Source organism: Cyanistes caeruleus, chromosome 1 (genome assembly GCF_971803275.1).
Source record: "Cyanistes caeruleus chromosome 1, bCyaCae1.hap1.1, whole genome shotgun sequence".
In the NCBI taxonomy this organism is placed as follows: Eukaryota; Metazoa; Chordata; class Aves; order Passeriformes; family Paridae; genus Cyanistes; species Cyanistes caeruleus.
Window position 1 is genome coordinate 75,344,736 of NC_141701.1, and position 144,179 is coordinate 75,488,914.

At 40.6% G+C, this 144,179-nt stretch overlaps 1 protein-coding gene and 3 long non-coding RNA genes across 4 annotated transcripts; 2 read left to right on the plus strand and 2 right to left on the minus strand.

Moving 5' to 3' along the window:
- Positions 1 to 8,361: 8,361 nt before the first annotated feature.
- ANKH (ANKH inorganic pyrophosphate transport regulator) lies at positions 8,362 to 110,940 on the minus strand. Its single transcript, XM_086898158.1, has 12 exons — positions 110,292 to 110,940; positions 54,872 to 55,088; positions 46,341 to 46,459; positions 45,146 to 45,229; positions 42,575 to 42,745; positions 41,837 to 41,971; positions 39,007 to 39,099; positions 35,413 to 35,508; positions 18,076 to 18,205; positions 17,284 to 17,407; positions 16,597 to 16,696; positions 8,362 to 14,337 (listed from the first exon to the last, which is right to left on the minus strand). The coding sequence occupies exons 1-12, from the start codon at positions 110,385 to 110,387 to the stop codon at positions 14,221 to 14,223; spliced, it is 1,482 nt and encodes a 493-aa protein (XP_086754284.1). The 5' UTR covers positions 110,388 to 110,940; the 3' UTR covers positions 8,362 to 14,220.
- Positions 14,342 to 17,040, plus strand: LOC147655614 (uncharacterized). The gene is made up of 3 exons (XR_015289371.1): positions 14,342 to 14,422; positions 15,045 to 15,132; positions 15,670 to 17,040. It is a non-coding gene; the product is annotated as an uncharacterized LOC147655614 (long non-coding RNA).
- On the minus strand, positions 52,378 to 54,057 carry LOC147655615 (uncharacterized). The gene is made up of 2 exons (XR_015289372.1): positions 53,977 to 54,057; positions 52,378 to 52,529 (listed from the first exon to the last, which is right to left on the minus strand). It is a non-coding gene; the product is annotated as an uncharacterized LOC147655615 (long non-coding RNA).
- A 188-nt stretch (positions 110,941 to 111,128) lies between the features above and the next one.
- On the plus strand, positions 111,129 to 113,505 carry LOC147655616 (uncharacterized). Its single transcript, XR_015289374.1, has 2 exons — positions 111,129 to 111,398; positions 112,112 to 113,505. It is a non-coding gene; the product is annotated as an uncharacterized LOC147655616 (long non-coding RNA).
- Positions 113,506 to 144,179: the final 30,674 nt, after the last annotated feature.

A 144,179-nucleotide genomic window follows, 5' to 3' on the forward strand; every position in this document is an offset into this window, starting at 1 on the left:
GACACAGTTTTATGTCACATAGAGGAAGGAGGCCCATTTTTCACAGCTGCAGAGCAGCCACTGTAGTGTTGCAGTGTGCTTCTTGTTAATGGTATGTTCTGTTATTGCCCAAGTTGATGGTTTGGTCCAAATTATCACCCTGCTCAGACCCTCCCACTCCACGTTGTCAATCTACCCTGAGTCTCCTGTCAATCCTGTCTTAGGCCCACCACATGCTTGGAATTCAACTTCAGAAATCCCCTAAACTTTTTGAGGCTTGATTAGTCCATGTGACCCAACTTTCCCCCCCTACCTCCCTCATTGAATGATGGTTTTGTGAACCCTGCTGATGCTTTGTACCCTCCCTTTGAACCGCCTCCCTATTTCAGCTGTTGCATGCTTGCATTTTCTGTCTTTTGCTCCCAAGATTCCCCAGAGCAATAAATCCTCTATTATCCCATGCAAAAGACCTCCCTCTTGTCCTTGCCTCCTCAGAGCACAGACTGACAGCCAAAAAGCTGTAGGACAAGTGCTCTAGTCACACCTCGGGTCATCCTGCTCCTGGGGTGTGACCCACTCCTGGAGCGGGCTGAAGTGATAGAGCCAGATCAGCTCCAGCCTGATGCAATAGTGTAGAGAGTTAATAATTGCTGCTTGACTTTCTCCTGGGTACTCAAGCAGCACTCAGGCTTTGGTTTTCCTCCCTGTGGGTCTCCATGCATGTCGCAGGGACTGGGAGAGTGTTTGCTGTGGTCGTCCAAGACATCTTCATTCAGAAGTGTCACTTACAGGTAATGGTGAGGCTTCTGCTCCCTTAGTGCTGTATGTCTCTTAGTGTCAGTACTTTATTTCCTCTCTGCAGTAAGAAGCCCTTTTCCTTGGTACAGAAGAGGTCTTCCCCCGCCAGCACAGATGCTGTAGAGCTCCAGCAGAGCTGCATTCTGCCACATTGTCATTGATTATTGGACACAAGAGTAAATGCTGTGCAGAACCACCCACAAGTTGGAGGGTTTCTGTCTGGAGTAGGGCACTTTCTCATCTGAGGTCTGTGCATGCCCTTTGGGGGAATAAAATGGATTATATTTCAATATACATGGTTAATAGAAGAGCTAATTGTCGTCATTACTGATGGAGGTCAGAGGAGGGGCTGCTGATGGGTGCAAGGGAGAGGAAACTTTCAAGACTACAGGCTAAGAAGGTGAGGTTGCTATTTGCCCTCAAACTGCATGTCTTACTTCTTACCTGCTTCAGATCAGGCCCTTGCTCTCTTAAGAAGAGTGAAATAAAGCCTACAAGGTCCCTGAAAGAGAAAGCTTAGTTTGAGAAATGTCAAGCTGGCCACCGTGTGACTCTGTTTGTGCTGTTTGGCTTTGCTCAGTCTGCTCAAAATGAAGCAGTGTGGCAGTAATTATCAAACCTGTTTCCAAACAGGATTTGGCCTTCCAAGCCATGGGACGTTGGCTCCCTTGGCCTTGTCTCATGAATGGGTGCAGAGAACCAGCAGGCACAAGGGCAGTATTTTTTTATGACCCCTATGAAAGCTCCCATTTTTATTTTTTTTATTAATTTGTTTGCTTGTTTGTTTGTTTGTTTGTTTGTTTTAGCACGGCCTTGTGCCAGGGCAGTGCTATGGGCAGGGGGAGCTTGGGAAGGTCAGGGACCACTCTGTGCATGGGACAGCCATGCCAGCAGGAGCCAGCAGCCAGTGAGTGTGTACCTGTGAGTGGGGCAGAGATGGATCATTTGCCTGTGTAGATACTCTGGTTATGTTCTCTGCTCTGCTCAGCCCTCCTGGTCTCAGACAGGAACGTGACTAGACATAAGCCAATACTCTCTGCAGCCATAGCTGGAGAGTGGGATGGGGAAGCTGGACATGGCAAAAGCCAGTTCAGAGTTCTCTGAATGTCCCCTGGACAGTCCTGCACCAAGGTCCAGGAGCAACAGAGCTGTTGTTCCCATCCCTTCACAGGTGCCAGAGGGTGGTCATGGAGCCCCAAAAAGAGGAAACAAGAAGAAACAGGCAGGAACTGAAGGGCTGACAAGGCGCAGGAGACCCTAAGGCTTGATCTTTCTGCTGTGGGCCAGTGTAAGAACAGCTGAGGCACCAGGATCCCAAGGGGTCATAAGCAAAGTATGAGCACAGTCTTACCATGGTACCTCTCCAAGACTATTTTAAAACCAGCAGCTGCTCAAGTGTCCAAACTCTAAAAGCCAGTCTTCTCATTGGTTCTGAGTGGCTCACATTTGGTCATTTGGGAGTACTTAAGGAATGTGTTAGAAATAAAAAAACATTTTTGATTAAGAATGCCTTTATAGCTTCATAAGTACGGCTTTGGTGACTTGCCAGATGGATGAATCTTCTCTTGACACTTGAGCTTGCCTCAGTCTGATAAGAATATTACTCTCCTTTTAAATGCTCAGTGTCTGTTTAACAGGAATGATAAAAATATTTAATTTTGTATAGAAAATATATTCTGACCATGGTATTTCCATATCAACAACACTTGGAGGCTTTGTAGAAACAAAGAGTATGTCTTGCACCATTTTATGAATACCTTTGGATTTCATGAACTTTAAGTTAAGACCTTGCAGTTGGCAGCATCATGCTCATAATTCAAAAACAATTTGAGTGTTGGATTAATTTCTCACCAGGAGGTATATTTAGCTTGTTCCAATTGAGACTAGCATTTTAGACCATGTCAGATTATCAGAATTAATAAAACAGAAGCTGTGAGGTGCCTCCCACCCAGGGAGGCAAAGATCTAGTTTCAGATAAGCATTGTTAAAGTGAGAGGTGTGGCTTTAAAGCCTGGGAAGAGTGGATCCCTCTGCCTTAGGGAATGGGCCCTGTGAGCCTGGGAAGAATTGCTCCACCCTGGGCCCTCGTGGGGTGGCAGCCCAGGGAATTCTAATTGATTCTGTGCCCCTGGGGTTTCTCCCTTGCTGTGTTCCTAGTGGTCCCTGACCCTGAACTCCACCCTGGTTCTGTCCCTCAAAACCCATCACCCTGCCTCTGTTTGGGGCTCTCTGTCTCTGAGTTTGTTCCTGTGCTGAATAAATGGTTTCATGAGCAGAAGCCCGTCTCCTTGGTGTACCATGCTGGTTCCTGGTAACTGTAGCTTCTCTGGACATGATCCTGTGGCTGCGGAACACAACAAATGGTGGAGGATGTGGGCAGCCAGAAAGACAGCAAGGTAACAGCACCACTGGCTCCACAGACACCCTGTAAATCCCCAGAAGATGGCTTGACAGCTGGTGAGAGCCCTGCCTTAGAAAGGAGGACTCGAGAGTACCTGTCAGGAGTGCCAGGTTGAGAGTGCCTCAGAGGCATGGGGAAAAAGGGATTACGGTGGGGGGGGTGAGACTGGCTGATGGGACTAACATCTACCATCACCCAACGAGATATATTATGGATTTTATTTTTTGTTATACATGGAAAGGACTTTTATGGATGATATGGATGGTATTGCTCCTCTTGTGGACTGTTTTTTGGCTTTTGTGAAGTTTTTTTTTTATGTATACCTCCCGATATCTTTCTCTCTCCTCTGTTCCTAAGGGCAGGACAAAGGGTGAAAAAAGCCAAGATGGCTTGGGGCTGCTGCCGTCTCCCCGTCACCCCGGTGTCTTTCTGCCATCCCATCCCGTTTTCCTGAAGGCAGGCAAGGGACGGAGAACATCCAGAGTGATGCGGGTCTGCTGCCGTCTGCCCGCCGTTCCGTGTCCTCCTTCACCCCCTGCCTTTCCATATTCCCCATTCCCGGTCCGGGAAAGTCCGTCCTGTATCCTCCCTTCCCACGATGGCACTGGCAATGCCATCAGGGATCCCCTTTTCCCACCCTTTTATTCCTTCTTTTCCAACCACTAAGCCTTTCCTTCCCCTAGTAACTCCTTCTCCAGTTCCATCTCTTTCTCCGGATGTTCCACCTTGAGGGCTGCGCCTTTTCCATCATGGCTAACAGCCCCTCCAGGAAAGTCAAAACTGTAACCTGAGCTCCGAAGGCCAGCATTTCACCAGAACCATCTAAAGTGGCAATGCCATACCTTCAGGACAGGAACCCAAGGTGAACACTAAGAACTTTGCCCCTTGTCAGAGGAGATCAAAGAACTGCACCCTTCCTAAGAGAAAATCCAGAACTGGAAGAGACTGAACTAAAAAACCTTTATGTTTTTATTAACTACCACCACTGCTTAATTTGCCTGGCTGCTGTCTGAGTTTTAAGTGTTTGTTTTTAATTTTGTTTGTTTTGTGTTTGTTTGTTTAATGTGTTTTGTTGTTGGGGACTAGTGTTTTGGTGTCCCACAAAGCAAGGCGGGTGCTTTGTGGGGGGGTTGGATTTTCTGTGGTGTAAATATTAGAAATATTCTAAGCTCCTAATCAAAATTTAATTAAAAAAATGGGCAGTTGTGAGGTGTCCCCCGCCCAGGGAGGCAAAGATTTAGTTTCAGATGAGCATTGTTAAAGTGAGAGGCATGGCTTTAAAGCCCAGGAAGAGTGGATTCCACCCCTCTGCCTCAGGGGATGAGCCCTGTGAGCCCAGGAAGAGTTGCCCCCACCCCTGGACTCTCGTGGGGGTGGCAACCCAGGGGTTCTGGTTGGTTCTGTGCCCCTGGGATTTGTCCCTTGCTGTGTTTCTATTAGTCCCCGACCTTAAACTACACCCTGGTTCTGTCCCTCAAAACCTATCACCCTGCCTCTGTTCAGGGCTCTCTGGATTTAAGCTGAGTTTGTTCCTGTGTTGAATAAATGGTTTCATGAACAGAAGGCAGTCTCCTTGGTGTCCCATGCTGGTTCCAGGTAACTGTAGCCTCCCTGGACATGATTCTGTGGCCCCTGAACCCAAAAAGAAGCAATCAGAATCACAAATCATATGCAAACTGTTAGAACTTTAATTAACATAATTGGAATATGAAAGCTATTGGACAATATTGGAGCACAGATCCCCCTCAAAGAAGGGATGGATCATTCTTTTTAACAATGCAAAAACGTACATCTCTGTTAAATACATAAACAGCACTCAATTTTAATGAGACGTATACTTCTATACTCTTGACCTTGGCAGTCATTTTAAAAATGTACAAAGTTTCAACCTTCATTTTTGTTTAAAGAAAACCCACATGTTTAAAGCAAAGCAAAACAGTCATTAAAAAAACATACCAGCAGCTTTAGCATGTGTACATATTACAGAAAGCAACATTTATTTTGAGATAAATGAACTGGAATTCTACAAGTATGATAGAAAATGATGCATGAGGTAACATTTCATTTAAAATCTAGGATCCCTGTACTGTAGTTCCAAACAGTGCTCTGGCTTGATACCTACAGTCCTTGCAAAATTGACTTGTTTAAGTAGTTGAGGATGGCTATTAGGCACACTGCTTTGCATAAAGACAGCTTTATCCTAAGAAAGAATCTGATGTTGATGCTGAAAGATATTCTGAAAGAAAAGAAAACCCACTGATATCTCTCAGGTGAAATATGCATTTGTCTAATTCTCAGATTTACCTTCAAATTACAGGAACAAACTGAAAAATGTGGCTGTTTCTCTACAGAAGTGTGTTGATCAAGAATTAACCTTAATCTCTGGGCAACTTTGGCAAAGTGTGGCTAGCTACTGCTTTTGCCTCTTTCAGCACTGTTAGCTGGCTGAGAACAGAAGAAGATGTTGTCCTGCAGAATAATTCATGGTCAGAGGTTTTTTTTTTTTAGGATGCTGCTTCCAGATGCTACTTCTTACTCTAAAAGTATTAACTAAAAACAAGTCAGTTTTAGAGAACCCAAAGGCACAATTAGAACATGCAAATATGAATTCAGTATTTTTAGGCATTTCTGTGACACTGTTCCCTGTAGTATCCAAACAACTTTCACCAGCATTATAGCACCCCTCTGAAATTGGAGAACCTTCTGTGCTTGTAGTATCATGTTACAAATGGTGCAGTCTGGCCTTGCACGATGTGGTCAAAGCTATCTTTGTTCAGAAACTGCATCAGAACTCAGACTTCCTGGGAGTTACTGCTACACAGTTTGGTTCTCCACCATGATGACTGCCTGCTGTGAAGACAAAACGGTTCTCAGCTGCTGCTCTGTACTTTACGTTTTGCTTAACATTTGTAGTTTCCTTCTAGAGTGACCTTGTGGCTGCTCCTGCTCAAGTATGCAAAGATGGAGAGAGCAGGCTGTGTGACGCTGGCTTCTCCACTGCAAAAGGCACAGTGAATTTTGCTCTCTCTGTTGTGTTCCTAGCACTGCAAAGTTTGCTTTTCTCTAGTAACTAGGATCAAATGAGATGCCTGGTAACCTTTAAATGCCAGAGAACTTTTCACTAAAGACAATAAATGAAGGGTTTATTGCTCCCCTTGCCCACCAGTATGGTCCTTGCAGGGTGATTGCAAAAGACACTTCAGCTCATTCATTTGCAGCCATCTGTCCATCTCTGTCCACATATATACACTCTCTCCTCAACACTCACATGTGCTCCTCCTCAGGCACTCTCAGAAGCTTTCTGTCTCATGTAGGTGTAACAAGTCTTTCTCAAAGGGAATGCTGCTAACCTGTGCTACCCAAACCCCATGAAATGCGTTTCAACCATTCCACCAGAGAAACTCAAGTCCACTTTAAACTTCTGTGGCCTGTGGTGGTAAAATGCCCTGCCAAACAGCACAATCAGCGCAGGGGGCTTTGACAACTGCAATCCCAACTTCAAGTCTCTTATCAGAAACCCTCCATAGGCATTCGGCTTCACAAAACTAAGGCAGAGGCAGTTACACCACAAAATAATCTAAATTATCTAAAATAAGGGGGCAGACAGAGCAATGTTCTGGAAGATCAAAGCCTGACATGATTTGAGTTTGATTGCCTTTATGATAGTGGGGGCTGTTTGTGCCATTTGAAAACACAGGTTAAGCCTTGCATCATGTGCATTTGCTTTTTAAAAAATATACAAATATATTGCAAATAATTTTATTAAACCAAGTGAAAATCTTGTTGATGGTAATAAGCAAGAAAATGTCATCTACAAAAACAGGTATTTTTTTTCTTCTTCTTAATTTTGATTTTGCTTTTACAGTTTTGTGGTGCTTGCAAACTTGGATAAAATCAGTTGATCTAAGTAACCAGTTAATTTATTGCCTGAAGCCTTCCAATTGTTTCATTATAGCTTAGGAGGGACTTTTTGTTCATTATAATAGACACAAAAACAGAGCTACATTTGCTTTGGAAAGCAAACTACAAAGTTGAGCAATGAACGTTAGTTCCAGGCTCTGCTGTTTTCTGTGTGTGTACATACACCTTGCTTGCCACCTAGACAGTAGTCTCCTTAAAAGTTAATGAAATTAATTTATTTTCAGTTCTTCTATTTTTTCTTTGCATTTATGTGGGGTTTTTGCTGAATTATGGATAAAGCTGCTGTTCCAATTTTTACATCCTTTCCTAAGAGGGGATTTATATGTTCTCATTTGCAGGTAGGCCAAGCCATTCTATTATGTAAATATCAGTATTTATTTTGCATTACCTTGATTACAAAGGGGAGTTATGAGGAAAGGGTAGCTTTTTTTTAAATGCTTTTTTTTAAATGCTGAATGATGCACATGAAGAGAAGTGGAAGCAGGTAATAAGTGCAATTGCTTGCGGTTTTCAGTTTTGCTTAGAGTTAACGGGAGAAGTGCAGTACAGTACTCAAATACTTTATCTGCAGATACAAAAGCTTATTTTTGCTTTGCTCTCATGTAGGCTCCCAGAGGGTGGGAGGATATTGTAAAGCTGGCTCTGCAATACCGAAGTTTTGTCATCAGCAAAATAATCTGTGCAGCTCAACGTTTTTGCTCACATATCTACATTGTAGACCCCTACCATGCACAGTCTCTCAATCCTGAACCAAAAGACTAAAAAAAGGCAAGCAATCTTCAGTACTTTAAGATGAAGGGACCTCTCTAGCTTCCTGGCTGAATCAGGGACAATTTAGGTTGTAAGGGGACTGCAGGCAGTTTTTTTGTTAAGTCCCTGTCCATTCAAAGCAGGGCCACCTTTGATACTGGACTAGACTGCTCATGTCCAGATGAATTTTAAACTTAATGGTTAAACATAATGGTTAACCCTGTTAATCAGGCTATTCAACTCATTGTTATACATTCAGCTGTGAAATATACAAAACCTGCATGCCTTGAACTAATCTGTGCTGCTCTGGGGATGCACTGATAACTCTGCTGGAAAAGTCTGAGTAAAGGCTTTCACTAGAAAGTCACAAGGTGGCTGGAGTTCATTAAGAAATGAACTTAAATTAACTCATTTAATTCTTGATTTTAGATAAAGATTCCCCCCAATTCCTCCTACTTCTTGACTCCTTTTCAGCTTAGCATGTAAGTAAAAAACAGTCCATCAAAGAAGAGTTTTGTTGTAAGCTACTTTTTAATCACAGCATTAGTTGACATCCAGTCAGCATGACAATTACATTTTCCTTCTCAAAATGCCAACAGACAAAATAAGCCTAGCAGAAACCTTCAGAAGAAAATGAGGAAATGTCTGAAGACACTGAACTCGGAATGACAGAAAATAACGAGGTAAAACTAATAAATCAATTTGAGCAGTGACAAAGTTTGGTAAAGCTAAGGAGAAATTTCCCCTTGGGCTTATAGACAAAAGAGCACCTAGAAATATACTGCCATTCTTCTGTTTTACTGAGATGGATTGGAGGTCACGGTTATGAAATGCTGAGACTGAAGCTCACTCTCTAACCCTACAATTAATTTGCAGGAGCTGCAGCCAAAATGTCCTTCTGTGCAAGTCTGTGCTCCAAGCTGAGCCTAAAGCTCAATCTCTCTGCCCCCATATTTTGTCTTTAGCCTTTTTGTTCAGAAGGTGCCAATTACTGAGCAGTCTGGCAGTGGTTTTGCTGAGGATTGCATCTCTGCGCTGACAATTGAACTTGGTGCTCCAAAGCAAATCCACACAAGCTGCCTGAGCCCAAGCTTGGAGCCAGGGCTACCCTGCATCCCATGCCCTCCTGCTGCTCTGCAGGGCTGCTGCAGCTTGTGACCACGCTTGGACCCAGTTTGCTGCTAAGTGGACAATTTCTGCCTCGTTTCACAATGCTGCCAGGCTGCTACCATGTGTTGCAGGGCACAAAATAAATTCAGAGCTGCTCTTCATATCTGGGACTCTACCACAAGCCCTCACAGCCTGTTCTGCACTGCAGCCCCTCCACAGGACCTCACTGCCTTCAAAATAGATGGTTTGCTTTACTCTAGTAGAAAGCCAAACATCAACAAGGGAAGGGAATCCTAACATATTATGGTTAAGCTGGTATTTGGGACATGCCAATTTGCTATTGAAATTGTGATTTTGTCATGTTGAATTAATACTTAAGTGACATTTCCCCAATGCAGCCCTGTCAGTTACTCAAAAACTGGAAGATACGCAGTGCCTCCTTACACACATTATAAAATCTGCATGATGGTTTATTTCTGCTTGAATCATCTTCAAAGGTGTTTCACACTCCTGTCTCTGAAAGATCCTCTACTGGGAAACCAACACAGTTTGTTACATGAACACACTGTTCCTCATTCTTCAGTCCCTCTCCAGGACAGCTGAAAGGAACATGGTGTTTTCTGCCCTCTTATTCTCTCATCTCCATATCAAGCTGCTGTCTTTAGGAGGGATATACAATATCTGTAAGATTTTCAGCATGTGCTCTTTCTCTCCCATTCCACCTCACTAATCTAAATAATGTTTTAGCTTAATGGTATATGGTCTGCTGTTTCATTTACTCTTTTATGTAGCTTAAATTGCATTTTATAAAATGGCTTGGTATGAGTTGAGATCATGTCTAGACTTGAACCCTTGTTCCAAGGAACTATTCCAAAGTCATAACAAACTTGCCTGTGCAACACTGTCCTACACACACCCATACACATATACATGGGCTTTCCAAGGGTCACTGCCACTATCCCCAGGTGCACACCCAGCTGCACTCGAGCTTCTGTCAACCATGCCACAACCACAAGACCTCGGTCCTGCCGCCTGGCCATGCCCTACACCGTCCTGCACTTCACCAGCGGCAGGGCTGGAACGCTGGAACTGCAGGATGCTCCCTTCCCCTTGCAACCTTGCATCCCAACACAAAACTATGCCCGACGCCTCTGGCTGCCCGGGCCTGAAAGCAGCCTTTCTCCCTTCTTTTTAAGCACGAGGCGCCATCCCACAAAAGAAGGCGCTCCTGCCTTCAAAAGGTTTCTGTTCGTGGGCCATGGCCTGCCCTGAATCAGCTGCATTCATCAGCCAACCCTCCTCCGTCTGGGGCTGCTTCTCTCTGGCTGCAGATTCGGTGAAACACCAAGCAAGAGCCAGATATAAATCTCCTGCTCAAAGGCAATATTTAGCAGCAAAATGAGTAGAAAACAAAAGGACTTCTCTGTTACTTACCCAATTCTCTCACTTAGGGCGGCTCTATCTAAACAAGCAGGGATCTGAGCCCTGCTGCCTGGAATGGCTGTGCCAGGGGGGATGGGGAGCGGGACTGCCCCATCCCTGGGAGCCCACTGCTGCACCCAAATGGCTTCAGGTACTGGCTGAGAAGGGCAGAGCTTTGTCCATCAAGTCCCGTGCTTGGTGAACGTGACAGCCTGCTTAGGGCACTGAGGGGAAAAAACCTGCAGTGTTTTCTCTTAATTCTGAAAAAGTAAAGGTCACACATTAACACAACTTTATGTACTTAGTAAAAGCAGAGGAACATTAATCCACAGCTTATTGGTGTTCTGCTCTTATTTCCCACTGTGTGAGCTGCTCTGCAACACAAGATGTAAGATGCAGATCAACTTTTTTTCTCCTTTTATTGTAAATTCGATTGTGCAATTCAATCTGGAAAGGCTAAGTCTCCACATGAATTCATTGAGATGACGGTGCTCCAGCTCTCTGACACAGAAACAAAATGGGTTTCTATTGCAAAATAATTACCACTGAGATAGATAGCTATTTCATAAGCAACAGCACAAGAGAGACACTGCTAAGCCATTTTACTAGAACTCAAGGAAGTACTTTTGGAAAGGAAAAGTGCAGGACAGGGCATGTACCAGCACCTACCTGATAGAGACACTATCAGTGATGCTCTGACAGGGCTTTGGCCACAGAGGATGTCTGCCCACTCCCAACCCACAGTGGTCCCACTAACAGGGAGCAGCGAGGTTTCAGAAGGTTGCTGAAGCTCCTGCCAACAGTTCCAGAAGTAGGCCCAGTATCTGCAAGGGACAGAGCAAGAGCTCCCCCCTCACTGAGCACCCTGCTTTCCCACCAGCAAGCACCTGGGCCAGCATGAGGGGCTGGCTAAGACCCACTTCCTGCAGAAATGTCATCACAGTTTGTTAATCCAGCAGAGAAATGTAAAGAAATACATGACCTGCAGGAAGCAGAAAGAGATGCAATACAGGTATCGATATGTCACTGCTTCAATTCTTGCCCAAATCCCACCACTCCTGTGCTCATTCAGTATCTTGCAAAATAAAGCACTAGTATTACACACACAACTGAAAATTTATCTTTTACAATGCCATTAGCATTGTTTAGCTCTGTATGAGCAATAATTAATTTTTTTATATCTGTTCATCTTTTATCTAAAGTAGAAGTCTCAGTGTTATCCTTTGTTTTCAGATTTTTACTTTTTGGTGCAATCATTACCTTGAAATGGTACTGGTAATGCTCCATGGTAATGCTCAAAATTCTTCAAAAATACTGCTGTTTAAATTTTAGTCATATACCAAAAGAAACATTGCACAAAAATATTTTTCTGCTTCATCTCTACAGTTCCTGAAAAACTGCATCTTGTGGACTTGGAGACAAATGTACCAGAGAAACCAAAACTACATTAATAGAGGAGACCTTAAATGGCCACTGTGATCTGTAATTGTCTATATACACATTATATACATATGACTGTTTGAGAACCTGTATTCATGAATGCGTACAGTCTACATCCTGCACACATTAATTCGTCTGATGGTTTTTAAAAAGAATTTGTTTTAAACTACTGTCAAAAAGTATTTACCCTGTGGTGACACTGCAAACATGGTTACTAGTTACTACATGGTTTTAGTCTTACCCTCCTAGTGCCACTGCTCATTAACTATGAACTGATTTAGCAAATCTGTCAGTTAACACAGTAAATTCTACATTTCTTTCTTACTGTATTTGCACATGTAACAGATTGGTACAAATCTTTCCAATAAATTGTGAAGTTCATTGATACAATGTCTTTCATGATGGCCATAACTGGTTACTAGTCAACTCAGTAGTTTTGTAGAGACATTTTTAGCTGAACTTGGAAAAATAGCAAACGTATTGTGGTTTAAAAGAAATGTACATACTATACAATATATATATATTTATACACATGTGTATGTCTACACACACATATAGTGATAAAACATTTAAGTAATGTTTAGTTTTGATCAGTTCTCTGACTGCTGGGACTACCTGGCAAGTAAATCTAGAAACAATTTGTCCACAATTAAATAATAATTTCCATAACTTAGAAAAATATACTTTTACTAAATAAGGTTTAAATTAACTGATTTATGGATATAGGATGGAGGATAATGGTTTCCAGACTCTGACATGATTAAATCTGAAAGGACCCAAACTACTACAGACCAGTAACAAGTGCTGCCCCGCAGCCAAACACAGAATAGCACAGAAACACAAGTTGCTGCCACAGCAGCATCAGTGACACCCAAAACCTCCCTGCTTCCCTCACCTCTTACACAGCCTTCATTCCCACCTAATCTGAGTCTCCCACCTGACCTCACGCTGTTATTTAAGGCGCACTCCAGCCACAAGCACACAGAGCGCACAGCTCCGCAGGGCTGATGTGAATGGCTCCTTGCTCCCACACAACGCTGCCTTGAGAGCCAACAGATCATCAAAGTGCCTAATTTTCAGCTTGGAGGACCATCAGTACTTGAGCTTCACCATATGGACTTCAATCTACTGCATAGGTAAACACATTATAGCAAAACATACATTTGTGTGTGTGCGCGCATGTATATAGAAATGTATATATACACATGCACATACACATATGAGTATGTGTACATCTCTATATAAAAAATTCTATGGAACTATGTGTAGCAATGTTATCTAGCATGGTATCCTGCATACATTATCTGATCTTATTCTTTTTTAATATAGAGGCACCAGAAATAATTATAGAGAATGAATCAGCCTTTAAAAATTAAAGTTAGATCAGTGGACAAGAACTTTGGTAAAGCTTGTCAATATTTATTTTTGTTTTATTCAAATACAGTCAAAGTCTATCAGTTGCCATCACCCTCTTTACAAGAGGAAAGTGCATGTTTTTTTTCCTAAATAAAATTATACGTAAGGTGGGACTTAATGATTCAAGAAAATTCTGAATTCAATGTTTGTATTTTTCAAAAGATTACTATCTTTCTGATGGAATGAAAGCTAAATAGAGTTCTTGTCCTGTGTGTATTTTATTTATCATATGCATATATATATAAATATATATATATGTATGTCTCTGTTCATGTACCTGTGTGCGTGTATACACACCCACATACTTTCAACATGAGAGAGGAACCTGTTTTTCTCCACTTTTTATAGGGAGACTCCCACGTTCCTCCCTGTCTTATACCCTGTGCAGTATAAGCTCTAGTGATGAGGCCAAACAAAAAGATATAGTTCACCATAGTATATTAGTTTATGTAGCAAAGTCATTTTCAAGCAAGTAAAATAAAGCTCTGTATTCCAAACTTCTTTTCCATTTCTCATAAAGAAAAGGAGGGAAAAGGAGAGAGGGGAGGGAGTGGGGTTATGGCAGTAGCATCGAGCCAGTGGCACGTGGCGGTGTGCATGTGTGAGCGTGCGAGCACAGGGCCGCACATACACAGGTGCACGGGAGCAGGGCTTTGGTTGACAAATGCAGATTGTCCAGAGAAGGTGGATGCTTAAGTAAGGAAGACTCTACAGTGATGCAATTGTATCTTTTATGCTTGCATGGAGTGAGAAAAAAAAATCAGTTGAAAAAAAAAGAAAAAAAAAAAAGAAGCAAAGACCTCTTTTTAGGTCCCTCATCAGTGAGAGCATACTCAGTATGCTAGAGAATTTATCTGAAACCTTTTAAATCAAGGCCTCTTTATTACAAAAATAAAAACGAACAAACAAAAAAGTATGAGAGACGACAAGATGCTGAAGCGTCACTCCAATCGTCCCTGCAGAGAACAATTGCATCCCATTTATTATTCATTCTCTTCTCTCATTTCTACGATGTCTGTCATTTCCTCCGTGTGAGGCATGTCGGTCATTGCAGAGTCTTCGCCTTCTGCAGCTGTCTCATTCTCATTCCTCTTCTTTTTCTAGATTGAAACAAGCATCCAGAAACCTATCAGTAAGCTGTGCGTGAACACGCTCCTACCAACTTAGGACACTGGGAGAAGTGAGGTGAGAATATGGTTTGTTTAGAGTACGTTATTAAAAACTAGAATATTTGTGTCATATTTGTGGCTTGCCACTAATAACTTGGCTTAACTTAGAAGATTTCCATAGCCTTTCTGGGGCTGTTTTCTCCTTTCTAACATAAATGCAATCAAGCATTTCTTATGCTAAGCAACATTCAAAACAGGCTTCAGCATGACTGGAGGGAAGAGAGCATCTGGAATCTTTTACATCACAGACTTTTTATTAAATAAAAGGGAAGGAAAACAAAATGGGAGAGAAGGAAAGCTTCTCAAGGGAGGGAGGTGAGGTGGCAACCTAATTTCTCAAATGTCAAACATCAGGAATTTTAGAAGATGTGAGCATTCTGGCTTTTCTTAGTGTTGCTGATCCACTGTGATCCCTTGCCTCACAAGGCCAAGTAATATTAGAGTATTTTTGGCTAGCAGGAGCAGGAGGTCATTCAAGAGTCCAATGATTCATCCAGGATGTCCTGGATTAGTAAAGCTAAGAAGAGTTCAGACCCCTACAAAACAAGTTGAAGCAGCTGTTCCTTATTACCCATTTCTCAGCAGGCTGACTAGTTTTACTGAAAACAGTTGTACAGCTGACAAAATATCCCCCACAGGTATTGATTCAGCTGAGATGGGTGTATGAGAGTTCCAAAATTTCAGAGGTGTCTACACAACATTTGATCTGCAGCTCTCCAAATACAGGTGAGAGTAACTTGGTTGGCTCTGCCACTGTCATGCTGAATAAATTATGTTGGCACAGTGACTACTCCTACTACCTGCACTCACCACTGAGAGAAATTAAGCACTAAAACTAAACCCTGGCCAGAAAGACTCTGTGAGCTACCATGGTAACAAACTAGCAATGAGGATGTTGTGAAACCACAGGTCAAGACACAAGCCATTTCAGTGTCTAAAAGTTTTACTCTTTGGTTCTCAAGGCAAACATGAGAAATTAATCATGACAGAGATTATGATTCTTCTAATGTCTTATGAATCTTGTCACTTTGATCTCTTGCCATAGCCTGCACTGTCAACACATATCAAAACTGATTTTAGGTTGTTCCAATATAAGGCTTTTAGATATTCCATCATCTGTGGGTCTTTTTGGTTTTTTTGTTGTTTTCTTTTTCAAAAATATAAGTGGTGGGTATTTCCACTTAGCACTTAGTAAGAAGTCTAATTAGAAAAAAAAAAAAAAAAAGTCACCGCATAGATTATATTTTCTGTTCCCTTCCACAGAGTCCTTCTGCACTACAGAATGATGTACACTGCCTTCTGTTTGCTTGGAGCTGGACCTAGTGCCCCACATGATGCCTTGAACTCACAACTGAAAGGGAACAAAATGCAGGTACAGCAATGTACCCAGTCACCCAGCCTGTGTTTGACTTAATTTAGTGGAATCTTCTTCAAAACAGATATATCGCTACTACTCTACACATGTAGAGTACTACTACATGACTGTAGTGTTTAAAATATGTAAAAATGCACCTGTTCAGTTATTTATAAGCTCTTACTGTCAACTGCTGCAGAACTATGTCTTCTTTTAAGCCACTTCTCCATATGGCAAAAAACCATAAGCACCTCTACTTGTCGATTTTCAGCAGAGCTTGTTTTATAAAGAAATAAAAGTATATATACTGAGATATATGTATTACATATTGTATACATACAGATATAAATGTACACACTATGTAACACTACGTTCCATGGGAGGGAACTTAGAACTCCTTGGAACTTGAAGGTTTCTTCCAACCCAAACCATTCTATCGTTCTGTGATTCTATGATTCTATATAGATACACATATTGGATGCATAGTTCCTATGCCGACATAAAAATGCTAATTTGCTACTGCAGTAGCAAATATACAGCACAAAACTGCTGGTGGTAAGGATGGGATATCCTCAATACATGTGTGCTGGGAAACAAGAAGCTCTGACTGCAGACCAGCATGTCCCATGGCACAGATGCCTATTAGCAGCTGGAGGGCACCTTTAGGTTTTATTTCAACCCAAAGACTTTCCAAGCTGCACACTCCTGAGACATAACAGGGAAGCAAACCAAAGTGAGGATTCTGGGGAGTTACACTGCTAAAGTGTAACTTAATCTGAACTAAAATCCACTGTATTCATCACCTGCTTTCAGATCCCACAGAGACTAATTCTTACCTGTTTCCTATAGACGTAACAGGCCGCTATTGCGACCATGGTGGATTCTCCTACAAAACCAGCGAGAAGGGATCCTACTCCAAGAGTGGCTCCATGAACTCTGTTGGAGGCATAGAAAGAAAGAAGTGATTGTTGTGTGATAATGCATGATTCATAATTACGTTTTCACTGGCATATATAACCAATCTGCTGATAGAAATGCTTTTTCAAAGACACAATACACTGCTTAAGAGAATAACTGGTTTTTTAAAGGACTCATTTGCTTTTAATGGCTACACTGTTTAGTAAAAGAAGCACACTGAATCAAATTATGGACTAAGAATTTAAAGTCTTGTACAGAGTGCTGTAGAATAGATTATTAAACTTATAAACAGATACTCTTCCATTAGCTTTCTTAACAGTTATTATTGCTTAATAACATGGAAATAAATTGCCCTTAGGACACGTTTTTGCCGCTTTGACATTTGTGTATTTTTCACAAAGGGACATCATTATTGTGCCTGTCTAGAGCAGTTATGCTTGTAAATTTGTCTATGTTTCTCTTCCAGATAGTGACACTATTTAGACTTTGTATCATGGTCAGTATTTGGAGAAAATGTTCTGGGCTATGCAAATTCAGCTATCAAGTGACAGGAAAGAGGAATGAAGAAAGCAAATCCATGGGTTCTGTGAGGAATAATGATTTACCCCAAGTAAGGCAGAACAATGAGACTGGTGATGAGGACGATAATCCGCAGCACTGAGCTGGGTGCCAACACAAATGTCTTCTTCAGAGTCATCAGCCAACCAGTCAAGTGTGCTCTGACAGTCACTGTTCATAAACAGGGGAAAAAAAGAGGCAAGAATATTTTTTAAAAAAAAAGTCATCTCATATGCTGCTTTTCCATGCAGAGAGCACTGTTCAGAAATAACCACTGTGAAACTTACTGCTGGTAACTTTGCACTCTACTAGAAAGGATGTAGATTTTATGTTCAAGTTACTTTAATATACTGATTTGGGAAAATGAAGAAACAAAAAAATCATTTATGGACAGCACTTGTTCCTAAGAGCTGATCTCTTTAAAATTTATTAGACAATTTATTAGAAAATTTATTAGACAGTCCATTCTGTTACATTCATTTAAAAAACTACCTAAACTATCCTTTTCCTTAAGGAGAAATCCTACCAAGGAAAATTTTCCATCTGGCTCCTGTGTGGCACATGGTGTAACAGTCAGGCACAAAAAAGTTATCTACATGTATCTATACCTATGCTTGTTTTTGTAGTTTACTTTTATTATGAGACTGTCTTGTCATATAAGCAGGAAACACTAAAAGATGTTGCATTTAATTACACAGCTAGAAATTTGAAACATTTTGATTACTGCTGTCCAGCTTGTCTTGCTCTTTGATAGAAGTATTAACTTTCATTATGTAATGTTTATGCTCTGAAAGAGCCTCCGAGGTTAAAGAACTTTTATTTTCCTTTTATTTTTTTACCTGGAAGTGGAAAAAAGGAGAAGATGCGCAAAGGAACGACACACAGCTCTGCGAAAGCAAAGTCTACTCCAATTATGTCAACTAAAATCTTCTCTGACACGTTTGGCGTCCAAAACATCACAAAACAGAGCTAGAAAGAACAAAATTTAGAAAGTTTATATTTCAGAAGGGAAGCACAAGAAAAGGTAGGTCCTCCTGGACTAAAATATTTGTTTACTGATGACTAGTTAACTCTACTAATGGTAAATATACGTACTATATATTTATATTTAGCTTCCATTCAAATACACATGTACATAAGAGAGATACCTTAACTTCAGAAGCAATTACTACTCTTAATTTTCCTCACATACTAAGTGTGATGCATAGAGAAAGAATTTATATGGTTTTTGCGAGTGGTTGTACTTGAATAGTCTATTGTTACACAAACAGTAAACCCCCAGATCTTTACAGCACTTGGTCTGGTTAAAACACTTGTACTCCTAAACAGATTATCAAATTTTTTAGTAACTAAAGATTTGAAGTCCTCCATGGCCCAGAAATCTGATCTGAATCTAAGACTAGGGGTTTAAATTTGCTGCTGAAAAGAGTACTGTTGGTATACAATAAGTCTGATAGTAAGGCAAAGGTGTTTAGCACAGTCCTGCAGACATGGTGCTCTAAGGCTACAGATCCACTAAGTCTTGTTATTTGCATTAAAGAGTGTGCTGTTTAGTCCATAAAGGAAAGGAAGATTTCCATGAAAAACTCATGGTGATTGGTACAGTGGTAGTACATGCTGTTGAATTTTTGGGCCAGCCCTGAGGCTTCCATGTGAGCTGAAGGGGCTGTTGGCAGCTGCAGGTCTGGCTTCAGTTCAAGGCACTCACTGAAGAACAGTCCTTACAGGACTTTCCTATAAGAAAGTGTACCTTTGAGTATAACTACTTTGTTATTTAATTTGATTTTGTGATTTTAAAAATTACTTCTTGCTGTTATTCTTGTAAGAATATTATTGTAGCAATTATTCTTGTTATTCTTATATTGTGATTTATTGTAAAGTGAATATTAAGTAAATGAGCTGACTGAATGGTGCAAAACTGGGGACGTTACATGCTCTGGCACTCCTTGTCAGGTTACAAATCTGTGTACCCTGTAAATTATGCACACTGCCTGTACGATAGAGTCTGTAAGACTCTATAGCCACTCTTACAATTTAGCCTACCACCTAGTACCATAGCATCTAGCTCTTTTTATCCAGTTGTCACACCCTTACATGGCTTTTCAAACTAGTCTTTGAAGTCCTTCCACCTCTAAGACAGCTGGGATTTCACATGCATTCTTTGGTAGGGTGTCAGAAATTGTCCTTTCTGTTTAGCCTCCAAGCACCCAGACTGCAGAAGCTTCACAAGGCCTGTCACTGAGTGGCCTGTGGGAGGTCCCGTGTTCTGACCCTCTGTGTGGTGAACAAAACATTTCACATTCCTGCATAAACATCCATCTTCAGTTTTCTTCTCCACTTCTTAGGGTAGGAACTACTATTTATTTGTTACAATTGCATGTTTTATTTTACTATTTTGCTGCTGTCTTGTGGTATATTTCCATCACCTCTACAGAGAGCAGTAAGTGGAGGAAGGTAAGAGCAGAAGACAAAAGAACTGAGCACTTGTGCCAATCTACTTGTACAGGGTATGACTGAAGCAGAAGGGACAATCTAGAGCAGAGGGAGTTGTGTGGTTGAGAATTCAGTTATCAAAAACTAACTGTACAACAACAGAGTGAATTATTTCATTTATGGAGACACCCTTAGGCAGACTGCAGTCATTTGTACTTTCACTGCAAATGACCTGTAAAGCAGTCATATGGGGAATATTTTGTCGAATCTTTCTTCAAAGTAAGATACAAAGATGCCCACTCTTCATTTATGATTTGCTGTTTTCATGAAAGCAAGGACCTTTTCACTGCTTGCACTGCACAATGCCATTTAGTGTCCTAGTGAGCAGTATAGTTGCTGCTGCTGCTGCCAGATTCCATACGTGTATGCTAACATACAGAGCCTGCCCACTGCCAGCAAAAGCGGAACAGAGCAGCCTTTCCCTCTCCCACAGCCACTTGAAAAAGTGTTGAACATGGTTAGACAGGCAAGCAAATGAGTGACCAAAGGCACTGTACTAAATTCTGCTCTCTAAAAGTTTCCCTCTGGCCCTAATAAGAAGAGTATCAATCTGCACCCAGCTCCCAGCAGAGTCAGGTCAGTTTTCCAGTCAGGGATAATGACTTATGACCCAGGTGATATGCAGTCATTCCTCCTCAGCTGCTGCAAACTGCAGTCTTCCCCAATCCAGACCAGCAGAGAGTCGTGCTGGTAAATGGCTTCAAAGAGCACTTATACAGCAGCTGGTGGGTAAAGACTGCTAAGCTCAAGAATAAGCAGTTTCAGGAGGCGAGGTATGGTAGCAGAAGGACCCTCTATTTCTGTCTGAGTATCCTTCTATCTTTCTGGTTTCAATACTGATAACTAGTTTCATTTTGCTAAGAGAGCCTCTCCATCATCTTATGAGATTATATTCTCAGTGTCCACAGGGAACAAAGCCTCAGGAAAATAAATTAATGCTTTGCATCATTCAAGCCCTTTGCAATTCAAATCCTAGAGCGCTTGCAACTTTACTGTTTCAAAGACAAAATGTAGTGGAAAAAACCCAGGCTCTACTTCAGGCAAAGAATAACACTAAATATGCAAAGCAGGAAGGTTTCAGCTGCTGATTTTATTACAGATGGTGTATTCTGAAAGTAGGATGAGTCAGCTTTTTTGTGATTCCGAGTGGTCTTTAGGATGTTTGTCATTACCTTGGTAAAAGGTAGTGCTTGACAGATCAGAGAAGATGGTAACAATAGTCCAGGGAAACGTGGCACAGACAGTTAGAGACTGGCTCTACTGAAATAAGCAGTGCTAACTTCCTGTGACTCAGATCAGGAAAGATTTTAGGAAGTAGATTTACCAGTAGGATGTTTCCTATCTTTCTCCTAATTTAACACTGTTTTCTCCCCTTGCTTGCATTTCTGTGCACGTCTGCAAGGTTCAAAATAGAATAAATGGCTTGGTTAGGCTAACAGCTATATCTTAATTTAATCTAATCAAGAGATGAAGACTGAACAGTGAGAGTTTCTGCAGAGGCAAGCAATGTGTATGCAGAGTGGCACTGCAACTTCAGGCTGCAATTGCAGTTGGCTGTTGACTGTTGTACCTGGAAACTTTGCTGAGGCCAAGGCATTCCCATGTTTTGGGAGTAAGGATTTTTCTGGTAAAATTCTAGCAACAGAGCTTATTTGATTTTCTGTTGCCTTATGGTATGAGTACAGCATGATATTAAGGACAGTTTTGTTAAGGCCTTTGGTCATTTAACTGGAACTTCAACTGACCAGCAATGACTGCTTTAAAAATACAGGAAGAAATAAAGGTGCAAACAGCAGAGTGGAATGCTACAGAGAATAAGCAGTTCTGCGTAAGGACAGTAGTATGTATCATCAATTGCAGTATCAACAACAATAACCTAAGCATTTCTGAAAATGTTTTAGTAATTTCAATTCATCTGAAGGGTTTTGGGTTTTGGTATTGCACCTTTAATTGTTCTACACTAGTAGAATTTGAAAAATTTTACTAAATATGTCAGCAACTCTCAGCACTGTAAGAAAACTACTGCAGCTGTACTAGCTGAGATCAAAGCTCTAGCTAGATTAGTACTGTCCCCCTGCTAAAGGGCACTGGGAGTTGCTGAAGGGAAGGACATAAAAAGCAGGGCAAGTGTAGTGTAAGAGATGCCTTTCCCAGTGTGCACAGGAGTTATGACTTCAGGAGTTCAGTAATGCTGGTGGACCTTCATCCCATGCAGGTTATGCTCTGTTATCTAATAATAATGACTGTTTTTCAATTCAGTTGTGCATTAAAAGTAAGCAAAAAATTCTCTCACTTATGTTTTAGACACCCTCCTCAAAGTGGTGGGCTTATTTTTATGTGGAACCTGGCTATTTCCAACTAACAAATTCAGTGTCTAAGCATATTCAAAAGTTAAAATAAAAAACTTCTGCTGTCACCAAGCCTGAGAGAATGCACCAAGTATTTTTTTATCAATAGGGAAAGTACAGAACTGCTAGTGTTCAGTTCAATTTCTCTTTATTCTCTTAAGTACAATTATGGCATTTGACTTTCACAAATGATTGTGATGAAAGATTGTTCATGAGATTTTGTTTCAAAGGCTGCATGTGTGAGTCTGAACGCTTCTAGCTCTTGAAAAATAACAGTCTTTTCATAGGCTTTGCATCTCCTGGAAGCTATTTCCATTTATTCTGGTTGCTGACAGGGATTACTAAACCTCAGAGACCCACTACATAATGCATTATAATACATTATGCTAACAAAGGCTATTGTCATGTGTATAGTAATCTGTAGGGTGCCAGACTGATTTGCTTTTCAGCACTTGTAGAAAACTGCCTGTCTTTTGAGACATTCATTGATAAATATAAAGCACAAAATAGTATTCCAGCGAGCTATGAACAACTTTTCTAGACTTGATGCAGTCTTCAGTAAGAAGAAACACTGGAAGATGACAGAGACGTGTTATGGCTCTGTGTTCCTCAGAAAGAAATTAAGGAATCCAAACTGGATGTTTTTAAAAATAGGTTAGACATATGCCAACCTGGAATGAGTCTGGAAAAATAGATTTTACTGTGGACGACAGATGATCTAGTACAGGTTATTCTGTGATGAAATGCAGTTCCTATTTTCCTCCTGCAAAAATCCTCTCAGTAGATGTTGCGTATCATTTGTTGAACCTGATATATTTGCAGATATATATATACTGCAGTTCAAGAGAAGTGTATCACCCTAAAGATACTGTTCTATGTATGTAGTGAGAACTGTAGCTTAATTTAACCCATGCCTTGTTCATTTCCTATTACTATTTATGCTACACGGTACCCAGTGAGGGCAGAGGAGACCTACTTTGAAAATTATTACACATCTCAGCTTTGAGTTGCACCTTGGGTCTTTGGGATAGTATCAGCTAAGTCTGTAACTTTTATTACTATGGAAGAATATAAATCACATGATTCAGCCTTTTGAACTGTGCAATAAACAAATAAAAAAGTGGACTGAGTCTTACGTGATTTGATCTCATGATCTGCCAAATGTCTCCATGGTCTCCCTCTTTCTAACATAAACAGAACTTCCATAATTCTGTTTCCTTTCAGAACTTGTATCACACAAGATGAGCTGATTTCACAGCTATATTTTTGAAATCAAGATAATATCTTGTTCTAACTAGCATCTATGTCAAATGCTGGATTTCTCTCCTCTGTTCAATAATCTGTTTTGTAAGATGTTGGAAAAAAAGTTGTTTAATTTGTTAGTGCTGCTTTTACAGCTATGTTAAATCCATACCTCCATTGACCTTGAAAATTCACTTCTCTAAATGACTATATAGTACTAGAGCTTTTAATTCAAAATCTTACTCTAGCATCTTATTGTTAAAAGAAACCACACTTCTGTATTTTTTTGAAGAATAAAAGTAGCAACAGTTTGTACCTTACCTGCTTACTAGTATTGAAACAACAGAAAAGTTAATAGTTAACCCCCTTTTCAGATCCCCATTGAGGTGTGCTTCCATGTTGAATAGACACATGGCACAGAATACAAAGTCCTAATACCTCCTGAAGCTACCATGCACCTCTCAGGTAGTTGAAAAATACAGAAAGAATTCCATAGAGTTCTTATGAAGGAAGGATTTACACAAAGAAGGGCCTTTATGTTTTATTGTGGGCCAGAAATCATAAAGCCTGGGTTTTATCATAAAGGCATTAATTATTCCCTGTTGATGGGAAATTGTATCTAATTTACCATGAAAATAATAAAGTAAAAACTTTGTTTTCTTTAGAGACTTAAGGGTTCATTTGTTTGTTTTTTTTTTCAGTTAGTTTCGTTGCTGTTTTGTTTTCTTTACTTTTTTTTAAGCACAAACCCCAATATATTCTATAAACAATCATAAAGTTCTTTGGACTCTGTGGAGGAATTACTGGGTTTCATACAACACTAGAGGCCAGCATCACTGATTCGCTACAGAAGCTTACTGCATACCATAACCTGGGTCCTTGCCAGAATGAGCCTGCAGCTCTGTTTCATGTCAGACAGCAGTCTTTGCAGAGCCATACCTGCAGTTTTGGCAGTTTTGAGGAATTTTTGATACAGAGCAAACAACCTAATTCATCACCCCAAACTGTTTGGGACTCTGAAGTGTTAAGTCACAAATCACAGAATATTCTGAATTGTAAGGGACCTACAAGGATTATCAAATCCAGCTCTTAAGTGAGTGGCCCACACAGGCATTGATCCCACAGCCTCAGTGTTATCAGCACTGTGCTTTAACCAACTGAGCAGATCTCAGGGTCAGGGTTGCTGCAGTCTAATGCTCTGTTGAGACACATTATGATGCGTGTTCATGTGCCCTGTAAGTCAGAAGAGGTCAGAAATGAGTCCTTTTCTCGTGTGGGAAATGTAGTTTTCAGGAACAGACTGTCAAAGCCCCAGGGAACTTGCTCTAACTTCACAGCAGACACTGCTTTGCACAAAGGCTGGACCTGATGAACTCCTGGAGGCCTTTCCAACCTAAACAAATTTGGGGGCCCAAGTAACAAAAAATTCAAGATCTGTGAGCAGTAAAAATGTCAGACCACAGCCACATTTGTAACTGATTTATGATAGCGCTGATGACTTGAATCACAAGAACATTCTCTTACAATGATGCTCCCTCAGGCACATGCAAATCAGTATAGATTTCTGTGAACTCTGTTCTGTCCAGGGAGTGTAAGGCTGGAATCAGTCATCATAAAATCTGTCGATTTGTCAAGAGCCTGCTTGTGGGAACACCCCCTAACTTTATATTTCCTCCTGAAATAATTGGTTTATACATATCTGAATCTTCCCCTGCCTCCCCCAGCTTTCCAGAGCTCTCTAGAAATAAAGACACGTCCAACAGCTGCACAATTCACTGATGCTCTGATAGCATCAACACAATGCCACATCTGCATTCTCCCCAGCTACTGCTGAAAGTACTTAGATGGTATTTTCCAGTCTGGGTTGGGCCACTAAATTGTTTGAGGTGGTCATTATATCTTCCCAATGAATTATGCCGCTTAAATTTTTTACAGAAAGAAGAACATTTTACTTCACTTCTAAAAAGCTTCAATAAACCAAAGATGGCAGATTTCTGGTCTCTTTTTGAAAACTGTCCATCCTCCAACTTAGTAACTTTCTTCTGTTCCAAGTTTTCTGCGACCCTTGCTGCTCTTCATACTGTGAAAACAGAGTTTGAGCAGAAACACTGCTGCAGGGACTATTTTTGATTCTTCCTTTGCCTGCTCCAGCCACTCATACAGAACAGACCCTTTGTGTGAAACCTGAACAATCACGAAGGAGACATTAATCTCCACCTCACTGGAGCAAACAAAAAACCTTTGTTCCAGGACAAAGGCTCAATGCAGTACCATGGGTAGGACAAGGCCCTCATGAGGATTTCATAAAGTCTGCCTCTGGTGGTCCAGCATCTTCCTGTGCAGGCAGGAATGCTTCCATTCATATCTGAAACAATTTTTACTGAAATGGGAACTAAACCTGACCTTGCAAAGGTGAAGAGCTTTTGAGCAACTATCTGCCAATATGCCATTTTCCAATTGTTATTTTTGTGCCAGCAGCCTGAATATTAAAAAACCCCCACAATCTTGGAGTTAAGAGATGGGAAAAATCAAAGCAGTCAAAACAAATTGCTCCAGTGGATAAGTGGTATTACTTTTAAGCTGTCCTTGACCTTCATATGGTCTACAATATTAAAGTCAAAATAAAACTAATTTAGACTTAAAAATTAATGCTGTTTTTTTAAAGCATGGATATTCTAGATAAGACTTGTGAGATCATTTTAGTACAACAAGGTTGTAATGAGACCATTGGTAAAGAAAGATTTGAGAGAGTTGGGGAAGTTTGAAGAGTTGTCTGTATTTTTTATATTCTTTCTTTGTATAATCACAAGAGATAAAGACTCTGTCACCCAGGCAATTTCAAATACTGGCACAGTCAGCAGTTGGGGTTGTGTCCTCTGAGAAGGACCAGGGTCTTACTGTGACATTTATTCCTGTGGATTTTACTGTCTCTCAGTCCAAATGTGCCATGACTTTACTAAAGCCAGGCTGTAACCTTTGATAATACAGCAATGCAAGACAAAGACAGACAATAAAAGATAGGAAAAAATTAATGTAAATCCAGTGGCCTCTGCAATGGCTTCAACTTCTGACCCTGAATGTCACAGGTAGATACAGTGGCAGCAAAATATGGTTCCTATATACATTTCACAGAATCACACAATATTCTTAGTTGGAAGGGGCCCACAAGGATCATTGAGTCCAACTCTTAAGTGAATGACCCATACAGGGATTGAACCCATAACCTTGGCATCAAGAAAGAGAAACATTTATTTTTTCTTGCTCCCTTTTTCAAGGGATCTGGATCACTTGAAAGCATGAGGATTAGGCAGCAGGTGCTTGGCTAAAGGGCTTGTGAGAGTGTAAGAGGAATAACAGTGAAAGCCCCAACAGCTTCTTGCATGGAGCAGAATTGCAAATCACTTTGCTCCTTTCTAAGCTGATTCTTACCAAACTTAATGAAATGAGGACACACAACTCTTCTACCCTGTTTGCTCAAATGCATGAAGGTGAGGGGATAAATTCAAGTATTTCTACATTTTCTTTCTACATGACAGTCTAACACTGATTTCACAGTAGTAGTGGTAACTGACCTTATTTTCTTTCAGAAAGGAGAGAAACACTACCCACATTTTTGTGAAAACCTGTTCACATATACTGCTCATGGCAAACCCTATTTTAAAACACTCTTTTGCATACCCTCTGGCTACAGTGAAGCTGCCTAAGGCATCTAAAAATTAATCTCTGGTCAAGCCCTGAATGCAATTTTCTGTCACTTGGCCTTACAGGTATTTCATCTCCAATCTTGGAAAGGAAGCAGAGTGCGTGATATTTCTCTAGCTACTGCAGCTCAGGAAGTCCATTCATGGTGGCTAAATCCCATGGGACTCCTGGGACCCAGTGAGACCTGTGCACTGCAGGGATCGGCCATGCAGCCGTTTCATGCAGGGCACTCCTACCTTCAAAAGATTTCAGTGAAATGGGAACATGTTCCTTGGCATTTTTCAACATGCAAGCCTAATTCATGTTATCCTGAGTGCAAACTAAGGTACCTAGTAGGTTGGCACTCAGGCTTGCTACAGAGATGGAATGAAATCTTTAACTTTTCTCCTTTTAACTTCTGTCAAGAGTCAGTTTATGTCTCATTATTTAGAGACAGCATAGTTGAAAACATCAAATACATCACTCTAATGCATGTAAGGGCTTCACACAGGATAGTTTATCAGGTGGAAAACGAACTTATTTGTAAGTGCAGAAAGGGATATGATGGTATATGTATTACACAACAGACTGAATAATTGAGAGCAAATGGGCCTATGGAAACTGTACAGTCTTTGGTGTCCCTCACGGGAAAAATCACCTGCCAGACTTAAGGCTGGGAATATGATTTGCTGAGTTCAACTGGAAATTAAACAACTACTGAGTATAGAGTGTTTGCACAACATCAGGGAATAAGTCAATAAGGCAATGCTATTACAATAATACACTGAGTTGGTATGAATATTCTGTCTGTATTCATTCTGACTCCAATATTATCTGCCATTTCAGTATTATCTGCTACATTTCACTGTCTGGTGGAGCCTTGATGATCAACTGGACAGGAGAGTCAGCAGCCAGTACCCACATGGCAGTTCCTATTCTGGCATAACCAAATCCAGAGTGGAGAGCTAAAGCTCAGGTATCTCAAGTTGTATTTTAAACAGACAAGGTTTTTCATCCTGGGTGAAACAGAGCTGCTACTCTTCCACAGTGTTTGACTCTTGCTCTTACAGAATTAAGCAGGAAGCAGCAACTAATAAGTCTTGTCTTCTGTGTTTCTCATTTTTTCATTTAGGGAATTTTCACTGTTACACTGGCCTCCTTGGTCTTCATCAGGGTTTTCTTACCTCCTAGGTGCCTGACGATTAATTACAGAACATAACCAAGCAGATGGTGACTGAGAATTAGGAAAATGATGGGATGGCTTGAAGTAAACTGTTGTCAAATAGAACAAAGGCTTTCCTCTTTCTGTCTTCAGGCTGAAACTGATCCCATCACAGGGATCCCAGCAAGAGAAACCCTGTGACTCTGAACCTCACCCTGATGTTTTCAGATGGCAATGGGGTCTCTCTATTGAATCTTTCAAGTCTATGATTCCCAGCATCTGTCCCTCTTTTTTTCCCATGGTTGGGGGGAAATAAAAGATACACAAGCAAACATGTTAAATGCTGCAGCTTAAATGGTTATAATGCAGCTTCTGATGGTTATAATATAATATAAATCCCTCACTTAGAATGATACTGAATATGGTTACATGCTTATCAGGAACATACATTATACATTAACCTATGAGATGAATGTAAATGCCAAGTGATGGTAGTTTATGCTGCTGTGCTACAAAGTATAATCACTGGAGAGCTGACAAAATGTCTGTGTGCTGCTCTTCCTAAGGGACTGATAACTTCCAGCAAATGAAAGAAACAACACTTGCCAGTAGTAACTCCTCAAACTACAGATGCTTATCAGCAGAAGTCCTTTTTAATCCTCCATCAAAAGAACAAGTTATAAATTTAAATACTACACTCTATCTACAAAAAAAAAAGTAGCTTTTATTTATAAAATCTAAGAGATTACCTAATAAATAAAATAGAAAATAATTTTGCTAGTGTTAGAAACATTTTAAAGTTATTGTTAGATTCCTCAGTTATGAGCAACACAATTGACGAGTCAATAAACCAACCCTGGCTGTAAAGTAGGTAACATTTTGACATGTATTCCATTCATACACACACATACTCAACTCTCAGGGTTAAGCATATAAGCCAGTAAACTGACCAGCTGTCTGCTACTAAGTACATTCCATTTAAACTTACATTGAGATTTAAATCTAATGTAGGTGACCTGGAATTTGAATTTGGTTCCTGCAACACAATGCACATTAATCTGTTCAGCTGCACACGAATCTGTTCATCTTAAGGGCCTGAACCTTCACTTTTGTTGAAACTTCATGGTGATGTTTTGGGTTTTTTTAAGAGATTGAAAGTTTTCACTAGTATGCTTGTAACAAGTAAATATGAAATTTATAAATCTTGCATAAATCACACACACACATATGAGTGTAAATGTGAACACTTTCTCTCCTTTCTATCTTTTAGAGCCTTTTGGAATAGAAAGGAATAAAAAATCACAGGGCAAAGCTGAACATCTGGATTTTGTTTCTTAAGCAATGTTAACTAATTAAATATCAAACAGTATTCTATACAATTAGCTTCTCCCCTTAATCAGTCTGTTTATTCATGAAAACTGCTACCTTCCCCAGTTGTCCATAAACATGTGTTCATTTAAAAAAAAGCAAAGCAGCATTGAAATTCCTTTTAAATAGCTGGAAAGAGCTTTGAGCTGTTTCTAATAGAACACATGTTAAAACTTAGAGGTACTGTGCAGCTCTCCTGCTGTGCATTAGCTTGGTGACAGATGGATGAAGATGGTGTGGTGCACATAGCATGCCATCCTGGCACCTTGAGCCTGACTTATTGGGAAGGGAAAACCTATTGCAATACACAGAGCACTAGAGAATATGAACATAATGCTCACACTTCAGCTAGCATGAACCATATAGGAACAGGAACTGGTATTTGGAACTATATCCCAGAAACACTGGGGCTTGTCCCAGCTGAGGCTGCTGGAAGACAAAGCTGAACCAAATGGCACAGTTCTCAAACTACTGCTCCAAGAACTGATTGCTCCTCCCCTGCTATAAATGAACAAGTAAGTACTGACTATTCAGGGTCACTTTCAGTGATGGTGAGCTAGGGAGCTTTCACAGTGCTCTCTGAGAAGTTGCTTTCTCTGACCAGCATCTTGTATGCTCCTCATGCAGTGATGTGCCGGCCACGGTGAGCTGGCCATGCTTTACTCCAGCAGCAGCTACTTAAACGAGGGTGCTCACACACCTCGCGTTAACTAAGACATCACTTGCCTTACAGCATGATTCTGAGATGTGAATGCTCAGTGTATTGCCAGTCCCCTGAGCGAGCTGACTGTACCACTTTCCCTAGTGCTGCCTGCACAATTGATGGCTGCCTCTCAGCTTGGGGCACAGCTCAGCTCAGCTCAGCACAGCTCAGCACAGCTCAGCACAGCACAGCACAGCACAGCTCAGCTCAGCACAGCTCAGCACAGCTCAGCACAGCTCAGCACAGCACAGCACAGCTCAGCACAGCACAGCTCAGCACAGCACAGCACAGCACAGCACAGCACAGCACAGCTCAGCACAGCACAGCACAGCACAGCACAGCACAGCACAGCAGCTCTCCGGGGTTTGCACACAGACGTGTGCTGGCATGGCTGTGGCCATGCAGACGAGGCTGCAGTGGCTGCAGCAAAGCAACCTGAGCCCTCACAAAGGAGGCCTCTCTTGCTTTTATACAGCAGCACTAACAATTGACGTGAAATCAGCCTGCAGAGCCTTGCAGTTTAGAGGCAGATGACCAAACACTAATCATGTGGCTGCCAGCAGCTAACATCAGCTAGGGAAAAGGATCTTAACTGACTGCAACTTCTGTGTCATCACAGAAGACTTAAAAAAGAGCTCAGCTGGAAAATGGAGAGAAAATTGAAAAAAAAAAAAAAAATAAAAAGAAAAGAGAGAGAGAGAGAGAGGGAAAGAAAGGTAATTTGACAATACCTCTGCCCCATCGCAGGCTGGCTTGGAAAAAAATCCCTGAATTTAGCACTCTGGTATCGAAGCTCAGAGACACTACCACTATTCCAAGAAAACCCCTTGCTAAAGCACAGCCTGTTTGCTATTACTCCTCCTGTATATGGCAGGGTTCCTTTGAGTAGCTTGTACCTCACAGAGCCTGCCCCTCTACACAGAGCTCATATGTGAGGGAGTGCTCCCCCCTGACAGAGCAAACCTTTGCTGCAGTGGAGAAATGCAGTAAATTAGCACCCAATCAAGTTATTTTGGGATTTCTGCAGTGTACTGAGGCTTACACATCCCACAACCAAAGGGATGTGGTCTACATATGTACCAATTTTCTCTTGAGTCTGTGTCTTCTCTTAGTTTACAACTGCGCAGCAGCAACCTCCGAGCTGCTCTGCAGGGCCATCTAAACAGGTCTAGCATTGAACCAAAATGTTTAGTTCTTCAACAGCCTGACCTGCAATGGCAGCAGCATTGGCATTTGGAGCAGTATTTCTACTTACATATGGAAAGAAGCATTTTTCCCGAAGTGCCTAATTGCAGTGATGTAACAGATAATGGCAAAGAGCATTATGCACACCCTTTAAACTGCATGTAAATTACCAAGCATGACTTACTTTTTAAAATTAGAAAGGTCCTTTATTTGTATGGGAAAAATTGTACAGCTGAGTCCCTTCCCTTCGCTATACAAATTTTACATTCAGTTGCACAGTCACAAAACGTGGCTTTGGAAAGAATCACCACTTACAGCAAAAACCCGATCAATGTGACTAATCACAACAGCTGTCTTACCTATCAGAAGTTTAGTGGCTTAGTATAGCCTTTAAATAAAGCAGCTTGTCTACACATTTTTCACTGAGCAATACAATTAATTCCCATTTTCTGAAGAAGCAGCTTTAATAGCCACCTGATGCTTCAAAGCCATGAGGCAGCACTTACAATCATACTTAACAGAACACACGTGCTGCACAGTTAGCCTGGAAAGGCTCAGGTGTAGCCTTTTAGATCCCATGAAAATTTATGTTGGAACCCTGGCCACAGAGTTTCATGCTTTCTGTGCTGACAGGCACAGACCCACAAGAGAACACTGTGATTGACCTGAAGCCATGGAAAAGGCTTCCAAAATTAATATTAAAATTAAATTAAATGTGAGTGTGTAGTTTGAATAGAAGTGTGTTATATCACTTGGAGGAAAATTTAGGCTTTAAGGTTTTAGAATATAGTAATAAATATGTAACAAGACGAAGGTTATAGGGCATTAACTTGCCTTGTTCTTTCACCTTCTTCTTCATGGATTTTAGTAATGTTGTGTGATTGGACAGAAAAATCTGCAGTGCAGAACATGGGTGTTTGGTTATTGGGTCGTAAATAAAAATAAATTAGTTGGAATTTTATAATTGGGTAGTTGACACTTAAAAGGCCTTGGAAAGAGATACCTGGGGCTCCATTTTTCTAGACTGCTAGCTTAGTGTGTAGATGAACTCACTCTCTGCAAGTATGTAATATAGATAAGAAAAAATAAACAACTGAGTCCGAACATGAAAACCGTCTCTCTCGCTCATTAATCCCAACCTTGAGGAAAAGGGCCGAGAGACTTTTTACAGATTTAAACAAACCATGTCTTTTTTTCTCCTCTGACCTAATACTGTCACTGTGAACAACAACAGTGAAAAAGTGTTTCTGCTGCAGGAGTAGGACTGCAGTATTTCTTGTATGGGCATGACTGGTCTGTGGAAGGAGGTAGAACATTTCTCTCCCAGTTCTATTGGAATAGTATGTCTTTGATGTTTGAAAGTTTCCCAAGGTCTTACATTTGGAAGGTACTTCCCTGCACGGCTGGTGCTTGTACTTTAAGCTTCACTGTTATTTTTTTGAGTGGTTAATGGGCCTTCCTCAGCTTTACATCTTCTGGAACCCTTCTATAGACCATCCACTGAAAAATTCAACTATATGTCATGTCTAAGTACTGGATTTTTTTTGGCCTTATCAGCTTGGGAGCCTTTCTCTCAGACCTAAAAGAACAAGATTTTACCAAGTGGTGATGCCACTAGTCTGAATGCCATTTGTTGAAGTAGAACCCCTGAATAAAAACACAGCTATCACCAATGGCCATAGGAGCTCACCTGGCCACAACAGAAGCAAATTTAAAGTCTAGCTCCTTAGAGCCTGTGGCACACATTAACGTCACCCCAACATCTGCTGAGTTTGTGTGCTGAAGCATTGGCAGGCTCGTGCCTTTGAATCCGACTGAATCTTTAGAGCTCATGTTTCTTTTTCTGCTCTGTCTGTTGACAAGCAATCCTAAGAATCTGTCACTAGCAGGCAAAAATAGAATCAGGACAGGAAAAGCTATGGACCTCAAAAGCGTTTCTGGAATTTCAGTGTGGGCAAATCTCTCATGATGATCTCTTGAAAGAACTGCCCTTGAAAGTAAAATGGAGAGCTTTTGGATACAAAATCCCAGAAAGTTATAAAACAAAAGCCTAATGAGGTGATTAAAATTTGCTCTTCAGAGGATAGTCATGGTAATGTGAAAAGCTCATAATCTATCAGAGCCAGAGTAACCTGATAAATACCATGGAGTATTAAGCGCACAGTCAATTCAGAGAAAACTCTGAGATTGAAATAGTATTCTCAGAACAATTTTTAACAAGGAAAGCTTTTCCCTTTTTGGGTCTGTAACAACACTGACAGACTTTGAGGGAGGCTCCAACTGTAGAGATCATCATCATCTGTTTGATGTGGAACAGGATACATAAAAAACCTCTCAAGGCATGTGATGGTAGATAACATGAGAGCTAGGGTCTCATGGAAAGTCTCCAGACAATGGCCAGTTCAGTGGAGGCATATGCCTGTCTCTGTTTCATGCTGTAGGAAATACAAGTTAGGGCAAGAGCTGTTTGTCTCTAAGCCACATGAAAAGATGTCAAGCTTAAAGGAATTAAAAGACAGAGTAGATGCCACATAGGTTCATGCAATTCTGTCTTTGATGGTGGCCAGTTGTAGCTGTTTAGGGAAAAAGTATAGGAAACAAAGAGCAGAAAAAATGTAATTCAGCTATGGATGGATTGAACTGCTTCATTTTCGACTGTGAAATAACACAGACTTCTGTATCGCACATTCTCAGGTTGTGGCAAGGGGGTTGGGATCGTTACAAGTACTTCTGACCTGTGCACTGTAACATTTCCTTTGGCATATAGTAGCTTCTTTTCATGCATAAGCCATTTGCAACTCAGACATAAAAATTTTACACTAAAATGAAAGGGGCAGAGAAATTTTGTCAGCATTCCCATATTCAATAGTAAATTTGTGAATGTAGGGAGAAGGGAGCAGCCAGTTACACCACAGAAAGTATGCAATGCTGAGGGTAAACAGCAAACCTGTCTGGGGTATGAGTAGATTCAATTGTAGAACTTTGAGCATTGTATCTTGAAACAATTGCCAAATTTCCCAAGTACATTTCTAGTGTGATGAAGGACTTCTTCTATGAAAAGCATATTTTCTAGGTTCTCCTTTTCTTTTGTCTTTCTAGTGCAGGTACTGTGTAGAGATGATGTCCTGGCCCTAAGCACAAATAGAAGTCAGTCCTTTATAGAAACAGACATTGGATTTACCCTGGTCATCTGCTCCATTATTTGCTATGATCCCCACCAGCTGCAGGAGCTTTCTTCCACAACCGCCTGTTTGTTGCTAAGAAGACTGCAGAAACAGTGTTCTTGGGGAAAATGCACTGTATTCATGTGTGCAAATTGGTCATTTTGAAACATGGCAGGCTCAGCAAAATTTCTCCCTGAACGTCATCCCCATGCAATGCTTCCCGGCATGGATGCAGATTTAGATCTTTTAGTCAGTGTCAGCATCATCTCTGAGATTGCCCTTTTCAGTTAATTTTAAGAGCAAACAGAACAAATGTACATCAAAGTACCCCCACATGAAAGCCCAGAGGCAGCAGGGAACAGCTAGTGCAGATTCAACCCATGCTCTGCCTTTCTCACCATTCACAGTAAATGAAAGATGCTCAGGGACAGGCTGCCATCCCACTGCATGTGACACAAATGCATTCTTTCATCCTCTTGGTAACCACACTGGTTACCTGAAGTTTTGTTAATTTAAAAAAAGAAACAAAAAGAGATTAAAAGAAAAGCAGGTCCCTGATATCTTTTTGCATGGGAGGCTGATTTGAAATGAAAAGTAGTGAAAATAAAATGGAGTAACTTTAGCCTTTTATATATATAGCCTGAACAAAGGACAGCTGATTTTCTTGTTACTTCAATACTATGACCACACTTCTCCAGATAAAATCAACAGAGCTCCACAAGACTCACCTTTCTTGAACTGCTAGTGCTTTTAGCATTAGGTAGAGGACCTAATTTTCTGGTTGAGATGAAAGTTTGTTCTTTCATCTGAGCTGAACAAAGGTTTCTTACCGTTAAGGACAATGCCATGCAAACAAAAGTGAACTTCTTGATATGCGTCGCTGTGACGGTGCTGTTGGTGTTCACCAGTTTATTGCTGGGGTTATTCTAGGGCAAGAGAAAGAGATAGCGAGCATTAGCCTGGCTCCAGACTACGGGGAGCTGCCAGCACCAGGGTCATGTGCTGGACCTGTCTGACTGCGCCAGTCCACATCTGACTTGGCTTGTTTGCTTTATAACCTAGAGCTTTCTGAGTACTTTGTACCACTGCAGAACGTTTTCTGCTTAAACTGACAGCAACTCCTGCTACGGTCACTGAAGGCTGAGTAATCTCCCTACTTTTCTAAGGAATGAGTCCTATTTAACAAACTGAGCTTTGAAAAAGGTTGTTAGCTCCTTCTAAGAAAACGCCACATGATTTTTTTAACTTTAGTCTGAAGTTTCCAGCATGTTTCCACAGGAAAAACAGGATTTCATTCCCTTTTATCACAGATTGGTACGAAATCACCAATGCAAGCATCCTTACTGATCCAATTACATAAATAGGTAATATAAACAAAGCTTCTGGAACAGCTGGCTCCATTAATGCAGTTTAATGAACAGAACATAATTAGGGGTATTAGATGTTCCACCTTGAACATGGGCTCTGTAGTCACATGGCAGCAAAGTTTTATTTAAAACAACAAAAGCCTTCTTCCAAATATCTCATACAGCAAATGAAGCTGAGGATTTAAAATTGCCCTTGGGGAACACATAAAACCAAACTAAATGGTCTGTGAAAGGAAAGGATGGGATATATCAAAGCAGGGTACCATTAGGAGCCCTTAAGCAAGAGGCTGTTAGGTCATCTATTGCATTTGCCCTGGGAGTTTGAGATACACAAGTTTGATGATAAAACCTGTACCATGAGATGTACATTCATACACCACTGATGTAACTTGGGAAGAACAGCAGTACCTGTCACACAGTCAGCCTCCTTTACTGGAGTTACTCCTAGGAGATACAGAACTATTGCAGACACATTTTGGCAGTGGAGCACTGTGAAGAGTACATCATCCCACACACATTCAGGTGCTTGATGGAATTTTGGAATTTAAGGCTTTTGTTCTGATCAGTGCATCAATTGCACCTAGATGGCCTCACACTCCTGCCTAAATACCTGCTTGGAAGTTTGGGTGCTTGAAGATGTAGGCAACCCAGACCCTAAAGGAGGAAGCCACTCGGTCTGACCTTTTTGGGAACAGGTTATGAAAACTCTCTGTAAATGTTTTTTCATGCATCTATTACTATTAATTGTGTTTCTGAAGAAATACTTTGCTTTGCTGTTAGGTTTCATGGATGTGAGGATAAGCCTTGCTTACATCACTCACCGATGTTTAAATGAACTTTTTGCTGCGTGGCTCAACTTTCTAAGAAGTCTAAAATAACAAAGAGGAAATAAAGCACACCCAAATTAAGACATCCAAAAGCTGCTAAGAAAAAGCTTTCTTGTTTGTTCTTACCTCACTACTGCTATCCCTGCCCTTGCCATACTCTGCCCTCTGCTCCAGGTCTCAACCACATACTCTTTGTTCATAACTCTTAAACACAATTTAGTTCTCAGAATAAAACACTATGGGGATTCTGGAGCAAAAAAGAATATCCATTTCCATCTAGTCATCAGATAAACAGCATTCTCAAATCTCACAATTGATCCTGCTCTGAGTCAGGTGGAAAGGTCCATTAAGAGCAAGGACATTACCACCAAATAAAACAGCACACAGAGCACAGAACTAGCATATGTCTCCTCTCTTTCAAAATATCAGTAGTAACCCTTAACCTGACTGTAACTGCTAGGCCATGGGGTTGCTTTGGTATGAGACTGAAGTAGGACCCTGCATCTGTCTTACAAATGTGAAGAGAGATCATGATTTCCCTTGTGAAGACAAGAATCTGACTTCTCCTATAAAGCCACTGAAGAGGGGCATCTCAAATCCCATCAGTCAGTGTGTTTCTGATGGCCATCAGCCTCCTGAATAACTGACAAAAGAAAATGGGAGTTTGCATGTAAACATACTGTTCTGGCTTCTGAAAATCACAATGGACACCTTACAGGGTCCAGAAATATGAAACTGCTTATATCTGGACTCTTCTGAGAAAGACTTACATTACAGAAACAAAGCTTTTGAAAATCACAGTGACACAAAGTGATGCATGACCAAGAGAAAAGCAATTCTCACAGCAATCTTAAAACAAGGACTGTGGGTTTCAGGTTTGGTATTTATTGTCTGAAAAGTACAGTGAAGGCATTTACACATATGGTTGCCACAATGAGATATCCTTTATACTCATTTTGTATATTTTATTACTTTCTCTTCAGACACTGAACTAAAATTCTCATTAGTACTTTTCCAGCAGTTAGATAAACTGTACCCATCTGTGTCTTACCCTATCATTTTCTTCCTCACATTGTCCCACAAGAGCCCTGTGAGAAGTCTTTTAACTGAAATAAACAAATGGACAAATCATGGCCTAATCCTGTCACCACTGCAGTTGTCAGCATATCTTTCACCAGCTAAATGAGACCTGAATTTAGGAGTCTTAACTGCTGTCACTATTGCTTGGCAACAGTGCATTTGATTGTGGCTTGCATCAAATGATGTTAGCAGCTCCTGAGTTTCCTGTCCCAAATTATTTTTATCTTGCAGTTCACTGGGTTTGCATCTGCAGTTCCTTTTCAGCAGGATGGCCTCTGAGAAAGCCTACATGTGGTATTTTATCTGACAGGTCAATTAAATTGTACACAGGCAGGTTAGGAGGTTATGAATAATTTGACTTTGTGTTGGTTTTAATTGGAAATACGGTGGATGATATTAAACAGGGCTTGCTCCAGTTAAATACATTCCAGAGAAATCAAATGTATTTTTCATGAGTATTTGGAACCAGAAAGTTCAGTTACTAATTGGTAAATAAAGGGAAGGAGAGGATCTGGCATTTGAATTCCAGTCATGGGACAGGACCATTCTTTGCATTGTATATGGACTAGTGAATACCAGTAATAAATCAGAGCAAAAAAAAGAGACTAAAAAAAAATTAATTTTTGCTCTGCGTCAGTTCCAGGAACAATCCTTGCATTCTTACATAATTACATTATTTACCAACAAAAATCTTTATAGCCTTGGTCAGCTAAGTCAGTACTAGGAAAAGAATGTCTGTTATCTGTGTTAGTATGTATGAAACACCCTTTGCTTAGTATTAACATAAGCAAATGAACCCAAACCCACTTGAGAGATACCATAAAATCCGGAGACGTGAGTTTGCTCATTCAGTGATGACTTTCTGTGAGAAATCACTTCATTACCTAAGTAGCTACCCCATAGTAAGGACTTTTTTTAATCCTTAAACATACAGCACCTATCTATCCAAAAGGCAGCCTAATGCCTTGTAACACAGAGCTAAGGCTAAAATCATAAATCAGACAACAGCTTGAAACCACCAAAAGTCAATTAATTTTAACTAGATTTTAAGAAAACCTATCAGTGGAACAACAAACAAAGAGAACTAGGAGGAGCACACACACAAAACCCCATAGGAGGTATTTATGACAGCCCTAACAGGGACACTCACCTTGTCAAAAGCAGGGTATACAGCTCTGATCTCTGTCAGCCAGCCATAGGGCATGTGTCCCACAGGATATGTAGCTGTCAAAATTGCTACTGCCTACGAATAGAGACAGAGACAACTCTTACAACAGTTAAACTAACATAGGGTGCTAGTGCCCACCAGTATCACCATGCTGACCTTGACATGATGTGAAATATTTTGTTTCAGGAAGACCATCAAAATGGCTGGCATTTGGCCTGGCATTTTACGCTTATGAAATTTTTTTGTGACATGAAGTTACCTAAGTCAGCTTTGCCATTTTACCATCACTCTGGGATAATAGTTAACTTGAGTTGTGGTGCATGCCTTAACCAGCCCAACACCTTCCTCCCATAATGCTCCTGAGTTATTTTACCTGCAGATACCTGAGCAGCAGAATGCCCTGCAGCTCACAGTAGTTTTGATACATACCACATAATTTCAATTTATATATGTATGTTTTACTTGGTTATTCATAAATAAAACAGCTCCGAGTAAGACAGGCAGACTATAAATCAGTGGACCTCAGTGGCTGACTGAATTTGGACATCAATCTGACTGCCTGGGGGCACAAGGCACTTAGGAGACAAAAAAATCTACCTCTCCCCACTCTGGTGCTCTTCAATGAGCACCAGACAAAAATAATTCCAGATGAACATTTATATGGGAAGAAACAATTCACTGCTTGAAGTTTTAAAACTAGGCCCCTTTACTCTCTCACAAGTACAGTCCAAGACGTTTATCAAAGATAAACTCATATATTAATTGAGGGTGCTTGGGTTCCTTTTGTCCGCAGGTTCATATCTGTTACAATCCATGCATGTCTGATTCATTTTATATCCGGCAATTGGCAGTGTTAAGAAAGACCTTTTTTAACTACTGATGTTTCTGTTTCACTCCCAAACTTTCAAAATACATTTTCTTGATTATTTGAGCCCATTTTCGCATTATAAATGTAACTGCTGTCTTTGTTTGGTTAAAAGGTCTATACAAACACAGGACCGTGTAGCAAGCTGATTTGTTTCCCATGCTGTTTGAAAAGAGAGTGGAATGTAGTGATATCCACAGAGAGGAAGAGAGTGGTATAGATCCTTCCCTGCTAATAATAGCTTTAATAATGTTTAATGTACCTTGAAAAAGGAATTAGCTCAAATAAACCAAATTGCAATTTGAAGTTAGTATCCTTTTTAACTGCACATCTTCCCATTACTGTACTTTCATCAGAATTTCCATCTGTATGAACCTAACTAGGTTAAATTGAGTAAGGAATATAAAAGCGATTTTGCTTATTTTCATCGTTAAATCCAAAAAAGACTGCAAAGATGCAGTACCTGTAAAAGGAAAAAGTATTTCGCTACCATATTTTGAATGCTAGATCCTGCTTGGATGAAAGTATTAGGTTTTTAGTAGTGATTTTTTTCCCAGTATTTTTCCTCAGCTAGTGTTATTTCAACATATATGCATGAAAGTTTTCCTAAATGTCCAGCACCTGTATTTGACGGGTGAAAAAGGCCCCTATGAAAGCCATCACCAAAGAGGCAGCCCAATCACCACAACTCTGCTGGCACTCCAAACAAAAGCAGTGGGAGTTGAACAGTGCAAGTGGATTTGTGTTCCTCATGAACATGCTACAGCCTAGTCCTTCACAGGGACTCCCTGACCATAACTAAAGCTACTGCTATTATTGAATAGGGGACCTATAAAACTCCTGTGGATACTGATGCTCCTATCACTGATGTTATCTGTGTTGCCAGCACCCCCCTTTTCAGAGGTAATTCTTTCAGAAATCAGAGAAAGCTGGGATGTGACCAATACTGTTCGTATAAAACCGCCAGCAAATCACCAGCTTTGACATGCATTTGAAGTCATTCTAATAGCAACAAAATAGAACTGGCTAGCCATGAAATCTAAAATTGAAAGTCACCAAGAAATGCAAAGCTGATCTTTGCTAACCTGTGGCTCCCCTTGTACAGAGATCACTGCTAACACAAAGACTGATCCCTGAATCACATGTAAGAGCATTATGTTTCCTAAGTTCTCTTCTCACAGCTGTGTAATTACAGTCTCTGGCACCTTCTGAGTGACTAAAACACACAGTATCACATATGACAAATTAGCAGCAGATCTTTGAACTTTTCATTTAGTATCTTACAGCTTTGCTTATCCTATGGCTATATGCACCTAGACATCCCCACATGAAACCAGCAGCAGAAGTCCCCCAGACTTCTTACGAGAATGGGTCAGCTTGCAGTAAAGGCTCTGCATTACAATCAGAAATCTGTCTCCCAACAGCTGTAGGAGACTTACTGAAGTAATCTGAAATTCCTCAAGAGAAACAGAGTGTATTTCATATCCCATGCAGGAGACAGATTTTTTTTTTTATATGTGTTTTTGTCTCTACACTGTTCTGTGTGATGCACTGACAGCCAACAGTAGTTTCACTTCAGTTTGCACAGCCATAAAATATACATGACAGCAAAGAGTAGGACATGGGACTACTGTCAACTGACCTAAAATTTCTGGGATCTGTATGCTCCAGATTATATGTATCTATGAGTAGAGCATAAAAACCTGGGATGCAGGCACTGTTCAGTGAAAAAATTCTACTAGTCTTGTTGAGGGTGACATCCCCTTAAACCTGGTAGAAGGGCTCATGGTGAGAGTCCAAGCAATCTTCTTTTCAAGCATAAAAAGAGCACTAAACAGAAATGTACTTAAGACAATTTTTTCTTGTCAGCTTGGCTGAGAAGAGAGGCACAGAGGTAACACCATGGAAATGATCACTTGCAGTAATGGAGAGCACTGCCTTTCTTACCTCAGTGGCTGCAGAACTGCCACCTAGGTCCCGGGAGACAAAAAGGTTGACAATGGGCCTACTTATTCGCTGAGTTGCCAAGATTAATGCCAAAGGCCACCAGAAGCTCAGCATCTTCCTTATTGTAGCTTCTCCCTGCAACACAGGGTAAAAAAAATGAAGTGTGTTTGGACAAAAACAGGCAGCACAGGACCAAAAGCATGGAGAAAGGTTTTCTGCTTTTCCCATCCATTGTCAGTTTGGTACATTCATTTCAATAATTTTCAATATGATATTTAAAGTGATGATATGATGAAATATTTTTACTCATGGTAGCAATACTGATTCAAAAGAAGATGTGTCATGGATCTCAATAAATAATGCATAAGGTATCTATCTGCATAATTTGTTCTGACTACGAGACAAAGCTACATGAAAAACAATGTGACATTTGAAGAAAAAGAGAAATTTTGATATCTTCTTCCATATGAACTAAGGTGTTCACTTAGTTCATGCTGTGCTGTCTTACAGCTTGGTGCAGAGGTTCTCAGTAGACACATCCATACTGTGGAAGGCATTGTGTCACATGTGCTGTTGCTGGATTAATTTCTACCATGCCTCTTTAACTGATAAGGCAGATTTTTCCTGCAGGACAGAGAGAAGGCCCTTCATGCACAGTGGTTTAATGTAGTATTATAACAAAAAAAAAACCCAAGTAAAATGACTGAGTTTGAAAAAAACACAAGTATGAAGACATACCCCCATTTCAGGCCCACTTCTGTCAGGAATAACATCATGTATGTTCCTGTAGTATCCGAGGCAGAGTGTGGTACATCGGACAAGTGCTCCCATGTATAAGGACAAGATTGGGATCAAGAGAGGCTCCCTGCACTCCAAGTGACTGTGAAGCAAAATGGCTACAAAAACAACCTGCAGAGAAAACAAACAGATGATTAACCATTTGTCTGTATGCTTCTCCAGGGCCAATGCATCTCCTCTCGGATTCCTACTAAATCAATTTGAACCAACAACTTGCATGGCTACAGTATCTATGGAAACTTTAGTCAGGATCCCCCAGCATTTGGTCATGTACGTGAGAAAAACGAGAGTTAACTTCATACTCTATGAAACAGGACTTGAAGGCTGGGCAGGTGTCAGACTAGAACCCATAAATAGGAGAAGGCTGGCACAAAAGTCTAGCAAGGTCTGGCAGAAAGCATGTGGCTGAGAGTCACCCTTCCCAGGAGAATGTGCTATTCTGATACACATTGAGGCTGGAGACATGCTTCCAGCCATCTTACACTTTCTAAGCCTTACAATTTTTTATTTTTTTTGTGGAAGGGAAGAGAGTAGCAGCAATTAAAAAGCCGGATGTTTTAAAATATTCACTTCAACATTTAGGAGCAGGAAGTCTTATGACAACCTAATTTTCAACTTTTTCAAGTGAAATTTCACTATTTCATTATTTGCTTTTCAGCTGAGTGCCACATTAATGTAAATTAAATGGAAACTTTTGGGCTAATGAACAGTTCATAATTCAGCCTCTTAAGACTAAATGTTCATTCCATAAAATGTAAAAGAACTAATTAATATGATATTAGTCTCTTTGTTAAGTAGAGAGTGGATGAAATGTCTGTTCCAAATGACTCTGGATGGGGGACACAACTGGAAAGCCAACTACGTTTGGTGCTGTAAAGAACAGAACCAAGACAATCCTGCCAGGACATGCAGGCATTCAAGTGAGTTACAAGAAATAAAACAGATACTGTTCAGGTGCAGGCTCTCTCCTTCATTGCCAGAGCTGTAGAAGTAGTTAAGAAAAACCACACTCTGCAAATGTTCCTAAGGCAGGACACAGCACTTGTGAGGGTTTTCAAACCTACAAAAACATTGTTTTTCAGTAAACAGATACAAAGTCAGTCACAAAGAGTGTGCATATGAAGCTACTCAAGAAAAAGTGGCTACTGCCTGTGCCCCTACTCCCTGTCTAGGGCATAGATATAGGTACAAAGTTCTGGGCTATGACAGCCACAACTTTTTGTGTTCTGGATTTGCTCTTGCTCTATGTAATATTCTGTTGAGATAAGATGACAGGTGTCTTATTCATCACAACCCTGACATCCCACTCACCAACCGCTGTGGAAAGGGCACGGCCAAAATAAGAATTTGTTTCTGTATTTAGCTGTGCATGACCTGACATGCACCCAGGGTCAGGAAACTTTGTAGGTCACATCAGAACAAGAGCAGACCCTGAGTGCTAAGGTCATTTACAGTAATTGGTATTATCTCTGGGGATTTAGGGCACTTAGTACTGTAGTGGGGCAGACCTGACAAATACAAAGAAGCAACTGACTGAATGGTTCAACCTGGTTTATGGTTTCCTTATGTTAAATGCGAGGAAAATGCTATGGAAAACTGAACTGACTGCCACTGACTTCATATTTGCTTTGATGTTGTACTGTTTTATCCGCTTTCTTGTCCAGTCATTACATCACTCAGCTGGGAACGGGGCAGTACAGCAACTGTTTACAGTTGCTGGGACTCTTAATTTCCTAATATTTTTATATGTTTTCAAAAGAGGGCCGTATATTGGTTTTTAAATGCTACAACATTGTCCCTCATCATTGTGTATGACTTATTTTTTCAGTGTGCCTAATACAAAGGAACAGGACAGTTAACACCTCCCTTTTGAAAGTTCAAGAAACATTTGGTCCTCTCCGAACCACCCAGGGGTCATCACCACAGACCTCTTCTGGTGCCCTTCTGAGCCTTCACCTTTTGGAACAGTAACAAGTACTCAGAAGGCGGCTTACACTGCATTTCCTTGGATTAGACACCATTTTCCAAACTGACAGGTCAGCTGGAGAATCATGCCATCACCTCCAACTCAGGATTTCACTGGAACTGTGCTGGGGAGAACTTACAGAGAGAGAAAGATCTCTTTCAAAGCATTCTCTTAGCCTCAGGATTGGTAGTAGCCAGTGGTCTCTTTGTCTGACCTTTCTTTTCCCCAAATGTGTACATAAAGAAATTGTTTCTCAGCCATTATGAAACAGGGCTGTGGAAGTGCTTCAGGACATGACCCTAAGCCAAACACTCCTGGGAATTGACTTGATCCAGTCAAGTGAGACTGCCCTAAACCACAACTGCCAGCAAACAGCCTTCACATGATGAACAGTTAGAGGGCAGCACTCAAGATTACTTCCTCTGGTGCCTTGCCTACTGAAGAGGGAGAAGGCACAGAGCAGCTCTGTACAAGAAAGTTCCTGTTTAGGAAAGCATCTGGTCCATAACACAATGGGAACAGTGACTTCTATGAGGAGCCTTTACCTGAGCTATGACATCTGAGATGGAGGCACATCCCACTAGGAAACTGTACTTGTGTTTCAGCAGAATCCCAGCATGGGTCCATGCCTGAAAAAAAGCCAGAGAAAAGTTTGGGAAGCGATTATGATACTGTAAATGACTTCAGGTCCAAGAATGCTGTTTTCTGGTTGTTAAATTGTACACAAACAACCTTCAGCAGTTCCTGGTGTGAACCTGGGCAAACATTAAGCCCTTAGTGCAGAGAAAGCACTGTTGCATTGAGTTCCTCATTGCCAGGCTGGCAGAGAGAATGGGAATAAATTTACAGACTGTATAGAAATTTCTGAGCACATCTAGTAAGAAAACAGCCCTTCACAAATCAGATGCTACACAGAATGAATTATCAAAGTAAATAATCTAATAAATAATCATTCACCAGCTGGATGAACCTCTGAAGTGTAATATCCATTGGCCTACTGAGTCCTGTCTGGAAAAGAAAACCAACTTCAACTTCTTTTTAATGATACAACTTCTTTTTATTATCAGTGACTGCTTCAAGCAGAAAAAGTGGTGAGAAAGTGGTTGAAGCATTGGCATGAGAAGGTTCTCCTTTACCAGTTTTACAGAGGCAGAAGCATTAAGAAGAGTTGCTGCATTTTCATGTTGTGCAGGCCACAAGCAATGAGCCTGGTGATCTGGGAAGCAGCAGCAGCAGCTCTCCCCATGTATGGGTCTCTTGCCCAAGCATTTGAGATATACTGGAGTGCTTATAAAAACTGATGGCAAGAAACATCTTTTTGACAAATTTGCTTTGAGAAAATATTGATGTTATTCCTTGTGAGCTCTGCAGGTGATCTGGGAATGCATGGCAAATCCAAATCTCTCACCACAAAAATCAGAAATTATCAGAATGAGGTCACGTACAGACAACCAGAGCAGCACATCATCACAAGACGACCAGGGCTTTCCAACATGCACATACTGTAACAAGGCAGCTAAGGTTTTTGACATCTGTTATGATCTCTGGATGTTTAAAGTCCACTCAGATGCTTTCTCCATGCAGCAGATGAGTCTAGGTATATACAGAATTACGGCTTGCAAAGGCAATTACTGCTTACTTCTGCATACTTCAGTTTCCCATCAGGTTACAAAGTTTGTGAACTAAGGTCACAAGAACATAACATTAACATTAAATTTCAGTTCTGAATCAGGTACTTACCATGGCATCCATAAAAGGGAAGGCAGCAAGATACAGGAAGGCCCTCCGAGTTTTACTTCCCACTGATTCATCCACATGGTGCAGCTTATTAATAATGTAATATCCCAAATCACTATATGCTGTAGAGAAACAAGATAAGAATGAAAAACAAAGGTTGCATATGGACTCTTGTGTGAGATATTCAGAAGTACCTGAAAGACTGTGATGCCTCAAAGCACAGACACACATCCACTTAACAAACAGCTGCAAGGGCTTCAGATATTGCAGCCTCACTAGCTGCTGTTTATGACTAAGAACTGCTCTCATGGTTCTTTTTAAAGTAACCTTTGGCAGAGGCATGATAACAAATGGCTAGATTGGGAGATGAGTATAGTAAGTGCCACATCTGTTTGCTAAATGAACACACTGGTACTCCAGAAAATCTACTGCTCCTTCATAAAATCAAGGCTCTTTGTTAGAAAAGCTGTTTTCACCAGGCTTTGTGTATTTCATGCGATACAGTGCCTTTAAATGCTGAAACCATCGATTATCACTGCATTCTCATGACATTACCTGTAAACCTGCCCAAAGCTGTAAAAGGATACTGGGATTTGTGACAGCAGGCAACAAATCACACTTGTTATGCCTCTCCCTTACTCTGCCTAATGACCATTACTGCCAGGACCTGTCAGGACAATGTGTGCTTTGCTCTGCAGTCCCTGGGCACCCTTGACCTTTCCTTCCTTACCTAGAGCCAGCACCTCCAGAGCCACAAGTCACAACAGGGCACCTCTGGAAATCAGGTGGTTCCCACTTCTGATCGCCAGTGTGTTACTTCACTATCCGGTTTCAAACCAAGACAACTTTTAGTGCTGGACTCTCTTTCCAGGCCTCTTTTCACAAGGTGTTGGGCTGAAGGCTGCACAGACATGGCAAGCCCCCACACAGCTCTCTGCACAACTGCTTACAGTTCTGTTTTAGCCATGTTACCCAGCTGTTTTAAGAACCCTGGAGTCCTCCCAATAACCAGGTATAAAAAAGGCTGTGACTTTAGTCTGAACTATGGAGACAAATATAATATGCAGAGGTAAAAAATCCAAATCAGTTTTAACCTTCTACAAACCATGTTCTAGAACTGCACATCATTACTTGATTTCCTCTATACACTTGCAATAGCTGTTAAGAGAGTGATCAGGCTGTCAGGCCGATCTCCCCCAAGACAAGTAATGGCAGAATTATTTGTGTCTGGGGAGCCTTATTTCAGTTCTTTCCTACCTGTATATTTTCTAAGTTAGCTATTTCAAATGTGAACATCCAACTAATTTTCCATTTATGAGAACCTTATTATCTTTGTACAGACCTTCATATAAGGCATTTCAGGAAAGTGATCCTTTTCACGCATGCAGGTCTCATAACTGGATTGATAAATGCTAACATTAGTCATCAAATGCAATCTTCTTAGCCTAAAACTATCACTCATACCTCTTAAACACTATTTGGAGGCAATTGGAGTTTAAGTAATCATTGTTTTGTGATGGTTTAGAGATACAGCAGTTAAACGATTAACAGAACTTAAAAGACTATTTGAGTCCAAACAAGACAGTGTAAACAAGACAGTAAAATAAAAGGTGATATGATAGCACTGTGAACAAGTACAAGCCTCATTCCAGATAACCAGGACTGCCCAAAAGATGCAAAAAAATGTTTAAAACTCCCCCTTTCCCTATGCTGGATGTCATTCCCCTGAACTATGACTGTTAGACTCACAGTCTCCAAATTCACTCAGTAAATCCCATGTTGCTTAGCCATCTTCCTGAGGCACTCCCAGCCTTGCTTCCTTTTGAAGGTGTCTGGGGAAGAATTTTAAACCAGGACTCCAACTTTTCTTCAGTTTAGAGAAGGCAGTTTAGTTTCGTAAGTGTTCAGGTGCTTGTTGCAGTTCAATCAAACATCAAGCACAACTTCTTTATATTTTTGCACAAATATCCATGCGCCAATCTTACTCAGTGTTTTGACAACTCTCTGCTACAAAGGGTCTTTTGTGTGTTAAGTCCTTGTGGAGAGTTGCTTTTATGGCAGGGCAGTATATGGATGTTCCTGAATCAACTCATTTCAATGAAGGAAAGAAAGCAGGAAGGTCTGTGAGGCAAGTCATGTGTGAAAGTCAGAATCATTCACTGAACTTTCTCTTAGGTTCCATTGAGTGTGCTTTACAATTCTGCACAAAAACTTAAAAACCAATGCAGGAAACACACCACCTTATCCTCCACATAGTGCCTGAGAATCATAGTCCACATGCTGAGGAACCTGGTTCTGCAGAGGGGCCACTGCCACCAGTGCAATGCTAGAAGCACAGCATGCTGCAGAAGTCACCCTTCCCTGCTCTCCCTGCCTTTCATCTGTTTTAAATGAGACTTCTGAAGTGTTTAGAATGTGAGTAATAAGTAACTTCTCTGTCTCCAAAGGCCACTGCATGTTGTTTTATTTTTTATTTTTTTTTTTACCTAAGTTTACTATCACAGAAAAATTCACAGAATGAGAGGGTCAGAGGCTGGACTACTCTCACTTCTAAAAAAAGGGTTGTAGTTTATTGGCAGGGAACTCTCAAGGCGCTTATACCATTACAACTCATAGCACCACATTTTGAAGATTTCTGAGGGTATCAGCACTGAACTCTGTAAACTTCAAAGATTTTTTTTTTCCTTTCCCCCATAAAAAAAAGTTTCACATTGCACATCTTCAATATGATTTTGGTTTTAAATTCGTAATTGTTAAAACATTATTTTCAAAATAGTGAACTATTTCGTATGTCAGTGAAAGCACACAATCACTTTTGCTGATGTCCATGTACGTTTCCATTCTTACAAAGGACTCAGCAAGCTGAGATTCACTGACAAACAGACAGGCATGTGACACTGAACTGTGAATCAAGCAATTGCTGATGCAATTAGAACTTAACCTTGGCCAACCTTACAAACTTATTATGAAGAATGGTACAAAATTAATAACAGAGACAACAGAGCCAGAGAGTATTACATGAATCTAAAGCAGATGGTGCTTCCCACTTCTTGCATAATTTCAACTAAAACAGAGAAGTCCAAGTCCAAGACAAGCTGCCTATCTGCTCTTCTCTAATACCTCATTTATTTTGCTGTGTCTAAGGATCAGATTTGCTAGAGAAGTTAAGCAGAAATTCTTCCTTTTGTTTTTTAAGACCCAGAAGGTCAAGAAATGACACTGAAAACTGTACACCTAATTGGATTTCCTGGTCCCTACACTGATTTCTCTAGTAAGCCAATTACTACCACACAAACTTCAGACACCCTTAAAACAACACACTCTTAATGATGCCAGCAGTCTCAGACAAATAGCTGTACTGTAGTTATTTCCGAGCTGACTACTACTGAGAATGTCATACTTAAATCATAAAGAAAAAAACTTTCAGAGGAAGTGACACCATTTACTTCCAGACATGGAGCTACATATGACAAAAATAGCTTAACTGGAAGAAAAATATCCAAAGCATGATTTTGGGTTAAAGTGTGTTCCTTCTAGACACATTCCATTTACATTCTTTGCTGCCAGTTCTAAAAATGAACTCGGAGACTTGAGAAGTAGAAAATCCATTCTTCTGCTTGTTGGAAAGATGGTTCACATGGCCAAAACTGATGCTCATCAGTTTCTTAGTCACAGAATGCTCTGAATTGAAACAGACACACAAGGAACCAAAAAGTCCAGCTCTTAAGTGAATGGCCTGTACAGGGACCAAACCCACAACCTTGGTGTTATTAGCACCATGCTTAATGCACTGTGCTAATTTGTTCAGCTAAGTGATTTGGGCAGATAGGAAAATGTGAAAAAACAAAAGCAAATCTTCATTTGGAGATGCCACAGGGTATATAGATTTCTTTATGTCTTTGGCTAGCTTGAATTTAAAACAGAAGAGAAAGCCTCTGTTTTCCCCACGTGAAAGCTCGGATGACCAGAGTATTCAAGGTGTTGTAATTTTTTTTTTTTACTTGCTTATAACAATACATGAATTAAAGAAAACCAGAACATCTTAGGAGCATCTCAGTGAAGACTGATTACTGCAATCATATTTTTCTGTGCTCAGGTCTAGTTCCAAAATTGCATTAGTTAATTTTCCCAAATCTATGAATGACTTCTAGTATCTGAGGTATCTTCATATAAGCCAATATTTCATAAGTCTCAAAATTGTTTTAACTGAAATACAATCACTGCCATCCAAAAGTGCTTTGGTCATAAGTGTTCCTCCTTTGTCCTGAGCACCTGATTGGAAAGAAACTGCCCCTGTTGTGGGAAAAGGGTTGGGGCAGCCAGGGAAGCGTGTTACTGCTTTAGCAATGGCCATACTGAAGTAGGACAAATTCTTAATGAGTAACATTTTATTTTTATTTAGAGGCGGGAGGGGGAAAGCAGAAAACCCAGATTATATTCTGGTACATGTTCCTGTGCTGTTCCTTTTTTCCAGGGCAAAATGTTTAGTACACCCCAGTAGAGTGTTCTTGTTGGAACAAGACTGACTAAAAGAAAAATACCTTAGCTTGTCATAAACCACTCTGTAACTCCTAGTCTCTGGAAAATTCCAGTAGTGTTACACTGGAATTGGTGGGATTACACCTATGTCTCACTTCCTACAGAGAGTTCTAATGTACATGCAGTGATCATGCATGTGGGAAGTTCAAAAGTATCAGCGGAATTGCCAGGAACTGCTGAAGTTTTCTCCTGTGCAATCTATGGCCCACGCTCAGCAGCCTGACAGTAATAAATGGGCACAAAACAAATCACTCGTGTCTCTTGGCCATCCAATCTGCTATAGGTTACTGCTGAAGTTAAGCTACACTTAAGTTTACTGGTTACTGAAGTTCCATCCTTTTTCTCCTGGTGATGACAATGATTCATCATGTAGGTTTTAACTAGGTATAGCAAAAAGCAAAGAGGATGTTTCCTCAAAGTAACTGCTGCTCTGTCATTTCTAGAACTACTGAGAATTATTCCAAAGGAAATAAACTTTCTTAGTGTACTATTTCTCAGTAAACTAGTGAAAATTTGAACAACGCTGTTTTATTGCCGAAGAAATACTTCATATTGCCAAAGAACTCTTCATGACACTGATGTTGAAAGACTCAATATGAAGGGCTTACCAGCAACACTAAGAAGTGCGTATTAGCATAATGTTATATAAATGACTTTTCTGTCAAGCTGGCTATTTAGTAAGATGTCAAAAATATGCAGAGCTAGGCTTAGCATCTTGAATCTCTTCTCTTACAGCCACCTAAAAGCCAATCTCTGAAGTAACAAGACACTTTAGATCCTGGCTCCATACTGAACTTCCCACCAGGAAACTAACTGGTGGCAGTAGCTGCCCTCAAAGTAGCCCAAGGGAAGGAAGGCAGAATTCTACACTCTACTTCAGATCACACCTGAAACAGCCAATCCAGGAACACTGCACTGACAAGGTTTACAGCAGTGTTGGAATTGGGATGAGAATATGGTTTTGAATTCCTTTGGCCAACTTGGTAGTTACTGCTATCTGTACAGGGGGAGTGACAGGAGCTGCTGGTGAGGACTTTGGAGACCTTCTTAAGGACGTGTTTGGGTGATGACTGTGGGACCCAGAGCTTGCAGCTGTGAGTTCAAGTGGTTTAGCTCAGCCAGCCACTGGCACAGACGATTGTGTGAGCTCCACTGGAGAAGCAGCAGTGGGGAGCTGGTGCTGAAGCAATGAAGCATGAGTCAGGTGGGTGAAATGGTCTGGTTTGATATTTTCCATGAGTAGAGGCTGCTGCTTGTGAGGAGCTGTGTGTGTAGACTGCAAATCGTGTCTATTACAGCTGGAAATGTGGTGATTCATTGTGGTCACTGTGTTTCTACGACCACTTGTTTTCTTCCTTTTGACTTTAGGTACTCCTTATTTCATTGGGCTTTTTATTTTCTGTTTCTTCCTGGGCTTTGACAGTCCATGGCAGATAGACATGTCATCTTCCTTAGCCCTATATTTATGGCATGTGGAAAAAATTCAGTCCCCTAAGTGCTATTTGTTTCTCTTTTTCATCCACCAAGCATCAGTGACCTGTATCTTGTAGATAGGCTGTGACAGGCTTGCAGCTGCTGAGGAGTACTTGCAGGTCCTTGGAGGCTGCCTGTCACTGGACTCCTTTTCTTCTTCCTGCTAGGCAGGCTGCGTATCTGTAGGTCAGAGCAAAATAATCAGGACTTGAAACACGTTCAAAGGATACTTGGAACATAAAATTTAGCAATATCACCCAGGCAATTGGTGCTAGAATCTGACTAACTCCATTCCCCCGGGCGCTCTGCCAGTCTCTGCTGTGGCCTTTGCATATTTTCAGGCATAGACAAGTTAAAACACAAAAAAATATTTTGCAGTCTGTCACCATAAAAAGCTGAAAGATTGTGTGCAGCCCTTTAATTCAGGACTTTAAAGCATGGTAAGCACAGCCTTCTTTTTTTTCCCAGTATCTTCAGAGTGCATTTCAGAGGCTCCGAACTCAGCAGGGCGCTACTTCCAGGCAAAGGCACAAAACTTAGCTGACAGGTTTTCCAAACATTGTTCCAAACACCTCCTTTCAATAAGAAGTCCCACACAGAAAATCCAGTTATGTTTTTCACCTGGAAATCTGATAGTTATACTTAAAACTTTCTTAAAATCTATGCTAGCTTAAAATAAAAAACTGGATGACTAGAAAATAACTTTTTATCCAGCTGGCAAAGGCAAAAACTTTGACCAGCACTGGCACAAAAGCAAGTGAGCAACTAGAAGAGCAGCTCTGGGGGCTGAAGAAACATTCCAAGCAAAGAAATATGAGAGCCAAATGGGCCAAAATTTATAACAGTGACTCAATAAAACACTGTCAAATGTAAACATATTTAGGAAGTGACCAATCGAAATCAGTGAATTAAATTAACTTGAATGCATGGCTTCAGCTTATAAAATTAGCAACACCTTATCCCTGGCACACTGTTGCTAGTGGCTAGTGAGCCATTACTGTAAGCATTTTTATGACTGCAACACAGAGCAAAGCTAAACAGCACAGGGATCACATATCAGTGGTGGAATAGGAGATATGATGGTCAAAACAAACTGTAGTGCTTGGAAGGCACACAGAACTGGTGAATATAGCCTGTTAAAGGGTAAGAGTTGGGGGCATTTGTATTTACCAGATGAATCTTGTACCTACTCAGGCAGAAACTGAAATAGTTCTGTTCTGTTCTGTTCTGTTCTATTCTATTCTATTCTATTCTATTCTATTCTATTCTATTCTATTCTATTCTATTCTATTCTATTCTATTCCTATTCCTATTCCTATTCCTATTCCTATTCTTATTCTACTCTACTCTACTCCTTTCTATTCAATACGATGAACTGCAGCACATGTTGCTCTTGAGATACTAACAGCCTGACAATGGATGCTGCCTCCCTTTGAGGCCATTCTGAGATTTCACAGCAGTTCAGGACATTACACTGGCATTTCCCATTTTTCTGTGATCGAATGACACCCTACTGGTGGTGATCCAATCCAGCCCTACTGCCTGTCAACTAACACATGCCTCCATAGGCTGTCACATTATCTCCTCCCTCCCACCCTTTACAACTCTCAGCCTGTTAGGATTTTACCTGCTCAATGCAGTGTACTCTCTGCTTCTTCCTCCAGAATCTCCTGTTCCTCGTTGCTACAGTCCAGAGGTTTCAGCTCTGTAGAGTTAGCCAGAAGGTGCAGAGAATCTTGTGGACTTCTTGGAGAGAATGATGTTAAAGGTCTTCCGAGTTAAATGGCTTTTATTGCTGTGGCTGATGCTTGAGTTGATATCCCATTTTTCTAGGCTCTCAAAAACTGTCAAATCCTGTGGCTGCCATTTTTTAATATTCAGTTTATGTCTGCTTGTGTCTTTTCTTTGCTTCAGAGTACACTCAGGGAGTTGGTCTCAGTTTGGTATAAATTGCTCTTGGTAACCTCTTCCTCATAGATTAATTATTCAACAGAAGTGGATGATGCCTAGCAGCAGTAGTGAGTACTAACTGGTATTTTAATGACGATGCTGGCACCTGCCTGCTGAGAGTTTTGTACTGTGAGGTAAGTAGCAAAGGAATAGGTACAGAGGGAGTACACCAACAATGCCACCAAGAACTGACAAACAGCCCTATCAAGCACAGTTTAAAGTCCTGCCAAGCCAACCCAGCAGATACTGCTAGCTGATCATCACTACCTAACAGTAACACTGAGCTATCAGCTTCAGGTCATCAAAGTTTTGCTCATACACCTGACAGAAAGAGATCAGTAGCATGTTTTGTTTCCAGGCAGGAGAGACCTGTGTGTGGAATCTGCTCTTTAATAACCCGTTTAAAAAGCAATAAAATTGCGTGGATGGGCATGATACCAGCCCAAGAGAACTCATCTCTTCTGCATCTCCTGTCGTACTTACAAATGAAATATTAAGCCTGCAGCTTAAGGAGTTTGGAGAGTCGGTGAGGGAAACAAATTAAAAGTCATATTAACTATACGTGACCTTACCTATTAAGGTATGAAATACAGCAGCTACAGCGCCAGCCACAACCATGCACAAAACTGCTTTGGTCCTGTCTCTCTTGCTGTTCACAAACACCAGACCTACATTTTTGAAGTCACTCATCGGACCCGTGAAGAACTTCATCAGGGAGTATGCCAGCCCATAGCTGGCTAACATTTCCACAGCATCTTCCTTGACAGCAGCGATGCCCCTATTCAAGGCCTGTGGGAACACAGAAAGAGCAAATGATGTAGCACATGTGGAAGGGTACCAAACACCATTTCCTGCATCTGGTTTTTGAAGGAAGAAGCAAGTTTAACTGTCATTGTTTTCATCCCAAGCTGGACTTTATTTCCCTGGATTCAGCAGCAGTAACTTGTGACCTGTGACACAGGCAAAATAATTTAATATAGACTAAATTCAAGTCAAGTAGACTTGAAGGTAAGGTTAGTATCTGTTTCTGAAGTATATAATGGAACTTCTCCCATACCAGAAGTCAGTCTCTTTCCTTTTTAGAATAATTTTATGACCTGTTAATAGTCATGGATAATACAAAACCACTGAAATACTGCTCTGAGGTTTCAGCCATGATTTCAACAGAGCACAGTCCTTGCAGGTCATTTTTACAGGTAAAAGCTCTGGTATATGCTCAAAATTGAGGAGCTAAAAAACTTTTCCCATGTAACCCAATGCAATTGTTGTGAATAGCTGATATTAGTCTATGACTTTCATTATGAAATGAGGCCAAATATGCATGGGATTCAACATAACTTTAAATCTCCTTTCATTTAGCTGACATACTCATATTTGTGTATATACAAATTTGTTTGCTTGTATTTGATACCGTATTCATTTATATCCCTTTGCAGGAAATTTAAAAAGAAATACAGCACGTATCTTGCAAGACATATTCAGGTGAAACTAACTAATTTATTCTAGGTCTGTGTTTAGGAAATATCTGCCAATTAACCACCGAGAATTAGATGGATTATTTTTATAACTGAGACGAGCTGTAAAAAAGATGTGTAACATTCCTTCAGATTCCAGCTTGAACCAAAGTGCTTCTAAAGTATTGAATAAAAATGACAGAATGATAAATTTTATCTGCAGAGTGACAGCATCAATCATGTGGTACACCCAGCAACCTGTTAAAACAGTATTAGATTCAAAAAGCATGAAGGATGAAATATGATTTGTTTTAACAAGCATTTAGTTCCTATGGGTTACAGCTGATGTGTGCTGACAGGGCCGCAGCAATCAGGACAACCAGGAAAATCTCGCCAAGCCACCACCCAAACCTCACTCATACAGTTCTAATTCCACCTTATCTGAATGAAAAAAACAGCTAGACTATCATCAGGTAATTGTGGTGAAGTCTTTCCATTTGAAATGTAAGCATAAGCTTTTTGTTGCAGTTATTTGACTTTATTTTCCCTTCCAAAGATCATACAAGCAAGCAATTCCTGTTGCCTTGAAAAGAACTTGCACCTCTGAAGTAGAAATGAGAATTTTTCCTACTGTTCTTTCCCACTCTTTCTATAAGACATTCTTAATTTTTGAAAATAAAGCTGCACTGTCAATATGGAAAAAGCTGTAGAAAGTACTAACTCCTCCACCTTTGATACCTGCCAAATCCCTCTCTTTTAATGTGCCCTGACTGGAATGCCTGGGGCTCCAAATGTTTTCATCTGTCTTGCTCCAGTTTGTTCCTCCCTGAAAACACTATGTGTTAAATATGGAATACCTGCAGATGCTATATGTAACTTTTCCTGGGATATAGATAATTCCATCTATTGTATTTATATCAGTTCAAATTATATTAAATATGTTGATGCCAAAAGCACTAGTGTATGCACAGAACTGTATTCAAACAATTTGTGAAAGACTGTGGCTTCCGAAATGAATGGTCAAGTGTAGTTGTCTTTTCTGATGATACTTGTGATGGTAAAGTGATCAGTTTCAAGGTGTATACAGAGATACAATCTTCTAATTTAAAATTGCTAAAAAGATGCCAAATCTCCCAATTGCTGTTGCCAGTAATAGACAAATGGCCTTAAATTATGCCAAATAAAAGGTTCCTTGATCATGGCTCTTCCCCTCTTTTTTCTTCTGTCAAGAATGAAATATTTCTGGTGGCTTCAATTTAAAGAGAAACAGCTAACCAGTATCAGGCAGGCTAGTTTAAAAGCTTCTCATTACATGTAAACAGCTGAATTATTTCCAGCAGTTTCACAAGCACAAGTGCTTCCTTCCTGCCTTGTACAACTACAAAATACCGAAGTCTGTGAAGGATGGTAATTCACTTCTGACAAGGTCATGGGATAATCATGGCTTTAAGAAATAACTTTTTGTCAAAAGGCATGGCACTATGATCCCTCTGCAGAGGGAGAAATCTTTGCCTAGTACAGACTTCATGCCAGTAAAAACAGCTCCATATGACTCTGGCCCTGGGGTAACTAAGTTTTTCCATCTAAGTAGGACAGACAGAAAGACTCGAGAACTCCTCTTTCTCACCCCCTCTGGTTTTAGTGATCTCTTTTGAATGAACAAATGATGGCCAAGTAGATAACTTCTGAGTAATCTTCCCTGGGGACACCCTGTGTATCAGGTAAGGTAAACCGGCAAAACCCAAAAGGGACTTTTGCAAGAGATATGTTGCCATTAATTTTTACTCCTGTGGAATGTGTGGCTGACATGATGAAATACTCCAGAGGCTAGCCCTGAAAAAGCAATCCTTCTAAATGCTTCTTTGGAAAGATCCTTAGGAAATGAACAGTCAATAGGGATGTGTTTAGGGATGGCTTAGCTTCTGTAGCCTTTTCCCTTTTCACTTTAAGATGACAATATAAGACTCTTCATCCTCAATTGTTAAACTCCCTATGAAAACTCATATAGTTTTTCTACCTATGTACTTCCAAATATTTTTGCTGCTGAAGCTGTTGATGTCATATTTGATATCTTAAAATTAATAAGAAATCCCAGATAACTGATAAAGCTGCTTTGGTGTGCAGTATGAAAGACACAGACACTTGATCTTTCATGGTATGCCAGCCATGCAGTTGGCAATCTTCCAGTCTAATTTCCTGTTAGATTTCCAATTAAATCTGTCATAAAGGAAGGCAATATAAATCAGGGCAAGGCTGCCATTTTTTAATCTGACTCTATTTTGAACACTTTTTGTGTGAACAGAAATCAATAATGAAAGTTCATCAGTAGCATCTGTATCACAAGAAAGCATACCTCTACAAAGATTTGTGTAGCTTGTCAGTGTAGTCACACAGAACTAGGCAGCAATAATATTCATGACAATATTTAACACATTATGTTAGCTTGATCATACGCATTTCAGGTGTCATCCTACCTTGAACTTGACTTATTCATACCATATTAGATGGGATAACTAGGCAATCCAGATGCTCGAAGACAGACTGTTGGTGACATCACCTTCACCTGAGCTCTTAATGAACCACTAATCTAATACAGTAGCAGGTGAAAATGTCACAGTAAAGTGTAATTCATCAAATGTGATTAAAACAAAGCCATAGATATTGCTGACACTTCTTCTAGAAATAACAGGAAAAAACCCACAGAACACTTCCTGGCAGAGCACAGTCTGGTAGACACATGGAAAAGTTAGTTGCAGTAACTCACATTGCTAAAATATTTCTCAAAAAGGCAGGCACCAAGATACACACTTACTTGTATGAAATGTCTTCTATAACATATTTGTTATCCCTAGAAAGATTAAATCTTTACTAAGGATCAGCTAACAACTTTGAACTTTTTTTTAATTAATAATTCTGTGCTTTTTGACATTAGTGTGATTTTGTCACATTTAATGTTCACTAAAATCAGAGAGGACAAGCATTTTAAATTCCTATCCAAGAGATTCAAGTCAGAGGAATATCAAATACACTTAACAGCATTGCAAGCCACTAACCACACCTTTACAATTGGATAATGCAGCTGGCTTTAGCCTCTTAGAAGGAACATGTGAGACATCAATCAAATTTCTAGGACATGTATAATGGATGAATCCATCAAATGTTTGCATGCAAAGGCAGTGATTTGAAACGCAACAGTTGTGAGAAAAATGTCAAAGGTCTAACTTGTCCTATTTTGCATGAACTTTTAGCACTATTCACTAATGTTGGCAGAAAAGGTTTGGTTCTAATCTAGGGCTACACGCCTCTGTTGCCAAAAATTCAAAGGCTGTCTCTTAAACTGGCTGGATAGAGTTTGACCATTACTCACATGATCCTCCCTTCCCAGAGACTACTGGATGACTGATATTTCACTTTGTATTGGTTTAGAGGTATAAAAAAAAAAAATTACAAGTCCACCAAGAAAGCAACATCTATTGTACAAGTTTTCTTCTGTTTTTAAAACTGATTAATACCTATATTTTACTAGTCTGTATCTAACTATGTAACATTTTCTACTTCATTTGAAGTTAAATACTGACTGTGCAGTCAATACTTGACCCCAGTGTATGTGCTTTAAACAGGAGGACGTAAAATCCAAGAAATGTAATTTCTGTCAATGCTCAATTTTGCTTATCCCAGAAAAACAGAATGTGACACACTAGAAGCTGGCATGCTCCTACAGCTTGTTTGAAACTGGGATTCTGCCTGAGATGTTTTCAAGTCTGTTCAGGCTAGCTATTTACTTACAGGCAACATCAAAAACCTGCTCAATTTGACAGTATCTTGGTCAGATATATGTTTGGTTCAGCAAACATTTGTAACGTGTTACCCTTCCCAGCACGCATCTTTCTTCCTACCTGGTATTCCCTAAGAAAACAGAAGAGAACCTAAGTATCCAGCTAAAGATCAAGCTGATGTAGGGGACACTGTATCTCCTGTGACAAATAATCTCTCTACTGATGACTCCTGGCTGAGTTTTCATTTACTAAACCCTATCACACTGAAATCTTCAGCATCAAATGTACCAGCTGGCTCTGGCTGTTCTGCCTCCTGTGGTCAGCACTGCAGGAGCTGTGCTGCCAGAAACACAGACGACACCTGACACATCTGATGCCCTGAAAACACTGCATAATGGGATCACTGTGTTGGTGCTACCTGAGCACTACTGCAGCTGCATCTCTGCTTCTGGATGGGTTTCTCATAAACTCAGGAGCCCCCATAGACAATCTGAGATAAACAAGTCTGAGTAAGTCTTCCGTGGACACAGGTATAGAAGTGAGAGAAAACTGGGGAAAAATAACACACACGTATTTATTCAGGCTCAAGAAGATTGCCTAAAAATACTGTATGAAGAGGGCCCTGCAAAAGTAGAGGGAGTCGGACCTTGTATCTTGAAAATTATGACTGAAGAGTGTTCATTCTTCTGGGTCTTTCTGGGGGCAGTTTGTTTTGTTTAATTCTGCAACGCTTTTACCCTGATTCAGTATCTCTAATTTTGGGTCAGCATCCGTTGTAGTTCACGTGTCAGATGTCTCAAATGCCATCTGAGGTCAATTATTGTTAGCCCACTGTTAAAACCCTTCACTTTCCCCCTGCTCCATCACTAACTGGTGGGAGAACCTCCAGTTACCCCTGTCCACAATGCTCGAGGTGCTGGCATTGGTTCCACCCACAGAAACGATTCCAGTCCTCAGCAAGAGACCAGAGCTCTGAACCCCACCTGATGGAAGAAAAAATGCCTGTCCTGAAAGAGGAACACCTTGACATCCTTGTGGTATGGATCCTGTGTCTAGAGAGGATGTCCTTGGAAGAGCATTAGGACTGACCTGAAAATGAGAGCAGAAATTCTTCAGCTGCTTGCTGCTTTTTAATTCACACTGCAGGGAAAGTGTCACATTATATCTATAAAAGAAATTAGTGTACGAAACATCATTAATCCAATTTACTCTGCCTGCTTAAATAATGAGAATGTGGCCTAGAAGAAGAAAGCTCATATACCCTGTGAAACAACAAACAAGCCATGAAAACTAGAATGCCATGGGTTGCAACTTTTTCCCCATTCACCTTCCTGAGTAGCAAAGAAAAGCAAGAATGAACATTTTTGCAGGTTTTTACTCTAACACAAATGCCTGTTACTCTGTGACCATGATCAGGATCTCAGTTTTACTTGTTGACACTAGCCACTTGCTATCCAATGAACTGTGTGTGCCTGAAAGAAGTTTAAATAAATACCTTAAATCAAAAATAACATAGTTCTAGAGCACTTGCAGCTTTCACTTGACCTGGGATGCATCAGGGAACTGCAGCTTTAAATAGGCACAGCCAAGAGGTGCAGGAATAACTAGAGCAGCAGTGGCAACAGTCACCTCAGTGAAAATGGAAAACCCTTCCCACTGCAAAAATTAAGGCACAGGAGGACACGTCTGGGAGCTGGAGAAGCAGCTATGGCACACTACCCTAGAGCACCTACTGCCTGTGTGTAGATTCATGAACAACACATTACAGCACAATGAGGCAAAGAATAATACACAAACCACAGATCATAGTGGTGCAGGACCACAGGAAAGAAACCAGACACTGAAGCCAGAAGTGGCTCACTTCAAATTACATTTGATAAAGTTCCAGAATATTTATGACAGGGAGCAATCTTGGAGAGGTGAATCAGCTGCTGCAGATGGTTGCCTCCCTGTGGGATGTGGAGAACACTGATCCCAAAGCCAAGAGAGCTATGAGCCATGACAGTGGGAAGCCCTTCAGGACACACACACCCTTGTGTGGAACATGGATGCCTGACACCAGCATGAAGGAGACCTAAACCACTGCCATTTCCACTGATGTCTGCAGAGAAACATGACTCCTGAGGTAAGACCATAAGCTTTAACTTTTCCTGGCCTTTTTTAGGCAAGTAGGGCTTCCAGGGGAACAGGACAAAAGCAACCTCAGAGATATTCCTCTGCATTGTGACTTTCCTGGTATCCTCTGACTGATGCTAATCAATTGTCCAAAATGTATTCAAGGGGAAACATGCAAGGGAATGCTTTGTTCCCAAAGCAGTGTGCAAGCTTTCCATTCAGATTTCCCTGGAGCTAATCCGCAAAGGTGAGAAGCATTTGGGATTACGTTGCATAAACATGGCAAACTCTGAGCTGGGGTTATTTGTCTTCACATCTTCTTCATGCCAAAGACTCATTCTCCTCTCAAAAGGTGTTTTTGTTTCTAAGTCTAGGAGGACAGACAAATAAAACAGAGACATAAACTGAGACATAGAAAACTAGGAGATGGTTGGTTCCCTGTCTCTTTAGAATGCCCAGTGGAATAGCTATCAGTTCTTCACCAAATTCCACTTTGATTACTTTTAAGTGCTAGAAAACACTGGGGAGGATACAGATGCATATCATATGGATCTACACACAAAGAATATTTGCCTTAATCACAAATGATACAGTATCTACAGCACTGTTCCCTCTTGTTTTTAATTACCCACAGAAATACGCTCTATTCTCTCCTGAACATTATATCCCCAAAGTAAAAAGTAAGCTGATTAACTATCAGTTGCACATTTCATAAAATCACTTTTTCTCATGTTTATAAATTACATTTCTGCAAGGATTGTTATAAGACTTGTTTGTATGCACCCAGTAAATCTAATCAACACAGGTCAGTCTGCCCCTGTCAGTCTCTCACAACTCTGGCATATTGCCTTTTTATTAGCACTAACTCAGTCTCTGCTGAAATACTGCTCATGACTCTCTCATCCTGAAATGGAGAGTGCCATTTTCTCCATGATTACACCTCACTAGGCTCCAAAGTGTATGGACAGGTTCAGGTTAGAAGGGGCCCTGGAGGCCACTTAGATCGCTGCCCCAGGCTGAACATCTGGGAGATGTTGTGGAGACCCCTCACCTCCCCTAAACAACCACCTGAGAGGTCACTCTCATCCTGAACTTTATTATGTCACCAAAACTGGCATATGAAGATGCACATCTGCCTCCCTTGCACATTAAAGCTTCATCAGCCTAACTCCACGTGTTCCTTTCTTTTCCTGGAAGATCTTTTGTTTCATCATTCAGTGCCACTTCTCCTCACTTTCACCAAAGATCTTGTCCTCCACATTAACTCACCGATGTTTTTACCTCATGGTAAGAAATTACCTAGCTCCACTTGTCTTTTAATTTTCACCCCTCTTGTTCAGTATTTTTCAGTAATTTGGATGCTGTATGTTTCTTTAGTATTTCTACGTTCATGCCTTGCAAATGAAGCCAGGTCTCTGCTTTCACATAAGCAGCTTTCTTAAGTCATATTTTTTCACTTAAGGTCACCTGATACTCACAATTACAAGATCCTGTATGTAGTGTAAATCCATTTTTTTCCCTTAAAAAATACTCTTATAGAAGAACAAAATAAATCCAAGCAAGTACTTCAACATTCCTACAAAAATACTTGTGCCAGCTGAAGGATTATGGAAAATTAATGGCATTTGTCCCTGGCCTTGTAGATTTTTTAAAACCTTTTCCTTAAATTTTTCAAGTCATAAAAAATTGTGATGCATAAAGCATTTGGTGAAAATTTCTGAAATTTGCAGAAGCTATTAAAAATGCTTTTAAACCAGACCAGAACTTGCCAAGCACCTCCAAAATATGAGTTGCACAGGTTCAGTAAAACTTGTTAACTACTTTAACTGCACAGGAATCTTGCTTATATTTCAGCTGTGCTGTGTGCTCCCAGGCATTAAGCTTAGAGCAGTGAAGGTCAAGCATCAACTCACAGCAGAGACCACACAGGTTCAAGTCCTTAAGGAACCAAGAGACAAGAACACTACCTATATTTGCTCAAAACAAAGGGCAAAGTATTTCTCTTGTCACAAGTAAGTGTACCTCACAAACTCCAACTCCTTTGCTGTCAGTGGAGCTAGGCAAAATCTATAAAGCAACTGAGTTTCTGCTATTTAATGAACATTTCCTGCACATGATGAAAGGCTAAAGCAAACGAAAGCAAGTCTGCATTCATTCAGCATACGTAAACGTTCTCTCTCTCACTGCAGACAGGAGAGGTAAAGTGCCTGCTGAGCAAATGCATTAAATTCTTCACTTGTCCAATGACTGGGCTTGGGAAGAAGCCTAAGTACTTCACTATGCCAAAAAACCCTGGACAATCTATAAAATACAAGTCAAAGCTTCTGGGATTACAAAAAATACACATAACCATCAAACAAGGCTTCTGTGCCTGACTTTGGATGCTGGAGCTTGACCAGCTGTCCCCAAACACGCAGTACAGCCCCACCTTTGCACGTACTTAGTGCACCATGCAATTATCTGCTGTCCATTAGCTTACTCTTGAAGCATTTATCTGCCCATGTGGCCCAGCATGGACCTGCTACTTACATTCCAGAACTTAGCCCATCTTCAGCCGAGCAGAACATATTTGAGGTGAGATATTTTCCTCAGCTGTTGTGTCAGGAGCAGGGAGCACGGCTGGTTAAGGGCTGTCATTAAGCAGCTGCTGTTCCCTCCAGCACGCTGCCGGCTGGGCACAGCGCAGTTTGGCCTACACAAAGCTGAGTTTGTTAGGTGTGAGTGCCTGTGACTGCAAGTGTAGAGCTGCCAGAATAGCTCATGTCTTAATTGCTTAGAAGCGACAAATAGAAGGCACCCAGATCACCAGCCTAAATACAAACTTGGTGTTTCCTCTGCTGGACACACCCATCATAAATAAAGTCTACAACAGTAGGAAAACCTTTCATTTTTATCTGGTTTTGTTTTTTGTTTTTTTTTTCTCTTCCATCCTTATTTTTTGTAGCAGCTTTATTAGGATAAGATTAAAGTTACTCAGTGGACTTGAAAACAAACTGTGGATAGTGGCTGTGGTTCCATTTCTCTAAAGCTAACACAAAACACATTTAAAGTATTTCCAGTTCTTACAGAACTTTCTGATACTTCAGTATCTGCAGGAAGTGACAGTCTCACTAAACCACTAATTCTGTCTCTAGAATTTAACCTAATGTATCTGTTTAAAATAAATGGAAAGCAGGTAAGTAAGTAAATGGAAAAGACATGGGATGGAGGAAGACAGAAAGGAGAAGAGGTAGTCTTTCCCCAAAGTAAAATTTTCCCTCAGAAAATCTAGCCTTCTCTGTCCTCAACCTAAGTTTTGAGAACCTTGGACACCCTAGTTCCTGCAGGTGTTGTTGACAGGATTGCTTAACATTTCCTTTTAAAAATAGCTCTGCTGGTTCTCTCAGTATCCAATGATACAAAGTCAACAAGTCAACCCACAATGAAATTACTACACATAGCTTCTTCCAGACAGTGGCATATGGAGCACAAAGAAGTTTCTCTAGAAATCATGCACTCTTTTTTAAACACCCTGCCTTTCACAAGGGGAAGCAAAGTAATATTTCTACACAAGCAAGGCTGAAATACCCTTCTGACCTAGAAGAGTGGGATGCCATGGGAGAACCTGATTACTGCTGCTTATGTTATCTCATGGCAGCTGGGAGCCAAACTGATGCTCTTATAATAAATGGGTTCCAATGACAATGGAAATAAGGTGAAATACCAGTCCATTTGAAATGCAATCAAGCTAGATATGCTCTGTCCTTACTGGATTTAATGAAAAAGGGGAGACATGCAAAATGTATCAACGCTTCAAACTTTTCCACTGTAGCTCTTGGTAACACGTAAGTTTATAGAGGGAGTCAAAAAAGCATTCTTTCTGAATATACTGGCACACACAGACCACAAAGACAGGGATCCACTGGAGTAATCTTCAAATGCCTGGCAACCATGCATTGCCTAATACCTTCAGCAAACCCCTGGCTAGTGCCGCTACTCAGAATCCCTTAAGCAGTACCTAGGCAGCCTTCTCCACGGAGAGCCTTCCAAGCACCTGAAAAGTTCTAGCAAGTCTTGTGACTTTGATTTCTTTGTCTCTAGCAGGGGTGAGTCTTAATCAGAGGTGCAGTCACAAGTCAATTAGTGAGTGTTCTTCATTATGCCAAATATATGTTGCAGTTTGATGCTTAATCTAATTTCAAAGGTGTCTACCCCTGTGTTCACAAAACATAAAATAAAAAATGAAAAAAAAATTTTAAATAACATCTTCCAGCTAAAGAGGTTACCAGACATACTATGGATGGCTTCCTTCACTGAGCAACTGCTAATGTTGCCACAGTAATTCTTAAATTGGGTTTCGCTAACAGCATTTCTACAGACTCCTTCAGCAGCAGAATACTCGCCACCTGACACCCCTGACAAACTCAATCATCTCTTAGCCACCAAACTTAACTCCAAGCTTAAAACTATCTTTACTGACATCCTTTCTCATTCTTCTATTCCTGATGCAGTGATCCCTTCCTGCTGAAAGTGATTCTTTCAATTGCAATGAACATTTTTCCACCACCCTACTCCCTTTAACTCCTCAACTTGAATTGCACAGGTGAAACTTACTAACTCATTTTCGTTTGTTTTATACAGGCACAAGAGTCTGACTTTTCAAGTTCAGAAAAAACACTGAGGGATTCTCAAAGCTCAAGTGAAACTGATCATAGTACACCATAGTGCAACAAGTAATTTTGCCTAATAGGTTTTCTGTCTGAATCACTGGTTTTAAATAATGGGTGTCTTTACTGAGGGATTTCAAAAGTGTTAAGAAATGCAGTGAAGATAGACTATCTACCATGCTTTCACAGTACCACTCTACATTGTGCTGAGGTTTCATCAGGTGAACAGCCTTCCATTACAGTCCCCCTGGCCCCCAGACCAGCCTTGTTCTACTTTCTGAGTAATTTACCCCTCTATTTCCACAAAGTCAAAGTGGAAATGCAGAGATGCAATCTCTTTTCTATCTTCTCCATACATGAGGTTTTTTTGTCCTCTTGCTGATGAGCAGGGAAGTACAGAGGATGTAAAACATTAATTCAGAGCAGCTATAATTAATCTCTGAGTTGCTCCAATTCAAAATACAAAATTGGCTTCAGATGGGCATCCTGCCAAGATTCTTAGGCAGGGAGAGGGAGCCAAGTGTCACACTACTGCCATTATGGGGGTTGAAAAATTGAGCTGGTTTGCTCTGATAGCATAGCACAGCCTGTAGCCTGAGTGAATACTTCACTACATTTCTCTGTCTACAAGAAAAACAGGTTACAATTTATCCTCTGCTGAATCTTCAATAACAGAGGACAAAACAGGCTGTTTGGCTTGCTTAGTCAAGGCCTACAGGGAAGTTGGGCAAAAGCATTAAGTGCTCCCAAAAAAACTTATCAAATGTGATGATGCCAAGGCCACCAACTAGCATTGCAGTGACATATACCCTAGGGGTAAATATAATGCTGAAGCTCTTGTGTAATACCAGAATGCAAACACTGCAGACATGTGAATGGAGCCAACAGCACACAGTGATCCAAACAGAACTCTGCTTTTCTATTCGCATGGTAGAAAAACTGAAATTAGGGTATGCACAGCCACTGGTGGAGCACTTCTCAGACTGAAATGCCAGGAAGGCACTAAGACTACCAAATCTTCAGGTGCAGGTCAGGAACAAATTAGCCCACGCTGATCTTGACAAATAAATTCTTTCTGACATCAGGAAAATGAGGTCCTAAAACAGACTTTGCAGATTTATAATGGGAGCAAGCATCTAAAATATTTTGAAACAGTCAATGCTGGTTGTGTCTTACAACAAAAACTGGAAGGCACACTTGCAAAGAAAATGAAAATTTCTTTGAGATAATGCCACATGATGGTTTTAATTATTACTCCCTTTGGTTTCTTGCTGATAATCTAGTGTTTGTCCTGAGCAGCCTAGAAGAAACTTGCTCATAGTAGTCGCAGGTCCCAAAGGAAAATTTATAACTGGAACTTAAATGAGGTTATAGTCTGCTAGAATTCAAGAAATGATCTAGCTTAGGAACTGCAGTTTAAGAGCTGTAGAAGTATTATCCTCCAAAGGACTGTCATTTGGCAACTGTGATCCTAAAGAGGTGGATCTTCAAAACCAGCCAACTATAACTGTAAAAGCATTGTTCTCTATGCCAGGTATTTATAGACTTTACTAATGCTGCACAGCATACATATTTTCTAAACTCACTGTTTGGAGTTCTTTGGTCCAAAGAGTCAAAACCATGACTATGACAAGAATAAAGTGAATGCAGGTGTCATGACACCTCTCCTGAATAGTCTAACTTGAGAATCAGAGGATCCAAAAAATAGACTTTCTTTCAGACCACCCCAGATTTACTGCAGGACTCTTAACCCCAGTGAGCTCTGGGCCCCAATCCCCAGGAATATGCCTGTTGCCGGTGGATAACCTACAAGACCCAGCAGATTTGCCCCTGGTGGATTAACCTAACAGCAGCTTCAACCTTCTTTAGGTCATCATGCACTTTATAAAGAGTAGTAAATGGCATCACAGAAAACAGCTTCTCACTGCTGCCCACTGTCAGATGTTTTAGACCTTTACACTTTTCTTACCTTCCTCATCCTCGGATGCATCCCTGGCAGCTCTCTCTCTCAGGCATGGGGCAGGTCTATACACATTTCCCTGTCTGCCATCTGAACCAGAACCTGGTGGGCTCCAGCTGTCCTCACATGTTGGGTCTCATCACAGGTATCTGAACTGGCTTTAACAGCCTGGCAAATTGCCTCCCACCGTGCCATGAGGTAAGACCAAGTTGCCTTAAAGATAAGGACTGTATTCATAAACTTAGAAGTAGAGGCAATTATTGTATATCTTTGTTCATACTTCACTGTCTATGAGGCAACTCCCTAACAAATACTGTGTTCTCTTTTTGGAAGACCCGACTTTATGTTTCAGCTTCCTTTCATAAGTGTTTGATATTGGAGAAAATCCTTTGTGGAGATTACAAGGGAGCAGAACTATTGCCATCACTGCAAATTTAAGCAACAGTGTGACTGACTTCTCACCTCCAGGAAGGAGTGACAAAAGCCTTATTTTATAGTAGGAACTGAGATGCAATAATTCTGTAACTCAAGAATCTCTTCAACAAATACAGTTCAAATCTGGGTGAAGAATTTAATTTGTTAGCTATATGACTTATTAAACTTTAAACAAAATACCAGCCCTCTCAACTACATAATCAAATACTAGAACTTTTTTTTTTTTCTCAGTCTGTAATACATCTGCTGCTGTTGATCAGAAAACCTTAAGTAAAATAAGGTATTTCTTTCTATTACAGAGCTTTCATGATGCCTTTCTCCCAGGAGTCTCTCTTGATTCGTTTTCATAAAGATGCCTTTGAGGAAGCAGATGCTTGTCACAGTGGTATCTAGTGGATTAAGCCTTTTCTCCTTGAAACTGGTGGGATTTATAACCAGGGAGCCTTGAATTATAGGCATTGTAAAATTAAAAGACAATTCTACTCTGAAGCTCTGTTGCATGCTTATCTTGAAACCCAAACAACACAGGACAAAGAATAGTTTGAAATTCTTTCAGTCATGGCATTTATTTCACCCCCAATATGGGGATCAACTCTTGAGCCCCACCTTGGGCTATCACAACTGTGCTCCCCCTTGGCTCTCAGACTCTGGACAAAGATTTACAGCACTAATGGATGTACTGTCAACAGCAGTAAAGCCCAACATTTTCTGCTAAACCCCATCTGGCTGTGGCAGGATGAAGTGGCACACTCCTGATGCTTGTGTCATGAGACTTGCAGTGCAAACACAGCCTAGACCAGGCACTCCAGTGACAGACAACCCCTCCTAACCAGAGACCTGGTGGAGGGACAGCCTTTCATGGAAACTGGCAGTGGAGCTGAGGGCACAGGAAGGTACACTCCAGCCTGCTGACTTACTGCAGCAGTCAGCATTAATTTCTTGGGAAAAGGAAGCAATGGGGGAGTTACTCAGCCAGGCCTGTCCCTGCTGCCTGCACTGGGAAAGCACTCTTGCAGCCAGCATCAGAACAGCTGCCAACATCTCTGGGAAAGAAACAAGGGTTATAAAGCACAAAATAAAGAGAAAAGCCTCTGAAAAAGGCCATTGTATTTTTCAGTTAGAATTTTTTAAGAGCCACAGGCCCTTTTAAGATGGGGCTTCTAGCAATACTGTGATAATATAAACTTTTTCCAAACTCATGTTTCATGAATGGTAAGCAAATGTACTTAAAGTTTATTACATGCAAGTGGTAGGACCTGATCCAGTAGACTCTGAAATCATTGTAAATCAGAAAGTGCTTTTTCCTTGAGGAATCGCTTTCTTTGAGTGCTTCTGCTCTTCCAGCTGTATTACCAGAAGACATGGAAGGGTGCAGTGACTGTCAAGACTCTTCCTCTCATTTTGTCCACCTTCACAAACTTAAACAGGTGAAATTATACCAGCTATGGAAAGAAGGTATGGTACAGTTCTACATGAAGGGGTGCAACGAAGCTTGGTTTTGTTGAATTTAATATTGCTTTTACTATTCCAAAGATAGTATCTTCTGAAGGGTGCCACCAACAACCCTCAACCCTGCTACCTGTGGTCATTACAGAAGTCGTGTTTAGTACAATTTGGACATGTTTCTCTTACAGCTGCTAGGTGAAACAGTCTTGAAGTTTCAGTCAAGTAATACTCCTTGCTTTCCGTCCTATGTTGGATATTTGAGGGCACAACTGTGCTGTAACCTTCCATGCAAGTTTACATTCCAGGGCAGTGTTTATTTGCAGTATTTCACAGTTTACATTGTGCTATGATGAGAGAATTGTATAAATTACATTTAATTATCTGCTTGTTTATTTAATTTTTAAAGTATTGGTTCAGACTAGGATTATTGTTCTTCTCTAGGGTCTGGGAGAACTGAAATACCTTAAAGCACCCATGAGTTCAAAAAGGTTTTGTACTGTATGACTGCAACATACGAAGCAAGCCAAAGTGCCACAGCTGCAATGAAGGGCTGCACAGAGGCTGGTGAGTGACCCACTGTCCCTGTGACCCTGGAAGCCCTTGCCCAGGGCCTTTCCAGCATTCTGATTTCAGGCTGCCTACAGCAAACTAATAAACTGCAAAGCAAGCCTACAGTGGACCTTGACCAAAATACCAAAACCTGCTCCTAAATAACCTGATGTTATTATCACACATTTGTTGGTTGTTTCAGTGCCAGCATTCCGTCATGCCATAGATCAAGGTTTCCATCAGGACAAAGTAGCTGGGAATAAACAGATTTTGAAAGAGTAAAGTGAAATCCAGGTCAGAGAAAGAAGAGATAGTCTGTTTTGAAGCATTATGCACAGTCTAAATTCTTATGCTTCACAACATTTAAAATATTTTTGGACACTAAAGTGTGTTGACTTGGTGATAAGTCAGTGAATTCTTTGGGATGCTTGGCACTGTGAATTTGGCATACTTAATAAACTTGCCTGTGACAGAGAGGAGCAATTTTTTGGTAGGAGGAAGACAGCAAACCATACAGAAATATATAGGCAGTTGTGCCTGCGATGGGAGATGTGGAACAGCAGGAGAGGCCAGGTTTGAAAGATGCTGTGAGAAAAGGCTCATCAGACTTAGAGAGGAAGCAACTTGAAGATGTCAAACCAAAAAAGAGTTGCAAGGTGTGGCACATCATCTTTCTCTTTTCCATTATGACAAACATCTCTACTTGTGCATTTCCTCTAAGAGTATTAACAACAGAGGAGATTGTGAAATCACCTGGGAGACACAAAGCTGTAAGCCTATTGAAAATGGTCTTTTGATAAGCCTATTTGGCTGTACACACACATTTTATTTTCCAGGCAATGGTGGATCTCATGGTGGAATGCTACCAAGTCAGTGGGAAGCTGGGCTTTGGTTTCAGCTCACAAAAAATCCCAGTCTGCTGCAGATGCCTTTGCACGGTTCTGTGGGAGTACTGCTGGCACTGCTACTCCAGTGCATTCTGACCACATTACGTACCTTGCCCTCATCAAGTAAACAACCAAACTTGCATACTGCAGCAGTGAAAACAAACAAAAAACCAAAATAAAACGAAATAAAAAAGAAGAAAGGAAATCTTCAAGCGGTGCTTACATAGGAGAGAAAGTAATGATGAGCGCTTCAGAAAACAGCCAATGAAGTAGAATATTCTCCTCCTTCTATTATTACTTGAAATGGTTCAAACTGGAATAAACATTATTGCAAAATCAAAAGAATACTTCCCACTCTATTTTCAGCAAATGCAACAACAGTGAACACAAGCAAAGCTGAGGACTGAAGCCATACTCAGTAAGCTCTATGCAGCCTCCAAACAACAGCTAGACAGTCTACACTGCAAACCTTTGAAAGAAGCAGTGCATGAAATTGCAGGGGGTTTAATTAATTTGTCATGCTGATGTTTGTACAACCTGATTAGGTAACAGCATCTGATATAGTATCACATAGGAGAGGATTCATCAGACTGAATAATTACATAGATTAGAAGAGGACCTCTGAAATGCTTATGGGGCTGGCTCAAAGAGAAATGCAATCAGCAGTACTGAAAGGAGATCCACAGGCCTCAAAGGAATTTACTGGTGGGGCACTAGAGATCAAGCTGATATGCTTTAGCATTTTCAGTAATTTTCCTTTACCACATCACAAACACTGAGAATATGCAGATTATTTATGCTAAGGATGCAAATCTAGTAAGCACCACAGGCACAGATAGCTTTGAGACTTGTGTAATAAAAAGTTGAAAATGCCAAGCCAAATACTGGAGACTAATAACAAGAATTTCTGGCGCAAGCCAGGAACTTGTCAGTTAGACTAGGTGTACAAACACACTGCCAAATGACTGACTGGCAGGGTGATGCAGACATGGAAAAAGGCAAATGCATTTGGAGAATTGCTGAGGCATTTCTGGTACACACTGAGAAATATTTGTCTTGTTTCTTCTCCACAGGACCAAGGAGGCTTTCAGAGCATCCCCAATTCAGTGGAAGTTACTAAATTGATCCAGGGCTACAGAGGAACCTGATCAAGTGAGTGGAAACCAGAAGAGGTTGTTTTCCATAGCAAAGGGAAGACTGAGAGGCTGCTCTGTTTCAACATAACCATGATGGAAAAAACAGAGAAGAAGTGTAATTTAATTCAGAAAACAGTGCTGGCCTTAGAACAAATGGGTATAAACAGGGCTTGAATACAATCTGGAAAAAGATTAGAAGATGGGTCTCCAACAGCTGAAACAGAAAACCGCTCTCCTTTCAAAGGTAACAAGAGCAAGAAGATATGTGGCATGATCCCTTTCAGCAATACATGCATCTTGTGCACTTGAAGGTAGGGAAGCACAGCCTGGAAAACAAAGGAGTGCCTACATCTTATTATCATTATACATATTATTATCACAGGTACTAATGTTGCTTGGATTGCTTGTCCCATTTCACCCCCTATTTCAGAACGACATGCAGCATGAGGATGAGAAAACACCCCCAAAACCAGATTTCAAACAAGGAAGTTTCACCTCCTTTTGCAGGGGATGCTCCAAAGGACATTAGCAGAGGGCTCTGGTTTAAGTCCTCCAGGTTTAAGTCCTCCAGGTCACGTCTCAAGAGGTGTTTTCCCTTAGGTCTCCAGCTGTTTTCTAACACCAAACAGCTGGCCAGCCTCTGAGGCAGTATGCTTCAGTGCTGCTGAAAGCCTGGTATGTGTGTGCAACAGCTCTGTTATGGTAAATGCAGGTTTTGGATTTGGTTGTTGGGTTTTTTTTATATTCCTGGTTTTTTCATCCCACACTGTGGTTAAAGCTTTCTCTTTGCCTCCCCATGTCCCCTTTCTCTAACAAGTTAACAGGGCAGATGTACAGTCTTTCACAAAAGCCTGTAAGAGAGGGATTGGTTAAACCCTGTTACCCCTACTCTCCTGTGCTCTCAACCACCACAGCACCCAGCTCTTCTTTCTCTGCACTGATATTGCACCAGCCAGAACCATTCAATATTATCATGCTTGCAGGTCTTTTTTTTTTTTTTTTTTTCTTTTAATCATGCTGCCTTCACCTTTTATAAGCCATGCCCAAGTTATTTCCTTTATCATCAATTAAACCAATATTTTATCACTGTCTTACTTGACTAGATGCACGAAGAGAACAGATAAATATATATTAAAAGATACAATGAAGATAACTGTATATGCACTGCAAGTCAAGATAATGAGAAATTTGGTCGTTTTTTTAACATGAGCTATCTTGAAAACTTTGCATTTAATAAGGTGCTTAGGCTTGTAAGGGTGCAGTCTGAAGACTGCTGAGTGTGCGACAGGATGTGTTCTTTTCCACCTGCTTAAACCTCAGAAAGATAGTGAAAGGCACGAGACCTCCTATACCAGCTAGGCGTAGGAGCTAGCTGCTGTGCCTCCACATGGTTTGAGCCTTGCTCAAAAGCTTGGCTAGGAATGAAGAAGACCCTAATTAGTTTGATACCTCAGTCCACTAGAAAGAAAGACTTATTTTATGTAGCAGCATCCCCTTTTGTTTTTCATTACTCAGTTTTGCTTGACTTTAGTTTGCGTTGCACTTTTTGATCTTCCAGGGCTACAGAGCCTCACCACATTAGACCACAGTCCCTTCCAATGCATTTACCTGCTCAAAAGTGTTACTTTTAGAAATGTGTATACTGGGATAAACTTAGCCAAAATGCCTGATCATAAAACTGGCTGTATATGTTTTCCACAGCAGCTGCAGATGCTTCAGACGTGAATCCCAAGCATCCTCTCTGACTCTAGAAAAGCTTCTGTGTGAAAAATGCAGCAGAAAGAGGCTTCAGGAAGAATTCTTCACTGCCTTCTACTTTCTATAGGTATTCATATCTGGATAATCTGAAAAGAAGGAAGATCTCCTCATGAGGTTATAAGATGGAGGAAAACTGAAATGGAAAGTGGAATGAATCTTTCTGTTTTGACTTGTGAGTAATAACTGCTGAAGCCAACATTTCCATACAAAATGCTCCACTGGTTTATGTGGCCAGGATGTTTTGCCACCAAAATCTAGGTGGAGTCAATTGAAATCTGTCCTGTGGGTTTTGCGGTACGCTAATATGTTTTCTAAATTTAATATACTCGGGGCAGAAGGTTTGAATTCCTGAAGATAGCAACTCATGTATTTTTTTCCTTTTTCTGTCCTGCCAAATAGACCTAGATGGAAAGGTTTCTTACAGTTTTCTGTTCTTCCTACCACAGACCAGTCAATGAACCAAAGTTTATTCACTTTGCCCCTCTGGGAGTGGTGTTCATCTGCATGTCTGAGAGCAAATGACTGCGAAAGTGAGGAGAAACATCCTGTAAATGTCTGGAGGAAGAAGTAAATTGGACCCCTTCTGAGTAATTAAAAACTGGTCTATCACCTCCATTTTTTCAGTCCTTTGAAGAAATATATGTGGTGAGCATTTCAGTGAGGAATCATGAACTTTATTCCCCTGTATTTGCTGCTGAAAAACTCATCAGCACAGGAATAGTTCAAAGAATGGTACTAAAAAGTGACAACAGGAAAGGCAGAGCTATGATTTGTCTGGCAGAGAACTTCCCTATGACTAAGTACTCACAGCACACGAGTGGAAAAATCTGATACTACACTTAAAGGCCAACGGCCACAGTCCAAAAAAACAATCTCTTATAACAAGGAAAAGGTCATCAAGACTAAGATTTCATTTAATCTATCAAAGTGTCTTCAGTTTTTCATGAGCATGAGGACAGTCATAACTTCAAATGCCAAACCAGAAATTCTGCTACAGCAAATTTGGCAGATAATGAATGAAAACCCTCCATTCTACTCCCCAGAGATATAAAGCATAAACAACTTTAGAAGGTATCTTAGATAGAAAGGAGTATTCACTCCTTCTGAGTGAAGACAATATAATGTTCTAAGCAGTCACATGGATTCCACAGAGAAAAGTTGCTTTTGCCTTCGGCTAGAGAAGTTCAGTGCTTCTTGTCTTCAGAGGCGGCACTGTAATGTACTAGAGGCCAAAAGGCAAAGTTTGGCATTAATTAAAAAAATAATAAAATCCATCCACATGTAAGAAAACACTCACAATTCTCTTATGGATTTTAACAACACTTTCAAATTTGAGAGCCAAACCAGACAGTGGTGATTAAAACCACTACTCCAAAGTTCTATTTAACTAAGGCTGAAATTCAACTAAACTATTTGAGCTGATGTGAAATGGAAAATGAGGTGGTTTGCCTCCTTCCATAGTGAATAGCCCTACCTTTACCTTACATTTTTGCTAGAGATTAACCTCTCAAACGTCTCTCCCTTATTTGCCAAAGAAGACCGAGGATACAAACAATTCCCTAGAAAGCTAGTAAATTTTTCCAGATGGACAACAGAAAATAATGTATGTACACCATATAACTCCAACAAACTGGAAGTCAGACCACAGACTTATTTGCAAATCCTGCAGGAATGTTTTCTTCTCATCTCCTTGCTCCTCAAGGACCAGACCTTTCAGGATAGACAGTGCCTCCTCTGTATTTGCTTAGCAGTGGTGCATATATTTAATTTTAATTAAGACATTATGATACCAAAAAATATTGTTTCCAGTTTTTTCTGATGATAGAAAGAGGGAAAATAAACTAAGAGCTGCACTGACTGAAATTTGGATGCATACCAGTGATGATCCTTTAACCAGAGATACATCTTTATTGTTTTGTGTGCATCAGAGGTCCTTTTCAAGTGCTACATTTAAAGTAGGTTCAACCCCAATCATGACTTTTCCAGCATGTATTATTTCCCTCATCTTGAAACAGGAACTGTAAAAAAATCCCAAAGCGGGACATTATAGCTTTGAAAGGTATTACCATGAACTTTTTCAAAAGAGCTTATCTACCACTTGTCTACTATCCTCTTCTACAGTGACGTGCAACAGATAACCTGATGCCTCCTTAATACAGCAGAGAAGGATTGAGGTAATTTTATTTCTCCACTGCTCCATGGTTAAAACAAAGCACAAATAGTTGCTGTGTTTAAAGTTTGCACACTGTGAGGGAGCAGTGTTTGTGGTTTGACCTCAGATCATCAGCTGGGGTCAAGCCCACACAGCCACTGGATCACCCCATCCCACCACTGTGACAGGGGAGAGAATGGGAAGGGTAAATTGAGAGGACTCAGGGGCTGAGATAAAAACAGTTTATTTGCAGAAGCTAAAGACACACACACAAACAAAGCAGAACAAGCAATTCATTCATCACTCTCCATGGGCAGGGTGGTGCTCATCCATCCCCAGGAAATCAGGGCTCCATCATGCATAAAGGTAACTTGGGAAGACAGATGACATCACTCCAAATGTCCTCTCTTCTTCCATTTCTCAGACCTTTGTATGCTGAGCCTGACAGCATTTGGTCTGGAATACCCCCTGTGCCAGCTGTCCTGACTATGTCCCCTCCCAACTTCTTGTGCACCCCTAGATCCCTGGCTGGTGGGGTAAGGAGTAGAAAAGGACTTAACTCTGGACAAGCACTAGTCAGCAGTAACTAAAATTTCCTTGAATTATCAACACTTTGTGTTTTCAGCACAAATCCAAAACATGGCCCCATACCAGTTACTATGAAGAAATGCAGCTCTATCCCAACCGAAACCAGCACATGCAGATATCAAAACCTTCCATGTAAAGTACTTTAATTGAATTATCAGGCACTCTGTGTCCAATGAAGAAAAGAAAGTACTTGCCAATGAAACTACCCATTTATTCACTCATCATTGTTCTCCTGCACAGCTCTGGAAAAAACAATGGAGGCAGAGAAAGGGGAAAAGAGGACTTCTTTATTGACAATGTCAGCCATACATAGAAGAAATGTTTTTGCCAAGTTTTTTTTCACCTTATCTTTGAAATCCTTCAATGAGGATTGAAAAACTTGCCAGGGTCAAATTAAAGAAAAAAAGGCAACAAAGCAGCCCTATTGCTTTAGAATTTCTGGAGCAATAAGAAAAAAATCTACATCTAGTCTAAGATATCTGTTGATTAGCTTAAAAAATAAAGGTTTGTAATTTTTTAACCCTTTGAAGCACATTGTTTCAATTTTTGAGTCTGGAGGTTTGTCAACTCTTAAAAACCTGAACTAATATTCAAGAATTAGTATGACAAATATAATAAAATTTGCTTACACTGGATGCCCTAGAATTATTTTTTATTATTGTTTACTGTGTTGTCAACAAGCCTAAGGTGTGGCATGTGCCTGTATTTATTAATTTAATCAAATTACTTCACTCTATTACTTCTCTGGAGGGCTTAAGCCTAGAGCCAGGATAATTTTAGACCTTCTTACTGTACAAAGACATTTCACTTCTGTATTCCTATTTAACTAAACTGGCTCACGTTTTCTAAGCCAAGTCCTCTCCTTCAATCTGCACATCAAAGGAAAAAGCAAGCCTGTGCTCTGATGGTGTTATTAATTCAGCAACTGGACACAGACATGGAAGGGCACTTTTCTTCTTCACAGCCTTCTCATTCAGATGGCTTCTTACACTGGTTCTCAGACATTTTAGCTTTCAAAGCTGTCTAGGAGAGTTTAGGGAATCTGACTTAGAGTGTTTTTAAGCCAACTCTTTTGATGTGCTTCTTAGCAATGTGCTCAGCTTGGATTTCCTAGTAAGAAAATAATTACTTTTTTTTCCTCCTGCTTATATCTTAGATGCTTGTTAGAGGCAGATGATTAGTAACTGACTTGGCAGTATCATTACTTTCAGCTGCTGGCTCACTAGGTGATTCACCTACCTTACTAGAAGCAGCTAAACCCAGATATAATGATGTGATGTTAATTCCCTTCAGCAAGACAGGTAAAATGCAGAGGTTGAAGGCAGGCAGCTTTGGGGAGTGGCACCTATCCAAACACTGCTGCCTTTTCCAGATGTCTTTAAAATGACTGCCTTGGAAGAAGGCAATGCCCTGAGCAATCCCTCCAAAGCTATCGTGCACGCTTCCACAAGGTATTGTGCAGCCTATGTCTGTATGGTGGATATAAATTTTCCTCCTGAAAGGAATAAATCTTTCACAAGTAAGGGAAAGAGAAGATATGGTTTCTAAATGAATGATTCATTGTTTGAGGGTGCAGCCTTGATTTGTTGGAGTTGCTACGATACCACAGCAGCAATGCCAACTTATCATAGCCCTTAACGCTCTCTGGAAGCTCAGCAAGCTGAAAAGGCATTGCTGAGAGAAATTACTTATTTTTAAACAGGACATTTGTATTTACCATAAAACTACCTTCAATCTTGCACCTTTCTCCATAGGCTGGCTTCAAATTATGCTTAATTCCTCCCCCACCAGTGGTTCTGGGGGAGTGAAGGGCATGAAAAGGAAGGCAATGTACACTGAGAAAGATGGCAGGATGCCCCAAAATGGCAATTTAAATAACTCTCTTGCTGAGCCTGCCAAAACTTGGGTTTGGGCCTTTTTTTTGATTTAAGGAAAAAAAAATACTGTCAACAACTTTCTGCTGTATTGAAAGCATATGTGGCTTTGCTGACTCATGTTTATCCAGTAAAAGTCTGAAAGCATATAGTGCATATTCTCTGGGAAAAAGCATAAAAGGGCTACGTAAGAATAAAGCCATAATTTCTTGGGAATTCTCTCCTTTAAAGCTATAACTGTAGCAACACCGAACAGTATAAAAACTGCATGTTATCAGGCTGATACCCCAAACCAGATGTCTGCAGCAGGTTAACAATCCAAAACAGGGAACTGGCACTAACTAAACACCAGAGCCTCTTATACACTACCAAAAGTGATGGGTGAAGATGGGAGCAAGGTTTAAGCCAGGGAGAAAGGAACCTCAGCATGCAAATTTGTGATGCAGAAAACTGAGGGAAATGTGGAACCAAATTGCTACTGTTGCTGAAGGAAACTTGGCTCCTACTGCAGAAGAGCCTGTGACTGTCTTAGGAAGAGGAAACACATGTCATGTCCTTCCTATGGGCTGCATGCTTTCAGAGAATGTGGAATAGCAAAAATAATTTAATAAATACATAATGCCAGCCAGACACTGCAAAAGGATCATGATGATAAAAACATAGCAGCCTCTAGGTAAAGATTACCTAAACACACGTATCTTTTCTGTTGCAAAATCAAATCCATTTTCTGCAGAGTTGTAGCACATGTTAGCACCTCTTTTCTTTTGATGCTCTCATTAGTCCTCCTAAATTCAGAAAACAGAGAGTACTACCAAAATAGGAAGTCAGAGGACTGTTGATTGCTATTAAATAGTTTTCTGCTCCTATACTTTGTCCCTGCCAAAGCACAAAGTGGAAATAAAACAAACAGGATGGAAATCAAAGTAGGAAAATTGCTTGTAAAGAAGATGCTAGGTGGGGAAATGGATACCCAGCCTCTAATAACAGAAGGAACTCATATGATTTTTAGCTTGCCTTCTTTTTTTTTTTTAGCTTGTAACCCTGAATATTTTATTTTATTTTCAAAAATTGACTGATTTCTTCCAGATTTCATTACTGCACTGGCATGAGAGTCATCTTTGGGTGGTCCTGAATATATCACGCTTAGACACGTAAGAGCATCACTCTTTCCTGATGAAGTTTGGTAAGTGGTGTTTGCTTTCAAAGTGCTCTCTGACTGACAAGTCCATCGTTTTTTGCTTTCAGCGCATGCTGAGGAATGACCCAGATTGGTTTTGTAGGACAAAGCCCCATTTTAGTAATGTTTTTTCTTAAATAAAAATCTTATTCAAAATTGCCATTAAATCTTTCTTCTTCACATCACAATTAAAAAGTCTTACTAAGTTACAGTACTGGGACAAGAATTACATACATCAGCTTATTTATCAGAGGATATTTACTGCTATCTGAAGTGTGATTTGAGATTACTTCTCAGCACAGAAGATATTTGCAAAATAACTCTGTGGACAATTTTGGAGCCCTAATCTTACTGACCCAGCATACTACTGGCATTACACTGAACACATACACTTCAAAAATACAGCTTTAATATAAACATATGGAACCTGAGGGTAATTTAGCTTGTCATTTTGCAGTTTGCTTAAAAGGCTGAATAACTAAAAATGCTTCATCCTTGGACTGAAGAAAGATTCTTTCTAAGTCTTATTACTTTTCAGTTTTTCTCCCTTGGTACTGTGATATGTGAAGAAACTGCTGAGACTTCCTGTTCCTTTGCTCCTTGAAAGTAGCAAGAAAACAAGGAGGTTAAAAGAGCAATAAGGGAATTAAAAGGATTCTTAAAAGAACTTGAAAGGAAGTACAAGCAGTGTCAGGAGGAAACCACACTCTCTGAATGAAAGCACTGCTTCCTGACAGTATCTCCAGCCTTTCATTAGACTCAGCCCCTGGAGACTCCTGGAACAGGACTCCTAAGGGCTAATTAGAAAAATGACATGATATGATGAGAGTCTCCCCAGCTGGTATTTATTCTTTGCTTTCCTTCTGAGGGGGTTAAAAAAAAAAAAAAAAAGCAGCAGATACACACCAGTAACATCAGAAATGGAACCACACTCATTATGGTGGTTATTCTACTGGATTTCTGTTGCAGTTGCAGGGATTGAGCTGCATGAAAGGAGGCCACAGGATTAAAAAAAGGTCATTCCTAAGAAGCCATCCCTTGGAGCGTGTGTGAAAGGCTGTAAGAATAAAATGACTCTCAGGCTAGGCTGTGCTGCTGCTACACCTTTCTTAATACAGCCGGGGTGGAAACAGCATGAATAATTCACCCAAGAGACCTGCTAGACTGAAATGGAAGAAAAAGTGAATTTCTTTCCTTTGCTACCAGTATTTACAAACTGTACCTTGATTTAATCTTTCTTGTTGGTAATTCTTACTGCTCTCCTGACACTGGATTAATTTTTAGTTTGGCACATTGTCTGAAAAACAGAGAGCAGTGACACCGCAGAAAGAAGGAAAAAGATAAAAGAAAATCAGAAGTCAAAATTGATCTGCTTGCTCCAGCAGCACAAATACAAATTATAATGGAAAAAAACAACCTTCCATGCAAGCTTCTCACAGACTGTTGTTTATACATAAAGGTGGCTTCACCTAGAAATAGCTACTGATGTAATTTATTATGTTGCATCTTAGCTTAGCAGGAACATCTTTTAAAAATTGTGGGGATAAGAATTAATTTTCCTTGGTCTGACATTTCTGTGCAGACAGATCATGGCTTTTAGGTAACTAAGCCTCATTACTGGGTATGTGGCAAAGGGGAGAAAATAAATAACAACAACCATGACACAGCTGTCCTGGAGGAAGGAGCTGTACCTTTCAGCCAAGCTGAACCACTTCTGAGTACACCACAACAGCTCAGAAGCATAATGTTATGTGAAAGGCAGTGAGATACTAGTGGTGGCTGTCACAGCTAAAAGATTTAGCATAATGTGGCCCTGAGTTACTAATCAAAATGCCAAATATCTCAGGGAGAACCAACATATAAACCAATTAGGCCCCATGTGCAAAAGAAGAGATCTGTATGTAAGGGCTGATCTCCACCAGAAAGTAACATTTGCTTCTCTTTAATTTAATACTGTTTTAATGGGTTAAAGACTCTGTGGCTCTTTCACTGCTGAGAAAAAACAAACCCAAGTCTCAAATAGAGGCCAAAGCCAACATGGATGTAATAGAGAGAGACAGGTGGTAGAGAGACCACATTCAGTTGCCAGTGGTAAGAAGCAAAGACTATTAAAAGGAAAGTGACAGTACCTTGCTGAAGGATGTTTAACACAGACAAAACATGGCCTAGAGTTCTTAAGGATGTGTTCTGAAGTGAAGGAAGTGAGTCCTGTTTCTTGCCTGGCTGTGGACTTACATGACCTCCATTGTAAGGGCATCTTTGCTATGTGTATTTGGAATTTAAGCATGTAGAAACCACATAACAGGAAATTCTGTAGTAGCATAGAAGTAAAGAACACCCCATATTGATCTTCACTGTGTGGATTTAGATATCCAATTTCTATATATATTTTTAGAGAATGATTGGAAGCTTTTCACCCTGGTAGGAGGAATATGGCACCATCAGAGGAAAAACAACTGAGTGCAGTCTACAAAAAAAAAGAGGTGCATGCATGCCTCTGAATAATACGTTTAGCAAAACTGTAGTTCATCAAATCTCAATCTTGTTTTTTTTTTAATGAATAAAAGGAAACTTTTGCTAAGTTTCTAAGTATATTAGTTTTCTCTAACATGAGGTTTTAAACAAATAGGATAATCCACCTGGCCAATATCAGAGCATGTGATCTGCCATGTCCAATCCTGTTTCGCTGCTGAAGACATACAAAACCTCCACAGTGGACAAGTCATCCCGCACAAGTCCCTCAGCAACAGCTGTCAAAGGACTTGCTAGACTAGATAGACATCTAAGTGAATACTGATGGACAACTAGCAGGGCACTGGATGATCTGGTGTTGGTAACATAAATCTACTCCTTATTCAGACCATTTGAAGTACTACTGTTCTACCTCAGAAAATCTGAGGTGTGCTTTGTGATGAGAGTCCTGTGCACAAAACATGCACCTAAATTTATGTGAAGTAATCTGCTTTCTGTGAAGGTATTTAAAAGAAAAAAAACTGTATCTAGAACTATATCTGCTTGAAAACAATGCTGACAAGAAAAATAAAAGCCCATATCATTTAGCATCTGCAGGGTTAATTTGTTTTGCTAAAACTGACATTGAGTCACACATATCTGTAAGCCTTCAGATACCTTCTGAGTGAGAAAATCAAAGAATTTCTCCAAATAATAAAATGCATATAGAAATGAATAAATTGACATCAAATATATAAAACTAATTGATCTGGTTTTGATAGTCAGGCGGACACTCCAGCTACCAGTTTTTCTCGGTGCAATTAGGAGAGAGATTTTTTTACCCAAAAACCCTCGCAAGACTGAGGCACCCAGTTGCTATGGACTCTCAGCAGCTGCAGCAGGCAGCCTAAATCACTCAGATGATGCCAGGTCAGGGTATTTACTGCCTTCCCAACCTTCTTCTTGCACTGCTGAACTTAGGCATGGTGGGTTGTTCTGCATCAGCAGGCATGAGCACTAAGCTTGTTCTGGTGACTCCTACCGAGTTTGCTTCTCACCTCAGGTGTGTTTTGTCATTCAATAGCAGGAACCATCCTACCAAGGTGTTCATCACCACTTCTGCTCACCTCTCCCTTCAGCTCAGAGTGTAAAACCTTAAGCAATTTCCCACAGGAAGAACAACAGGCACACATGCTAAAAATACTGCATGGACAAGTAGGCAAGGAACTACCTGATAGGAGTAAGCTTAAAAACAACCCAGGTCCTGAGGGAAGAAGAGACATCACACAGTGTCTCTGTCCCAAAAAAGAGGTCATTACCAGTGGATTATGTTTTGATGTGCATCCTATTAAAACAGTGTGATGAGAAATCTCACTTATTTTTTGAAGTAAAATAAATGTCATGTCTTGCACAATAGTTTTGTTTTTGCAAATTGCAATATTGCACATGAACAACCATTCCTCTTTCCTTAAAAATGGAGATGGACAACTCCAGCACTGGAGAAGGCTGGGCAGCAGAAGGCTGGCCTCACTGGCCTCAGGCACAGCAGCTGCCTATCAGCCTCTCTGGTACTCCTCCTCCTCCTCCTCGTCTTCATCCTTGTCCTCGTCCCTGTTCTCCTCCTCCCCACACCTAGCCTCCTCTTAGGTCAATGGAAACATTTCTTCGCCTTCAATCCACACTGCACCAGCTCCTCTATCACTGTGTGGCCTTGTTTGGTTTCTTCTAGAGTGGCTTCCACATTCGCAGAAAAAGTAATCCCGATAAACCTAAATTCACGTGGATAAAGTAAGAAGCAGCATGCACAGCACTCATGCCCCCATGATGTTGTGGCTACAGGGAACTGCTTTCCCCAGCACCACAGGCATGGAACTGGGGGGAAATACTGGCCCTCTGTGCCTCTCGAGCCCCTGCGAGAGGCAGCCAAGCACAACAACCCTGCCTGTGCGGAGGAGGGAAGGAAGCAGGCCAAGACAGAACACCAGAAATGTGGACACCGTAACCAGTTTTCATCCAAACCCAAGTCACTCATATGGGGGTTAAAGAGCAAGACTGGAAAATCACATTGCAGAGCAATGCTGTAAAGAATTTGTACTAAATCAAGCAGTAATCTTAAGCACTCCTTAAAAATAGTAACTCGAGAGAACTTATTTTGACCTGAGGAGCCTGCATAAACCTCTGAATGAAGAAATGAAAAATGCTCTCAGAGGCATCCCAATAGGCTTTCTTTGTTTTAAATTTGCTAATCTGTTCTTAAATTGAGTGGACATGTAGTTGCTTATTAACATAGTTGAATGTTGCTATGGCACTTTGTGAAAACTTTTTAAAAAAAATCTTTTTGAAGCATTTTCATGAATAAAAATGTCAGAATGTTTCAGGTCTTCCAGGCAGAACGTATGACTTGTTATTATGCAGCTTTAATAATTTAAATGCCAATGTAACGATCCAGGAATGGAAACAGTATGTTCCAGGAATGCTGCAGTGAATTAGTAATTGTGATCTGCTTGTAATTGCTGATTATCCCCATGAATTCTATCCAGACCCAGTAGAGTGAATGTTATTTTTACTGACAAAAATAAACTTGAGAATAGTATTAATTTAAAAATTTTCAAATCAACTATCCCCACTCTGTTTTCGACAAGGTTTTGACTCTTTGTGTCTTTCATCTAAATAATTGCAGAGGTTCAGCATATGGAGCAAGAGACCCTACACTGAGAGCAAGGCGAGGGCAGCGGTCATGTCCTGCAGCACATATAAAGAGCGGATCCCGTTTCCAGGCACTGCCACTGCAATGTCAACACAAATACTGTCGCTAGGGCAAGGAGAGCAGCCAGCAGGCTTCAGAGACAGGCAGCTGGGCAGAAGGCAAGGTAGAAGAGCCACGTGTCCTGTGCAGATTTGCATATGCCAAGAGGTATTTGAATGAGATATTGCAAACACTGCAAAAAAATGTGTGTTCATTTGGATGTGTTGTTTCTACCAACTGTCCCGCTTGATCCCATTTCTTTTCTGACAATATTTGTTTCGAGTAAAAATTTTGTGGTTTGGAGGGAGTAATAAACACAGCATTGGCACAGACTTGCATGAGCAGATGCTGGGTTTCTTTTGTAGCAGGCTGAGAGATCAGCACAGTCATCAGGCAGTATGAATAAGAAAGCCTGTGAAACAGGTATGATTACAAAGGAAAATGTTAAAAGAGGAGTCCAAGATAACAGATGGTTATGATAAAGCTGAAAATGAATAAACAAAAGTTGTGAAGGAGACTATCAAGGGACAGGGTGTGCAGTAAAGAGCGATCAAGTGCAATACAGACTCAAGGAAAAAAGAAGGCAAGAGGAAAGCCAAGACTTGATGCTTTCCCAGGCACTATTCATTGTAGATGAAATTAACTGCACTGAAAGAAAACTGATGTAAGTAGAGAACTCTAGAGATTATTCATGAATTGAAGATATTAGACAATCAGCTCTTGCAAATGAGCAGTTCAGAGCACTGTCAGGCCAGCTTGTCAAATAGCTGATATACAGTGGTCATCAGGCAAATGGGAGAGCCAGATGAAGGTGCCAAAAGAAAGATCAGAGAAGCACAGAGGAGTAGGAAGTATGTGGAAAGGTCTGCACAGGACAAAAATAAAGATGATTTCAGTAAAACTCATGCCAGATCATCCTGAAAAAAATATGCATTTTGGCTTCCCGCGCTGTCACACAAAAAAGTTCTCACCTGAGACTGGATCCCTAAACCTTGCTCAGTGCTTTTTGCTATTTTACCTCTGAACCACATTCAACACTTGATTGTTACCAAGTTGTTTCAAGCCTGACCATGAAATAATCGAGGTATGCACAAAGCTGCTTTGAAGTCAGCAGAGCACTACAAGCATCTGCTGATATGCATTGTACCAGGACCGCACTGACACTGACCATGATTACTTTGCAGACCACTTGTAAGACTCTGTTCGAGCACACAGAAAGACTTTTTGCTTTCTATTTTTAAATTAGTAAGAGACCAATCTAAACTATTTCTGAAGTTTATGGTTCTTGCAAGGTGTGGAAAAAGTCATGGACTTGATGGATTTAGTTATCCCATTAAAAGTATTTATGATACTTGGGAGTTAAAGGTAGAAATTTCACATTATTTATTGGATTAATCTTAACTGGCAAAGGTTTTAACTTAATATTGTTATATTTCTACAATTTCAGGTGTTTTTCTTCACTTGAATGGAGATGCCCAATGGTATCAAACATGTTGGTGGCTCTGAGGCAGGAATCAAAAGACCTCACAAGTGAGAAAGATTCCAGATTCTTGGAGGTGAAACTCTTCAGTTTGTGCTGAGTGAGGGAGTTTTCAGAGTCCTAAGGCAATATGTAACATAATATAACCTTGCTTGACAGACACTAATTTAGCTGTAGGTTGTCCAAAGAGACGAACACAGACCAGGGTTTTATGAAAATCAGATTAAGCCAAGATGGAATAAGAATTCAGGTAAAATCAAAGAACTACTCAGACAATGTCTCTATCTCCTGAAACAAAACTTCACAAGAGGGAGTAGAGCGAATCATCCTTAATTGGTATTAACATTGCACAAATCATGCCATGCTAGTAACTAGTTAACTCTTGAGAATGACTTATTTGAACGTGTAGGTTTACATATTAATAAATATTAACTTAAAATATGTCTCTGAAGTCATCACTGATAACATCAATAAGTGAAAGAGAAAAAAATGAACAGACTGTCAAATTTTGATCTGCTTGCTGCTACCCAGAGTTTCTGTGTGCCCAGTCAACTTCTGTGCATCATTTTTTTTTATTAGATGATTAGATGATACAGACTTATAAAGTTTTCAGAGTTTCATGCCTGCCAGAAAACTGAGTTTGTATGTGGACCTGCAGTTCTTTATTTTCCCTTGGCCTGAGGTAGGTTTAGGAACAAACCTTTTCGCCTCCCTCCAGCAGCCCCAAGATGGATTCCTTTCACACAAAACTTCAGTCTAATAACATGGAAGGAAGTAGAACTTTGTGGTCCAAGCATCTAGTCAGAGCAATTTCTATTCTCGTCCAATCCAAATGCCTGCCTTTACCTACACACACATATGCAACCATCCTCATTTGTTACATTTTGTATGCATTTGGTGGCGTGTAAATGCAGGAGTAGGTATGACTGAGAAACACTGCAGTGATTTTGCAGAAGTTTCTGTTACAATTGCATAAATTAACAGAATTAGACAATTAGACAAAACAAAAAATGCTGTTTGCCTTTTCCAGCTTTGGAAATTTTTCCTTTTGATCACTGTTTGCCAGAGAATGTGGTGGCCTTTAAAGTATTCAGGGACCTTCACTGACAAAGCTTTGCCTTCTGCATCTCTTCTCTTGAAAACAGCTGGCAAGATAAATTCTTCCCGATAACCAAGGGTCATCAATGTTTAGTAACCTTCTATGGACACCCTTGCAACATCACTGCTTGCAACTGCAGCCAAATGTGGAATGTGGAGGCAATTAAGATAGCAGAAGGAGAGACTGGGCTTACAAACAAAATGGGAGCCTGGTGGACATTAAAGGCACTTAAACAAAGCTCATAATCTCCTCAGTGCAGCTCAGAAATTGCACTGTCCCCAGCCAGCAACAGGTGAGACACACTTCTGCAGCCCACAGCAGCCGGCACTTGCACTCGCCATGAGGAAAGCACAGAAACAGCAATGGTGCAACACCAGCCACAGTCAGCCTCAGCCTGGGCAAACCCTGCTTTCCTTTTGCTGTGGTGGGGAAAGGAGATAGTTTAACTTCATGTATTACTTTGAGTTTTTAATCTGAATGAGCCCCTCAACAGTAAGAGCAGGTTTAGGATAACAGCTTCAGAGTGAGTTACCTCACTGTATCAGGTCTGGTGTACCACACCTGCAGGGATCTCCAGAGCTCTGCAGGAGCATCCACTACCTCTGACACCACAGAACACTCAGGATCAAGTCCATGCTACTGAACTGCTGCACACACAGCAGGAGATCTGTTTTCAAGGTGGCACATTTTCTCATCTGCTTTGTTTCTTCAGTTCAAAAACACTAACTTGAATTTTGGCAAATTTTCAGTGAAGAGCAAGACTGGCTGCTGTTGCAAAAAGAAGATGTGAGACTTGTCTCCCTGGGTACATTCCAAATATTTATATTTTGCCTTTTAAAGTCCACTTCTGTTGTCAGATACAGCCTCATTGTTCTAGCAGCAGCCAGAAATACAAGACGGCCTAGAGTTCAAAGCAAGGGAAAAATCAATGCACAGATTTCATTTTATCACACATACACAACGGTTGGCTGAATTTGCTTTTACCTAATAGCCTGCAGCCCAAATATAGTATTTACAGATTAATTCACATTTATTTTTAGATTGGCTAACTATTCATTGAACAGGGAGGAAATAATTGAGCAAAGGAGCAAGTGATTTGCATCACAGAACTGCAAATTCTGTGTTTAGATAGGGCAGGTGAGATGTTGACAGTCACTAAGTGAAGAAAAATCTGAACACAGAGTTCTTAACTGGGACAAACATTCAGCAATGAATTATAATTATCATATTATTTGTTTACAGCACTTCTGTCCCTAACTTTTACTTCTTCAGCTGATGACTCCAAAAGTGAATCAATTACTTAAGCAAAACTTAGCTTTAATATGGATGAGCTTTTTTAAAAAGAAAGTAGCTGCAGGGGACTATGGTGTCACTGAGTGCTCTTGTTTGTCACTGCTCCCCAATTCACCAGTGCAGTTCTGCCAAGATTAGCTGCACTCTTACGCTGAAGATCCCAGAGATAGCTTCGGGACCCATGTGAAAGCAAGAGTGTCAGCACTGTAAATAATCCCCAGGGGATCTTGGCTGTGGAAGGGAAGAAACTAGGTGCTGACTAAGAAGGGCTGAGACCTGGAAAGGGGATGGGTCCTTTCCCTAAGAAGGGAGGTGATTTTGGTGAAAGAAAGGGAATTCCCTTAAGATTGTGAGGTTCTCTGAAGAACATATTTTTATCTTAAATAGTCTTACCCATCGGGCTATGAACTATCCTACTGCTGACATCTAAGCTGAGAACACAGCAGCATTGCTACCATCAGCTGCACCCCAGCACAGGAAGCAGCAAATAAGTGACCATTCAGCACATCAGGTCAGCTCAAAATTCATTGCCTACGTTTCCCAAAGAAACATGACTCACATACATATTATGATCAAGAGCATCTGCAAAAAAAATGGAGGCAGATGTTTGCTAGCAGGCAAAGCACCCACTTTAGAAGCAATGAGCTCCATTGAAAAGGTGGGTCTTTGGGTTTCTGGAGGAAACAATCTTTTCTGACTACTGCTGTAACTGCAGATATGGAATTACAGTTCCAGTGTCCAACAGTTCCAGTGTCATGAAAACTAGAAAGAACATTAGAAGAAAACAATTAGTACTTTCTGTGGTTCTTTTTAAACAGAATATGCTGGGTGTTCAGAATGCTAAGTTACTACAGTGTCAGTGATCTAGAATGTAACACGGTGTTAAAATACAGAATGCTGTAACTGAACTTCTTCATTATTAGCTTGTTTGAAATACAGAAACTGTCCTTCAAGTCTAAATTCTCTGGTCACAGACACAGTAAGGCAGACAAGATATTATAATGAAAAATTCCCTTTCACTGTATAAGCACACTTAATTTTTATCTGAAGCTTTGCTCTGGTATCCCTAAGTCTGCATGTATGCTACCTATGAGATACTGAAATTCTGTAGTAAAATGCTGAAGTGAAAACCTACTGAAATGTAGATAAATCAAGTAAACCATGTGGGATTTTTTTTTTGTTTTAGTGTAACTGACATTTGTGCGAGTTTATATAATTTTATAATCTATAAATTTTTTTTCTAATATTTTTTTTTTTTTGAAACATAATACTATAAATGATGCTGCTTGCTCTCTACAGCGCTTGTACAGCCTCCACAATTTTGAGCTGTCTGAGACTTGTTCACTACCTGTTAGTGGATTTGGCTAGACTAATGCTACTTTTTCTATTCTTGCTATTAGTTTAATAAATACAATTGAGACAATACAATATTGAAATACTGGTTCTTTATGTATTTTTAAAATAGGAAGACAAAATGTAGCTGTAGCTTCAGAGCAGCCTATTTCATGGCCTTAACTAGCCCTCCTCCTTTAACCGTGCTAAGAACAGATATAGTCAGCTATATGTATTGTTATTCTTCTGCAGGTAACATAAACATTTGTCAACAGAGAAAATTGTGGAAAATAGAACTAATCATGGACAGTAGTTCTCAATTTGGTTTCAAAAAGAAACTTGCCTGATTCACTGCCTTAAACTCCATTTTCATGGGATTAATGTTATGAGGGATCAGCTTGATCCGAGCTTTATTCCTGGAAAACATCTCACACTTCTGTGAAATGAAAATCATCTTTTTCCTTGTTCAGGTCTGAGCTTGTTCTTCCCAGTGGCAGCCTTCTGTCAGAGAGCAAAAATTACGTCCAATGGAGGCATCAAAGACAGCACTCCTAGGGTATCTAGTGAAGGCAAATGCAGTTGTTTCCTTATGTCTCCTGGGAGCTCTGCATCTTACTGTAACAATGCCAATTATTTCTTCACAGAAGTACCCTTCAGTTATAAATAAAGACCAGGCTATTGGACCATTAAAAGAAAAGAACATTCCTTGCCTTATTTTGTTAAGTTTCATGAAAATCTGTGAGATTTGGTGCCTTCTACAATTGACATCCTGCAGCTTCATTAGGATTATCTGGTATTAGTTTGTAACTAAGAATGCTTTTTTCACACACTCTCTCCTCCTCTGTCAATGATGAGTGCCAGATACCTTCTCCTTCATTGCTGACTTCTCTGTCTATGGCAAATAAGTGATACAGAAATATTGCTGAGGCAGTAATACAGTAATAAGTATTTCAACTACTAGCTTCTCTATTCTTTTCTCTTCTGAAACATCACTACTACGCAACACTCAGCAGTGATTTCAAGATTATTGAAAGCAAAAGAAGATGCAAGTTACCCCTCACTTTTATAACAGCACTAACTGCTGATGAAAGTTGTGGAATCTTTGGTTTTGACGTCACAGGAGAAACTCCAAATGACACAGATGGTGTCATTTCCTGCAGGTGAAAATCTGGTGTATGTTCATCTCAAACCCACATTGGTCTGATGGGTTAACAGGCTGCTGTTTGAAGTCTTGCATTTAGTCCTCTCTCCTGATCTGTTTTTTTATTGTCTGAGTAAAGGGAGGTTTGCTTATTGGCATATCCCAGGCTCTTGAGTTTTATTCTGCATTTTACATAATAAGTTCTTTGTCCAGAAAGCAAAGAAATGTGATGACTATAGCTTTTGTTCCAATGTCTGGGCTGAGTTTTGGGCCATTAGGACTTTTAAATGGCAAGATCTTATTCCCTCAGGTTTTTTTATGTAATGGATGATAAAGGAGTTGGAAAGAAAATTTATTGCCTCTTTTTCTTAAAGGCTTTCCTTTTCATCCTTGACAGTGCTAACAGGACCTTTACTGCTGAAGCTATTGGATTTCTTTTGAGTGTCTTATTACTTGGTGTCATTAACAAGATAAGTTATCCTTTCCTAAATCTCCTCCTCCTGTTCACTTTCAAGGGTCATGTTTTTGCATGGCTTCAATGTTAATGTGGAGAAAGTTCCCACTCAGCATAGCAAAATTCTACAGGCCATCTTGGATTAAGAGTGCACTTATTGGTCATGGATCTTCACGTATCTTTTCTGTGGGTATCAGATATTACAGACAGCCAAAAAGTTCCAGTGAGCCAAAAAGAACTGGAGCCGCTTTTATGTCATGTGATACTCCTTTCTTTTACCCAGGTTTCTATCTCTCTATGTTCAGTTTGGAAACCCAGCATTGAGCCCAGTATTCACATTCCCTGTTGGGACTATTTCTGATGACTTCACGGTTTCATAATGACATTGAGCAACAGCTGACATCTATCTGCAATGGCTGCAGCCATTTCTATTTCCAGACGGGCTTTAGTCTGCTTAGTTAACAGTGATGCAGCAAATTCCTAACTCACTACCAAGAGTGAATGAAAAAGACCAGTCTTTTAAAAAGACTGGGAAAGAAAGAAAATCAGTTTTCTACTTTCTAAGGACATTGCTGCCTTCTGTGTTTACAGGGATCATCATGACTATTCAAGGAGTGAAGATATTTAGGGAAATACCAATAGGGAAATACCCATTCTCCCATGCATTAGTGTAGTAATGAGGAGTGATCACAGAGATGAAAAGGGAACAGCTATGCTGCAGGGAGATTTCAACCTTCCTGAGTCTAGGATGTAAGTGTAAGGTAAGCAGATCTGCCACTTTATTTGTGGGCAACTGAACATTGTCCTGATTAACAACAACAACAAAAAAGTCAACTTAAGAGCCTTTATAAAGGTGAGAGGATTCACACTTCGCACATATGGTAGTGACAGAGTGCAACTAAACTTTTGCCTACCCCTCTCCCTGGCTATCCCTCCTGAGCAAGGCTGGAGTAGGACCAGATGATGGCCATGGGTCAGAGCAGATAGGACACATCTCATGGTCTGGCTTCTTGCTTCCATTTGCTGTCAGCAGAGTAACTGGACTGTGCTTCATCAGTGCTCAAACACTTGCACGTACGTGGTGAAACTAAAAAGAATCCCAAAGCCCCACAGTGGTATAAAAGTCTCTCTTCCCTCAGCCTCATCTCACCCAAATGAAAATGCAGAATCTCTCAGACACAGAATTAAGATTCTCATGTTTCAGCATTTGCTTATCTTATATCACGCATTGTTCCAGTGACAGTACAAAAACATTTTAAAATCACATTTTTAACCTACTAGAACAACACCAATACAGCTTCTTCTTAGCAGCCCAGTCATGGAGATGCCAACAAATTTAATGCCCACACTTCTAAAATGCCACATTTTTGAAAGCCCTGTGTCTTCTGAAACTTGTAATAGATTTTTTTTTTCTTTTTCATTACTGTAATAATGGTTGCTTTGCTTTCAGAAGAACCAAAGCAACATAATTCAAATGGATGGAAATATACAGACTGAGACTTTCAAAGTGGCCTACAGAAGACAGGCATATCTCTTCCATTGCTCTCAATACAGTCTGGATGCTTCCATCTTTAAAAGGATTTTCATATCACAACAGCATCTTGCTATTTGGAATGCTGGGAGAAGACATAAGCAATGAGAAAAAGGAAAGGTATTTTATGTTTTAGATTTTCCTAAATCATAAATTTTCCTAAATCAATAGCAATGACAAGATGATCAACTTCGATTTATCATTAGCATGCAAAACAGAAAAAATGAACAGATCAGCTGTCCTGTGAACAACAATACAAGGGCATTAGCAAACTCTTCCAAATTTTGTTTAACATACATATTTGAATGAATTTCTTTATGAAACTAAATATACATTGTCTTCTCTCATTATGTTTTTTTCATTCTATTGAGCAACCTCCATCCCTGAGCTGATCCTTCTTCTGTCCCTTTCCCCGCCCCCTGCTCATTCTGCTGGAGCAGAAAATGAACAGAGCTCCATTTGTTCACCAGTGCCAGCAGCAGAAGCAGAGGCAGCAATGTCAGCCCTGCAGAAGCAGCCCCCTGCCTCTGTGTCCCTGGCTGAGGGGACACCTTCCATTTTTGGGAATCATTCCTATGAGAGAAGAGGGTTTGTGAAGGTCTCAAGTAAGCAATGACCCATTTTAAAGAAGGTAGAAATATTGAAAAACAAATATTTTAGAACCACAGCATATTCAGATTAAGAAATTTACTACCTTCCCTTCACAAAGGGAGTGGAAAGTACTTGCAGGGGTGTAGGCTTCAGTCCTTGTGGTGCTCCAGGCACACCTGCAATAGCATGACTTTCATGAATGCAATCTTAAAAACAAGTTGTTCAGCTTTCCTGACCCTGCTCGTTCCAGAGTCTCATCCCTCTGGTAAGCTGTGAGCCTTCCTCATTTCCAGTTTAAAAGCACTCATTGTCTGTTCACAGACATATACTGCTACTCAATTTCCTCTTGTTTGCAGGTAGGCTACCATCTTCCCATGAGAAAACATGATCCCATCTTCCTCACAGACAAACACCTTAAGCACGCTCTACCTTTCTTTGCTGGGCTACAGAAACCAAAACCTTTCAGTTTTACCTCCTCAGATAAGATGATGAAAAAAATAATAAAAAAATAATAGCTGAGATGTCTTTTACCTAATCTTTTAAACAAGTTTGAACTGACCTGCCTCAAGTATGTATGGCCATAACTGTGCAAAGTATCCTAGGTGAAATCTCACTTAGAGCATGCATTACCTCTACTGGGGGACAGGTCATCAGATAAATCCTCCAAGACCTTCTATCTTCTGATCTTTATGTTACCCTCATAACTCTTCTTTCCCAGAAAACAGGAGCCCTTTGTGGTTGTACTTTAGGCAGCTTGCAATGACTAGATAGGGAAACATCCATGTGTATTCATTAGAAGAGAACCCTGCTCCAGCAACACTACAGGTTTGTAATATGAACTTTTAAGAGAGCTAGGCAAGCCAAAACCTATATGCTACTGAAGCTGTTATTTCACTAACTTGTTTATTCAGAATACTTTCTCATAGTTTCATGTTTTGAGTCCTCCTATCATAGAGTTGTCCTCCATGCTTCTGCTTCATATTTTTCTTCATTATCAGCCTTTGTAGAAACACTATCAGCAATATCTGTAAGGTAGGGAGATTTTCAGAAAGAGTCTTAAGATCAATGTTGGCTCAGCACAAGTTTAATTTAGAACATGTGATGTGTCTGACTCACACTGTGCTATTCATGCCATCCATCCCTAATTTGGAACAAGCCTAGTAGTTTAGTTATGACCTGAAAATGTCTGAGCACAAATTATAGATGGCATTTTAAAAATATTTATAATGTTAAAAATGGTCATGAACATCAAAGTCCCCCAAGGAATGCACAGGTTCATAATGGGGACGTTTCTGTCTGAAGCCTACAGCGAGCACCTTCACAACACCTGGATCTCTCTGCACGTTACATTCATGCCCACATACAACTGACTGAACTTCACATGCTTCTCCCAGGTTTCCTTCAAGGATTGTCTTTGAAAGAATACACCAAAGAACAGAAATACTCTCTGATCCAAAAGGCGCTTTGTTGAGATCAGATTCTCTCAGCACTCAACATCTTTATCTCTGGTCATGCAGGTAAGAAAACGTTCCTGGTCAGCCACAGCAATAAGACCTAACAGCAGGACGAAGAGGCACGTGGAGAATGCAGGCAATGTTATTCTTGTCTGTGATCCAGAAATTGGCTTTAAGACTTAGTGAGAATAATCACTCTGACCTTGGTTTGTAGGTTCTTTGAAAAAAGCCACCAAGGAGGACACCAGGCATTTATCATGTGCCATGAGACATCAGCATGTAGGGACAAAAATTTCACTGCTTCTCCTACATGGCATCATGCTGAGCAGGAATTCAGAACAGGCCACCTGGGTGAGGACAAGAGAGAGCCATGGTCATGTGGTGAAGTAGTCACAGCCGTGCCTTGCCAGCACTGTGACATCCCAGTCCTAGAGAAAAAGTATATGAACCAGGCTGACCTAGACCTGGCTCTGACATGGTGGGATGGGAAAGGAGGAACACATACAGCCTTGCCAGAACTGCATGTCTGATGGAAGAAGCAGCAAGCACGGACCCTTTGCTAGATAAAAGTCTTGCAGCTTTACAAAGCTCCCATTCTTCATTTGAAGTCTGGCTGTCTCACATGAGATAAATACCTGTACATCAGCTGAAGTGGGGCCTACATTTAAAGCCCACAAATATAAAGTAGATTTCTAATTAAGCATTTCTTTTCCTGAACCAGGCCTCTTTTTGCAAGGAAGGAATCTGTTGGGGGCAGACAGTGGGCACCTTGCTGCCGTGCTTACTGTGGACTGGTTGTCTGTAAACAGCAATGGGATGTGCCATGGAGGCAGCCTGTAGACAGGCATAGAAAAGGAGAAGCAGAGGAGACAGAAGAAGAGCAGGTCTTTGAAGCTTACAGACTACTGTGGACTAAAAAAAGGGCAGTAAATAGGAGGCAGGATGACAAGGTGGAAGGAAGGACAGGAACTATCCAGGGCCACCAAGCAGATCAGTCCATGGGAGGCCCCAGCCAAGGGCTGAAACCAAAAAAATCCCATCTCAAATAAGTATGTAAAAACAAAGTGCCAAGAACAGACATTAAAAGATGAGATTGATGATGCTTGATCCTTCAGGGTTCAGCTTGGCAGGCTGCAGATGCCAGACTGTTGGTTATGGTGCTGCATCACTGCACTGCCACAGAAGGATTCAGTGGAAGACAAAAAAAGGATTGAATTGAGGGCAGCTCCCTATTTTTATATCCTGTTTTTTTCTCAATGGTTGTTCTCTTTCTTTCACAAAGGAATTGCAAAACAAAGGGATATACACAGAAGATTTGAGATTATAGTATCTTATCTGGCTGAAACAGAAAGAAGGAAAGTGTAGAGGTATTTGATTCTAAATGTCAAGAGATTATAGAGACACTATTCTTCATGGAAAGCAAACAAGGGACAGTCATGCTTGCAGTTGCCTTTGAAACCAACTCCCAGAAGTTGCAATAGTAACCTCTTGCAAAACAGCTACTAATCCATTCTTGTAATTGTTCCAACCTCTCTCTGCATCCCTCATCCCTATATTGTGTCAAAAGCAAAGGAGAACAGTGCTTATTCCCTAATGCTGAGTGTTAAGAGTGAAAAAACCAAAACAACAAACTTAAGTATTCTTTGTTCTGGCCACAGACAGAACCACTTCCCTGTCCAGCCAATTTGCTTATTTCTTGTCATAGCACTCCATACTCTCCCATACTCTAGATATCTCAAGAGACTGTATTCATATCTAATGGTTTCATGTGCTGCTGCTGTTCTCTGTTCTTGAAAAAAGGTCAAGGATATTAGTGAGTCATATTTTTTCCTCTATTTATTTCTACAGTTAAGTGTAGGTTATCTTTTATCACCAGCTGGACAAGTATTGATTTAACATTATTCTCAGTGTTGGTCTCAATACAGAACCTGACGGCCTTCTCATTAAGCTAAACTTGCACTGGCATGCCTCCTTTGTCTACTTTAGACTTCCAGCAGAATGACAGGTAAAAGTTTATAGTTTGTTACTTAGCAAGATATTAGTGATGAAATTATGGCCCCACTGTTGCTTTGACTGGAGCATTCCAGCCCTTCCAATGCAGTGAAAAGCTTCCATGACCCAGGACTTCTGGGATGTGGTGGTAAAAAGCCAAGGATGTCAGGCCTTTCCCTTTCAGACAGCTTGATGTAAATACTTCTTACCACTTGTTTCCCCTTCCAAATATCTGGATGCACATAGAATACAACAGACCCACATCTGCAGATTACTGCAAGCATGACAAAACCCTATGTCTTGGGTTGCAATGCAAGATGAAACCAAAAGTATGTATTCTATTACCATCTATTAAAACAAGGTGCAGCAGTGTCCTTTATCTCTTCCATGACCCATCTTCCCTCCAGGGGGATATCCTCTGTTAATGGGCCATTGAGTCTCACTGCATGACAGATAAAATTACATCATCCCATTGTGAGATGCTCCACCCAGGGGGAGGAGCCAGGCATTTCCACCTGGATATAATCTGAAACTCAGACAACACCACAGCCAGCTTTTCTCCACTGGATTCCCAGAGGAAGTCTACCAATATACACCCTTCTACAGGATCATTGCTTCAACAGAACCACATCTGGCAGTCCAGGAGGACTGCAGCCACCATTTAATCAGACTGCTACCAACACCCTGACCAACAGGGTGTCAGGTTGTATTCTGACTCTGTCAGTGTTGGCTTTTTTGTATTACTGCATTTTTATTTTAATTATCCTAGTAAAGAACTTTTATTCCTATTCTCATGTCTTTGTCTGAGAGCCCCTTGATTTCAAGATTATAATAATTTGGAATGGAATGGTAACATTTTTTCCATTTTAAGGGAGGTTCCTGCCTTCCCTAGCAGACACCTGTCTTTTCAAACCAAGACACCCTTAGAGCTCAAAGTCACAAATATGTAACTTCACATGAGGTTTCCCTGGCAAAGTCCTGAGGCAATGATTGTGCCTTCGTTAGCTATTTTCTCCTCAGTGATGCAACCACCCACAAAGTGGTAGGAGCTTGCAGCTGACAAAAATGGATGCTGTGATTTGGAAAAGCTAGCCCACAGGAACACTAGCCTTTTCTGGACAGCAACTCAAAGCTCACCGACAGGTCAAGCCTAGAATAAGAAAATGTCAAGCAGGATACCTGCTGTGATTTATCATGAGTTTACTTAAAGAGAGAAACACCGGCCTCTGCACAGTATTAACAGAAAAAATCCATGCTACTTTTTATGAGATCCAGAAGGCACTGCTGATGAAAGCTCTTCTCAAGACTATTACAATGTTGGAGCATGTCCTAACCAGCAGACCATTGACGGCATCTCAGAAAGCTCATATAGGAACAAGACTCTGAATGCTGAAAGGTCGTCATGCTTTCATGCTTTGAAATAAAACACTCTGAAGCAAAATGACTGCCCACGAGTATATAAAGAACAGTGGTGCAGAGAACAGGACTGCTCTCAAGGTCACATTTTGAAAAGATAAAATCCATGTGAAAAATCATGGATTGAAAAATGAAACAGCATTTGCACATGCAACATGTACCCAGAGATGGCTCAAACTATTAGCCACAAATCAGGTACATGAGCAGTTACAGCCCATCTCCTTATTTCCTTGACTATTTATTTAGTCCTGTATATAAGCCAGTAGTAAGACAGTATTTTAGCACCACTTGGTGTATAATTCTCCAATAAAGGCAGTCTCCTGTTCACAACATACTCTGTACATGTGCATGTGTGCCTTAAAGAAACATGTGAAAAATGTCTATACCTGGGTCAAAGAAAAAGCTTTTGGTGGATGACTGCCTTTGGTGCTTTAATGTGCTGAAAAATGTTGTGTAGTTTGGATTTTCTTCCTCTTTTAAAGTGAATGCTTAAAATTGCAAAATTATGATGACCCAACATAACTACAGGGGAAGCTGACAGTGCTCTCACACTAAATTTGGAGGCCCACATTACCAGTTGGTATGTGCTACTAAGTGCAGAGAAAAATGACCAGAGATGTCAGGTACATCACCTGGCATTTTCACTTCTGTTGGGCAGAGTTGGTGGCTGGTTTGAGCTCACCTTCTTAGCTGGCCTCTTGGGCTGAGCGGGTTGCAAATAATTCTAACGTTCAAAGTCATCTCCACAAATGCCACAGTGGAGGAGGAAATGGAATCAGTCCATTGACTGATGGAACAAATTACCCAAGCCAGTAGCAGGATGAGGGCAAAATGGTTGGGCTCTCTGGTAGGAATCAGGAAGAGGTGCTGCACTGCAGCTCCAGCCTGGTAGCAAAGCCACAGACATGTCTGTGTAATTAATACACTCCAGCACCCATGGGACAACCAAGCAAAGGACCAGAAGAACTGAACTGGAAAGGCAGTAAGAAAGGGTAAGTGACAAAGGTCAAGAAAGGGTGCAGGGCTGTGGGCATACACCGTATGGGACCACATGACTGAAACCTCCCCTGTCCTTGCCAACACTTGTCTTACAACACCTAATGTCTTAAAAAAACTCAGCAAGCCTCCAGCTAAAATGCAGAGTTAAGATCTCCCTTACTTCCACACTGAGGACATCTCAACACTCTACTTCTCTCATACTGGAAAGGTTACTGCATTTTGATAAGCTCATTTTGTTTGGATTTTTTCCCCTCACCTCTGCCAGGGAGACCCTAACACAGTGTATTTATTGCTCACTCGGGTAGCAAAGGGCACAATGCCTCCAGTGAATGCTAAATGCTAAATGGAACAATGCTAAAAGGAACAAAACAAAGATTCACAGTCAATACTTCTACTAGTTAGGTAGCTCTGGTTTCTCCCCCTTCAGATCTCTGCACACTGAATCTGGGAGGCTGCATGTGAAAAACAGGGCGCTGTGAGAAAACTGCATCACGGCTTCCAGTTATTAATAAAAGAAATTCCTCACCTCTGAGTTGCAGGTTTTTTACACTTTACCTTAGTAAGGGCCCATAACTACAGTACCCTTCTAAAGTGCACTGAATGCCTTTGCGGAGGATGTGGTTCTCAAGCTCAGGAAATGTGGTCTTCAGGTTTGACCCACTATGTACACCACTTTACAGTGATCACAACACACTTTTTTTTCAGCCAATGTAAAACACCACCACCACCTAATGCTGCCTAAAGGTCAGCACTCTTTGTGCCACATTTTAGAAGGAAATAAAGTGTGAGAGGGAAAAATTTCTGCTTTTTAATTGGAAAATAATCTGGAAATCTTTTCAGTTTGAACTGTTTACCACCCCAATCTTTCTCACCAGTGCTGCTCACATTCTTCTCCACAGCAGTGACCTAGCCAACCTTGTTTCCCCTCTTCTCTCCTCCATGACCACACCACAGTTCATACAACTGCAGATGGTTATCAAACTCCCTTTTCTGTCCAAGCTATAAATGCTTCACTTCTATAATCTTTCCTCTTGCGTAACTGACATTTTTTTCCCCTCTCAACAGAACCAAAAATGTGAAGTGTCTTCCCACCCCGTGATGCTGCTAACAATTCATTTTCTTTCCAAATGGCCTAGAGGTTTTTTTAATTGGTAAGATGCTGACAGAGGAAATGGCAATGAGGAACTTGTTCAAGTATCTGTTTTCCATCTGCAGGACAGCAGACTTGAGATCAAAGGCTGCCAAATTCTAGGAGCACACTGGTATGCTGTGGCAAGGAAAGCCTTTGCCTTGAGGAGCAAAGATGCCAGGGATGGATCAGAGGCTACCTCACCTTAACTACCATAACTACAAGAAGAGCAGCTACTGTATACTAACACAGATGTTACAAAAATAAGATATTGGTCACTGGTATGCAGCAGAAGGCAGGAGGGGTGAGTAGGGAGTGAACAGGAAAAAGAGCCCAATGAAATCTAGACATAAATGCTGCATTTTCAGGAAAGTAGATGTCAAACACCATCTTTTAAAAAACAAGGGAAGAACATTGTGTGATGTGGTTGCACCCGTTATATGTACACAAGCTGCACATCTGACTTGATGAAGGAAAAAAATCAGTCCTGGCTGACAGGCACTGCTGCATTCTACAGCCAGTGATAATCATGCCAGCACATTAAAGCTTGGGTGCAGCCTGCATCTGACTTCATTCACTAATTTAAATGCAAAACACAGGTAAGAAGGCTAGAAGAGAGACCCTCTCCCTCCCAGCCAAACCTTTCAAATGTATTTGTCAGCAAACAGACTGGCACATATTTTGGTTCAGTGAGCTTTCAACTCCACAGAACCCTGTACCTTAGGGAATGTTTACAAGGAGTTGGAAACAAGTAATGAAGAAATATAAGACCATCTATGCTCTCCAGCTTCTATGTACGTGAATTTTCTCTGTTCTCCACTGAAGATTTTCTGGGCTGTAAAAATTGAAAAGGGTTGAAAAAAAACTGCCTTAACAATGCAAAAATACTATGTGAAGCAAAACACTTGAAAATAAGTACTGTCTTGCAGTTTATTCACTTCCCACGCTAACAGCTGAACTCTTGCTGAACCACTACATCAGTAAAGCCAACTGGATGTGTTGGGCAACACTGACCACCCTTTCTCCAACAGTAATACTCCAGCCAAAACAGGAACAGTGAATTTTTTGCATCATCTTTTGGAAAATAATTAAAATGGCACTTGAGATTTTATGCCCTTGTGGCACTTATTTTTCAACAAACTGCTCCTTACTCTCCAGTATTTTTCCTTTGTCCTTTTTTGAAATGCTTTTGCAAAGGCTGTGGAAAACAACTGTGCTATTGCAAGTAACATTTCTCTACTTCAGCCCTCTTTGGAACAAAATGCATATTTACACCTGGAATTATTCTCAGTTAATGTTTCACACAGGATCTTTTATTCTGCATTACATTGGGAGGGAACTCAACAAGAAAGAGTGCACATATAGAAAAACTCTGCAGTAAGGCAGTGACATCCTGCGGAAAATCTGAAAGAGAGGAGATACCAAAAAGGAGACAGAACATGGGAAAAATGCAGAGCTTTGCTGTTTTGGACACTGAAGTGCACAGGTCATTTACATCTCCTATGGTGGTTCTTTTTAATTCTCTATCTAATGGTTATCTGAAAATACAGTGGTGGTGTCTAAAACCATAGCTAGAGCAATATCATGCCAGTAGAAAATCAAGCGAGCAGAAAGAAGTGCAATCTGATGATCTAATTGCATATTAACATTCCTGCTTCCCTCACCCCAAAATCCATAGATTTCCAAGTACAAAGAGCATGAGTTAGAAATGGCTAATTAAATTAGCTTGTTAAAATATAAGATTACAAAATTCCCATATTTTTTAAAGAAACACATGTTCTGATATGTCATTTAAACTGGAATTGAGCTCAGCAGTAATATCTGTTATTTAAAAACATCACAGATTTCTCAAAGTAGCTGCAAAGCAAAATCTGTTTGGAATTGCTCAGTTTTATGCATGGAGTTTTCTGCATGAGCTGGCAGATATATTTAAATTTCTATTTATACAGCAACTTACATCCATGTTTTACAAATATTAATGAATGTACTTTGTAACTGCCTTGTGAAACACATCACTATTTTAGAACTGACGAAACGCACACAAAGAGAAATGTCTTGTCTAGAATCAAGATAGGAACAGACACAATCTGCACTTTCAGAGCTGGAGCCTTGAGTGTATGCCTTCTTTGAATATAAAAAGACACTTTATCTTTAGTCATAAGATTGGCCATGTCTTATAAGCCTTTGTATACAACCAAGTTCTTCAGGCAGCAGCAAAATGAGGAATGATTAAAAAGAAATCAGTTCAGACCAAAGCAATGTGAAAAGAAATCAGCTTTCTTGGTTTTGGAAAAAGGTAGCAAAAAGAAATAAATAAGAAAAGCCCCGAAACAAAGCAAATGGTCAGTTCACTTCATGATCAAAAGTTTTACTTCAGGGATTTCTCATGATGCATAATACAGTGGTTCAAACACCTTTTAAAATTTCAGTTTTAAACACATTTTAAAATTAGACTTGGGAAATTTTCAACTCCTGTCTTAGTTCTCTAGATTTTCACTGGCATAGGGAGGAGAAGCCAACTTCCCTATCTCTGAAATAAGCATGAGAAGTATTTGGTTACCCCATGCACCTTTTTTCAGTGGATATCCAATGAAATCATGACTGGAGTATCTCCAGTCAGGGCCCTCCAGCCTAGAAACTGGGACTGCTTGGCAAAGTTTTAAATGTTCCTTGTCTCCCACTGCATGAGTTAGTCTTCTGGTAGGGAAAATAATTTCCACCCCACAGACCACAAAGTTTTATTTTCCAGCAACCTGGTGGGCAAATATCACTTGAACTTACAGTTTTGAGATTAATTAAATAACTTCATTAAAAAGTGTCTGGTTGGTGCTGCATGGAGTTGTTTTCCCCCCCCCACTCCTTCCAGCCTGCCCTGGAAATAAGCTTGCTCTATAGACAGCAAGTTCCTCCAGACATGCTTAATGGTTATCATCAAAGACAAAACCTGCCCGTTCCTAAAAGTGAAGCATAAGAAAGCACAAAGAAGTCACTAGAGCCAAGCTTGACACAGCCAAGGGAGGGGGGAGGCAGCGAACTGGATGGTTTTGTGAAGGAAGGAGAGAGCAGGATAAAAAAAAAAGGGAAGCTACTGACAAATGAAGCAAAACAGGTCCTAGCTCAAGATTATGGATTTTGCACTATGGCAACATGGAGCACTGCAGGGAATGGACACCTCATTAGTAGTGCATTTTCATTTCTAGTACCATGTGAAATCTCCAGTGGTGATAGCCCCAGTGCTCTTTATAACCTGTTTATTTTGTATAGATATTGGTTTAGCTGCCAGGAATAAGTCTTTGTCACCTTTAAGAACATTAGCGCTTTATTGAGATTTGGCTTTTATCTGCAAATGTTTTATGAGATCTTTGACTTCTTCCCAGATCTCAGCATGCACTGCTTGCTGTGAAATGCCAGCAAACGCTCTGCGTGAGTGGCGAATGCAATGCCTGGTGTGTAACACCCGCTGCACTAACACAGACATATAAGCCTAATTAATCTCTTGGGCAGTCTCAAGAGCTGTCCACGTGGTCTAGAGCCCACCTAGCACTGGTGTGAAAACTCCCAGTGCTTGGCAGGTGAGCATTTAGGAGCCAGGGCCGGAGGGCTCAGGCTGGAATGCATAGGGAAGGAAAGCTGCACTGCTTACAAACAAGTCTCTGGAAACAGCACTGAGGTAAATATCCTGAAAGTTGCTACTTCAGGTGTGTGGTTTTGGTTTTTAATCCTTCAAAGAGGATCTCACCTGGATTTGCTCACTCTAAACATGAAAGTTAGATATATTTCAGTGGTCATTCCTAGTTATTTCCCTGACTATTTGTCTTGTGAATTCTGCAAGAGAAACTACTTGAAAATAATGACATGGAAAATAATAACAACAGAAACAAATTTCTGTTGATAATATACTCTGTATGTTTCCTTCTTCAACATAATTTTATCTAAATTTAATTTTAAATGCTGTGTAGTTCATATTCATTTAAAATAAATAGGACATTTCCATCACCCTACCCTATTAGTAATGTGGTTGTGGCAATAACATACAGTCATGTTGCACACCAATTATAGGACGCTGCTAGCTTCCTTGTTTATATGGTACTAAAGTCCTACACAATTTAAACGAGTCCCTGACCTCTTACAATATCAATAGCAGCAGTACTTTGCACTCATACAGCACCTTTCATCTCAGAGTGCTTCTGACACATAAATTTTCATTACATCTACATACAGGTAGGTGTCTAGGCACACTTCAAAGGCAGGGAAACTGTGCCACGGAAAGGTTACACAACTTGGCACAAATCCCTGGTGAACAGCTGGGAATGTGAACTCTCCCATTACTTGTTTTGAATGTCCAGACAATAATACTTACCCCAAACCAAGCTTCATAAGGCATTAATCAAAATGCTTAACCCCCTACCCAGTTTGCAAATGGCATGGGCAGACAATAAGCTCACTAATTCTTTTTGATACATTATTCATGACTTGTTCTCCTTTTCTGGCAACTTTCTTTTTTTAAGTTAAAAAAATACCAAAAAAAGCAGTTAAAAAAAAAAAAAAAAAAGACCAAAAAACCCCAATCAAATACAAGAAAAAACCAGCAAGTACTGCAAAATAATTTGGAATCCAAAACACTTAGCATTTTCTTTATGGCTCGTCCATTGGATCCCGAGCACTGCAACATGGGTAATGTATGGCAAGTTCTCTGCAGGGACCAGAGCACCTGAGTGACCTTTGGAGAAAGAGGCAGCAGGGCCATGCTTGCTCGGTTTTAGTTTCCAAGTGTCCACAAGCCACTGAACACCGTGTCTGCATACATAAGTTATGTTGGCATGCTAAACTGCCCGGCCAACAGCAACTGACAGCAACACAAACTAAGGATGCAGGGGCTGGCTACACGATAACTACAAAGCTTCAAAAAAAACAAACAAACAAAAAAACCCTCCTACAGTTCCCATTGATAATTAAGGGTCTACTGCAAACAGGCCTTGAGACTACTGCTCCCTGCCTGGTTTGGCCAACCCATGAGGCTCAGAAAGTTACCAGCCACCCTTGCAAACTGCATTTAGCACTGCCTAAGTTTGAGTCCACACTTCTGACAAAGTTTGTGAATTCATGCATACCTCAGCTTTCCCCCTCTGTAAAAATGCTGATGCAAATGCACACTTACGTTACAAGTCAGGGCACCAGAATGTATGTGAGCAGCTCTGAAACTGTGTTAAAATGAAAACTGACGTGGGTGGTGATGGATTTCTGAGCCTACAGGGTAGCAATGTTGTTTTTTGCTGGTTGAGTTGTTTGAGGCTGTGTTGCTCTCCATCACATAGGAGGCATTTATTTATTTATTTATAAGCAAGTACATCCAACACTTTCCAAGAGAGACAGAATTTTAAATGCAAACTTTGCTCTCCAATGACTGAGCTCTACATACAACAGTAATTATTGTGAATCTCAGGGTAAGATGTTGAGTTGAAAGCTCCTCTCAATGGCAGAATAAAAGAGACCATCTCTCTTCTGGCGGTGTTAAACTCTCGGGATGGAAAATGCTCTGTTGTGTATACTTGTGTTTGCATGCATATACCTGGAGAAAAAAAAATACATAGAGATGCGTGCACATGAACACACACATTACTGACACACAGAGACACAGATTTGAGTGGAGAAGGAACATTTAGCCAAAATATTTGAGACTATTTTCCTGAAGGCTGTACTCTTAGTAAGAAAGGTGTTTAATTTCATAAAAGCCATGTAGCATTGTAAATAAACTGGAAATGGGTTGCAGAAGGGAATCAAGAAAATAAGTAAGTTAGAAATGATTTACCTTTCTAATATTCTGGTAATTTTAAATTTACTACCTGCTCATGCATCAGGACTACTTTTTTTAGTAGAGGAAAAAGAATCAGGTGTTTGTCTGAGAGACTTTATGAGGGGAAGAAATGAGGTCAGCTCACTAGATTGGAGTAACTCTGTAATATAACCTTGTCCTAGGGCATTGTTGGATTAGAGTCCAGGGTCTACAGAAGGCTCCTCACTGGCTGTAGCAGTTCTGGAAGTGACTTAAAGAGATGAGCTCGTTAACAGTTATTTAGCACTGCACCAGCATATTTTACTTCCTGTAAACTAAACAGACTTGCCATACCAAACATCTTATATGGAGAAATGGGACAGCTTTAACCTATGTTCTGCAAACAATCTTTAACCTTACTGTAAATTTCCCTTACATAGCAAGAAACCTAGAGGCATCTGCATACCAAGGATCTGATAATTTTCTGGTGATGTTTGCTATTGACTACAACTACTCAACACCCAGAAAAGCTTCTCAAGGTAATAGGAAAAAAAAAAAGATGTGATTCTCCTTGTTTCTCACTTTTCAATCTGAGATCTAGTAGTATCAGGTTTTGCTAAGAAGACTCTGCTTTGAACACTCTACTTCCAAATACTCTCCCCACTTGAGGGAGAGGTGTATGAATTAAAAAGGTTTATGACTTACAGAATTTCCTATTCATCTCTTCTTTCCTGGTCAGGCAAGGTCCTTTCTCTCCCTAATTTTTTACAGTAATTTCTTACTTCTGACCTGCAGTTCTCCTGTCTCTTTTACAGAATTGTCCAGGGCAAGTAACATTCCTTCATGCAAATTTTACTTCCCTTACCATTGTTATAGATCTGTGTTATCTGCAGGATACATTCAAAGGAGGGGGTACTGCAGCCTCTGCAGAGCTATCTCTTGGCACACTCATTCTTTGTTGCTTCCATTCATCCCTAACATCAAAATTATTACATTTTTTGAAAATGTAAAGCAGAAAGGTGACTGGCTCAGCAAGTCAATGTACTTTCAACCTCCAAAGTCCAACAGTAATGCCATACATGTGCAAAAAGTAACTTCATGTATTACATAGAGGAAAATAAAATCACTGTTCTTCTGTCTGTAAGACGAACCCTTTAGACCTGGAGTAGCTTGTCTCTGCTTCAGTTTCCTGACTTCCATGTAGGTAAGGCTGATACAAAAACTGTATTTCCAGTTTCTGTTCTTGAGAGAAGCTAGACTTCTAGCAGGCTGGATTCCTCCCTTTTCAATTAAATATCTCCCTAGGCAGCCATATGAGACAAGGGATAGCCCCAACTCTCCTGAAGGGACAATTCTATGACTTGGCTATCAAACAAAGCACATTCTTGAAGATATTTTTGTCCCTAACATTGTCAAAGTTGCTTAAGTGTTTACATGCATCATTCACAGATCAACATCCCTCCTATGTCACCGGTACCCAGACAGACAGAAGGACCGTTGCTTAATATAAAACTATTTGCAAGTTTTTGAAATCCTGGTTCAGAGCACACTGAAGCCAAGGGGATGTTTTTTTATAGGCTGACATTTATCTTGAATCGAACTGACCTTGTATGAAGCAAACTGTATGAATGCACCTGTCATACTCAGTTTGCTAAGTGCACTGCTTTCAATTTAACTTCTGCCGTATGTTATTAACATGGCATAGTTATTAGCATTTAAATCTCCTTTTCCTTTGTAATTTCTATACTTAGATTTCCCTTCCCTCTCCTCCCTCCCCCCCCAGTATGTTTTAAAGAGTACTGACTTAGTAGGAAAGCATGTAGTTGTTAGACAAGGATGGAATTGTATTTTTTAGTATTGCAGTTTATTTAAAGGACTAGGAATCAAAATGTGATTGACACAGCCATGACAAACATATGATTAATGTTAGCTGTTTTTTCCCACTGTAGTATTTTTGCTTTCACTTTTTCATTACAAATGCTTTAAAGTATCCACTAATTTTCCGGTATCTTCGGTCAAGAAGCACAGGAGCAAATGTCTATTCTTCTTAGCCTCACCGAGTGACTTAGGACAAGGCTAAAGCTATTTGGGGTGCAATGCTGCCCAGCTTAACACTTGTGAGTAAGTAGTAGTGCATACCTTGCTACTAAAAATGCAATGACAGGTCCTATACAGTGCTGCCTAACGCAAGACCTAACACGGGGCCTGGACTGTCATAGATCCCGAAACGTGAGAGCAGAAGAGGTGCCCCAGTGCAGTGACAAACGAGCACCAGCTCGGGCAGGGGAGTGGGTACGTCAAGCACTGAACGTGTTCTCGGTGCAAACGCAGCAAGCGGGGACTGGGAGGACGAACTGGGATGGCTGCATGTCAGGGAGAGATAGGCTGACGGTGGGTTCGGATACACCGGGCTGTCTTCTCGGCGCCCGTGGCAGGGGACAGCCTTAGGACACCAACACCGCCACAGAACTGCAGCAGCGCTGAGGCGCACAGAACATCGGCGGGGGCAGGGGTTCAGCCGGAGATCCACCTGCCCGAAGCCCCGCCGGGAAGTCGCCCCCTCCCCGAGGGGGTGCGGAGCGGCTCCCCGCGGGATGCCGCGGCGGGGGCTCTCGGCGGCGGGGCCCGAACGGCTGCGGCAGCGGCGGCGCCGCGGGGCGGGGGGGCGGCGGCTCCCCTTCGGCAGCGGGCGGCGGCAGCCGGGCCGCCCGCCCCGCGCCCCGCTCCAGCCGCCGCCGAGCCGCGCTGCACTGCGCTAGGGGCTGCTGCACCTGAGCGGCCGTGTCAGCGCGGGGATAAACCACTGCCAGCCCCCGGCCAACGCATTATGTAATTTCAGATTATATAATCCTGAAATGCGAGGGGGAAAAATTCCCCAAAACAACCCAAGCCCTACCGTCCTTCCCCGGGCATCTCCTGGGGGTGCGGGGCAGCCCGTGCTCTCGGGCGGCCGCCGGGGCAGCCCGCTGCCCCCACCGGCCCAGGGGCCGCAGTCCCCGCCCGGCGCGATGAGCCGGGGCAGGACGGCGGGGCACGGCTCGGTACGGCCGGCTCTCCGTGCCGTCCCTTCCCTTCCCGGCGAAGCCGCCGACCGCGACAGCCCCGCGCTGCAGGAGGGCGGGCGGGGGAGGTCGCTCCCCGGAGAGGCGCTGCCTTACCTGCTCCCCGAAGTCGATGGCGATGTTGGTGATGCCGAGAGGGACCAGGAACCGGATCAGGGGCCAGTAGTTAGTGAGAGCTGGAAATTTCACCATAGTCCCAGCTGCGCGGTGACCCGCGGCGCATCTGCCGCGGCAGGAGGAAGGGGGGGAAGGATGAAAGGGCACCGGAGGAGGGTGCGTGCGTGTCCCTGTGCGTGTGTGCGGGCGGGGAGGGGGTGGGGGGGAGATAAGGGCGAGGGAGAGGAGCAGCAGAGCCCCCTAAAAATAAAGAGCCGGGGAGCGGGCGGGGGGCCGGTCCGGTCCCTCCCTGCCCGGCGCGGCGCTGGCTGGGCGGCGGGGCGCGCTGTGCTGCCGCCTTAGCAGGAGACCCGAGAGATCAAGTCCATCCCCGCCGCCCTCCTCCTACACAACAATGATCCGCCGCCGCTGCCGCCGCCGCCGCCGCTGCCGGAAAAAAAAAGAGGAGGGACACCGCCGCCAGCCACTCGTGCGGGCAGCGCTGCCATCCTCGGGGCGCGGGGGCCAGGGGAAGGGCCGGGCCGGGCCGGCCCCCCCCCCTCGCCTGACGCTCGCCGGCGGCGGGGCGACGGCCGCGGCGCCGCGCAGGAAAACACCGCCCTCCTCCTCCTCCTCCTCCTCCTCCTCCTCCTCCGCCCCCTCCTACCCCTCCCCGCCGCGGGGACGGCGCAGGCCGCGGTGCGGTGCGGTGCGGCTGCCGGCGGAGGTGGCGGTGCGGGGCTGTAGTGCAGGGCTCTGTCGCGGGGCTCTGTCGCGGGGCTCTGCCGCTCCGGGCTGCGCGGGCCGGCGGAGCACGTGGGTTTGACACACGCTCGCAGACGGGCGGCGGCCGCGGGGGAAAGAGCGGCACCGAGCGGCTCCTCCCGACGCCGGAGCGGCCGCGCTGCGCCCCCCGCCCGCGGCCGTGTCGGGGCCGGGCCGCCCTCGGCACCTGTCCCCACCTTTCGCCCCGCCGGGGCCCGATGGGCGCCCTGCGCTTCCCCCGTCTGCGTGCCCGTCGCCCTCGTGCAGCCGGGGCAGGGGAAGGCGTTCCCTGGCCGTGGGCTTGGGGCCTCGGGCAGGGGCACTCGTGCAGCTGCGGGAAAGGTGGGGGGTCCTGGACGAGGTGTCAACCAGGGTGTCTGACCCACAGCTCTTCTGGTCAAAAACCTGAAATAAATAAATAAACCCTGAACGTTTAGCAATGTAAGGTCTCCAAGAGCTCTGCCCGAGCTCTAGGGAAGGGAACGTGCTCGTGGCCCGAGGGAGCTCGCAGGAAGGCCCTCACGGCTGGGCACTGGCTGCCTTCTGGGCCGGGGCCCTGGCAAACCTCGAGGTTTTGCCAGCCCAAGGCGGGGAGAAAGATGAGAAGGCAACCCCCTTCTGAACAACTTGCAGAAATTTCTCAGCGTTTTCAAAACTGCAGGATGGTTTTAAGGTTTGGTTGTAATTGGGTTTTGCTGGGTCATTTGGGATTATGGTGGTATCTTCACCTTGCCCCCTTCAAGGAGAGTTGGCAAATATTTTGGGAAGGTAGGAACCCTATGAGGAGTCAGATATCTGTATCTAATCCTCAGAGGAGCAGTGGCCTGCAGAGCAGTGCTGCAAAGGTTCCCTCTCCCAAAGATAACTGCACTAAAATGTTCCTGTGGCCAAGCACCATTCCACATGTTCGGAGAGTCAGCGGCGGGGAGCTGTGAAAATCCCTGGGAGGCAGATGACAGGCTGTGGGGTGGGGTTGGAGTGAAGGAGCCCCTGACTCCTGAGGTGTTTTGGCAAAGTCAGCCCCAGTTGTGCTGCAGGCTTTTTCACTCCTACAGCTGGAGTTTATCTCACCTTGAGCCGTCGTGAGCACAGAGGAGTGAACGCAAATGCTTACAAGAGAGCAAACCTGCCTTCGTCACTTACAATGCCACAGGCATGGAGTCCTGGAGTGAAGCACAGAAAAACAGGAGAGGACCATCATCTGAGAAGACGGAAGCAGAAGTTGTTTGTGATTGCCTGAGAGTTTCTTCAGATTAACAGCACCAATTCTTCATCATCCTAAGGGAGAACTAACCATCCCCAGATGAGCCAGTGGTTCATCCATTGGACATCTTCGACCCATGTCCTGCGAGAGGGAACATTCAATCTCCAGCCAAACCGGCTAAAGCTGGACTTGAAGTAGAAATTTGTAGAGATGCAGGGAGCTTATGCCAGTTGCCTTGTTTTACTTGTTTGCTTGCACTGAGGTGAATTCCCTGCCAAATTAAATATAGCTTTTTTGTATGCTTAGGTGTAAGTTGTAGGTCCTTTTCTTTGAAGCAAGCCTTTTGCCTTTTGAACTCAAGGCTGGATATATATCGAAGCATTAATTTCATATTACATTCTTTCTTCCTAAGAATGTGTATGGTTTTAGATAACTGTGTTCCCAGTAAGTAATTTCTTCCTCTTGGAACTAGATTTTATTGGCATTGAGCTCATTCCTCCCTGCCATGGGTCTGAGAGCTACTTGTAGATAAAATTATGGAGGAATATTTTTTAAAACTCCATATTTTAAAATGCTTTCTTTGCAAAGTGTTCCTCTTTTGTTTCAGTTTAGAGGGATTATTTAAGGGAAAGAAACCTTTAGTGCTGTTTTTGAGTCAGAGAAAAGTAAAAGGGAATCCCCAAAGCCACTTGTAAATGTATGATTTTAACTTGCCATTTGAAAATTCCAGATGAGTTGATGTTTGAAAACTACCTCCTCTAATTCCTGGCAAAAACAAGCCACCCAAAAATTAAAGCTTCTTGAATCAAAACATTTGGACACTGTGTGTCTCACAATACAAAGAACACATAGTGATTATTTGACCAAAAGTCATGTTCACTTGTGGAAATGCTGAGAATCCCAAGCAGTTTAATGTAGTATAAGAGAAGTGCATCCATACTGGTTTTTGTTTTTTTTTTTTTAATGTGCTCATAAGGTAGTTGATACTTTTTAATTCCACCAGATAATGAATCATGCAACTTACATCTTCAATTCAATTCCTTCTGATTTGTCACTTGAGGGCTGTGGTTAACTTTCTATCTTACTGCTGCTCAAAGCAGTACAGTTTTATTTTAAGAGTATTATGTTTTACCTCCTCATGTGTACTGGAATGTGCTGGGCAAGTGTTAACCAAGCTGATGCTTTCTTGAGTTCCATATTTTAAAATCACTAAACTTACTTAATAAACTGTTAGACAATGTTTTAGGTTTGTCTCTCTGCTTCCCATTCATACCTTCTGTTTCTGGCTGACTGTAGTTTTTGTGTGCTTTACTTTCAGACCAGGTCATATTTGCTCCTTGAATTCATTATAGAAACAAAATTGTGTTTGCAACCAAAGAACAAGGATGGTTTCTCACATCTTGAAGTCAGTGGTTTGCTCAGCTGATGAGTTGAGGAAATAGGTCATTTTAGCTGTATTGGGCAAAAAGCAGTGATTAGTAATCATTTCCTTTCTAACATATTTTCTGTTGCACTACATTTCTTACTCATATACCAAACACTGTCTGTCTGTTTAATGGAATAAAAAAGACAGAGAGGGCAGCAGAAAACAATTAACCATAATCTCACTGCTTTTTATAAAAAAATTATCTGGTCCAGGAGTATCTCAAATGGGGCCACCTCACTGGAGAAGTCCATATGAATAGAGTACAATGCTGCAATGTGTTACAGTGTATAAATGATGATAAAAATCCCTTGTGCCTGATAATGAAATGTGTTTGTAATTGCTGCTTAGGCAACAGGGACAAAGTCTGAAGGTGTCCCCAGCAGCAGACTCAATCAGGACAGTGCGCATTACCTTTACTCACAACAATATGCAGATCAGCACACGGGCTTTAATGTGTTAAGAGTCCCCATGCTGTCCTGAGCTTAATGGAGGCCTCTTACCACAAATACATAATGGGAATACTGAAAGGACCCTGCTATGGTATTGCCTTGCTTCACAACCATGCCTCTTTTTTCCTTGTTGATTCTACTGCTAATTGCCTGCTAGAGAAAACATGTCTTTGGTTTGTTTTTTAAATCACTGTACTTGGGCTTTCCATCTCTAGTTGGCTGTTTAGCTGTCACCCCTGCTTTTTGGAGTTACTGGGTCTCTTTCAAACCTTTTCTTCTATGTAGGATTTTTTTTTTTTCTTTCTTATGATCTGGTGATTTAAACTCACTCATTGTACAAAAAACTCAAACCAGCAGATAACAAAATTTGTCAGCCACTAATCCCACAAGAGGACAGATGAGCTGGATTTCCTAACCTAAAGAATGGCCAGTGATTTTGGTCTCGTAATGGCCTTGGGCTTGGAGAGAGCAAATGATGACTGTCTTTTCCTATCTGTTATCTGATAAAGTGGAAGGACATCTCCACAGTCATATTCTGCTTTTGTCTTGAGTTATTCCTCCCCCAGCAGCAGCTGCCTCCTGCAAATTTAACTTTTAAGTTGGAACTGAGTCTGATGCATATTTCCAGCTCTTTACACCACAGTAGTTAAAAAAATAAGATAGTAATTTAAAAATGTTTTCAAACTATGACTGAATGTTACTGAAGGAATGCTCGGAGTGCAGGTCTTGTGCACAAAATGGAAAAATACTCTTCCCCATTTAGTGTTGAGGAATAAAAACAAATAAATTCTTCTACACACTAATTTTTCTGGGGGACTGACCAGACACAATGTTGTAAGGAATCTTCAGGACCCAACTGAAGATCCCCTTCTTTTCCTGGACCTGAGATCTGCAGAAAGCCTGTTTCTAGTGAAATGTGCACTGAGCCTCTTTTCCTGCAAAGGACAGGACAAAGGAGAGTTAGAGGCATAACACTTTCTCTTACCAGGGGTCAGTGAAGCCTGAATCACTACAATCACTGTGAATTGTGCAGAAGGCCTTTACCTCAAAGGGTTAGTGGAACCCTCCTTGTCTCACTCCTTGTGAGCAGCCTTAGGATCAAGGGGCATTAGGTTCTTGGGTTGTGTGCCTGGCCATGGCTTCTGGGCTGTTGCAGTTCATGACTGGAAAGACTACAGAAATGCTGCAGGAAAAGTCTGAATATTTATGTAGCATTTTATTCTGTGTATTGGTAGGGTTGAATTGAAAGATCAGAAAACAGCCAAAGGAATTGGGTTGTCAGTCAGGCAAGTGTCTGACTAATACAATTCTGATTTAGCTGCATCTCTGTGTGAAGAATAAAAATGGTCTTTACAACTAATCTTTGCCACCTTCCTGAGACCAGTCTGCTCTGGATGCAGCCGGCTTGTCAAGTTGGATGATAAAGATGGTGGCCCTGAAGGAAACCCATGTCTTTCTTTTTTGTCTGGCACAAGCGTCCTGGTGGCAGCTGTAGGCAAAATTATTTCCCACGTGATGAAGCAGAAGAAGGTTCCTCTCAGTTCTTTGTAGACCAAGATAAAAATGATGTTTGGTTTCAGTGGCACAAGGAGACCTGGGTTTCTTAGAAGTGCCTGACTTATTTTTCAGATGAGACTCAAAGTGGTTTCTCTGGTCACCTGCAGTGGGGGTCTAGAACCTGCCTTCTGCCACAGGGCACCCGGGAGTGTTGGCTCTGTATCCCCTGTCTTTACAGTGGTGTCTGTGGCTCTCTCAGGCTGGGGTAATCCCAGCTGTATGCATCTTGTGGCACTGGCCTTAATAGTGTTACTTCCTCTTTGGGCTTGTGTTCTGAGTCCAAAGCTGTGTCTTCTTCTGATGCAACCTGGGGAATGTGACTCTGCGGCAGCTCCGGCACAAGAGAGCTGCTGGGAGCAGCTGGGCTGGAGCTGCCGGTGGGGATGCTTAGGGATGCCCAGCTGCAGCCCTGCTCACTAAGTCAACAATTCTGTGCCATTTCATAGCTGATTAATCCAAACAGCTCCTTCCTCGGTGCTAGAAGGGTATTAATGTAAATGTGGCATTGCAGAAGGCTAACTGGACCAGGTGCTTGCCAGAGTTAAAGGTTTCTGTATCTCAAGGGCTTTCAGCTTGGTATCTGGGATCCTGAGGGACAGAAATGCTAATAAATCTTGCATGCTATAGAGGGAATTAGACTGTCCTCACATTAGGCCTGAGGCTTCAGCATTGTTTCATGATCAGAGGGAGAGAAACTTTCTACTTGTCAAAACAAATGTATAAAAATGTTGTATTTTCTCTGCATGGAAGAAATTAAACCCTTAAACACAGGGTTCTTAGAGTGTTTGGTGTAGGTTTTTACCTTGCCTAATTTCTAAATTACAGTTCATTTAATGGTTACAACTTGGGCATTCAAACATTCTGAAAAAAATGCAAGTAAGAATTTAAAATATTTTCTAGAACTTAATTCTAGTTAATAAATTAAAATATTTATCTGGATTTTCCTGGAATTGAGAGCCCATTTTAAAATTTACATTTGGCATCTTTGCTTCAAGCATTAGGACATACTTTTTGCAGCCTGTTTGATTCTTACTAAAACGTCTACATGTAATATCACTTGCTGCGCTCTATATGAAATTTAATAAGACACAATGCCACCAACAGCATACTGTTGCAAAGATCAAACTTTATGGCTTTGTGTTTTATTAAAACAGTAATCAATACTGGACTTGAGCTGTTTGGAGTTTATTGATGCATTTGATTGCCATTTGACTAAAACTTGTGGGAGGAGATGGGGCTTTTGCATTCTAAACTCTTGTATTCAATATTCTTTTGTGTAGAGCTCAGTTGTTGAGAATATGTTTAAACGTTTCAGAAATATGCACTTACAAGCTTGCAATATTTCACCCTCTCCAGTTTTATTTGGAAGGGCCTCGGTCCATCCTGAATATGTGTCTTGCCAAACATGGCTTCTTAAAAGAAAGAAAATTATAAAACAGCCTATACAGAGCCTGTAGTAAATTAATGAGTAATCAATGTATTTGTGAGAATGCAGTAATATGCAGATGCATAAACAATATTTATTAGTGCTTGTAGGGCCAAAAATGCTATAGTGTATGCATGCCTAAAGCCGGTACCTCCTGAGTATAAATTTCAGCAGAAGTTTTCCAATGATAAATTTTGTATTTATCAAATATGATGGTAAAAGGGGTAATAGTTTTAAACTACAAGAGGATCAATTTAGATTAGATATAAAGAATATTTTTTTTTCAGTGAGGGTGATGAAACACTGGAGCAGATTGCCCAGAGAGGTGGCAGATGCCACCCTTTCCCCCTGGTCGTGGTCAAGCCAGATGGGTCTTTGAGCAACCTCATCTTGTTGGAGATGTCCCTGCTCATTGCAGTGGGGCTGGACCAGGTGACCTTTAAAGGTCTTTTCCAACCCAAACTATTCTGTGATTATTTGAATATATGATATAAAGATGAGTTTGAAATTTATACAATATTCAAGTACTTTCTTGCACTTCTTTCAAGTCTGCTATGAGAGCACCTGTAAACTGTTAAAGAAGCATAGAAATCTTTTATTTCATGAAGGATGATGAATGACATAGCTATTGGCATTTTACCTTCTCCCAACAGTTTGCTGCCAATTTTTTTCTCTAGTTTCAAAACAGTATTATGAAGAGACAAAAGAAACTAGGCACAGCACTGGCTGTCATTTGCATGTGGACATGAAATATCTTAGTCAGGATTCTCGCAAAATCCCTCTACCTTCCATTCTCTCATATTTCATTCTTCCTAGAACAAGGAAAACTAAATATTTTGAGTTAAGTTATCAAACTTTTCAGTTGCTTGTTTGGTTTTTTGGGTGCAGTGCAATGAGTTTGTTAAGCCCTTCAGACTCCAACTTACCATCTAAACCTGTATTCGTATCTGGATAAAGTCAAAGAACTGTTTCTTGCATGTGGATGGAATAAAATTCTTTATTAGCTGAATCCCACTGTGCTAAGATAAGCCTAAAGAAAGCACTGTAGCACACTCTTTTCTGCCTATGAGAATTCAGATTAACATGTTATTACTTTAAATTGAGAAAAAGATGTCTCATATTCAATGGAATAAAACAGAATTTATTTTCTCATTTACTACTGAAAGTAAAAATTATGGATTTCTTACTAAAAGTAACAAGTGTGTTGTCTCAGTTAGTTATGAACCACAAGGAATTTGGTTATAGACAAGCTCCAGACCCACCAATGTATTCAGCAGCTGATCACCATGTTTTCTTTTTCTTTCTAGCAAAAATGCATTCTCCATCCTCCATCCAGCAGCTGTGCTATGGACTGGACGGAAGAGCAGGTGAAAGGAAGTAGTAGAGAAACCGCATGTTACAGGGTGGGCTTGGTGTGTTTGGGACTCCTTTGTTGTTATGGAAAGAAGCTGGGAATGCTCCTCTCTTGAAGCTTGGCCACTGGATGAAGCTGGCCAAATGTATCCCGACACCAGAGACATCTTGGCGACAGCAGAGATCTGCACAGAGAGCCATGGCTGTGCTCTGCGTGCAAGGGAATGAGGATCGGCTGGAAGTGGTGGTGAGGGAGAGTGGGGAAATCAAAACGAGCCTCACACTTGGTGCAGGGCTTGTTTGGTCAGTGGCAATGACAATAAACTTGTCTTCTGCCAGCATGAGTGGAGCTCAGTGGTAAAAGCAGTGATGCAGTGCTTTGTTGCTTCTGCTATGAATTTATGGCATGACACCAGGGTAAATAATTGATTTTGCCCAAAGGATCTTTCCTTTGCTGGATGTAACAGCATTGCTTATCAGGGTCTGGGAGCTGAACCTGAGCAAGTGATGTGGTTAAAGGCCTGAAACTTGACTGGACAGGGGAGCATCTCATGAGGACATAGGGGAAGACAGTAGTTTTGGGTCATTGGTCCAAGAATATGTGAAAGCATCTGCAGTGGGTCAGGATTCCATTGATGGTGGGCAATGCCTTGATAACTTGCTGTTCAAGATCAGCCCTACTGAGAAAAATAGATGTAAGTTTGCTGGAGGATGCTGTGGTAATCACTATAGTCTGCAGTTTAAAATGTTATTTTTGTTGGTGGTGTGATGACTTTTCCTTGTTTGGTAAAGGACAGGAAGAGGCACCATGTAAAATGTTACCTGTTTTGAAATACAGATTCTGTGAGCATGGTATCTGCCCTCAATCTCTCAATGAGAGACCTTCAGTGTGGCACTGAAGCCATTGCTGTAACAAACAGCCAGCAGTGAATGCAATTAGTAAGGACAGATGTTGATCCATATAGATAGCAGATGTCACAGGCACCATGGTCTAGTGCCTGAATCATATGGAGGTTTCTCTTCCCAGATGGATTAGAAACTGCAATCCTCAAAACCAAATATCCATCAAAGGCAACATATTTACTTTCCATTCACCTGATATCCACTGAGTCTGGTCTTCCTCAGGATGAAAAAGAAATCCCTTTCTATCTACTCACTGTAGAGAGTAGCAGACTGGGTCAGGACTTTTACCACTGTATTCTGAAGGATATCAATCTCATCTGCTGCTAATTTTTCAGGTTTTTCCAAGTTTGTATTTCCCCAGTAAAGTCTGGTTTTCTTTCAAGCAGCATTTTTGATTGCCCAGAAAATAAGATTTGGTTTATTGTGTGCTTTAACAATTCCCGAGTGCCTAACTGCTAATCCCTGAAGAACTCAGAAGGTTTTCCAAGGCTTTTTCTCCTCTAGCAAAAAATAGTTGAAGGTAGTCGGGTAGCTTAAAGAATGTCAGGCAAGGACAAATGGATGGACTGGCAAACAGCAGAGTATCAGATTGCCTCCTGTACTTAGGAAACAATCAGCTAAATATGGCCTGTAACAACTGACCCTGAAAAAAATTATTGTTCAATAAACTGAAAAAAAATTAAAAGTGTCTTTTTTTCCCCATTTTTATCAGATATATTCTGTCTGCTTACTAACTTATGTGAAAACCATGGAAAAATTCAAATTACATTTTCATAAAGGTGTAATGGATCCCTATGAGCTTTTAGTACAGATAAAAGGCATATAGAAAAAAACATACCCATGAACATTGTTTGACTGACATGAAGCCCTGGGAATACAAAGTTAGAATCAATGCTGTTTGCCTAAAGATTAATCTTCCTGTAAAGTTTAAGCATTCTTTGATTCACAGCATGTCAGCTGCCTAAACAATTTCTTTTGACTCAGAGCTTTGATAGTAGAAGATGTTACAAGTACCATGAGGTAATTTTCCAGCCCCAGGTTCCTGCCATTTGATCTTCCAGCTCTGAGTTGAGCTCCTCAGGTTTCAGAAATCCTTTGGACAAAATGATGAGATTTTAATACGTGCACTGAGCTGAAACTTCTTGCATACTGCAGATTCTTTAATTTTGTAGAGTGTTGTGCTTACATATTTTGGCAAATTTAGTTGAATCTTAATTATTTATATAGCTCCAGAATGTAAAGTGGTTCATTTTTGTGAAAATAATTGCTTTTGTAGTGTGAGAGCAAACACGTCACTGTGCTGCCTGCAAATCTCTGTGACCTGTCACCAGCAAGCCAGCAGTTGCTGCTCGTTCCCACTGGGGGGTACCTCCGTCTTTATACTTACAAGTTTTAGTATAGAAAAATAACTCTTTTAATCTTATTTTATGGTTTAATGCATGTGACATTTCAGTTATTCACTTAGTATTTACTGTGCTACAGTTGTCTCTCTGTGTGAGGATTCGCACGAGTAGAGGAAAGGAATGCAGTGCTGCGGAATTTCCCAGTCACTGAGTTCCACTGATGTTCCACTGCTGGTGGAACACTTCCACTTCTGTGGAAGGACTAGCAGAGCGGGTGTTCCTCCTGGTGCTTTTTTGCATAGTTTTTCTGGGTTTTGAGTCTTTCTCCTTAGCACGAAAATATGGACAAAACCGGGCAAGGGAGTTCAGCGCTGTGGAAGAGCAGTTCCTTACTATGTTTGAGAATGTGACAGAAAAATCCCTCTGGAAGTTTTGTGCTGAACTTTGAGGTTGAGGAGAAGTAGTTAAGTGTAACATTAAATTTAGGGCTGATCACTTTGCTCATAGTGATCAGATTCCCAAAATATGCTTTCAGATTCTGGCTGATGATACTGATCTATGTAGGCTAGATTAGCAATTGAGAGGGAAATCCAAAATTATGAAACTTTGGTATTTCTGTGTGTATATATGACCCTCTAACAGGATCTTGCTGCTTGATAATAGAGCTTGACATTAATTTTTATTGTTTTATTGCTTTTTAAATGATCGACCCTGAGACCTCTACGTAGAGAACTTGTGGTCAGTGAGGTAACTGGAGATACAGGTGTACAGCTGCCCTGAGGAGATGGAGTTGAGATTTACTTCCCAGTGTTTTGCTACTTATTATCCCACTTACCACACTAATCAGATCATACTTCTGAAATGGATCTCTCTTTTGTTACTCTATCAAGCAGTACTTCAGCAAACATTTCCTTTTCAAGAGTGAATCAGCTGAAGCTGATAACCAGTTCTCTATTAACTGACTGCAAATTCTTGGGTTTATTTTGAGTATAGAAATATTTGCTAACATATATACCAAACTCCTCCATCTGATTCCCACTTTTTCCAGATGTGGATGGAGAACTGGTTGGGTCATTTAGGGGTGCCAGATTTCATGAAAGTATTTATTAATGCTCTGTATGAAACTTAACTAAATTTTTGTATATTTTTCAATAGGTCTGATACTTTCAGTCCTACCAAAATTCACTCATCAAAGCTTCATACTTCTTCCTAATATTTAGTTATCCCTCACACACATCTGGGTGGCTCTAGAACAAAGGCAAAAACAAACAAAACCCAGAATATTTTGGTTATATTTTTACATATGTATTGAATTAAATTTCTTTGTGTACTTCTGGTATATAAGCAATAGTACAGCTAAACTGTGTTAAACTGTGTTTTCTGTTTGGCTTTTAAATGAAAAAAATATAAGTGAAGATGTTAGCTAGTTTCCCCTTGAGGGATGCTTTTGCTTTGTTAACATTAAGGTTTTATTCTGCTTTGATCAGCTGTTACCTTGATTGTTTGGTCACTGTTTTTACCGCATAGCCAGGAAAAAAAAAATCTTAAAATTAACTTCTCTTTTCATTATCAAGTTTGTCTCATGTCTACAACAAGCTTCCTTTGTTGAAGAAGAAATAAATTTTTAGTTCAGTTTGCCAATGCAGCATATGGGAAATTCTATGATAGCTGTTCTTGGTAATAATCTTCCAATTTTGGTTGCATCCCTGGCTATGACTGGAGGCTTGACCTCCTGTGGCTGTCTGGACCAGAGATGGTAATCTTCCCAGGATATGGGTGAACATGAGAAGTGTGGTCTTTCTAGTCCATGAAATTGTTCATTCAAGCAGGAAACACCATGGGCTGTCAAAACTGCCATGGGGACATTTGACCTCGAGTTGTCCTTCAAGTGCTGAAGCTGGTCCAAAATTTTTTCCATCTAGTTGTTGCCAGCAAGATGTCAGAAAGCACTGGCTTTTGGGGCACTTTTGCAGTGAAGCAAGCAAAACCTTTTGTTTAAAAGTAGTGGAGTCCAGGACATAGGACAAAGGGGTGCTCCACCAGGGTGAGAGGGGCTCTTTCTAGTTTCTGAAAATGGAAGTTCTTCATAGTCACAAAAGTGGCCCCCAAAATGTATGAGTTAGTGGAAACTTGTTCCAAGTGAGGTCTGTAAATGTTTTGTACTGTACAAAGAGGGTTCATTAGTTTGGTTGCCCACCATTTCCTAGGCCAGGCTTGTTTGCTTTCCAGAGCAAACAGATATGGGATTTGGGAAAGAGTGTATAATACCCATCTGGGGCTTAATGCAGATAGGAGCACTACAACTTCAGATACACAGCAAAGGGATGGAAGCAGCTAAATTTGGGGTGGGTGGGTAAATGAAGCTGCATACTGAATACCTGGTTTTACTTCAGCCCAAGGCCATCCTGAGTGCATGGAGCTTCAGCCACTCAGTCATATTGTTTTTCCACTGGCTGGACTTCGTGCAGCAGCAGCAGCAGCATTTTAGGCTTCTTATTTGACTTGGAAGGATATTAGTCTGCCTGTACTTTCTTCCAGCACCTGATTCTAATTTGGCAGATCCCTTGTTGCCAGGCAGCATCTGCTGAGAGTAATTTATTTATTTCATATCTTGGGATAAGTGAAAATACTAATTCTTCCAGGTGCTGTGTTAAATGCATTCATTAGTGATGGACAGCCCTCGCTGGTCTGCAGCCTCAGGGAGCTAAACCTTCAGAAGGGGCCCCAGAACAGGGCACTACCCTTGATACCCTTTTATCAAAGGTAAATAATCCAAGATTTGCTAGTTACTGAACTTGCTCTGTAAATATTAATTAATGGAATAGAGATTTAAATGTGATCCCATTTTTAATCTTTTGCAAATCGCTATTAATCCATCCAGTTTACACTTCTGTGTTCTAAGCAGGAACAGTTCTTTTTAATCAATACACCAGTTTGCTGCTTTACTGTGGAAGGAAGGAAGGTTTTGCTGCCTGCATGCTTTAGGCATGGGGATACCACTATGGGGATCCCATGAGTCTGCATCAGAAGGAGTCTGGAAGCTAAAGGAGCCTCACAGTTAAGCAGATTAACAGTGATTTCTTCAGTCTGGCAGCAGGTGCTTGTAACTGACTCTGTGCTGTGCAAGATGATACTTCATCAAATAAATGCACTGTCAAAGTTAATTAGTTACATTTTTATTTTGCAATTTACCTCCATGATGACATCCTGCTGGTATTGAAAAGTGCTCCAAAAATGATCATTTGTTCTGTAGCTGGTGGATTTTATGAAAATGTGAAAATGAGCTCTTGGAAAGCAAATATGAAGACTAAATATTTGATTGTACTTTATTGGTTGGTGCTGACAATATAAATGCTATTTAAAGCTTCTGGCGATTTTCACCTAGTTGGCAAATTTTAGGAGTCTGTCAGCTGTCTTCACTCAATGCTCTTGTAGTGAAGACATGAATGCATGGAAACCTCTGAACTGTGGTCATTAGAAGAATGACCATTGTTTTGTGTATTGCTTGTGATGTTCTGTTATGCTCTGTTTTTCAGGGTGCTTATCTCTTATTCTGAGAAATTATATAAAAATATTAGGGCTAAAGCAGTGTCAGAGAATGAAGTTAAGATGCTCATCCATCTGTCAGATATGGTTTCCATCAAAAACAACACACTGAGTATTTATTTCATAGCTGCCAAAATGCTTGGCAAGGATTTCAGCAGAAACATCTGCATATTCACAGCACTTCAGGCCATCTTTCTGGAGATGGGGACCCTTTCAGCTCAGGGAATGAGACAGATAGATCATGTCTATCTATACAAAAATCCTCATCAGTGAAACAGGGTGATTTTTACTTTCTGCCCCAAATTCTAGAGATAGCATTCATTAAAACACTAACAGCAATAAAAATATATGGCAGTAATTATAAATGCAATTGTAGTATTATAAGATTGCACTGTATGTTGCTTGTCTCTCAGCAACAGTAAAAAATATTTTTTTTTAAAATAAAATATTTATAAATGTTGTCTTTTTAGATGGAGGAGGTAGTACAAATCTACAGAGACTGGATAATAGATTCATTTTCTTTAGAAGTCTGAAAGCTTATACAGATAATAAAAGCTTATACTAATAATCATTAGCAGCTGAATTGTTGAAGAATTATTGTGCTTTTATCTGCAGCAAAAATCAGATGTGCCATTTTAACATTGTGAAATCTGAATTTTATATGTGGTGCCAAAAAAGGCTCTGTTGCTGCAAGGTTGAGAGGTTATTCCTTAACAAAATAGCATCGTTTTGATGCAGTTAATGTCCAATGTTAGTAGATTTTAGGGTCTCTTGTATGCTTTACTTTTTTTCCCTTTGTTCCAGAGGCGGGAAACATCTACACTAATAAATGTATTACTAACAGAATAAGAGGACTCATTGAAAATTGGGTCCTAAGTCCTGAGCCCTCTCAGGATTATTCAAATATTCTAGGCAGAAAACTTCAGCATTATTGAGGAGGGGTTTTTTTGGACAGTACTGTTCTGGAAGGCATCTATGCCAAAGTATCTCATGTGTCACTGGCATTCTCATTCATAAGCAATAATTGGGATGAGCACCTAGACAGGGCCTGGCTGTGGCATCAGTGTGGTAGTTCAGTTTCTGCCCTCCAAAATGAGGCATGTTTCCAGATGAAAATTGTTCTACCCCTCTCCTCAGATGGTGGAAGGATTAGGTAGGCAGTTCCAAAATGTGGATGAGACTGGCTGAATCACCTTTTTTGAAGTTCATGCTTCACTCTCATGATTATCTAGAGATAGGGGAATCTAGCCGTGTTAATCATCAAGGATGCAGTCACATCTTTCTGTTTGCAGTGGGGCATTGCACTTAGATTCAAAATCTGGACTTTCTTTTTACTTGTATTCTTGATCAGGAGGATCTTACTGTACATGGGGGAAAAATTGTTTGGGGAGAGAGTGAGGATGGTACTGAGCATCTATCAGTTCCATGAGAGAAATAAACGGGGCTCTGTGGTGAATCTCAGCAGCTTGTCCCTTATTTTGAGAAGCATCCTCAGACAGGTGGACAGCTTCCCCCAGCTTTGGTTTTTAATGGGGTGGCCACATCCTCCCCATTTACCCCCCACCGCCTTCATCCCTTACGAAACTACTGTGACAGGGTAAACCACAAATACCAGAAGCACAGACCCATCATTACATTTCCATCTGACTGTGCAAATAGTAATTTTAAAACAGGAAGTCCTTGTGTTGTTGCCTAACTGCATTCTTTATAAAGGAAACAAACAGGCAGGGGTTAAAATCTAGGTGACTGACGGTACCATCTTGACAAGCTTTGTTTCTATGCCAGTAAATTTCAAAACACTTAATGATGGTGTCCTCCTGCCTTTCCCGAGACTGTGAGGTAACTGTCATGAAGGTTAACAATCAGTAAGAAATAAAGGGGCTTTTCCAAAACAAGCTGCAAATTTTGTCTTGTAGTTTCAGTATTTAAGAGGGAAAAAAAAATATTTTCAGGTCCATTCCTTTGATTATGATTGTTACCTCCACATGCCATTGCTGTTCAGTACTAAAATACTGAGTCAACACCTCACAATTAAAGTGAATGCTTTCTCAGTGAAATCGACTGCTTATTTATCCACTAATTTTTTTTATTTTTTTCAAAGTCTTTTGTTACAGATCTGCCACTCATCAACATATGGCTATAATTATCTGTTTATTTAGTTGGAATTGAGAGATTGATTATTTTCTACCAGAGGAAGTGATTTTGTTTTTTCTTGTTGTATATTCAGTTAAAAGTATTTGGGAATGCCGTGCATCCGATCAAGTCTGTGTGACAGTCAGATGCCCTGAGTGCCTGTGGATGCATGCTCCATACCAAAATTGCTCCTTAATTTGCAATAGTAAAGAAAGGAAGATTACATAAGGGGACTAATGAGGGCACCAGGTGGGACAGACTAGTCTTTTCTGAGCTTGCCATCTGAGAATGTATTGCATTAACTATAATCATGGATCTAAATTTCCTATTGGCCTATGCATATACGCTCTCTGAACATAAGTGAAAGATTTTTTTTCAAGTTTTTTTTCTTTGATTAATTTTCTCCATGACTAAAACCCAGCAAGGAAAGCAATCCAGAGTAGAACAATAGAATGGCTTGACCAGCTGGCAGAGCTCTGTGATCAGTAGGTAGAATATTATTTTCCTTTGGAGTGTGGGCGTGGAAAAGGGTAAACTATGTTTTTCCATTGTGATAATTTTTCGGGAAGACCTGAGCTCCTGGAACTTCTGTTTTTCACAGTCACTTTTTGGGATTTATGGTAAATTTGGCAATCGGGAAGTGGAGTCATCCTTCCTGACTTATGATGCTGAAGTGCAAATATCAGCTCTTCATTCTCCTGAAGGTCGTATGACTTGCTGTGAATTGCTGTGAAAGCTGGCTTCTCAGACCAAAAAGAATAAACAGTGTTTTCAACTGAAAGGCCACTAGGTTCACAGGATATTTAAGCTCAGTACAGAGTAAAAACTTCTGCAGTCATGTCATGTCTCTTCCACAACTGTACGCCTCACATGGTCTCTTAATACTTTGAACACAAATAGATTTTTATCAGCTCTGAGAGGCATGACGATATTTATTTTTCTCTTATTAGTATGGACATTGTAATTCCTTAGTCCTACTTATCTTCTGGTTAATTTCTTAGGTTCAAACAAAGTTTCTAACTTGAAGAGAAATGGAGGAAGCCTAAAATGATGATTTGGTATCCATGCAGAGTATGAGAGAGTCACAGTGAACAGTGGTTTACCAGTATGAAACAGCCATCAAGAAGTCCTCATATATAACTCCTTCAGTTGCTCCTGATGTTTGGAATGAGAAATAAAGGTGTTATACCAGCTAAGATCTGCAAGATAAATGTGGAGTTCTTAATGGTTACTAGCACACAGCTCAAAAGCTGACAACCAAACCTCTTCTACAAATCTCAAATATACAGCTTTCTTTAGTGGAGGCAGAGAGGTTCAGTGGCAGCTTGATCAGTGTGTGTCTAGCATTTCCTTCTATTCCAGGAAAATTGCATGGTACATATTTACTCTTGAGAATCCATCAAGAGGCTTGTGTAAGCCAAGAGTGTATGTTCATGTCAAATATTTCACCCATAATTCTTATTTTTTCATTCCAAAGCTTGCTTAAGAGTCACATAAAGTGGATATGTGTGGGTGTGTAGACGAGAGGAAGGTTTTCCTAGCTGAGACCCACACATCTGGAATTCTCTCTCCATAGTCATCATCTGGCCAAGTAAATATCCTGTGTGGGATCCTTCAGAGAAAGACTCAAAGATCTCTTCCTTTTCTCTTTATCATGGTTTCCCTGTAATTGCTGTTTTGTGTGGTTTTGATGTAAGGGAAAAAGGGGACAGTGTATTGTCTTTGGAGTGCCTTTCAGGTGCCACTCTGAGGTCTGATTTTTGTACTACGCAGTTTGATTAGATGTTGATTAAGGTCTAACCAATAGTTATTGAGGAAAGAGGAGTTTAACAAGAAAGGTTGCTGTTAACTATTTGAAGGAAACTGCTGTAGTCTGAACCTTCATTATGTTTTGCATGGTCGTCTCAGCAATGTCTCTCACATTCTGGCTCCCTGAAAATCTCTGGAGAGTGTCAACTGGTCTCGTGTCGACCCCCACTTCTGCTGGTACAAACCTGGAGTTCTGTGGCTGAAGTCACTGCATGTTTGTGCAGTCTGTGCTAGATTCTTTTTCTAAACTCCACCTTCTGTGTATATTTGTTTTTAATAGGAATACAATGAGAATAAAACCTTATTTTCCTAATGTTTTCCAGACTGTTTGGTGAATTACTTGAGGTTCAGCTACCAACCTGGGGGTGTCTAGGTTGTTTTCCCTTTTGTGATTAAGCGACAAGGTGAGTTCATATTGCCGGAAGCATAGCTGCAACACAGGGAACGGACTGAGACAGACTAAGAGTTTTGTTTTGCAGACAGGACAGACTTATTTTTGGTGGCTTTGGCTTGGTCATGTTTCAGAAACCTCATTCCATAAGGGTTTTTCCTGCCTTCAAAACCTCAGTTGTTTTAACAATAACAATAACAAATTATAAATGTCTCCATCTGTAAGAGAAGTAACTCGATCAAATTGAAAGGCTCATGTTACCCAAGACATAAGGAACAATGTGCTTGTGTGCTCTGCAAACATTGTCCAGAAACATTGCCCTTAGGCCCTGTGGAGATTTCTGGACAGCAGTGTACCTGTGGGTACAGAATTTCACAAAATAGCTGTCTTTGCAAGCAAAGCTAGACATGGGATTGATTCTAGGTTGGCTTTTTAGGCTGCTGTTCTTGGTTGTCTTGCAGGTGGATAGACAGCTTAAATATAAACCTAACATGTCACCTGGCACAGCAGAAAGGCTGAACAGTTGACAGTACCACCATTTAGAGTTTGCTTCCAAAACCAGTCCACAACTAATTCTGTAGTTCTCTGGTTTCTTTCTTGCATATTGTTGTCTGGCTAGTCCCTATCTGAACCCAAGCTATATCGTATGGAGTTACTTAAGCCTTTAACAGCTTCTTCTCTCTGCTTTACATTAGCTTGCACTGAAACCCTATTTGTATATGGGTCAGAAAGAGACTTACAGACACCCCTCCACTGCTGATTTACAGCATGCCACTCACACACCTGAATGAACAGAGCCCTTCCAGTGTCTTTAAAAACAAAGGCATTCAGGCTTAAAACCTGTCAATATGATATTCCTTTAAAATGAAAAAAAAAAAAAATTATTTGATTTTCACTATGATTGTTGTAGAAATGATAAATACAAGAAAGTAGTTGGTAGGGAAGGAGGAGAGACTAGGTTTATTTCATAATACAATACTTCTAAAAATACAGAAGAATCTGTTTAAATTTGGAGCTCTGTTTCCATTGTATTTTACTGTCTATGAATGAGAAATAAAATGTATAATTTTCTTGAAAATATAAAGTAAATCCAGATATTTACATTCAACAGTGTCAGCAGTGTCTACAAGGAGCATGTTATCCTTTCAGGTTTATTCCTCTGAACAAAACCAAACAACCCATGCTGAGTAGGACTGGAGCTTCCGTTCAAACAGCAGTGGTAAGACTGTGGGACTGGAATCTCCTGTATGAAGGGAAAATTTTAACACTAATACATGTAAAGTCATTTAAAACATAATACACTGGGCTCTTTGTACTCTAGAAATATGCAATGATTCTTTTTTTTTTTTTTTTTACTTTGAGAATTTTGGTGTGTTACATTTGCAACTGCACTAAAAATATATTAACTCTATCTGAAAAGGCAGTAAAACATTCTCTAGAGAAAGTTTTTGCTTGTGATTCTACTTGGGTGGGGTTAATTTTTGGTTTTTAACTCGATGAGAGTCCTCAAAGCTGGAGACATATGTCAAAACTGGGTTCCTTACTTCTAGGGGAGACTGAGAGAATTGAATCTAGAGCTTCACTACATAAGTTCTCCCCACTATCTTTCATGGGCCAGGCTTTCATTCTGTGGAAAGATATTCACCCAGAGCATGTTTGCAGTTCTTTCTGTGACATATCCTGGCTGTAGGCCTGACACAGAGAAGTGGCTCTCTGGTTAGTCTAATGGGACACCTGTTCTGAAAAGGAGAGAGTTCTGCTTCTATGAGAGTCTGGGGAGAGCACTGGCAGGGAAATCTGAGACAGCCTAGCATGAGTTTAAGTCTTATTGAAAACGTAGTGCTTTATATTTAAACAAACTGAGCACCATGTATTAAAGGAGGAATTTATCACTAGAAGAAGCTTCATAGTCCTGAGCCTCTGTGATGACCAAGTGAAGACATCCAATATAATCCATTATTTGTAACTTGTGCTTTCTCTGACTCCTGTGATTATTTTTTTGGGTTGTGTGTGTGTGAAAGTCTGTGGCAGCTAAACTGTTTGAAATGTTACAGTAAGTGAGGTCATTGGGGCAAGAATAGAGGTGTGGGGATTGTTCAGACAGTCTTTTTCCATTCCTGTCAACAATTTTTGTTTGGTTCCTTGATTGTGGGCATTGATGTAATCTTTATTTAGGTCATCATATCCTATTTTTCATTCTGAGGCAAAACTGAGAGTCAGCCCTCCCAAGACTACTGTGATCCCAGAGTGGTAAACACTGCTGTGTCTGATGCAGCAATGAAAACTGGATATATTTATCCTATAATATTGACCAAATCAGTATTTTGTTAGTATACGTGGATGCACAATGTCCACAGTAGAACACTTTTCACACAGAAGAATGCCAGTAAGTCCCCCCAAAAATATAAATTCCCTCATTGAGGCAAGGAGTTCAATAGCCAGACAAATTAAAGTAACCCTCTAACAGGAGGAAATAGCCCCGTAAGAGATGTATCTGAGTGTCTTGAAAGACTGCAAGGTCTTTTCCTCTTCTTCCTGATGGGGCCTGAGTGAAGAGCTGGCACAGTGGGGCAAGAGGAGACAGCTATGTCTCCCAGTGGCCATGAGCAGATAGAAGAGTTGAGATGTTGAAGTGTGTCTGGGTGACTCAGGACTCATGGGAAGCTGTTGCAAAGCTGCCAGAGCTTCTCTTATTTCCATTCTCTTCATAATCTAGACCCCATTTACAGCAGAGTGTGCCAGAGGATTTTTGTGAACATTTCCTTTAAGTACTTTGTACAGTGTTCCATGAAAATTAACTCTCATAGATACTTGCATTAGTTGTGTAAAGGGCATTGCCCTAACTATAGAGGTGATAATCAAAACATGAAGAATTTAAAGTCAAATATCTGAAATATCTGATCTGAAAGCTTTTAAAATCTGAATGTTAAAAGCCCACATATGCTATATGGCATGTTCAAAGCATGCCTCCCTCTCCACAACTTCATTTGCAGCTCTGTATGCTGAGAATTTTTAAGCCAGATTAATGGGTGTCCTGTGAGTGTCTGGAATTAGCACTTTTGAAATTTCTGTCTTACATGAATGTCCCACATCCCTTGGGGGCTGTGTCAGAGATGAGCATATCATTTTCTTTTCCAGCACCAGCTGCCCAAAGGAAGATCACTGAACCTCAGTGTAATTTTCCCTGCAGCTGCATCTTCTGACTCCTTGTCATTCTTATTCCAGGGAACAAGTAGAATCACTAGGTATGTCTGTGAAAGGTTCACTGTGCATAGTACAGATAAAATCTTTGGGGAGATATGAGCTTTGCAGTTAAGTGGTCTGCTCTGAATGCATAGATTATGACTAGTACAAAGGCTTGTATTCTGCCTGGATTTCACAGTGACTGTGCATTCCTTTTACCCCTGTGACTGTAATCCTATCACAGCAGACCTCATATCTTGCTGGAAAGCACAGAGTATGAATTTTAAAAAGGAGTAGTTTTCTTTTTCTTGTTAAATCAGGAAGAAAGGCTCCTCCCACTTGTTAGGAATTGTAGAATTGATTTTGAGTCAATTTAAACTGAAAAAATATGCATGTCAAGGAAGAACTCAATAATGAAGATGTAACTTGTCTTTTGGTAACCCAGGAAAGATGCTGGTTATAGAGAGATGCTGACTAAATTACTGGCTACATAGCATGGCTGTTTGCCATCACACAAAACTTGTTCCTGTTCAGAATCTAGAAAATGCTGTAGTCAAGTCAAGAACGTCAAAGGGCATTTGTTACACTGCACCAGCAGCAGTATGAAAAAATAGAATTAAGTGATAGCAGAAGACAGGGAGGCAGAAAACTTACAGGGATCCAAAGAGAGTCTGAACAAGAGCTCCAGGTATAATGTAGAGATAAGGTGGATTAAGAACTGTGTCCTAATGATGTGCTTCTTACAGTTTAATTACTTCAAATTCTTTTGATAGAGTGATGAACAAAGCAGCAGTGTTTTGATGTTTAGAGACATATAGTCCCTTGTTTTCAAGTATTTTTGTACAAGAAGTCTCATTCTAAGTTTAGTCTAGGTCTATGTGTAAGGTGATTTGATACTGATCAGTAGCACTGATTTTTTTCTTCTACTGCTGGCTTTTGCTCAAATCAAACACTTCTTATTTGACAGATTACACAAGAAAAAGATGACTACTTCATTGGTAAACAGAAGGCTCATTTCTTTCACTCAACATGTACTTTGCTACCTCTATTTTTCTTGCACTATTTAAGGGATTGATAATGTTGTTTCCCCTGTGCCCCCTACATCCTTTGATTCTTTCTGCTGTGGTTAGGTCTCTCCTGCCTTCTTTTGGAAAACAGGACTGTGACTTCATCGTATTGTGTAATGAAACTAGTGCAGGAAGAGATTGCACAAAATAATACTATTTTTTTTAATTTCTGTAATAAACTTCATAATCCGAGAGTAAAAAGAAATAGAAGTTATTGATCTAAAAATTTTCAAAACAATCTACATAATTTTTACTTAAAAATTAGGTATCTTTACCCTAAAATAATAGTTTAGTATGTAGATCTGCTGTGTATATAATTTTTTTTTCAAATGGATTTTTGTAATCTAGTGGAATAGTTCAAAGTATGAAGTGAAGAAGATCTATGTTTGCATAATTCATCTGGGTAGATATTTTTGTTTTGGTTGGTCAGGTTTGTTTGTTTGTTTGTTTCTCATAAAAAGAAGGGTTTTATATTTTAGTCAACAATAAATTGCATTTGTCCAAATGTCATGCAAGTGGTGGCCAACACTTTCTTAAGCTGTCTAGCAAGGGCCACTATAAGGGCTCTTAGGAAAGAGTGAACAATTAAATTGTTTTGAGTTCCCTTCATGTCAGTGTACTCCAAGTCAGCCTGCTTCTTAAATGCAGCCTGAAACCTACTTCCAAAAAATTAATTTTTTTTCTTTTTCAGGTACCCATTATAGCTCTAAATGGACAGATAATTTTTCCTTATTTTAGGAAAATATTATAGTTGGCAGATATGTGTCCCTTATATAAAACTCCCATATGGTCATTTGTACCAGTCAAGGTCTCCTGGTGGTTGTACTAGTAGGACAGCGACTGATGATCTGGCAAATGAAAATCTTATTTCTGGTTGAAACAAATGATCCCTGAAGTCTGTAAAAGTAACTCTCCCTTTGGTGTTTTGGAATAAATTGTTCATTATATCTACTCTGAAGTGATACAATCATTAATTATATATTAATTTTATTTATTTCCATTCTTGTGCTGGTATCCTCTTCCCTTGTGGGGGAGATGTCTCTCCCTAATTTGCTATGCACCTTTACAACAACAGAAGTGAAAAGGAACTAGTACCACAACTTCATCTAAAACCAACTGCATACCTATTACTTTTCTTCAAATTCTCCAAATTAAGTTAAATTCTAGGTAATTCTCATCCATTGACTTTCTTTCCCAGTGGAGTGGTTTGTAAGAATTTGTTTTACTCTTGGTGCAGGACAGAAAGGTCTAATTCCAGGCATGGGTCAGCCAAAGGTGTGCCAGGTAAGCTACAGCAAGTTGCCTTTATTGCACTATAGGTAATACCATCTGTGATTAAACTGGAGCTTGGGCATTGAACTCCACATGAGTAAGTGTGACTTTTGGTGTCATGAGCTTCTAAAGTTCATTTTACTTAGTATTTCTGATGGCTGTTATCTTCAATTAAGCCAAGCATGTCTAATACACACAAAAATTAGACATGTGATGGACCAAGGAAATGTCGAACTTAAGGCAGGCAGAGGACTCTCAGCCCCTGTGTTTTGCCCTTCCAAAAGAGAGTATTCTGGCAGAAAATAATTTTTTGATTGCCTTTCTAAAAGTAGGCTTTACACATAGTGATTGTACTGTGCTGTGTACACAAACTGTGTCGAGATCAGGCCTGCTCACTAAGGGATGGGGAGATGGAAGTCAAGGGTGATCCCTTGAGGAGCAGGATAAGGGCCTCACTAGTCCTAGCCTGCCCTCCAGTACCCACAATAGCCAAGCAGAACAGATCTGTAGGTGGTGACCAAGTAATACCAAGAGTTTGGATCATCATGGCCATAGGCAGATTGAAGGTCAAGCCTGGAAGTCAGTCCATAGGTCAGGGTTAGGATTAGGGCCAGTGATCACCCAGCAGGAAGGTAGCAATAAGGCTAGGCTTAGGTTGAGCCAGGAAACCTGTCTGTGGGTCAGAGCCTAAACTGAGGCTCTTCAGTGGCCATCCATGGCTGTGGAGAACAGCACTCCTCTATCATGGCACAGGCAAGGAGTGAAGGCTCAGGGCTGAGCTTGAATAGACATCCTGGGTTCAAGGGTGTGGAGTGGCCTCAGGTAAGGCTGGTCACAGCTATTTATGGTGTGTTAATGCACTCAGGGTCTGGCAGACCAGGGCTATCTTGCAATGTGCCCCAAAATGTTTAAAGGAAGTGGATTCACATTTTTTCTTTGTTATCCCACATGCCACTTCCTCCATAATGGACACACACTAAGACACTAAATGTGATTCTGAGCTGCTGCTGCTGCAATGTGTCACAGAGGGGATGAGGAAAATCTCCTGCTTTTCTTGGTAAGATGCTGGAAGCTGAGTGGTGAGCAGCTGAAGTGGAAAAGCCTGGGCTCACTAATGGATAAGTTCTCTCCATGAGTCAGGTCAAAACCTTCTGTAAGCAGGTTCACATTTCTGAAAATGTGAGCTAAACAGTTTTATGGATTTATTTTTTTTTGTTCTCAAAATTTTAGCTTTGTAAGAAACCCTATGGAACATATTCTTATCTTTTTGCTGTCTGACCTGCTTATCCTTGTGTCGGCAGAACTGTACAATGAGTTTAAAATAACATTGGTGTTTAACTGATACATGCGTACTTTAGTTTACATCCTGCATTCAGGATGCTGTAAAGTCATGAGCCTGATAGAAACCTGTCAGTAAGCACTCAGAATAGTAAAAAAAAAAGCAGTGTGGAGTTGGAAAAAGATGGCAGGAAGAAGTACTGAGCAGCTCTTGGGAAAGAGAAAAACCCATTTTCAGGAGTCAGGTTTCCAATTCAATGCAGTATTCCAGTGCATATCTTGTATGGTAGTTTATGTCCTTGAAATTAATGGAGAACCTACATAAATGTCTGGATTCTTTACCTGAATGAAAGTCAGAATGGCTTCTTTTCCATGGTGTTAAGTGTTAAAACACAATTACTCAGCTTTCTTCATCTGTGAAGTTTTGCTAGTTTATTACTTCAAGTGGGTTGACTCTACAGTTGGATCACTACCTGACTGGTAATGAGTTGTGTAATGTGTTCATTTTTTCCCAACTTCTCATTTTTTCTCCCTTCTGTTGTGAAATTCTCAAAGCGTAGTCCCCGTCTCAAAAGTGGGAATTCATGCTGAGAGCATGGATTACCAGTCAAGAAATTCTCTTTAATATATCGTTAGTTTGCCATTTACCCTCTGAACAGGAAATCTTACAGAAATTTACTCTGTTCCTTTCTTAACCGTGGTTTCCAAGGCCCCTGTGTTATTTCTTGTGCTGGTAGGGGCAGCACAAAACAGTTATCTTTTCTCATTTTGGGTACCTTAAAAATGGTGCCAGCTGTCATTACAGAGTTCCACCAGGAGACAGAAAGTTGCTGTGCGGAAACAGTGCTGTAATTAGTCTGCTATCCTGCTCTATCACCAATGACTAACTGTCTGAAACTCCTTCCCTGGAAAATACTGTTCTGCTGACATCAAAAGACCCACACTATATACGGGTATTACTCTTGGTGATTTCACTCCTCCTGATTTGACTCTAGTAGTTTCCATACCCCCCTCAACTCAAAGGAAAAGTAATGGAAAAAGCCTGTGCTGTAAACACTTCATGTGCAGGACAACCTCCCCCATTCTGTCAGGTCTGTGTGACATGAGGAGTGTGCAGTGGCACTGACAGTCCATGGTTTAATGCTTGCTTGTGTCTTTGTTTTATTGGCTTTTATCTTGACATGATCTGAGTGGGTGCTTCTCCTCCAGAAACAAACCCTGCTCTCAGTGATGTCCTGTTTGCCATCCTACCCTCTTTCTCTGTTTTGTGTTTTAACCTGTGCAGAATCCCTTTTTCCTGATGGCTCTGGGAATCTGGCCCTTCATGTAAGGTGGCCTTAACAGAGTTAAAGTAACCTGTGTGCTGTAGAGCAAGCAGGTTTAAAGAGTGACGTTTCAGTCTGGTGAATAGTTTCTGTAAAGGAAAGTCAAATACTTAATGCTCTCACATTTCCTCTCCTGGAGAGTAAAAGTTTTTGTTTGAAGTGTTATGATAAAACTCTTGAAATTGAAAAATTGCTTCATTCTGAAAAACACATATAAAGGATGAATTGTAAAAAAGATTGGAAATCTTTACACTTGCCTGCTTTTAATCTCTATTTCTTGCTTTAAAAATACTTCCTAAAATAATTCGGATGGGTATTCTGAAACCATAGTCACATTTTCCAAGTCTCCCATCTTATTATGTAGTACAGAGCATTCAAATTCATTGCAAATAGAATAACTGTAGCAGATAGTGGCAGAGGATCTCTCTTAAATGGCGCTTGGTTTTTCTTCCTTATTCAACATTTAGAGTTGAGTGACTGTGCTATTTTTTTACACTTCTTGAACAGATTTGCATTTTTAAGAAAAAGTTATTTGTAGGGAAATGCTGTTTTCTGCTTAATAGGTTCTTTCTCATCCCCTCTTAACTATAATTTCAGTTTTCATTTAAAATAAGCTGTCTCTTCCAGTCATACTGCTGGACTGTGAAGTGGGTACATGTAGAAGTATTTTAGCCAGAAGCCACAGATATGAATACAGATATATATTTTATTTTAATTATTTATATTTTATTTTAATACACATATGTGTTTTATTTTACACAGATTCAGTGCATGTTGTTTTCATCTGAATGAAGGCATAGAACCTTATAATTGTGTTAGTTAAAACCTTCCTTTTGAATCCATATCAGTAGTCTGGAAATATTGGTCAAGTGTTGCTTACTATTGCAGAGTTAAATAACTCACTTTGGGATTTTCTGTTTGTAAAAACTCTTTCCATGACATGAAGCAATCCATTTTGTAGTTCTCTAGCTCTCTCATCATAGTGTTTTTCCATGTGACTGCAACCTTTTAAACTGTCATTCACTGAAGTTGAATGGAAGTAATGAAATATAGTAAATCCCAGATGTACACATTGCTGACTACTTTGTGCTGAAGTATCACTCTCCAGATTTGCACTAGCAAGCCCGAAAACTCTGAAAAGCTCTGTTCTTGGTGCCTGTGATTAATAGGCACAATACAGTTAGACAGCACATAACCTCCACTCATGTGTTTTTCAGGGAGTAAAGAATATCAGTTTTGGATCTTTTTTTTTTTTTTTTTTTTATTGTGGTGTTATGGGATTAGCTGGTATTTGGAACTGACAACATTGTTTTCTGTTGTATGGTTTTTGTGTAAATATACATAACAACCTCTGTAAGAAAGTAGGTCTCTCTGCCTTATGAAAGGAAGTAACCTGTAAACCATGTGTGTTTTTAAAATAATTTCTTTTCCTTGAAATCTGAAGGATGACTTCTTGGTGTGGAGCTTATGCTAGGTGAATAAGTGATGTTCCCTTCTGTTGCTTCAGTTTGTGAAGAAACTGGAATCTGCAGAAACAGTACTTAGCATATTCACAAATTATATTTATAAATCACATAGACTAAAGGAATGTCAATTTAATTGCAAAAGATGTCTAGTTCAGAATGATAAACTGCAAAAGTCTAGCTTAAAATGGTAGATAGCTTCTTACAGAATAAAACTCTGTCTCTAATTTACTTTCAACATTTCATTTTTTATCTTTGGGCACAGAGAAGCATTTTGATGTACCAAGCTTTATCATGCTAAACAAAACTTGAGGGTTTTTATGGTATTTGACTCATAGATGATGATGTATGGGACTGTGTATTCAAGTGTGGTAACCTGAGTTTTTTCTTCTCTTGGCACTTGAATCCATCTGATCATCCTTTACATGATGATCAGATGGATTATAAAAATAATGTTATCTGCTTGATAGTACAAATTTTGCTTTCTTCTCAATCTCTTTACATTAAAAAAGGTGCTTCAGTTTTAAGGTTGCTTTAACCACATAGGCTGATACTTCTCTTTAGGCTGAAAATCAGTACCAGCCGTTTTGAAAAGAAAACCACACCTTTGGTAAATTGATTTCAATAGAAGTGTAGGAGCCATGAAGCTGTCTTCTGCAGTCTCAGCAGAGGGTGAGGAGCACTTAAGTGCTTGAATAGCTGTTTTGTAATTGCAGCTGTTAAATCTGTGTAACCTTCACCTGAGCATCAATGTCTTGCCCACACATCTGTGCTCTGCGTATTGCTTGCAAGTACTTAAGCGTGTGTCCTCTCAGCACAGGCACAGGTGAACAGTAATTCAATTCTGTTTTGAAATTCCTCCAATTGAGCATTCATAGGGCAAATTGTTACAACTCAAATCCCCCTCCATCTGTTAGCTTGGCGCCTCTGTCCTGACAGGGCTGATTGATTGTAGGACTGTGCTCTGATCAGGTGAGTGGTGATTGAGCTGACAAAGCAGTGGTTTACCCCTGCTGATAGGGAGGTGTATTCATCAGAATCATAATGAGCTCTAGTGATGAAAAAGGATGGCAGTAAGTAGCAATTTTTTGTGCTGTACCTCTTCAGAGCTATCTCAATACTCAGTCCACATGTAAAAGAAAATAGGTTGTTTGTCTTAAAGTCACATTTCAGGTTGCCTTTATTGTTAGGGTGCTTTTCAGTTTCACTATGATGTTGATCACCTTTGCTTTTTTCCTGGGGCATTGCAAACTACTTGCATAAAAGCATTTTATTTTTATACAAGTAGTGCATGCAAGGGCCTTTTTTTTAATGTGGTGGCACTATTTTTTGTTTATGACAGTAATGTGTATTCTGTCAGTTTGGAGTGATGTTGGAAGCTGGTGTAGCAATTAGCTCTTGAAAGACAAAAAAGGGAAATATCAGTATTTGTGACTGAAAGCAGGAGTCTCTGAGTTTAACTACTTTAGCGTGTATTCCAGATAATGTTACTTATTTCCAGACTAAAAATTAATGCCAGGGGCTAATTAAATCCCTGTAAATTCACTTTTGTAAGATCTGAACCTGTACAGGTACTCCACGTGCCAGCCAAGGCCTGGACTTTAACTATATTGAGAAATGCAAAATACGAGTTTTATAGTGCAAGTGAGTTTTTTCCCCTGCCATGCTAGCTGCAACAGAAGAGCTGAGGAGAATCCCTAGGCAAGCTAAGTGTTGAGTATTTTCATGGAGTGTTCCCTCTATGCACAAGAAAATCAGAAAGGATCAAAATGTTCAGACTGAACCTGCATGTTTTTGAGAGCTTTTTCTGGTAGCTGGAATGAAACAGTAATGTTCAATTCAATTTGCCTCGGTATGATTCCGATTTGTGAGGATATATGAAAAATAAGGAGTCAAATGTAATCGTGTTACAGTTCCTGAAGTTAAGTATGCAGGAGATTAGTTTCCTCTCAGACAGGGAGGAACTCACCCATTCTCTCTGAGAGCTCTAATTAGAGCAGCCAGTTATAGAATCAGCACTGCCTCCTCACTGAGACAGTCAAATTGAGCTGTTGGTCAAGGCAGCAGAGTAACGTTGTCCACTCAGAGTGTGGTCAGGTGCCACTCAGAGAGGATTTTCTCACCTGCCCAGCAGGTTTGAGGATGTGTGTTGACAGATGAGGTTGCTGGTGTTTTAAGCCTAGTGATTTACAGGCTGGTAAGGAGTTGTACTCTGAAATATGACATCACCTTGCTTTTCACGTCTTCATGAGCCAGTTATGAATCTAATATCCCTTGGACTAAAATGGGGGGGAAAAACACCCTGAAAAACCCAGAAAAGCAGCCTTGTAAATGCCATTTCTGAAGAGGGAAGGAGAGAAAACAGACAGATGCACTTTGTTGACTGTTCATTCTCTTCCCCCACACTCTCCTCCCACAACAGCTTAGATCATTAAGCTCCTGTATAATTAAAACTTGGTCCAAGTCACACTAATTCTGTTTACTGGCCACAGTGAAGGATATAAATACCTAATCACTTCCTTACACAGAGGCTGCTTCCTGCTGGTGGTTTGCAGTTGTGGAGGACTTAGTCCCTCAGCAAGCTCCTTGTACAGCTGCTTGCCCTGAGTGAAGGAGCCTTACTCCAAAGTAGTCCCCTGCCACAGCACATTTATTTCCACAGATTCCTCCTCCTGTTTTTCCAAAGGGAGTAATGTCATTTTCTATAAACAAATAGCATAGAAAGACTATTGTCAATGCACATAATAACCGGAATTAAATTTACAGAATGAAATTAAAAAGGGAAGAAGAGACAGTCTTTTGAGGTTTTCTGAAGGGATTACTGTTCTAATGGTCAGTTGAAACCACAACACAGAAGTCCTTACAAATGAAAATGTCCTGAGCATATATATCCACGGAAGTCATAGCAATGGTTAATTGACAGCATCACAATTAATACAAAGTGTTCTCAAATGGAATTCAAAATGTCCCTCAGTCACCCTCAGAGCATGCAAAAGTTAAGCAAAATGCTGCCTGCAGTAGTATTTCATGGGCATGTTAGATCCATCCAACACCCTTCTCTCTCTGTAGGAAGGAATTACTGCCTGAGGGAAAAGCAGGGAAGAGGGAGAACCTTCCTAATTTACATCACCATGTTCTTGTGGAGCTGTCATAAGTGGCAGCTTGAAATAAGTAGCTACTCTTGGGTCCAGCAGGGTAGACACGGCTCTGACTCATTGAGGAGGGAGAGATGTGCCAACAGTCATACAAACTGCTTGGACAGTGTCAAAATTGGATGGAGGGCTTCTTCCAGACACTGGGAACACGGACCTGTTATTCTTGATGGCCTTGGGCTCAGCATCTCCAAGAAGTTACAGCATGAGCTATTGCTTCTTCTGTAAAAAGAGAAAAGGCAGAATTGCAAATCATGTGAAACTACATGAATGCAATGCAGACACAGCCCTTTGACCTCAGTAGCAATTTCAGAAATACCCCCTGTTCTGCTGAGGGTTTAGAGCAAATTTTTTCTGTCTTTTCTCTCTCCTTATCAATGAAAGCTGAGTGCTGCTGTAATCAAATATGGTTGGACTTATTTATATATGAGTTTGGCTTATCTTTTATCTCTGCAAGTGCCTAATGGTGAAGGATACTAGATGAAGACCTTTAAAACTCTTTAATAAAATAATTTCCAAGTGGTGGTGACTAATGTAGTGTTTAATCTGTAATCAGAGTGACACAAAATACATCAATCCCATCAGGGTGGACAGGGCTTGCTGTGCTTTGGTGTTTGAAGTGAGTCTATTTTAATACTTTTTCATGCCATGTCAGGGAGAGGGTAATAGTTACACACATAGTCTGTGGCCTTTAATATGTACTAATGCTCTCATTGAATCTTTTGTAAAGCAGTTCTAGTTAAATGGGTTATTATCATAAAAGTAACTTTAAAATAGTAGCCATATTAATAACACCTTGAAATTTATAAAAAAATTACCTGGGATAAAAGCTGAAGACAGATTTATTTGAACCAAACCCGTGTGAAGTAGAAGCAATTTAATGGATACGAATTTAAAACATACATGTGTTTTGGCTTGTTTTCTGCATCAGATTTATGCTATACAAAGTCCCTATGCATTTAATGTCTGGCTAATGTTGCTTTGTTATAGAATTAATGGTTCAAATAATTTTATTTCAATCTGGACCACTTAGTGAGCATTTAAATTCATTTATCTTATTCTTCTATCCATGTTGCCCTGCATATTTCTTTATTACCTTCTACTAGGGTTCCTAATATCTATCATGATTTTACTTCCCACCATATTGAGTTGGAAGTGCATTGGATTGCCTCGTGTGTGGCTTTTCCTATTTATTTTAAATTACTGCATGCAGTTTTGTAGAAGAAACAAAGCAAAGATTTGCAGATGAGGTTTGTGTCGGATATTTGTGTAACAGACTGACTGTGAGACTTTTTCTCTACACAAACCAGCACTTCTTCCTCTGTGCCTCCTCCTTGCTCTCCCTGGGAGGTACTCATGGTAATCAGAAAGGAGGGGTGATCTATTCCAGCTGTCAGCCAGAAGCTGAGGATGGGTTTTTTAAAAATAAGGCTGCTGATGGTGTGACTGTCATTTCACCTACCTCAGCTTCAGTTTCAACCAGCCTTCTCTCATCTTGTAATTGGTCTTCTCCAAATACTGAATCACTGGGTGTAGCAGTAATGCTCTGTCAACAAAGAGCTGTGTGTCATCTGTGTGCTGATATGAGTTATCTGGCCAATTTATCTCAGTGTTTAGCATTGGAAAATGCGTGTTTACATGGTGCAGTGGATCTAAGGCAGAGATACAATTCGTTAGTGTAAAACAGAGGTTAAGGCCCTCTAGTATGTTTCCAGAGGACACTGTTGGATGGGAAAACAACTTCTGCTTAGTAGAGTCTGATGATGCAGAGTAGGCCAGAAGACAGAAATTTTGCCTTGTTTGCTATCTAGCATGGTGAGAAATTACCACTAAACAAAATCTTTCTAAGATAATGAGACTTCCAGACAGATTCCTTTTTATAAATTTTAATGAAATATATATAATGTAGGAAGGATTGCTTATATATTGCATATTAAAATTTCCAGAACTTCATGTAAAAAAATCCACCTTTTTGAAGCCTTTTGAGTCAACCTGAAGCATGGTGTCTCCACTGTTATCTTCATAATTAACCACTGCATAACAGCTATCTTTGTAATGACAGTCATTAGCTTCTCCTACTCATTTCACAATTTTCACATTCTACATTTAGTTGTCTTAATGTCTTGTTTAGTGGAAATAGGAGACAAAATGGCTGTATATGAATAACAACATTTTTCAAGCTGCATGCAAAGAATGGGAAAGGAAGAGAGATAAATTATTCTCTGAGTGTTTTTTTAAAAACTATGTTTTTGTTATTTTAAAGATAGCATGCAAAACCTCAGAAAAGATGGATAAATGATGTTTCTGAGGCATAACAGCATAACAGGTTCAGTATAAAATTCAGAGACTCAAAGAGATATTTCTGGAGATGATGTAGAGACTTTGTGCACTTAAAATGAAACTAAAATCCTTCTCCTATTTTATTTAGCTTCTCTGGTAATTTAGAGTACCCTGCATGTGTAATACAGGTTGGAAATGAGGACATGCTTGTAGAGCTAGTTTTAAAAAAGCTGATTTAGCTTTAATTGCATTTCTTAGCAAAATAAGATATTTATTCTGAAGATGAAAGAGTGAACTCTAGCCTGGAGTCTTAGCACTGAGAACTGTCTGGCACATTTCTTTGGGTATTTTACTTGTTGCTTGTGTAATTATCTGGGATTTATATGGTGCATATACAGAGGTCACAGTAAATTCTGAATTCTGCAAACTGTGTAGGTACTTTTGGGCTAGTTATCCAGTTGTTATGGGTGGCACTATCCAAATGGATCAGGCTAGTGTGGTTATGATATGATGCAAAACCCACAGCAGGCACTGCAATATTCTTTGCTCATCCCCTTTGCCAA

Excerpts from the sequence above, each read along its gene's own strand:
- ANKH (XM_086898158.1), bottom strand. The coding sequence starts at position 110,387 with ATGGTGAAATTTCCAGCTCTCACTAACTACTGGCCCCTGATCCGGTTC. Across the intron at positions 45,230-46,340 it reads TCCCTTTTATGGATGCCATG|GCATGGACCCATGCTGGGAT; the intron begins GTAAGTACCTGA and ends GCTTTTTTTCAG. Across the intron at positions 42,746-45,145 it reads TCTCAGATGTCATAGCTCAG|GTTGTTTTTGTAGCCATTTT; the intron begins GTAAAGGCTCCT and ends TTTTCTCTGCAG.